Below are 142710 nucleotides of genomic sequence, written 5' to 3'. Positions count from 1 at the left end.
GTGCTATATGTGTGCAATCAACACTCAAAGTAATAACTATATCTAATCAAGCACAAGAGTGTATCAGCAAGCTAATCTTTGAAACTATGTATAAATGTAAATCTCAATCACAGCTTAGGGTTTCAAAGATTTCTACCAAGAGTATTCAGAATATCTCAAAAATGTTTTCTCAATATTCAAGCACAAAGAAATATTCAAAAACAAAGCTTGTGAAAATATTTTTGCACACTCAAAAATACAAGTTCAATGAGTCTTGCAATGATAATGCAAAGACTCACTAGCCACTAGATTTTCCCATACAATGATTTATCAAATAAAATCGAAGGAAAAATCTTATGCTCAACTCTCAATCCGAAAATCAAAAACACAATACAATGAAAGTTTCCTAGCAAAAGAGGATAATGTATAATCACTTAAAAAGCTCTCACAAAGATTGATTTAGCAAAGGAATGATTGTATGAAAGGGTATAAGGTTTGTATTTGGAAAAATCTCTCCTAGAAAAACAGAGAATATTTTTTCTAATTAAAGTGCTAATCCCTTACCAATCTGAGCAAATGAACCCCTATATATAGAGGAGGCCAAAATTATAACCGTTGGGGATACATAGAGAATTATTAAAATTGTTTAAATGGGTTTAAGAAAATTAACCATGTTTAACCTCAATTAACTGCAGTAAAATTTAAGCCAACCGGAGAGTTTCTGTAACGTCCCTCAATAAAATATAACATAACAAATAAAAATGGTCAACCCGAACCCGTGGGTAATAGGGACACCTGTCAATCACAACGGAAGCCTAAACAGCTGTAAAATAAAATCTCAATCATTCAACCATGAAACATAATACCAAAGTTATTTACATTCCCCAAATACTGTATTTATTTACAATCTTTCAAAAAGACAAAAATGACACTAGGACCATACAACAAAAATCTCATAATCCTAGTTCGACGCTTACCCTTCTAGTAGGGAAGCACCAATCACTCAACAGCGGCCCTGACCCGCCGGTCTCTCTAGGTTTCCTAAAAAGTTAATTAATGTTGGGGGTGTGACACTTCTCAGTAAGGGAAAATAAACTAAATACATTTGTGTGACAACATGAACATTTAAAGTGCTTATACATATACAGTACATTTCATAACTCTAGAAATAATCATAATATTATATTGGGTGATAATGTACTTTCATATTCGATAATAAATCATAATATACATAAGCATCTGTTATCACTGTAATTACATACATAAAACATCTATTGTAACTGTAGTACTGAAAATATACCCAGGATGTATTACCCCCCATGACAGGTTGTGCAGCCCGAAGGCGGGACCCAACAATGGCTGGCCAACTACTGTCGGATCAAATATGTCTGTAAGTACGATGGGCCCGCCACACCCTGGTCCAGACTGCCAGGTGGACGCCCACACTTTACTGAAAGCCACATCGACTATCCATCTCCCATCCCCTCGTAGGACGGTTAGTTCTAATCTGAAGTAGATATCTGATCTACACACATAGCTACGGTACCGAGCCCTGAACTGAACTAAACTAACATCCTGACTGTAATAACATATAATACATGAACATACATAATATCATCACGGCCTCGTGCCGAAAACATAGATACGGCCTCGTGCCGAAATCATACATATGGCCTCGTGCCAAAATCATAATAAATACGGCCTCGTGCCGATAACATGATAAATACGGCCTCGCGCCGAAACATAAATACGGCCTCGTGCCGATAACATACATGTGGCCTCGCGCCAAAATCGTTTCAGGTATTTATATTCTAAAAAAAACTCATTTTTCATATATTCATCAAACTCAGTATAGCATAATTCGTCCTTTCAAAATACCAGAAAATATGTTTTGCTCGTAAAATCATTCATATCATGATTCGCTTCACATAAAAAAAATAATGTTCATGCCACACATGTGCTGTTAAGTCTTACTTCATATTTTAAAATCATCATTTCTAGTATCTTATACATACATATACATTTTCATCACAATAGCAGTATTTTCCAATCATAACTTTCATATGTAATATACAAAGATGGCATAGGCTTTTCTGAAAATAAATGTGCTCATAATTAATAATAATATGCATGAAAAATTACTGTTTTAGTTTATTCCCTTACCTAGCTACTGAGAAAGCCCCCAAAATATCCTAGGCTAACCCCTGTATGACTTCCTGATCAACACCCTGAAACTCAAAACCTCCAGTACTAAACATCAGTATTTTCATGCGTACATCAATTTCTATAACTACCATAAAGTCTAATTTGGCTTAAAAAGTCTTACCTCAACTCTGGGATGATTTCCAACTTGTTTCCCCAACGATTCGCTCCGGAAAACTCATAGGGAACTTCGCCAGGAGCGTCGTGGTAGCCTCAGATCTTTGATCCGGCGTAAAACTAGCCCAAAATCGAAGAGAGAGAGTGAGAGGGCCGAAGAGGAGAGAGAGAGAGAGAGAGAGTGGAGAGGAAGCTTCAAATGAATAAAAATCGGATTTTATATATATACACACACACACACAGCAGAATTCGTTGACGAGCCCGATCTTCGTCGATGAGTTCTTCATAAATTTCGTTGACTAGACCCTGTATTCGTCGACGAAATTCAGGCTACCTTAGAACCCCCTCTCGGTATTTTCTCGTCGACGAAGCCATGTGTTCGTCGACGAAATTCTTAAAGCCTTCGTCGACGAAACCTTGTGTTTGTCGACGAAGCTTGGCAACTTCCCTTCTTTTCCTTTTTCCAATTTTCCAATTTTCCTTTCTTCATTATTTAAATTTCATTTAAAAATTCGGGTCGTTACAGTTTCGGTCAACTGAGTCAAGGTTCGGTCGCCAGAATAGACACAACAAAAAAAATCCAAATTTGAACTTCGAGTGCCTAAATAAGGGTTTGGTTTACTAACCAAGGCGATTTTCCATTCTATCTGAGGTTCGGTCGCTTGGTCTCAAGTTTGGTCTGTCGAACTTGAACATTCAGTCGCCCGGGTTTATTTTGAACATAAAGTTCGGGTGCCCGAGTTGGTGGAAAAGGTAAGGGTATACATTCAGTTGTCCGACGACGGTGAAGTCCTTTTTGGTTCGATTGCCCGAAGTTCAGTCAACCATTTGACCGTTCAACGGTTCGATCGACCGAGGTGTTTTGAACACCAAGGTTTAGTTGCCCGAAACCCTATTCTTTTAGCCCTTTAAGTCCTGTTTTAATTCAATTGATTCCCCTGATATTATATGTGATTTTGGGGACAATCTTACATGTAAGTGCAATGACCTAGGGTCATTCTAATTATAAGGTCTTTGAATGTAAAGACCTGCCTATTTTACCATAAATTTTTTTTTCTAATATAATAATCTTGATAAAACATAATCAACCTAGACCCAAGGGTATCAAGGATATACCTGAAATACAACACTAATACCTATGCAGCGGGAAACGTAAAATCATATACATATCAAATCATTCATCCAACACAATACCAGAGTTTTACTACAACTGTCATATACATACACACACCCCAAAATATCCAAAAAGTGCCCTAGGGTCACCACCCAAAAATCCGTCAAACCCTAGCAAAATGACTTACCCTTCAAACATGGTAGAACAGTTGAACTCTAACGCAGCAGAGCTCTATACGCTCTTCTATCTAGGGCTCCTGAAATGTTTATATAGCTGGGGTGAGACACCTCTCAATAAGGGAAATAAAGTAATATCAGTGTGTGGTAACATGTGTAACGACTCGAATAAAATGGTATTCAAATAATAAAGAGAGGGAAATGGAGACCGGAAACAAAAGGAGTTCGTCGACGACATTGAACTTTGGAAGGACTAAAGGAAAAAAAGGGGGGGTCAGTAGGGCTTCTTCGACGAACACAGGGTTTCGTCGACGAAGGCTTTAAAGATTTCGTCGACAAACACAGGGCTTCATCGACGAGAAAATACCAAGAGGGGTTCTGAGGTAGCCTGAATTTCGTCGACGAATACAGGGTCTCGTCAACGAAATTTGTGAAGGACTCGTCGATGAAGGTCGGCCTCGTCGATGAAATCCTATGTTTTATAAGTATGAAAAATCCGGGGAAAATATCATTTTTAAGAAGCCTCTCTCTCTCTCTCTCTCCATCTACGACTCTCTCTCCCTTCTCTCTTCGTTTTCGGCCCCACCAGTCGTCGGATTGACGATCCGAAGCCACCACGATGCTCTTGGCGGAGTTCTCTCCAAATCTGCTGGAGCGGATCGTGGGAGAAAGTTAGTTAGAAATCATCCCAGAGTTGAGGTAAGGCTTTTTAAGCCATATTTGGTCTTGCGCTAGTTATAAGAAATGTTGTGCGCATGAAAATACTGAAGTTTAATACTAGAGGTTTTCAGTTTCGAAGTATTGGTCAGGAAACCCCTCAAGTGTTAAACTTGAATGCTTTTGGGTAAAAACTTTCTACTCAATATGTGAGTTTTTGATAGTTGAGGAAAATATTGTATGCTTAGAAATACTGAACTTTAATTCTGGGATTTTTTATTTTCAGGGTGTTGAGTTAGGAACCCTACGGGTGCGGGGCAGTTTTATTAGGAGCTTTCCAGGAATCATGTAAGGGGATAAACTAAGTTAGTTTCCGTTTTTAGAAAATGCTTATATATATATATATATATTTATCATTTGATTTACAGAAAATGTATTTGTTTATATATATATATATATAGATATGTTTTATATTTGCAAAATACTGTGAAAATGATCGTATGTTGAATATGTGGAAAAATTTATTGTGTGGCATGAGTAAAAATGTTGTGAAATACTGTTTTTCTGGGGATACGGATGATATGGAATTTTTATGATAGAAAACCGGCATACGGGCCGAGATTTTATGTGATTTGCTGGCGTACGGGTCGTGCTATGTGACTGTGATTTTTCGGCATACGGGCCGTGTTATGTGACTATGATTGCCGGCTTATAGGCCGTGCTATGTGATTACTGTTTGCCAGCGTATGGGCTGTGCTATGTGTAGCTGGCGTACAGGTCGAGCTAGATAAAATGTGAAATACCGGCGTATGGACTGATGATTTTTATGATACATGTATATATGTAAAATGATATGATTGATGTGAAAATAAATGAAATGAGATATTTATGTATCACAGTTTCAATATATGTATATGATATCAGAACCTGGTTGGCTTGGTTTAGGCTAGCACTTGCACGGTACCGTTGCTATGTGCCCATGATCCTCGTGATCATGATATTTGTATTAACGCCGCTGTACGGAGTGGTGTGAGATTGGATGGTTGATGTGATTATTTTCGAGAAGTGTGCTGATATCGCCCCTAGTGTACGGACCAGTTTGGGTAGACCCATCGGACCTACATACTAGACTATTGACTTGACAGTGGTCGGCCAACCATTGTCAGGTCCCGCCTTCGGGCCACACAACCCAGTCATGTGGGGGTAATACATGACAATAGCCAGCTAACCTATACTAGGATTATTTTATGTTATTATTATTATTATGACATGAGTTGAGATATGTTATGAAAATGCAGTATGTTCTGCCATGTTGATTTATATATATATATATATATATATATATATATATATATATATATATATGTTTTCCTATATTTGATGAAACAGTACTAAATGTGTTATACATGATATATGTTGAACATGAATTACTCATGTTGCCACACACTAGTATTAGTTTATTTCCCTTACTGAGAGGTGTCTCACCCCTAAATTTCATTAACTTTTTAGGAGCCCCGGATAGGAGAGCAGAAAAAGCCCCGCAGAATTAGTGTTGTTTATTTGCCCTCTGCGAGGGGTAAGTCTTGGTAGGGACAGTTAGATTTTTTAGGGAATTGTCCCTAGATTTATTTTTGGGATGTATATACTGAGAGTTAGTGGTTGTAGTACTCTGGTATGTATTAGGCACATTATGATGAGATGTATATAATTTTATACGTTCTGCTGCGTAGGCTTCTACTGTATGTTTTGTTATATCCCTGGTACCCACGGGTCCAGGTGGATGGTGACCTGCTAAGCTGGATTGTGGGATATGTAGTATAGATCTTATAATGTTGATAATATAAAAAAAAAAAAAGTGAAAAATGAGCAGGTCGTGACAACATGAGTATTTTCGCGTTATACATATAACATTATATAAATCATATTTGATAAAACTATTTGTATCATATATGGGAAAACATAATTTATCATAATATGGTATAACATACTGAATTTCTATACATAAAAATCATCTCATATAACTGTACATGAAATAACACTCTAGATGGATAGCTGGCTAGTGTCATGTCTTACCCCCACATGACTAGGTTGTGCGGCCCGAAGGCGGGACCTAGCAGTGGCTGGCCGACCACGTTAGATCAACATAAGTCTGTAAGTACGATGGGTCTGCCCCTCTTGGTCCGGACACCAGAGGGATGCCTGCACTACCATAAAACCACATCAACTATCGATCTCCCACTGCCCCTTACAACAAGTGGTAGCACTAACATATACATGATCATGATCATATAGCTTAGGTATCGTGTTTCATGAAAGCCTAAACCAAGTCATCCGAGTTCTGATAACATATAGTAAATCTCAAATAATGATAAATAATTGTTTCATAATAATATAAGCCATGGTAATATTTTCATGAATTCTTATATAACATATCATGTAAAATTCATGATCCTTATGCCGACATAGCATATCATATAAAATCACAGCCGTTACAATGGCATATCATATAAAATCGACAACCCTTACGCCGGCATATCATATAAAATCCATAGTTTGAAAATCTCTGTATCGTTTTAATATTTTCCTAAAAGCAATAACAACATGCTTATTTTGAAATCATAATATTCTGATATTACATAAAATCATAGAATTTCATACTCATGCCACACAAAAATGAATATTGTTCCGTTCATAAAAATTATATGAAATCATAATCCCTTCTAAACTGTATTAAAATTGTTTTCTTGATATCAGCAATATTTCCAAACTTAGTTCTATAACATACATAATTTCTTTGAAAATAAAAACTGAATATTAATAAATAATTTCATGGAAGTACCGACTTAGTTTATCCCCTTACCTGACTTATGGAAAAGCCTACAAATTACTTCAAAATTACACCTATGTGGTCCCCAACTCAACACCCTGAAATTGATATTTTCCCAACAAAACTTCAGTCTTATCTTACCTAACATATTTCTCTCCGTTCAGAAACACCAAAAACCTAATAAAACTGAAATTAACTAACTTACCCAAATTTTGAGATGGTTCCCAAATTAGCCTAACCAACGATCTTGTAACGTCCCTCAATTTCTTAACATAAAGTATCACATAATAAATAAAATGGTCAACCCGAACCTGTGGGTAGCGGGGACACCTGTCAAACACAGTGGAAAACCTAGCAGCAGTAAACATAAAATCTCAAACATCCAATCATAAAACATAATACCAGAGCATTTTATACATCCTCACATACATCAAAATATCTATAGGGTCAAACACAAAATAACTCTGACCCTATTACAAAATCTTACAATTCTCACAGGGTAATCTCACTAGCTCAACGACGGCCCTGACCCGCCGGTCTCTCAGGGGCTCCTGAAAAATTAATTAAGTTTGGGGGTGAGACACTTCGTAGTAAGGGAAAATAAACTAAATACAGCTGTGTGGCAACATGAATATTTAATGCATTTATACGTATATAGTACATTTCATAATTCCATAAACATCATCATATCGTACTAGGTAAACATATATTTTCACATGTGTTAATAATTCATATCATACATAAAATCATTTGTTATAGTTGTAGTACTGAAAACAAACACAGGATGAATAGCTAGATGGTGTCATGTATTACCCCCCATGACGGGTTGTGCAGCCCGAAGGGCAGGACCCGACAATGGCTGGCCGACCACTGCCGAATCAAATGTGTCTTTAAGTACGATGAGCCCGCCACACCCTGGTCCGGACTGCCAGGTGGACGTCCACACTCTACTGAAAGTCACATCGACTATCCATCTCCCATCCCCTAGTGGGACGGTAGCACTAATAAGGCCTCGTGCCAAAATTAACCCATAGCTACGGTACCGAGCTCCTGGTCTGAACTAAACTAACATTCTAGTTGTGAAAACATATAATACATGATTATACGTAACATCATTACGGCCTTGTGCCGAAAACATAGATACGGCCTCACGCCGAAATCATACATATGGCCTCGCGCCAAAATCATAGTAAATATGGCCTCGCGCCAATAATATAAATACGGCCTCGTGCCGATAGCATAAATACGGCCTCGTGCCGATAACATAAATACATGGCCTTGCGCTAATAACATAAATACGGCCTCGTGCCGATAACATAAATATATGGCCTCGCGCCAAAAACATAAATACAGCCTCATGCCGATAACATAAATATATGGCCTCGCGCCAAAATTGTTTCAGGTATATATATACTGAAAATACATCATTTATCACATAATCGTCAAAACCATCACAACATAACTCATATTTTCATAATACCTGAAATCATGCTTGGTTCGTAAAATCTTTCACATCATAATACATTTCACATAAAATAATATTCATGCCACACATATGCTGTTAAAAGTCATACTTCATATTCTAAAATCGTGAATTCCTTACATCTCATACATACATATACATTTTAATCATCATAGCAGTATTTTCCCAATCGTACATTTCATTCGTAATACACAATATAACATATGCTTTTCTGAAAATAAATTTACTCATAATCAATAATAATTTGTATGAAAAATTACTGCTTTAGTTTATTCCCTTACCTGGCTATTGAGAAATTCCTTAGGACCCAAATCCTACGCCCTTAGCGCCCGAAATTCAAGTCCTGAAATTTACATTTTTCCCCAGATTAATTAATCTATTTCTCCAAAATAATACTCATCTAGGCTTCCTTAGGCTCCATATACCTCAAATTAATATTTAAACTATTATTTAATATCCCTACTTAATTTTTCAAATTTTGCTTGCGGGTCCCAAAATTATACCCGCGGCGCTCACCCGAGCCCTAAATTTTAGAAATCCTACTTTAGTCTCAAATGCTTAATATTTTAGCATTTCTAAATTAATGCTAATTAATTAAAAATAAGCCCCTTAATAATCGCCGCACCCCAAATTTGGGGTTTTGTCCCGACACCCCCACGAGAATTCCGTCCCACTAGACTTGTAGAGAATCATCTCTAGATTCTCGTGGTGGTGTCCATTCGTCAATTAGACTTATATTTTGCAAGAAATTAAAGAAAAAGGGGGAAATGGCTTACCCTAGGGAATATGCTTACGCCGCTCCTACCACCGATCCGCTCCGGTAGAAATGATGGCAGCGACGAATGGAGTCCAGTGGTATCTTCGAATTTTCGATCGGGCGAAAATCCGTCACGAAATCGAGGAGAGATGGAGAGAGAATGTGAGGAGAGAGAGAGCTGCACAAATAAAGAAAAGAAATGAGAAGTACTGAGGAAGAAGAAGAAGAAGAAGAATGAATGAACCTTTTTTTTATAAAAAGGTCTCCTGAAGCTTCTTTAAGCTTCAGGAGATAGTTATAATAATAATAATAATAATAATAATAATAATATATTTAATTAATATTAATAATAATATATTTTATTAATAAAATAAAATAAATTTTAATTAATTATTTTTTTTCTTTTAAAATTTGATTAATTAATTAATTAATTAATTATTAATAATATTTTTTTATTATTTTTTTTATTTTTTTGGAAATCAATCCGCTAATCTTTTATATATCTTTTTTGGGTTTTTACAGATCTACTCCAGCAGATATGAAGAGAATCTTCACAAGAGTAGCATGACGGCTTCAAATCATTCAACCGGCAAAGACCCGAGCCAAAAATTTAGAGAGAAGGTAAAGGGGATAGATTCTAGAGAGAGGAAGAGGCTACATGCAAATTTTCTGTGCTGAAATCCGAATTTGGCATACTTATACACCTGCCTCCGTCAATGAGGCTAAGAAGGGTGTTCGTCGATGAACTCACAACCTTTGTCGACGAATTTCAGACCCTAAAGTTAACCCTCTCGATAATCTTTCATTGATGAAACATGTGGCGTGCGACAAATGCAATAGGGTGTTCGTCGACGAATCCTGCTTTTTCCTCTTCTTTTTTTTTTTTAAATTTTCCTTTTTCTCCCTCTATTATTATTTAATTCTATAATTCTTCAGGTCTCTACATTGAAAATATGCCTAAAAACCTAGCGTCAGTCGAAATTCGGTCGACCGAAGTAAGCCCTAAAGTCATTTGATTAACCTATGGTCTGTCTACGACATTATTGAGCTTACAGATCCTACATGCATGATATGCACTAATTATTACAGATCATTCCTACTTTACTATTACAGACCGGAATTAAACTTAATATAAAATTACAACAAATAAATATTATGGGTCTTCTTTTGCTTCAAGCCACTGTGTGCTGCCATATGATTTTGTCAATTTGATTCTGCATACAAACTTGACAAACATTAAATACCTTGTATTTTTCATTATCAAAAACGAGATAGGACTCAAAAAGTCAACAAGCGGAGGAATACCATGGTTGCAAGACAAGCCTTGGGAGATTATAGATTAAAAAAAAAAAAAGGGGATTAAAGGCCTCCCAAAAACAACACCAACAACCACCCAAAATAGGACTACAAATCCAAACAAAATTAAATAAGAAATAAATTTAAACAGGCCTATCAAAAATAAAAATAATAAAATAAACTAAAATCTAAAAATCAAAAAATTTAAACCAACCAAACAAAAATCGAGAGAATGAACTAATGACGAAAGGAAGTGAGATCCAACCTATCCATCCAAAGGATACCTTTCAGAAAATGTGGTAAAAAATGTTGTTTTTCATAGATGACATTGTTTCCCAATTCTCTTTCTCTAGTGAGAAAATTAGCCGCACTGTTGCCTACCTTATATTGATGGATCACCATGAAGCTCACTCCTTCTAGCTTCGCCACGAAGTCCTCCCAAAAATCCCAAAGATACCACAAGGTACATCTACCTTTCCGAATCTAATCAACAACAATTCGCAAGTCACTTTCAATAATCACATTAAAATAATGAAGTCGTTTGCATAAACGAATTTCTTCTAGAATTGCTTTTAATTCCGCACTATTGTTCATACCATTGCCAAAATAGCTTGAAAAAACCGCTTTCACCATGTCATGGCAGTCCCAAATAATTCATTCACCTCCTGAAGTACTTGAATTTCCCCTACAGCTCCCATCACAATTAAATTTTATCCATCCTACTAGGAATTACATCATATGTATTTACACTAACCTTAGTTGTACAAAAGTGTTAGAAAAATTCCTCAAATACCCATGTACTATATTGCGGAGGCGTTGCCCCTACACCCCCAACCCATTAATTGTTCTAGCCAATAAAACAATAAATTACAAGCCCAAAAGGCTAATTTCGTCGTTCCACTCTGTACGCTACGCTCCCCTCACTCCACTTTGCTTCAGTTCCAGCATTAGCCTAATTTCTTTGTACATGTGTTCCACTCAATATAAGTCACATTCTACAAATACAAATCATTTGATATTATATAAAAAGACAAAATGAAAAGGAATTGGATAGTTAGAATCTAAGGAACTCCAGGTAGAGCAAGTCTAAAGGATCTATTTTCAAGAATCACATTGGAAACAAGTCAAACCATAATAACAGTTTCCTATAATAGATTTAAGGGGAATATCCTTCATGTTTTTGTAAGGACTATCAATTTCCTATATACTTAAATGAAAAATAACTTTTACTATGTAAGGGCTCTTAATTCGTCAAACATCATGACCATGTTTATTTTATAAGTAGCTTCGGCAAATGAGGTGCATTTATATATATAAGTGTAAGCAAGCTCACTAGTTGCTAGAGTTAGACTCACTTCAAAACTCAAACTTGGGTCAACTAGCTTTAAGTTAAAGTTAAGCTCAATCTAGTAGAGTAGATTGAACTTAAGCTTTATAGTTAGTTTCAAAAAAGACAAAAATTTATATTCTTTCTTGTCCTCCTTGCTTTTTTAATTTTTCTTTTTTAATCATTCTAATAAAATTGTAAAGAAACAAACAATGCACGCACTCACAGCTAGTAAGTTGCAATAAAGAAAACCCAAAATAATCAGCCCACAAGACTTACACCAAACACAAGATCAGTCCAAGCTACAACCATAGCACAAACATTAACCCACCCCAGCAGCCCATCCCACTAAACTCAAAACATCCCACAACCAAAAATGAAGACCACAAACAAAACTAGCCCCTAAAACCTAAACACAAAACCATCGACAAGCCCCAAAGTGTTGTATTTGTTTGTGGTTATTATACTTAGTGGGGCTCATAGACAAAAGATAAAAAAAACATGTGTTCAAGTCTTGTGCAGTGCAACAGTGACTCGTCGACGAGTGTGCCTCACTCGTCAACGAGTAGATACCGAGAGCCCGAAAAATGCAGAAGTTCTGAGATACCAAGTGTAATGCCCCGACCCTCTACGTGGGCTCAGAGTGCTACTAATCCATTCATTTACCTGATAATCTATATTCTAATATCATGTACGCAGCTGAAAATATAAATATAATCTCCAAAAATATAATACTAGAGTTTACTATTTCTATCTATAATCCAAAATAACTATTCATCACCTGTATTATAATATATACACATCCAGTATTCACAATTATCCACATCTCAGAAAACATAAAACATAAAACACAAAACATAACTTAATATATATCCCAAAAATATCATCAAAATTATACCATTTTCCCTTCTATAACCCAAAAAAAATGTTGTAATAACATCGACCTCTCTAAGCTCGATCTCGTGGAGGTCCTGAAAAAATTGAATTCATATTCGGGTGAGACAACACATCTCAGTAAGGAAAGAAATAATATATTAAAACAGTGTGTAGTCAACATGAGGTTTGTATATAACATATTATTCAACATTAGCAAATCATTAACATAATTTCTGAAATCATTTTCTGATCCTATTCAAACACATGCAAGGTATTTTACCCACGAGATTACCTAAGGATAGGGGTGATTACCCGTCCATACAAGTAGCACCCCTATGCTCTGATACATTAGGCAACCCAAAGGTCACAGCTGAAGCATATCAGGGCACTCACCTTACTCAGTAAGCCCTCAAGTGATAGATTAATCTCGTACTCACACAGTTCATACAAAAATTTACCAGTGAAGGCTTCCAAAAATAGGAAAATCTACCCGCCCATACAAATAGTTTTCCTTTGACCTAGCACGTTATGCAGCCTAGTGCCACATCTGATACAACCAGTGCACTCACCTTTCTCAACAAGCCCTCAGGCGAAGAGTTTGCCCCGCCAAAATGTAACATGTTCTACTAGCATAAATACTGATAATATCATAGAACATTATTCTGTCTGTTATTTCAGTAATTCACATCTCTTCATGTTCTCAGCTTTAACATTGCATAGCATTTCACTTTATGTAACCTTTCACATTTTACATCGTTCACATTTCACATTTCACATTTCATATTCATTTCATTTACATTTCTATTTCATTACATTTTCATTTCATTCATTCGTACTACAACTCCTTTTAGTTGTACATTAGTTAGTCCATATAGAAATACGCTAAGATATACTAATACAGCTCTTTTTAGCTGTCATCAATTAGTTTACAGCTCCTTTTAGTTGTCATTATATACATGGTTTCATTAATAAACACAAGCAGTATAATTCATATCACATTTTTATCCTCAGTACATTCCTTACATAACCTGCATCTCATACGTATAACATATATTTGCAAAGAATTTATATTTACTCATGCCACACAATTTAGCAATAAAATTCTTATATATATATATATATATATATATATATATATATTTTCTTGTAAAATAAGTCAACCTACATTTAACATTTATATGCTGAAAATATACCTTTCATTTCTTACATAATTATCTTGAAAATATATCTTTCACTTTCATCAGTTCAATTTCACATATACGTATCTAATAAATAGCTCTAAGCTTGGAAAAACCTAATTTACATGATTGACATTTTGTATCCACATGAAAACTCATATACATATATAGCATAGTCTATTTTTATTTAATTCATAAAAACCTGATTTAATATATAAAATTTCCCCTTACCTGAATCCTTGAACTACACCGACAGGAATCCCACACAGATGCCCGTGGCGCTCACCCGGACCCTAGTTCAAAAACTCTAGTTCAATTAAATCAACCCTACATAAAATACTATTTTAATATTTCCTAAACTCATAAATTCCAAATAAATAATTATACCCTCAAATATAACCAATTTACCTAATTCCCCAAATCTCACTCTCGCTTTGGAGTGGTGCCTAGGATACCCAAATTGAAAATTTACTTCATCCAAAATGACGACGATCATGACTAGGACCCTATGGTGGTGTCTGATCATCGATTTGGCCGAAGATCTAAGAAGAAATTGAGAAAATAGGAAAAAATTACCTTACCCCAAGAATGGTGCCTACGCCGCTCCTATGACAAATCCGCTCCAGTAGAAATATCGGTGGCGGAGGTAGGAATCCAATGGTACCTTCTGTTTTCCGATCGTCTGAGTGTTGGAGAAGAAATTAAGAAGAGAGAGAAAGAGGGTGGAGGAGTGAGAGACAAACTGAGAGAGTAATTGGTTCTGGGGCATCTCTGTTTCTTCAAGTAAGTATTCTTCAGGAAAGCTTAATGCTAAAGCTTTCATTCATATTAATATATTAATATTTATGTTATTTATTTCATAAATCCAGTTTAATAATATTTAATTAACTAATTAATAAATAATAATAATAATAATTTTAATTAAATTTTTTTTACTATTCCTTTTATTTTTTTATTTAATTAAATAATTTAATAATGTTTAAGTAATTAATTGATTAATTAATTCTTTTAAAAAAAATTCTGGGTTATTACACCGAGAGCAGGAAAATCAGAAATTCAAAGACTCGTTGATGAGTGGGTCTCACTAGTCGATGAGTGGACCTCTCTTTCTCGTTGACGAGTTCATTGCTCGTCGATGAGTGCGCTCTGGGCTGCGAGAAAGAATTCAAATTTTGAATAGGAACGTTGGGATGGTTGGGTATTTAGAGGGAAGCCTTCGAGTGGTTGTTATATATGTTCTTCTGGGCATATTTTGAAAGAAGGGGGATCATTGTATCAAGTGTATTGTGTACTTTCATTTTCATAGTGAAATTCTTGTGCCGATTGCTCCCGTGGATGTAGGCTTTGCCAAACCACGTATATTCTCATGTTGTTTTCTATATTTTCTTTCATATATATACATTGGTTGTGCATAAATTGTGTCTTGGTGCTTTATTGTTTGCTGCAATTTATATATTCCTTTGTGCATCCTATACTCGATTTCCACAACAAATTGGTATCAGAGCGTTGTTGTCATGGCGTCAGGATCTTCTTCTACAAGATTTGATGTTGTCAAATTCGATGGAATTGGAAATTTTGGTTTGTGGCAGAGGAAAATTAAGGATATACTTGTGCAACAAGGGATGGTGAAGGCTCTACATGGTGTTCAACTAGATGGAATAGATGAGTCGAATTGGAGAGAATTGGAGGCAAAGGCTGTTTTTCTATATGTTTGTGTTTGGCCGATAAAGTTCTCTATCATGTGATGGAGGAGGATTCTCCAGTGGCTATGTGGCAAAAGTTAGAAAGTCGGTACGTGTCCAAATCACTTTCTAATAAACTATTTCTTAAGCAGTGTTTTTATTAGCTTAAGATGGTTGATGGTTCGAACTTAAATCAACATATTAATGGCTTTAATCAAATCATAAGTGATTTGATGCGGGTTGATGTTAAATTTGATGAAGATGATAAGGCTTTGATGTTACTAAATTCTTTGCCAGCAACTCATACTTATGAAAATTTAGTTACCACCCTTACATGGGGAAAAAAGACTCCAGATTTAGAAGAGGTGACAAGTGTTGTGCTGAATTTTCATCAAAAGTTTAAAATATGTGATGAATGAGAAGGACTTGTGGTAAAAGGTAATAATGAGTGTGGCAAAGGAAAGTTCAAAAGTGGATCAAGTCAAAAATCTCATTCTCAATCCAAGAAGAAGAAGAAATATTCGGTGTTATAAATGTAGTAAAAAGGGGCATGTTAAACCGGAGTGTTCGGATTGGAAGAAAAGAAATGCTAAAAAATATGAGGGAACTTCAAAATCAGAGAATGTGGTTCAAGAAGGAGATTCATTTTGCAGTAATGGTGATGTTCTTTCGGTTTCGTCGAGGTCGGATCACCTTACAAACTAATGGATACTTAATTCGGCATGTTCTTACCATATGACTCTAAACAAGGAGTGGTTTAGCACCTACAGGTTGGTAAATTCAAGTTCAGTTCTTATGGGTAATGATGTTTCTTGTAAGATTATTGGCATAAGAAATGTTAAAATAAAAATGTTTGATAGTGCTATGAGAACCTTGAGTAATGTAAGACACATACTAGAGTTAAGAAAAAGTCTAATTTCACTTGGCACCTTGGATTGTAATGGTTTCAATCACAAGTACGAAGGTGGGGTTATGAAAATATAGAAAGCTAATCTAACGGTGATGAAAGGGCAAAAGCTAGATGAGAATATTTATACACTACAAGGAACTACTGTTGTAGGTGGAGCTGCAGTCATAGGTACTAAATCTGATGAAGTTGTTTTGTGGCATATGCGTCTTGGGAATATGGGATAACATGGTATGAAGGAACTACACAAGAGGAAACTCTTGAAAGGTCATAAATCATGTCAATTAGATTTTTACAAGATTTGTGTTCTTGGAAAACAAAACAGGGCAAAATTCAAATCAATTGTTAACAAGACAAAATGTATCCTTGATTATGTGCATTCCTATGTTTGGGGCCCGGTTAGAGTAGCATCAAGAGGTGGACATGTTTACTATGTGAGTTTTGTTGACGACTACTCACAGAAAGTCTAGGTATACTTTATGTGGCACAAGTCTGATACATTTGCCAGGTTCAAGTTGTGGAAAGCTGAAGTGGAAAACTAGACGAGGAGGAGAATCAAATGTCTAAGGTTAGACAATGGGACCGAGTATGCTGATTCTAGGTTAATGAAGTTTTGTGAGAAGCAGGGCATTGAGAGACACTTTACCATTCTCCGAACACCTCAGCAAAATGGTGTGGTTGAAAGGATAAACTGAACTCTAGCTGAAAGAGCTCGGTTTCTCAGGCTTAATATAGGGCTACCAAAGAACTTTTGGGTCGAGGCAGTTAGTATGACTTGTTTTATGATAAACGGATCACCAAGGGCATCACTAGAGAGTAAAGTGGCAGAAAAGGTGTGGATAGGAAATGCAGTAGACTACTCCGAATTGAAGGTATTCGGGTGTCCAGCCTATGTTCATGTGTCTAGTGAGGAGGGATCAAAGCTTGACCAAAAAATTAAACGTTGCATCTTTTTGGATATCAAAAGGGTGTGAAGGGGCATAAGTTGTGGGGTCCAAAGGCAAATAAGGTGGTTGTCAATAGATATAGTCTTTGATGAGAAGGCTATGGTTAAGCGTACTCAAGATTGTGATGAACAGAAATAGGAGCCAAAAAACTGGGGTAGAGATGAACATGTTGTGCAGGTGGAGTTAGAAGCTCAAGGCAATGGCAATGATCATGGTCCTTTGGTTGTAAGAACTTCTAGCTCAGGAAACCAGTAAGTCGACAATGTTCCTATACGGAGATCCAGACGCACTATCAGACCACCACCAAGGTATGGATTTGAAGAGTTGGTGTTTTATGCTTTTCTTACTAGTTGCAACGATCCAACTACACTTCAAGAGGCAGTGCACGACCATGAGAAGGTAGATGAATAAGTGCAATAATTGAGGATATGGAATCACCACATAAAAATCAAACTTGGGATTTGGTGGAGACCAATAGATTGCAAATGAGTATATAAGAAGAAAGAAGCAATTTCAAAAAAGGAAGGAGAAAAATTCAAGGCACTATTAGTGGAAAAAGGTTACTCACAGAAGAAGGGAATAAACTATAATGAGATTTTTTCACCTGTGGCCCGACACACTTCTATCAGGATAGTGTTGAGGTTGGTATTTTATTATGATCTTCATTTGGAACAAATGGATGTGAAGATGGCGTTTCTTTACAGTGACTTGGAGGAACAAATATATGAGGTATAGCTAGAGGGATTCAGTGAAACAGGGAAAGAAAACTTAGTTTACAAGTTGAAGAAATCTCTTTGTGGGTTGAAACGGCCTCCAAGGCAATGATATAAAATATTTGATTCCTATATTATCAAGATTGGCTACAAAAGATGTGAGTATGATTGTTGCATGTATGTGAACAAACTTGATGATGGTTCTCTTATTTTCTTGTTGTTTTATATCGATGACATGTTGACAGTTGCAATATATTTAACTAAGATAAATCAATTAAAGGAACTGTTACATAAAGAGTTTGACATGAAAGATCTTGGTTTAGCTAAGAAGATACTTGGGATAGAGATTCGCCAGGACAGAATTGGAGGGAGGTTATGGTTATCTCAGGGCCGTTATGTGGAGAAGGTGTTGAAGAGGTTTAGCATGACTGATGCAAAACCAGTGTGTACACCTCTAGCGAGTCATTTTAAGTTGTCTACTTCATATTTCCCAAGTACGGATGATGATATCCGGGACATGTCAAAGGTCCCCTATGCCAGTGTTGTGCAGAGTTTAATGTATGTCATCATGTGTACAAGGTCAGACTTGGCACATGCTATGAGTGTGGTGAGTAAATTTCTTTCTAATCTGGGTAGACATCATTAGGAAGTCGTCAACGGGATCTTTAGATACTTACAGGGTACATCAGAATATGGCATCATGTTTGGAAAGCAACAGGGTAGTCCTTCAGTTGTGGGGTTTGTAGATTCTGATTATGCAAGGGATATGGATAATAGAAGGTTTACAACGAGTTATGTTTTTACCCTTGTAGAAGGATCTATATGTTAGAGATCCATGGTTCAATCTCTGGTGGCATTGTCCACAACTAAAGCTGAATATATGGCAGTTGTCGAAGCTACAAAGGAAGTCTTATGGTTTACCGGTTTAGTCAAAGAGCTGGGCTTATAGTAAGATGAGGTTTTACTACGTTGTGACAGTCAGAGTGCTATTTACTTAGCAAAAAATTAAGTGTACCATGCTAGAACTAAGCATATTGATGTGAGGTTCCATAGGGTTGAGGAATTGATTACTTCGGATGAACTTATATTGGATAAGGTTCATACATCTGAAAACGCAGCAGATATTTTGACAAAATCGGTCACTAGTGAAAAGTTCAAGCATTGCTTGAACTTACTCCATGTCTCCAAGTGTTAGAAGGGAGACAAACCTAACCATCGTTCTAAGTTCAAGGTGGAGCAATCAGATTTGTTTTTCAGGTTCTCCTAAGGGGGCATATAATCGCCAAGGTAGAGATTGTTATATTTGTGTGTGACCCTTATACTTAGTGCGGCTCATAGACAAAAGATGAAAAGCATATGTATTGAAGTCTTGTGCGGTGTAGCAGTTACTCGTCGACGAGTGCGCCTCACTCGTTGACGAGTAGCTACTGAGAGCCCAAAAAATGCAGAAATTCTGAGATACCGAGAGCAGGAAAATCAAAAATTCAAAACTCGTTGACGAGTGGGTCTCACTAGTTGACGAGTGGACCTCTCTTTCTCGCTGATGAGTTCCTTACTTGTCGACAAGTGTGCTCTGGGTTATGAGAAAGAATTCAAAATTTTGAATAGGAACATTGGGACGGTTGGTTATTTATAGGGAAGCCTTCGACAGGTTGTTATATATATGTTCTTTTGGGAATATTTTGAAAGAAGGGAGATTATTGTATCAAGTGTATTGTGTACTTTCATTTTCATAGTGAAATTCTTGTGCTGATTGCTCCCGTGGATGTAGGCTTTTCCGAACCACTCGTGTTGTTTTCTTTACTTACTTTCATATATATATATATATATTAGTTGTGCATAAATTGTGTCTTGGTGCTTCACCATTTGCTGCAATTTACATATTCCATTGTGCATCCTATACTCGATTTCCACAACACAAAGCATGCCCAAAACATAGCCATTAGCTAGAACCCATCCCAAATCCCAGAGAAATTGTACAGGGACCTATGCCTCTATGTGTCTATGTGTTTTTTCCTAAATTATACGCAAAAATGAGTCCCTCTCTAATATTAATAAATATATGAGCAATTTTTCACATGTTTAATATTTAAAATATAGGCACACAGACATGTGTAGAAGAAGTTCCATATAATTTCCCCAAATCCCAACCCAGTAAATGTAGAAGAAAAATAACAAATAGAGAAAATGCTGCAGAACAAAAAATGCTTCAAGGCATGTTACAATGTCGTTTTCATTAAAACATTATTTGCCCCCATCAAATCGGTGTGTATTAAGTCAGCAAATATGTTTCCAAGGTACAATGAAGTCCATAATATAATCTGATATTAATTTGCTAAACAAATGAAAACTGATCACAAACACACTTAGAAAAATCTGAACAAATTTTTGGAATTCTATTTCTGTAGAAAATAGAACCTAGGATTGAAGAAGATATAATTTGTGAAAGCTCTTTGAGAGAAAGAAAAAGAGAGAAATAAATGATTTTTTTTTTCTATATGGTTACATATGTTCAATTCGCGAAGCGAATTTCTCAAATCGACTAGTCGTCAACCTGGTCGCACCAAGCATCGACGTGGTCACGTTCTGGTCGAGCCTTGGTCGACACAGTTTGGAATATATTCAATTCTTTCTTTATGTTCAATAAACCTGGTTGCACTTCCAAGATCTCCTGGTCACGCCCTAGTCGACACATTCTGAAAAATCAATTATTCTGACCATTAGACTATTTATACAATTCAGATCGCACCACGTGATCTTATAAAAAAATATAAGATTAATTTTATGCCTTCCGATCATGATCAATGGGCACGATCGCACAACGATGCAAACATGCAAAGTGCTAAGACACCAAGCGTGTCCCCAACGGTCATATTTTTCGGAAAAACTTTAAATACCCCTTTCATAACTTAGATTAGCAACTTTGATTAGTTTTAAAACTTCTATCAAATATTTTCAATCAAAGTTCCCCCATTTCAATATCTATTTCAAAAATCTTTTATGGGGTAAATTTTATAATCTCCTATCTCTCTTTATTATTCTTTAGAAAATTTTTTCAAAGAGAGCATATATTTTGTTTGGGCATTTTGTTTTTCAAAATCACTTACTCTCTCAAGCCTACACTTTTGAAAAACAATCCTTGAGAGTAATATTAAAAGTTTTTCACATTTTTTTTTCTTTGATAAATATTTTTGTGGAGAAATTTTTATTTGGGTTTAAATCTTTGTTGTGCACATCATATACATTATTTTTCAAAGATTGAAAATATTATTTTGATAAAAACACTCATACTCTATTGAGCATATTTCATATCATTAGAGAGTGCATTTTGATATTTAATGTTGTACATCTCTGTTTGTATTTAGAAGCGTTATTTTGTACAAAAATGATTTTTATTGTACCAGTTGGGTTCATCCCATTAATTGAACTGGAGAGTCTCAACCCTGTATCAGCCCGAAAATTTGAACTGGGGAGTCTCAGCCCTGTAACAGAGACAAGTTGGGCTCAGCCTTGTAGTTGAGTTAGGGTTTTCCTCGCTCCGTAAGGAGAGGATGTAAACAACTTCTACTCCGCCCATTTATGTGAGTAGGTTTAATGTAATACTTGGGGGGTATGCCCAAGGCGGGGACATAGGCTGGTTTGGCCAAATCTCGATAACAAATATCGTGTGTCTCTCTCTCCCTATCTCATTTAAATTACCGCACTTTAAATTCAGTATGTGTATGCCTATTTATTTACTGTCATATTTATTTGCATGCACACATTTAAATTAAATGAGATATACTACACACATGTATGCTTGCACTCACAGTTTAATTATTTTACATACACGTTTGTATTATGAAAGGGATATGATATGTGGTGAATCGGTGTAAATATTTAATTTAGCCAAAATATTTTAAAACCCAATTCACCCCCCTCTTGGGATCATACCAATTCTAACAATTGATATCAGAGCCTCGTTGCAAAAGGCTTAACCGCTTATTCTAAAGATCGCAACGACTCAACCTTTCGTTGTATCCCTGTTTTGAGGATCAACTCTTTACAAATCCTCCACTATTTTCATTGTATAGATTTTACCGCTTGGATATTGAAAATGTTTTTTGTAAAATGAGTTGATTGGAGGTTTTGGAAAGTGTTTGGCAAAGTATTTCATATCCTATTGAAAATATTTTTTAATGCATAGTTTCTCAAACATGAAAATGATTTGAAAGTGCATGACTTGAACTTAATGCATATCATTTGAGTGTCATGCATATTGTGTTGTGTCTTGCCTACTAACATTCTTGAAAAGCTTATGTTTTATAGTAGTCCTAATGAATTTTGAGAACAATAAAAATGTTGAAAAATCTGAGAGAGGGGAGAACGCCACAATGAGCTTAAATGACTAAGATGGAGTAAAACATAAAGGTATATCTATCCTCCTTCTAATTTATTGAATGATTCATGTTATGATTCACATGATATATCTTATGTTAAATTTGTCTATTGTTGTGAATCATGTGATACTTTTAATTAAAATTGTGTGTCATTTATGAGATTCATTTCACAAAAATTATTTCATATACTAATAAGATTTTAGGAAATGATATAAAAAGGGGTTATAATATTTTAAAAGATTAAATAGTGTCTTATGCTTAAAATTGTAAATTTTAATATACACTATTATCATATTGAGAACCATAAGAGAAGCATGCCAATATGTGATTTTAAATTAATAATGTCTAATCCAATTGCTTAAATCATGTATATTATGATTGGTTAAATTTTGAAAATATTGGCCAAAGTATGCTTGAAGTAAATCCGCGCACATGGACAAAGATATATTCATTTGATAAAATGATTCTCAATCTTGTATATATGCTTAAACTTTAAAAATTCTAAATGCAGCATATCTTGTCCATCACATAAATTTGAGGTTTCGGGAATTAATATTGTATATATCATATCATCCTAAACTCATCATTGAGCTTAAACGATAAAAAAAAAATTGATAAATTAAATTTAAAGATTTTATAAACTCTTCCCCATTTTATAAAATACTAGTCATGCCAAATATATAATTCTTTGGCTGCATAATTGAGGGGGAGCAGCAATTTTAAAATTCATCCAATAAATTATATTATACTTATCTTATCATGTTTATTGGATGACTTGAGTGATAAATGTATATATATCCATCCTCCACTTAAAGTTCAACTACATTTGATGGATGGATTATATTCTTGATATAATCTGCTATGAGTTGAATGCAATTATCCATTTCTGCTTAATGATTATATTCTTTGATGAATGGATATTTTCTTTTAACTGCTTTGAACTAAATGCCTATTTTCTATTCTTCGCTTAAATGACAATTTCATTTAATGGACAAATATTTTTTACCTGCTCCACTGAACTGCATGTTTGTATTGAATGCCTCCTACATAGCGGATGCAGTGATGTGAATTGCATACTGGTAGTAGAAATAGGTTCTTGTATGCTTAAATTGGATTATTATGAATTGTATGCATGAATCTATCAGGTTTTTGTGCATAAAATTTATGGGAAATGTTCTATTTACAAACGAAATACTGCCAAAATTTCGATAGAAACTTTTCCCAAAAATAAAACCATGTATTTGGATAATAAGTTAATGCATGCTAAAATGTTTTTGAAATGATAAGTGAATAATAAATGAATATTAATTTTCATCCTCAGTTGAAAAGTACATGCAGTAGAACACATAGGGAAGACTGCTTTGGTTAAATGATAAAAGGCCTTAATAGATAACCAGTGTGGTTGCGTTAAAATGAATGCTTATACTATTTGGTATACTTAGTGAAATTATTCTTAATTTTTATAAGTAGCTTATTCATACGATGCAAAGTAGTTAAATAGATTAGTACATGTAAAATCCTAAATGTTATATATAAATTGAAGAACATGTACACATTTTTTTGTGTCTTAGGATGAACTAGTTCATGGACGCCATTTGGTCCTAATCCCTAGGTTATGTTCTTCATGTTAGACCTAAATGGTTAGCAATCACGCCATAAGTTTTAAGTCTATGTGACTAGGAATTTTGCATGACTCGGGGAGGGCATTCATTCTACACACACTCATTAAGCATTTCGAGTTGTGTTATTCTTTCTAATCTCCTATTGCATTACCTTAAGTATAGCCTTGATTGGCTGTTGTGCATTAATTTGAAATGCAATACGTTATGCATAGATACTGAATGACTAATAATTGTTGCATACAGAAATCCTTAGAAAGGATGAAATATGAGGAATATTCTTAAATGACTATCATCCTTGAGTTATAATGCAAGTATGTGTGCACACAAATATACAGGGGGAGTTTAAGCCCCACTTTTAGGAAAAATAAATATAAGCTTAATGTTTATAATCTCTTGCATGCTAAATTTACGTAAATACACTTTTGTGTGCTTGAGACTATACCGGAGAGTTTAAGCCTCATCCTTGAGATAAGGATTATAACTCACCTGCCCCATGGACTCATATTTTCATTATTTCTTCCTTTTGAGTCCGAAATTTTTTTTGGTACCCTAAACATCATATCCTGTCTCTACTGAATCTTTCCTTGATATGGATTGTTCACGATATGGATGAACACCATGCATGACTTATTGATTGACCTTTAGCGCGTGTAGAACATTTTGCTGGTGAGATTTATTGGTTTAACATATATCCAGTAAAATCTAAAAATTGTACTTATACTGTTTGAACTCTCAAAGAACTTTCATAATCAACATCAGTATAAGTAGTTAAATAATCTAAGCACATAATCAAATTGATAGGGGGTCATCTTAAACTAAAATTCTATCTTGTTATGCTCCCCAAATTTTTGGCTTAGATCTGTGTTAGTTCATTGTGGCATGTGCTTTACTATAATGTTTTTATTGAATATCATAAATGAAAAAAATTTTGATTTGCCACAGTGTCTTTGGTCTTGCCATATGATCTAGGTTTTATTTGTCTAAATCACTGCGGGATCTATATGGTCAGTTTTTCTGGTTATATAATGGATTGCACTTAAATGACAAATCAGAAAATCATTGCTTGCTTGATCTTTAAATTAAAGTTTCTTTTTCAGCAAACATCACCCCCAGTGTTTATTGAAAACCATAAGAGGATATATATTTTTATACATATTTATTTATTTATATATATTTTTAAAAGTAAAAATTGAACTTATATAGAATATACCTTATTTCTTGCTTATGTGCTTAAATGCTTTCATGACTTGTGCTTTGTTGTAACAAATCTTTATGTCATTAAATTTATTTTTTAAGGGTGTTGTATAACTGGTTCATGGATCATATATGAAATGCATATAAACTAGTTAGACCGCTTTTATGCTCAAGCCTACATTTGTTATCATATGTCGTATGTGTTGAACTCAAATCTTTCACGGATCTTATGATATGTTTAAATTACCATGATTTGTGGATAATTCTGATCTGATCTTGTTTGTCATGTGCCTTTTAATCTCTTATTGACCAATTATACTGTTGTCTACTTTATTGCAATATTTTTTCAAGAAAATATATGAATGATTTTCTATGCCCGAATCTTATGCCAAAAAGAGGGAGAATTTTTATAAGAAAAATAATTATTTTTAAAAAAAGGGAGTTCTCTTTGCTAAGTCTGTTTCTAAATGATCAAAATATTTTCTACTTAACTTAACCCTTTTGCTGATGACAAAAGGGGGAGAATGTTTTTTAGCAAAATAATAATGACCAAAAGGAAAATATTTTAGGGGACAAATATCTAAGCATGCCCCTTAAAGTAAAATTAAATGCATAATTTTATTTGTTATGTCTTCTTTCATGAATATGTTTGAGCTATTATTATTATTTTTACATTATGCATATTCTTAGAAGAAGCCTTTTCAGGTTGTATCCATTTTACTCTTGGCTGTTTGTCATCATCAAATTATTGGCTTTTTGAATCCGATTTCTATTTTGATGCTAACAAACCACCAGTATCTTATGTGTGCATTTAGTGTGTGAATAGGTTATCATTTCAATACGAACATAAGATACCGAAAAATGTAAGCCAGGAAGGACATAAAGCTCGCACACTCCTGGCGAATTCCATGGAAAATGAAGAACAAAAGAAGAAGACATTTTGATTTTAATTTGTATTGCATTTAATGTTTTATTTGGTCTGTAATAATGCTTGCATATGCATGATATGATTTGAATGCTCAGATGACCGTAGTTTGACCATAGGGAACCAAAGGTCATAGACAGACCTTAGGGCTAACTTCGGTCGACCATTTTTAGGCTTAATTGAAAGCCTCGAGCGACCGAACTATTTATGTGTTATAGTCCTCAGTCGCCCGAAAACTCTGTTAGCCACAAAGTCAACAAGTTGACTTAGGCCCGGGTGACCGAACTTAAATTGAACTAACTTTCCCCGGTCGACCGAATGCTTAAAAGCCACTTTTTCACTATCTCTGAGCGACCAAATTTTTAGTTCAAAATAGGCTCAGGCGACCGAATTGTGAGGTTCGGCAAACCGAACAACTCAATGGGCGACTGAACCTCGAACGTTTGGAAGATCGCCTTGGCCCAGCCATCCTAACTCACCCTCAAGCACCCAAACTCAAAAATTAACTTTTTCCCTGTGTGTTTGTTCAGGTGACCAAACTTGAGCTTCGAACAACCGAATCTCTCAAGTTGTCATTTCTTTACTGGGGTAAAAAAGGTTAAAACTTAATTAAAACTTTTCCAAAATACTAAGCGTGTCCCCAACGGTCATATTTTTCAGAAAAACTATAAATACCCCTTTTATAACTTAGATTAGCAACTTTGCTTAGCTTTAAAAATTTTCTCACATATTTTTCGAAAGTTCCCCCATTTCAATTTCTATTTCAAAAATATTTTATAGGGTAAATTTTATAATCTCCTATCTCTCTTTATTATTCTTTAGAAAATCTTTTCAAAGTGAGTATATATTTTGTTTGGGCATTTTGTTTTTCAAAATCACTTACTCTCTCAAGCCTACAATTTTGAAAAACAATCTTTAAGAGTAATATTAAAAGTTCTTCATATTGTTTTTGCTTTGATAAATATTTTTGTGGAGAAATTTTTGTTTGGGTTTAAATCTTTGTTGTGCACATCATATACATTATTTTTCAAAGATTGAAAATGTTATTTTGAGAAAAACACTCATACTCTACTGAGCATATTTCATATCATTAGAGAGTACATTATGATCTTCAATGTTATACATCTCTGCTTGTATTTAGAAGCGTTATTTTGTACAAAAATGATTTTTATTGTACCAGTTGGGTTCATCCCATTAATTGAACTGGAGAGTCTCAACCCTATAAGTGAGATCGATTGGGTTCAACCTGAAAATTTGAACTAAGGAGTCTCAACCCCGTAAGTGACACAAGTTAGGCTCAACCTTGTAATTGAGTTGAGGTTTTTCTCACCCCGTAAGGAGAGGATGTAAATAACTTCTGTTTCATCCGTTTAAGTGAGTAGGTTTAGTATAATCCTTGAGGGGTATGCTCAAGGCGGAGACATAGGCTAGTTTGGCTGAACCTCGATAACAAATATTGTGTGCCTCTCTCTCCCTATCTCATTTAAATTACCGCACTTTAAATTCAGTATGCGTATGCCTATTTATTTACTGTCATATTTATTTGCATGCATACATTTAAATTAAATGAGATATACTACACACATGTATGCCTGCACTCATAGTTTAATTATTTTACATACACGTTTGTATTATGAAGGGGATATGGTATGTGGTGAATCGGTGTAAATGTTTAATTTAGTCAAAATGCTTTAAAATTCAATTCACCCCCCCCCCCCCTCTTGGAATCACACTAATTCCAACACTATTCTTCATATATTTAGGACCAAACTAAATTACTTAATAGGTTCATTTTAATTTGTTCAGCCCTTTGAATTTTGACCCACCCATTTTTAAAAAATTTTCTTTTAATTTTCTAATATACAAAATATTTTTAAAAATTCCTTTTAAATTCCTTCAGTGATATACAAAAAACAAGAAAAACAAATTTCCCTTTTAATTTCAAAAAATAAAATTATTTTTTTTATTTTTTTTGTTTGTAATCCCATTATACACAAGAAATTCAAAAAAAATAATTAAAAAATTGCATGTGATGCCCTTCTTTATTTTCTTTTCTTTTGTTTCATTCAATGCATCTTAAATGTTTATTTTCATATATATATATATATATGTTGACTTTTTGAGTCTGATCCCATTTTTATTATGACAAACCACTCGTATCTCATGTGTGTATTTAGTGTTTAAACAGGTTTATGATTTAGCACACACATGAGGTAAAAGAGAAATGGAAGCCCGAAGGAGTTAATGAACACATTGTCCGGCGTATTCCATGAAATATCAGAAGAGTAAAGAAGAAGAAGATATATATATATATATATATATATATATATATATATTGATTTGTAATTGCATTTAGTTTATATTTGGTCTGTAATAATGCATGTTCCACGTGATATGATGCTAAGCTCAATTAACCATAGACTAACCTTAGGGAACCAAAATTTTCATAGAAAACCCTTCACTTAAAATGTCATACTCATACCAATAGGGTTGGAAAATTTTATGGTCAAAACACGGCTAATAATTAGGTTTTAACTGAGCTCGATCGACAAGCCCTTTTCAATTAAAATTGTCTCAGCTGACCAACCAAGCCTTTTGAGCAAAACTGTATTTTTTCTTAAGCCCGATAGACCGGCCATTATGCCTTAAGAAATGCCCAACCAATCGGCACTATTCAACCAACTGACAAACACTACTCACTTAGCCGATTGTTTCTCGATCTTTTAGAATCTCCTTGGTCTAGCCAACCAGACCTCCCCTAAAATTTGAATTTTTGGCTGAGGACAGCCAACTGGCGCATCTACCAGTCGACTGAACCTCTTGGGTCAGACAAGGTTTCCAGCGCTAAACATCATTAATTTTCTAATTAAACAATTTCAAAATGACGAGTGTGTCCCCAAACAATCATATTTTTTAGAAGTCTATAAATAGCCTTTCCATAAGCTTAATTAGCAGCTTTTGATTAGCCCAAAACTCTCTCAAATTTTTGAGCATTTTAAATCAAAATCAAAAGCTCCACTCCATCCCTTCATTGCAAATATTCTTTTTGAAGTGCATAAATTATAGCTCTTCTCCTACACTTTGTTTTGAAAATATTCTTTGGAGAAAACATTTTTCTTTTGAGCTTAGATTCTTAAAGGAGCCTTGATTGCAGATCTTTTATTTTACTCATCCTTTCAAAAATAAGAGTATTTTTTTTTATTCTTCCACTCTTTATCTCTTGTTTTACAAAATATTCTTGGGTTAATTTTAAAAGGCTTAAGCACATATTTACACTCATGTATATAGTGCTAGAAAAGCCTTAATGCATTTGAGCTTTCTTTGATAAATCTTATTTTTGGAAAAATTATTTGAAAGCAAACCCTAGGTTCTCCTACATTTTTATTAAAAAAGATTTTTGGAGAAATATGTAGTAGGGTTGAATCTTTGAAACTTTTATCATTTACATTTCATTCAAAGATTTCAAAAATTATTTTGAGGAAACAGCCCTTTACTCTACTGAGCTTATTTTATATTTGTAGCGACTTGGAAAATTTCGTTCAATTTCTATGATACCACTTGTTATAACCTGAATATTTCATATTATAATAATCACTGATATAGACAGCGGAATACCTTAAATGCAAATTACCAGAGTACTAAACTATCCTAATATAATAATATCAATCACATTATCACAATAAAGATCTAAACTCATTAAAAAATAAATAAAATAATATAATTCTAAACACGACCTTCTGTCTCACCCACGCTTCACTGCACTACTCTAATCACTATTATACCCCACATGACATCTGAAAAATATTGGATAATCATGCGGTGAGATACCTCTCAGTAAGATGGAATAAATTATCATCAGTGTGTGGCAAACGAGATTTTAAGAGTAAACATAATATTCTCATTTATTTAACTGTACATCAAATGATACTTGAAAACCGTACTCACTTGTATAACTAAAAATACTTGAGTTTCTAGATAACATACTTTCGGTTCAATATAGCCCATTTACATAAGAAGAACATAATTATTAATTTAGCTTTAACTAAAAAGGCATTTGTATAAATCGTGACCTACACCTATACAATTAAAAATACACATTTTCTACTCAAACATACTTTTAGCTAAATAAATAATTATGTTTTCGTAAATCTACGTATATACTGTTGACCTTATAGGTCAATTCCCGTTTTGATTATGACAAATACTTTGGTATTTAATATTTATCGAGCTTTGTGTGCAGGATAAATTGGCAAAGCTATATGGTGACTTGAAGAAAATGAAGACCCAAAGTGTTTGTTGTTGTAATTTATATTTCATTTTATTTTGGGTGTGTAATATTAATCATGGTATGTAATAATTAATGCATTGTGTGCATGATAGGACAGATAAGCTCAATGACCATAGATTGACCTTAGGTCCCTACACATCACATGAAAAGTCCCCCATAACTCAAAAGGTTATAACTATGTGAACAGGGTGACCTTTAATACAAAATCAGGACCTAAAATGAACATTGAAAGGGCCTCGGTCGATCGAACCAACCTAGTTATAATGTGCTGGTCAATCGAAGCACTGTTAACTGACAAACTTAAGCCTCGGTCGATCGAACATATACAGTATAAAAGATTCAGTCGACCGAACTGTACGGAAGTCAACAATTTGACTTCGTACGGTCGACTAACCATTTTTTAACAGACCATCCACGATCAATCGAATTGGCACATGGCTGATTCCCAATGCCCTGGTCGACCGAACTTCTAGTTGAAAAATGACCTGGTTGACCAAACCTCTAAATTTGGTCAACGGAACATATCTTAGTCAATCGAACCTCAGAGGGTCCAAAATCGTCGGAATGTGGTCAACCATATTTTGCAGTTCAAAAGCCTTTTGGTCGACTGAACTTACAACTACGACCGACCGAAGTTAAAATGTGGTCGACCGAAACTCTCAAGTTGGCCTAATTTTTACTGAGGTTAATTAGGTTAAACAGGGTTAATTTTTTAAAACTCAATTAAAACAATTCTAATAATTCCCTTGGTGTCCCCAACAGTTATAATTTTGGTCTTGTCTATAAATATAGGTTCATTTGCTTAACTAAGGGGCAATTAGCTTTTTGATTAGCAAACAAATTCTCTATATTTTTTAAAGAGCTTTTTCCAAACACAAAGCACATACACCCTCGTACTACTATTCATTTGCTAAATCAAGCAGAGTACTTTGAGTGATTATACTTTATTCCAATTTTCTAGAAACTCTCATTGTGCTCATTGTATGTTTGATTTTTGGATTGAGAGTTGAGCATAGGTTTTCCCCCGATTTAATCTAATAAATCTATTGTGTGGGAAACCTTAAAGCTTGTGGGTCTTAGCATTCGAATTGCAAGACACCTTAGCTTGTGTTTTTGTTTGAGCAAAAATCGTTTTCACAAGCTTGCGTTTCAAATATCTCTTGTGCTTGAATCTTGAGAAAATTATTTTTGAGATGTTTAGATTATTCTTGTCGGAAATCTTTAAAACCCTAAATTGTGATTGAGATATAAATCTATACGTAGTTTCAAAGATTAGCTTGTTAATAAACTCATTGCACTTGATTGATCATAGGCAGTATTTTGAGTGTTGTTGCACACATATAGCACTGAGCTTATAGTTCTTATCTTGTTGATGTGCATTAATTGATATTGGTACAAATCTTCTTGTTGGAGAAGCACTTATTTTGTACACACCTTATATCTTGAATTGGTCGTATTCCAGGCGTGGCCTGAGGGGGCGTTGATCTAGCTCGGAAGGATTGATTGTAAAGGTTGAGGTCAACCCTGCTTTAATTTGACCTGATTGTATTAGGTGCCGCTCCACCTGTTAAGTGAGTCATGGTGGAATCCTTATGCTTGTGAGCTAAAGTAGAGACGTAAGCAGTATTGGCCGAACCCCGATAACATATTTTGTGTCGGTTCTCTATCTAATTTCCGCACTTTCAATTCCACACATGTATGCTAGTACTTGAACTGTTGTGAATGTTTTAATTGTTTTAAATAATTGCATACATACTTGCTTAGGGAATTGAGTCTATTTTTAGAAAGACCCTAGGTTGTGTAATACTTTTGCTAGATTAGTTGAACCTAGGGGAGAAATTTTTTAAATCTCCAACCCCCCCTCTTGGGATGCACCAAAGTCAACATATGCACAGAAGAATTTCCCCTAATTGGACTATCATATAATATCATGTATAATCCCCCATGATTGGGTTGTGCGTCCTGAAGGCTGGACTTATTAGCCATGGCTGGCCTACTAGGCTAAGTCAACAATGTTATGTCTGTAGTACGCTTGCCCACCCAACTTGATTTGGACGCAGAGGGTAAACGTGCTCCTACAATACATGACTCCATGGGCCAATCGACTGCCATCCGCCTACACTTTATTTGAAAGTTTGGCTACACTGCATGTCATGCTAGCTATGGTACCGTGCTCTGAATCATAACTAGTCCATCAGGGTTCTGATACCATATAATACAATTCATATAATAAAACTGTAACATCATCTCATTTTCATAAATCTGTATAAAATTTGACATGTTCACACTTCTGTATAAAATCTTTCATATCATATTTTTGTATAAAACTGTCATTTCATAACTCAACATAAAGTCGTTTGAACTCGGCATAAAGTCGGTTGAACTATCATTTCATACTAAACTCGACATAAAGCCGACTGAATTGTCATGTCATAATTCTGTATAAAACTATACTTTGCTGTATATTTTCTTAAAATATTCTAACAGGTTTATTTATGCAATAACATATTCATTAGTCATGCCACACAATTTGAGTGATAATTCATAATATAATAATCTGTCTAGGATAACTATATTCTTCTACTCAAAAATAATGGTATAATCATCTAATAATCTGCTTGGGATAACTATATTTTTCTGCTAAAAAAATAATGGTATAATCATCTCTAGGGTTTTACTTAAACTCAAATACCCAGTTTTTCTCAAAACATACATATAATAATTCAAAATTTTCATTTCCATATGCATGAATACTCAGAAAAAAAAAAAACATATATATATACATATATATATATATATATATTATTTCTGTAATCATATACTAAAATTTAATCGGTTAAATTTTTAAAAATAACATACATAATATATTCCCCTTACCTTAGCCCTAGAGTGGTGCGTACAACGTTCTAACAACGAATCCACTCTGATTAAAACATTCAGGAGCAGAGCCGGGACTCAAAAATGGTGTTCATTTTTCAATTTGGTGGAGAAATGGAGGAGAAAGCTAGAGAGAGAGAGAGAGAGAGAGAGAGAGAGAGAGCAAAATCGGTTTTTGGGGGGGGTCTCTATATCTCAGGAAATCCAATGTTTCCTGAAGCTTCACTTTTATATATATATATATATATATATATATATATATATATATATATATATCTTATTCCAATAAGTTTTTATTATCATTATAATACTATTCATTTTATTTGTTTATTTAATTAATTAATTAAATATAATTTATTTATTTTTAGGATTACACTTAGACACATTATTTTTTTGGGGTCGTTACAATATCATTTTGGAGAGTGTATTTTAAAACTTTAATGTTGTACATCCTTGCTTATTTTGAGAAGCATTATATTGTACAAAATATTATTATATTTGTAACGGTTCGACTCAGCCAGGGATTGAGCTAAGGAGACTCCGCCTCATAAGGAGAACTGGTGTTGGCTCTACCCGGTAACTAAGCTGGGGTGACTCTGCCCTGTAAGGAGAACAGGTGTTGGCTCTACCTGATAACTGAGTTGGGGTGACTCCACCCCATAAGGAGAACTAGTTGTGGCTCAACCCCATAATTGAGTTGGGGAGACTCTGCCCTACAAGGAGATTTGTAAGTGACATCGCTCCGCCCGGTTAAAGTGAACATATAGTAGAATCCTTGAGCTGCTGGCCTAAGGTGGGGACATAGGCTGGTTTGGCCGAACCTCGATAACAAATTGTGTGTGTGTGTGTGTGTGTGTGTGTGTGTGTGTCTCTCTCTCTCTCTCTCTCTCTCTCTCTCTCTCTCTCTCTCTCTCTCTCTCTCTCTCTCTCACACACACACACACATTTAATTCTGCACGTGTATGCTCATTCTTTTATTGTTATAATCATTTGCATATACATATTTAATTTAAATGAGATATGTTCCACGTGTATGTTTGCACTCATTGGTTAATTATTTTACATACACGTTTATATTTTGAATGGGATATGATTTGTGGTGAATCGCTGTAAAGTTTAAATTAGCCAAATATTTTTAAAACCAAATTCACCCCCACTCTTGGGATCGCACCATTCCTATCAATATATATTCCGATGTATATATTTACATATTTTTATATATTTTATATATAGACATGGCATTAAAAAATTTTCTTTTGATTTCCTAATATACAAAAAATTTTAAAAAAATCTTTTTAATTTCCTTCTATGATAAACAAAAAACAAGAAAAATGTTTATATATACATATATATATATATATATATATTCCGATGTATATATTTACATATTTTTATATATTTTATATATAGACATGACATTAAAAAATTTTCTTTTGATTTCCTAATATACAAAAAATTAAAAAAATTCCTTTTAATTTCCTTCTATGTTACAAAAAACAAGAAAAATGTTTTCCTTTTTAATTTCAAAAAATAAAATTATTTTTTTAATTTTTTTTGGTCGTAATCCCATTATACACAAGAAATTCAAAAAAATAAAAAATTAAAACAAAAATGCATGTAATGCCCTTCTTTCTTTTCTTTTCTTTTCTTTTGTTTCATTCAATGCATCTTAAATGTTTCTTATCTATTCCGATGTATATATTTACATATTTTTAAATATTATATATGTGTATATATGGGTGAGTGCATACATCTATATATAATTCCATGCATGTATAATTGTATACATATAATTGTACAGCGTACAAATATGTGATTTAATATTATTGTGTGTGTATAGATATGAGTGCATTTATATGTAAATGGCTTAGGATTTCATTCAAAGGTGTGAAATTGGATAAGAGTGACATAAAATTCCCAAAAAAGACAAAAGCTTTATTGTGTGAACTAGCTACTTGGGATGGGATAAGTGACAATTAATTTTACTTGATACGATTTTAAGCTAGCCTCAAATCAATTAAACTATCATAAGTTGGAAAAAGAATTTCTACAAACAACTACCTGGCTAGTACTTGTAAATTATTTGTCAATGCATGACAATCATGATAAATATTAATGTCTGCTCAGTCTCACATCGTCTCTGTGAGCAGTTACAAAGCCAGTATAAGATCCTCTTAGCTTTCTCTCTTTAACACCTAGGTTTTGAGGATGAGTTCTCTAACATGGTATCAGAGCAAAAAAAACAAAAACAAAAAAAAAATTCTTAACCTAGGTTTTGAGGATGAATTCTCTAACATGGTATCAGAGCTAGGTCTTGGGCTGTTTGACTCCTCTGGGGGTTGGACTTCTCCTCGTTGCTTAGCTCCTTCGTGGGCTGGACTTCTCCTCACCTCATTCCCCCCCCATCGGCTCGAGGGGGAGTATTAATGTCCATCCAGTCCCACATCGTCTCTGTGAGCAGTTCCAAGGACAGTATAAGATCATCTTAGCTCTCTCTCCTTAACACCTAAGTTTTGAGGATGAGTTCTCTAACAATAAATTTTTATGAGAGAATTTTTTACGAGGACACCTAATCCAATAGCAGGGAAGCAACTATGCATCAACTCAAAATTTAAGTCCTCTCCAACATCACCATCAAAGAAGCACACAATGTCGAGGAATACATCCTTTTCTTTATCATCCAATCCAACAAAACTTACTCTTAAGTACTTCTTGAATGTAGGTATCGGGACACACTTTTAGATTATCCAGTGCACTTCGCCATTGAACAATACCTCTTTGGCATAGATGAGAACCCAAAACTTCCAAAGCTAATGGAAAGCCATTAGCATAACATATTACTGCTTCTAAGAGTTTCACATAGTAGTCTTCTGAAGGAAGATGTCCTTCTCTAAATGCTTTATAAAAAAAGAGTTGAGTGGTATATCTTCTCAACTTTATTTGCAATTAGCAATTATTCTGTTGTATATGGTGGCTCATTTCTTGGAATGACTAAGTTACACAAAGGAAGAAGAGCATACTAGGGGTTTCTGGGAGAAAAATCGTTTGCGATCTTCTGAGGCCTTGCTGAAACTGTCAACAGTTTTGTTGAAAATCTTAGACATCTCAGAAATTACTCTCGGTATCTCAAACTGTTAGCGGTTTCAAACAATCTCAGAAAACCGTCGACGATTTCGTTCCTAGACTACGAAACAGAAATTCAAATTTTGAATTTAAACGTTAAGTTCGTTGTTTTTAAGGGGGAACCTCCGAAGGAAAGTCTATATATGTCTTGTCTGAGTCTATTGTGAGACAAGAGAGATCATTTTGAGAAGTGTATTGTGTACTCTATAATTTCTTAGTGAAATTGTTGTACCAATTGCTTCCGTGGATGTAGGCATTGTCAAACCACGTAAATTCTTGTGTTGTTGTTGTTCTTGTCATTTCTCATATACAGATTGTTGCATTTTTAATTATTCTACTGTGCTTGTGCTTTTTATATTTGATATCCAATCATTATTACAACAAATGGGTATCAGAGTAATTGTTCTCATGGCATCAGGATCATCTTCTGCAAGATTTGACATCGTCAAATTTGATGGAATCAAAAATTTTGATTTATGCCAGAGGAGAGTGAAGGATATTCTTGTGCAACAAGAAATGGGAAAGGCTTTACTTGGTGTCCAACCAGATGGATTGGATGAGGCAACATGGAGAAAATTGCAAGCAAGGGCTACTTCTACAATACGCTTGTGTTTGGCCGACGAAGTACTCTATCAGGTGATGGAGGAGGATTCTCTAACAGCTATATGGCGAAAGTTAAAAAGTCGGTACATGTTCAAATCTCTTAATAATAAACTTTTTTTTAAGCAGCGTCTTTATTGGGTTAAGATGGTTAAAGGATCAAACTTAGATCAACATATTAATGCCTTCAATTAAATCATTAATGATTTGATGAGAGTTGATGTTAAGTTTGATGAGGATGATAAAGATTTGATGTTGCTGAACTCTTTGCCATCGACTCATACCTATGAAAATCTTGTGACCACACTTACGTCGAGAAAAGAAACTCTTGATCTAGAAAAGGTAACAAGTGTTTTGCTGAATTTTCATCAAAGGCTGAAAATATGTGATGAAAGAGAAGGACTTGTGGAAAAGAGTAATGATAAGCGAGGCAAAGGAAAATCCAAACATGGATCAAGTCAGAAATCCCACAATCAATCTAAGAAGAAGAAAGAAATCTGGTGTTATAAATGCGGTAAAAAAGGGCATGTGAAACCCGAGTGTCCAGATCAGAAGAAGAGAAATTCTGAAAAACATAAGGTTATTTCAAAATTTGCGAATGTGGTTCAAGAAGGAGATTCAATGTGTAGTGATGGTGATGTTCTATCAGTTTCATTGGGGTCGGATAATCTAACGGACTCTTGCATACTTGACTCGGCATGTTCTTATCACATGACTCCAAACAAGGAGTGGTTCAGCACTTACAAGTTAGTGAATTCTAGTTCAGTTTTTATGGGAAATGATGCTTCTTGTAAGATTGTTGGCATAAGAAATGTAAAGATAAAAATGTTTGATGATGCTGTAAGAACTTTGCGTAATGTAAGACATATACTAGAGTTGAGGAAAAGTTTGATATCACTTGGTACTTTGGATTGTAATGACTTTAATAACAAACCCGAAGGTGGAGTTATGAAAGTTTGGAAAGGAAATGTAGCAATGATGAAAGGGCAAAAGCTAGATGAGAATATTTACACATTGTAGGAAACTACCGTTGTAGGTGGAGCTACAGCCGTAGATGCTAAATCTGATGAGACCATCTTGTGGCATATGCGTCTTGGTCTTATAGGGGAACATGGTATGAAGGAATTAAACAATAGGAAACTCTTGAAGGGTTTGAAATCATCTCAGCTAAAGTTGTGCAGGATTTGTGTTCTTGGAAAACAAAATACGTCAAAGTTCAAATCAGCTACACACAACACAAGGTATTCTTGATTATGTGCATTCTGATGTTTGGGGTCCAGTTAGAGTTGCATCAAAGGGTGGACATGTGTATTCTATGAATTTTATTGATGATCACTAACGGAAAGTCTAGGTATACTTCATATGGCATAAGTCTGATACGTTTGTCAGGTTCAAGATTTGGAAGGCTGAAGTGGAAAACCAGACGGGAGGAGAATCAAATACTTGAGGTTGGATAATGGGACCGAGTACACTGATTCTATGTTTATGGAGTTTTGTGAGTAGCAAGGCATTAAGAGGCACTTTACTGTTCTCCGAACACCTCAGCAAAACGATGTGGTGGAGAGGATGAACCGAACTCTAGCTGAAAGAGCTCGGTGTCTCAAGCTTAATGCAGGGCTACCAAAGAACTTCTTAACCGAGACAGTTAGTATGGCTTGTTTTCTGGTAAACCGATCACCAAGGGCGTCACTAAAGGGTAAAGTGGCAGAAGAAGTATGAACGGAAAATGCAGTAAAGTGCTCCAGATTAAAGGTATTCAGGTGTCCAACCTATGTTCACGTGTTTAGTGAGGAGAGGTCTAAACTTGACCTGAAGTCTCGTCATTTCTTCTTTTTGGGGTATCCAATGGGTGTGAAGGGGTACAAGCTATGGGACCTAGTGGCAAACAAGGTGGTGATCAATAGGGATATAGTCTTTGATAAGAAAGCTATGATAAAGCGTACTTAAGACTTTGATGAACAGAAAGAGGAGCCAGAAAGCTGGGGCAGTGATGGACATGTTGTGCAGGTGGAGTTGGAAGCTCAAGGCAACAGAAATAATCTTAGTCCTATGGTTGCAGGGAGCTCTAGCTTGGAAAACCAGCAAGTCGACGATATTCCTTTATGAAGATCCAGATGCACTATCAAGCCTCCGCCAAGGTATGGGTTTGAAGAGTTAGTGTCTTATGCTTTTCTAACCAGTTCCATTGATCCAATTGCGTTTCAAAAGGCAATGCATGGTCAAGAGAAAAGTATATGGATGGGAAAAATGATTGAGGAGATGGAGTCACTACATAAAAATCAAACTTGGGATTTGGTGGAGCTTCTAAATGGGAAGAGACCGATAGGCTACAAATGGGTACACAGGAAGAAGGAGGCAATTTCAAAAAAGGATTGTGAGAAATTCAAGGCACGGTTGGTGGCAAAAGGATACTCACAGAAAAAAGGGAATAGATTATGATGAGATTTTTTCACCTGTGGTCTGACATACTTCTATCAGGATTGTATTGGGGTTGGTAGCTCATTATGATCTTCATTTGGAACAAATGGATGTGAAGACGGCGTTTCCTCATGGTGACTTGGAGGAGCAAATTTATATGGTACAGCCGGAGGGATTTTGTGAACCAGGGAAAGAAAATTTAGTTTGCAAGATGAAAAAATCTCTATATGAGTTGAAACAGTCTCCAAGGAAATGGTATAAAAGATTTGATTCCTACATGATCAAGATTGACTACAAAAGGTGTGAGTATGACTGTTGCGTATATGTAAATAAATTTGATAATGGTTCACGTGTTTTCTTATTATTGTACGTCGATGACATGTTGATAGCTGCAAAAGATGTAACTGAGATGAATCAGTTAAAGGAACTGTTGCATAAAGAATTTTACATGAAGGATCTTGATTCAGCTAAGAAAATACTTGGGATGGAGATTCACCGAGACAGGACTGTAGGGAGATTATGGCTATCTCAGGGCAGTTATATGCATAAGGTGTTGGAGAGGTTTAGCATGACTAATGCAAGACCAGTAAGTAAACCTCTAGTGAATCATTTCAAATTGTCAACTGCAGATTGCCCAAGTTCAGATGAGGATATCCGAGACATGTCAAAGGTCCCCTATGCTAATGATGTGGGGAGTTTGATGTATGTCATGGTATATACAAGGCCAGATTTGGCACACGTTGTAAGTGTGGTAAGTAAGTTTCTCTCTAATCTAGGAGGACCGGTATGTTGAAGCCGTCAAATGGATATTCAGATACTTGCGGGGTACTTTGGATTATGGCATCATGTTCGGCAAGCAATACGGTTGTCCTTCAGTTATGACGTTTGTAGATGCTAATTGTGCTAGATATATTGATGACAGAAGGTCTACAACGGGTTATGTCTTTACCTTTGCAAGCCTTATGGCTTACCGGTTTGGTTAAAGAGTTGGGATTACGGAAAAATGGAGTGGTGCTGCATTGTGATAGTCAGAGTGTCATTTACTTGGTGAAGAATCAGGTATACCATTCTAGAACAAAACACATTGATGTGAGGTTCCACAGGGTTTGGGAATTGATTACTTTGGGTGAACTTGTGTTAGAGAAGGTTCACACGTTTGAAAATGCAGCAGATATTTTGACAAAATCGGTGACTAGTGAAAAGTTCAAGTATTGTCTGGACTTATTTCATGTCTCCAAGTGATAAAAGGGAGACAAACCCAACTTAACGATCTAAGGTCAAGGTGGAGTATCGAGGTATGTTTTTCATATTTCTCCTAAGGGGCAAAAATTTGCCTAGGTGGAGATTGTTGTGTATGGTGGCTCTTTTTTTGGAATGACTAAGTTACACAAAGGAAGAAGAACATACTACAGGTTTCTAGAAGAAAAATCGTCAACAATTTTCTGAGGCCTTGCTGAAACCATCGACGATTTCGTTGAAAATCTCAGACATCTCAAAAATTGCTCTCGGTATCTCAAACCGTCGACAGTTTCGTTCCTAGGCTGCAAGACAAAAATTCAAATTTTGAATTTAAACGTTAAGTTGGTTATTTTTGGGGGGAAAACCTCCGAACGAGAGTCTATATATGTCTTGTCTAAGTCTATTGTGAGACAAGAAAGATCATTTTGAGAAGTGTATTGTGTACTCTATTGTTTCTTAGTGAAATTATTGTGCCGATTGCTTCCGTGAATGTAGGTATTTCCGAACCATATAAATTCTTGTGTTGTTGCTATTCTTGTTATTTCTCATATACAGATTGTTGCATTTTTAATTTTTCTGCTGCACTTGTGCTTCTTATATCCGATATCTGATCATTATTATAACATATTCATCTCTAATTTTTATAATGACTCTACTCCTAGGACCAAACCAATTATGCTCACCAGATAATGCTTGCAACGATCCACAATGATCCACATTATCAAGAACAATGAGAACCTTTCTTGAGCAAAGCCTATCTTTTATAGTTTTCTTTCCTAATATGAAATTGTCAATATCTCCATAACTATCCTTTAAGATTTTGGAGAGCAGCTCCTTATGTAAACGAACTAGACCATTTGTTCTTGAAGCTAACTCTTTCAGATTTCGAAGAAAGCAGCAACCCATACCACAAAGTCCTACAAAGCAAACAATTCCTTCCTATTCAACACTCAACAATGAATTTATTCTCTGAATGTGTGAATCAATTCCAACAAGGCCCTCAACATAACTTGAGGATACATGAACTAATGCACCACATAAGTGCCAAGAAAGTCCAAATTAACTATATGCCATAAAATAAAATAAAATAAAAAATAAAAATTAAGAGTGAAGCAAGTACGAAATTTAATTTTGTTTAATGCAAATCAAGCATGCACATATATATGACCTAACAATTCCAAGAACCATATGCATTTAAATAAAGATTGTGGTCACATGCTCCACAACTTATGTTCCAACATTGTGAAACAATATTTGCTACAAAAAATTAAATTAAATGGATACAAAAAAGGGGGAAAATTTCTACAAAATATATAACATAAAAAAAAAATGAAGAAGAAAATTTCAATTAGGAGACTTTTACCTTCGTTTTGGTCAAAAATTTTGTTTAAAGAGAGAAAAGAAAGAGAAAATAATAAGAATATGATTAAGAGTTAAGAAAAATTAAATGTATTTTTTTCATTGATTTATTATATATATTTTATTTTCTTTCTTATTTTTTTTTTTTTTTTTGATAGTCAAATATAAAAAAGATAATTATGTTGTATTTTTTTTATCCTTTCTTTCATATTTTGTCACTTTTTTCAGCCCCATTTGTTATTTAGAAAATATTAGGAAAAGAAAATAAAAATATCAAAGAATCCACATTTTCATGTTTGATTATCAAAAAATATAATAAGAAAAATTAAAAAATATTCCAAATTTATGACCAAAATTTTAATTTTACACATCATTAGAATTAATTTTTTTAATTTATCTTCATATTAAACAACCTTTCAATTTTTATAATATTTAATAAAAAAGGAAAGTATAAGGAAAAATATATTTTTTCCTTGTTTTACTTTCATTTCCTTTCTACAAGCATAAATCCTTGATCCAAAGAGATGCTTACGCTGCGTTTGAGGATACGAATTTCAAATCTTGAATTTTGACCACTTAATACACAAGTCGATTGAAGGCCTTTTAATCCTTTCAAATTACTTGCATTTTCAAAAGGAGCGTGAATGACTAATTAATTCATTTCCTCTATTACTTTTATGCAGTTAAGTCCATGATCGCATAAATTGACGGAAAAGGATTCATATAACCAACCTCATTTAGTGGGACTAAGGGTTGGTTTTATTTGTTTGTTTGTTTGTTTGTTATTAAAAAAAAAACGATAAGAAAAGAAAAACAAATATTAGAGAGGGAAGTGAAATCATAAATAAAACAAAAGAAAAAAACAGTAATGAAAATTAGAGATAATTTGAAAAGAAAATAAAAAATTCCAAAACTAATGAATCTTATGCATGTTATTTTATTTTTTTCGTATTTTTTGATTATTTCTAAAAAAATGCCGACGAAAATATTGGGACTCTTGAGTTGCTCACATATATTTCATATTTTTAAATAAAATATTTTAAAATGACTAAATACATATTCTTTTCTTTTCTTTTCTTTTCTTTTCTTTTCTTTTCTTTCCTTTTGCATTAGTTAATGAAGTAGGGAAAAATATAATTTTCTAGATTTTTCTTCAGTTCAACTAAACAGGAAAAAAAAAAAATGATAGTTTCTTTAGGTCTAGGTTTCTCTCCCCTCCTATTACTCAATTTGTTTTCTATTCTCTCCACTCCTGTTATTTGTTTCACATGACATGACAAAAGAGGCAAAAGGATGAGGAGAGACAGGAAAGAAATTATGTAAAGAGACTAAAATACCCTTATTCTATTTTAAGAATCTTAAATTTGAATTTGTGTAGATTTAAATAAAATATAATATAAAATTATAATGAATATTTTTAAAATCACATGAATAAATTTAAACTCACTACCAAACTTAGAAAAATATTTCTATCTGAGTATTCTTGTAAATGACAATTAATTTAGGATTTGAAAAGTTTGAATTTAGATGTTACCTTAAAAATATTTTCACAACTATCGAGATCATTTTTTTCCCTTTATTCTTGATTCATTCTGGAAAATATTTTCATTTTCAATAATTTAAAGAAATACAAAATAAAAAAACCAATTTTTTAATACCATTTTTTAATACTACAATGCAAAAATTAAAAACAACTTTAAAAAATTTAACACTATTTACTGGCGAATATTATTTTTTTATTTTTTTATTTTTTAATTACAAAAATAACACCTTGTTTTTCAATTTTCTAAATTTACATTTGAAAGTTAGAAAACATGTTTTCATTCTTTAAATTTTTAATTTCATACACTATATTTGATTACATGAACTTGCATAAAATGTAAAACACATACTATTGAATTTCTTCCAAATTTAGACAAATTAAAAATCATATCCCAAAGCCTATGCTCCAAAACAATACTATATACAATTATGAAAAATTAAAAAATAAATTATCATAATTATTTAGAGATAAAAAATTTTAAAACTATTTTTGCACAACTAAACAAATCTTTTCAATTCACCTTTTAACATAAATCTTGAAAAATTAAAACATAAGCTCAATTTTTATAATTTTTTAAATAAAAAAAAATAGTTTTCATAACAAGCTCTTGAGATCATGTCATAAAAAAAAAATTGTGATCTAATACTTAGGGCTGCAAAAGAATCTAGCCACTTGTAAAACAACTTGGGGACTCAGATCAATGAAAGCTCGCTTAGACTCATTTATCATATAAATCAGCAATTCCCAAACCTAATTCAAGCTCGCACATGCATAAACTCGATTAGTTTCATTTCGTTTTGTGAACAACTCAATTAAAGGATCTGCTAGACTCCATAATAAGTTCAAATTAAGCTTCTTCATAAGCTCATTTAATAGACTTCAATTAAACTCGTGAACTTTAAAACCTCGAAACACTCATTTCTTCCTACAACAAAAAAATCTCTAATACAAAATTTGCACAATCTTCAACTCCTTTTGAAAAACAAAACAAGACCCACAACAAATGTGTTTCTTCAAACCAAATAAAACCAGCTTAAAACAAAGATAAACCACGACAGTAAAACATTAGTTCTTCACTCCGTCTCCTTAATTATGTTTCTCTTCCGACCCTTTTACTCTGTTCCCCGTCTCCATAATTCAGTCTGCACCTCTCTTCCGTTTCTTTTCAATCACCACCTCTGAATTGGATTCCTCTCCTCTCCCCCCCCCCCCCCCCCCCCCCCCACCCCCACCAAAAAAAAAAAAGATTAGTACTATTTCTGATCTTTAAACTTTGTGAAGCAAGAGTTTGAGTTTGAGTTTGAGTTTGAAGTTTCCCTCTCTCTCTCTCTCTCTCGGAGAATCTAGGTTTCTGGGTTGCAGAGCCCAAAAGTTCTTTCGGCAACTGGATCTACAAACTTGGTTCCGGGTCTCAGAAATTCACATTCACTGGGTGCCTTCCACCCACAGAAGCTACCAGAGATTCAACTACAATGGCTCTAAGCTATTGCTTGAGCTTCTCGTTCAATAATATCATCTCTGTTCGCAGCTAACAATGACGCCCAGAGAGAAACGTTTTTGTCCCACTTGGTTATATAACAAAATAGAGAGCTCACTCCTTATAAAATGCCACCTTGCTCTAGTGAAAGGTTATGTACATGAGTAGCGAGACTGGGCTTTAACTATTGAAAAGTTTTTACAATCGATGAAAATACGAACCAGATAGATAGCTGAAATGAATTGGGCCCGAGCTTGAGCCCAAGCTTGTAATTTTATTTTCAAGCCGAGCTCAAGCCCCAAAAATTTTGAACACACTTTAATCCGAGCCTGGGCCTGAGCCTGAGCCTAGGCAGAGTTTTCTGTCTATCAAGCGGGCCTAAATGCATTAAAGCTCGGCTCAGCTCAGCTTGCCTGGTTTGCTGTCCTACTAGTGTTGGTGAGAGGAGCATTGGTGATCTGTAAGTCCAGGGCTAAAGGGAGAGGGTCTATGGTAACTCGCTGTCTAAGAACATGGCTTTTGTGGAAATTGGCCATGGCACTGGAAGCTGATTCTCCCTGGCATAAAGTGATAAAAGTTGATTTTGTTAGGAGAAAGTATGGGATGCTAATATTGGCAGTGAATTTGACTCCTGTAAAAGCCCTTGAAAATTCATTTCATAGATCTCATCCTTTATTTTCTTTATCAGAGGAGGGCATTAGGTATCAAATGAAAAGAACCTACCACAACTGCACATCGAACGTTTACTTAGAAGATCTTAGGCATATAAGGATTGTTTCAGCTTCAACTTGAATCACTTTTTATGAGACAAAACTATGAGGCCATCGAACTATAACGGGCAATAGCTTACCAAAATTGAGCCAACACTGTTACAGTAATTCATGTTTCCACATGCAGCATCCATTTTGTTCTACATTCAGCCAAGATGATGTGCAACTTGAGAACAATATTTTTTTACACTGAAGAAATTTCAGGCAGAAATGCCTGCATGGATTCACGTAAAAGGAAGAGAATTTACCAAACTGATCAACGAGAACATACACAAGACAAGAAAATGGGAATACTAGGTTTATGAGTAGGCTATAAGCCATGCAAGTAACCTAATGCAACTTCATATGAAGAACATTTATCATACACATTATATAATATATTTCATTAAAGAAAGAGAAAGATTTTCATGACCAACTAAAAAGGAAATATTTTCATTAGGGGGAAAGGCTTGACATGTAATGCGCAATAAATATATCCTACCATGGCATTGTAAAGAGCTCAAGTCTTTCATTTAGCAACCATATTGAGGATTCCATCTGCCATCTTTATCCTTTAAAAGGAGTAGATGATGATTTTCAGTTGGTAACTACTTGTCTTGATATGGACTCACATGAAGCATGACTGCAGGGCACTTCAGGAGGACCCAAAATACCTGTTCCATCTACAACCCTTTCAGTACATCAGCAGAAGGGTACAACTGAATTATTTCCACAGCTTGTCAAAAAAAGCAGCTTACCTGTCAGATAGAATTACATCTTTTGGTTCTAATAGGGTTTATACCGCAGTGTAGTTCTAACTGGCCGACTTATAGAGACACCATGAGACTGCATGCACTGCAAAAGTAAATCGTATATAAAAATAATCAAAGATAACAAATGAAAAAAAAAAAAATGGAAAAAGGGATTTGGTCATGTACACATGTACTCGTTTATTATGTTATCAAGTCAAAATAAACCTAACAAGAAAAATTAGGAATTCGGTCACAAGTCAAGAATGTAAAAATTGAGCAAGCATCAATGCATAGAGTGGCTGCAAAACAGAAATTTGAGTAAATGAGTGCACCAAAATTGAGTGCATCTGCAACATTGTTTCTTGCAAGAAAAACAAACAATACTGGAACCATCCACAGATAATTGTTAATAGTCAAGCAATGGATGCTATCTGCTGTGGAATGAACACAAGGGAAAAATCAATATGCAAAACCTAGCATCAACAGGAAAGGTTGTAAAAATAGAAGCTGATATATATGTGTGTATATATCCTACTTGCTAGGTAACAGAAGCTGAATATTAATACAAGATATGGGCACGGACCTCCCTTGACATTTACTTTTTGTATCCCTTATTACCTTCCCATTCAGATGCCATAGAATTTAGCAGTGTAATATTATGACTTCATCTTCCATTTTCTTCAAAATACATTTTACCTATAAAAGTATTTTCCGCGACTATCGAGTCAGATCTCTTATTCACTATCAAGTCATGCCCTCCGTCCTTACTCACAGCCATGAGGACCCACTCACAATAATCCACAATCACAGCCCTCATTTGCATCAAATAAAGGGAGTATCCTTTAATGATTTAATGGTTCTTGCAGTACCTCATTGGCATTTTATAAAAAAAAAAATATGCAATGTATTGTAATTAGCAAACAAATCAATAGCCATATCCTTTGAATAGTTTTCATCTTGGGTGGGTGACGGAATTGGTGCCAGCTTATAAACGTTTAAGCATGTAAGAGGAGATGGACTTGGACAGTACCTGAATGGGGGCATGGGGCCTCTGCACATAACTGGAACAATGATACCACCCAGCCTCCCTCTTCTTCTATTTCTCTTTCTTTTCTCAAACTCTTTCTTTTCTTTTGCTTCTTCAATTTCCATCCCGAAGAATCTACAGATAAATTTAAAAAAAGAGCACTTTTCTAAGAATAAGATATGACCCGAAGGAGGCAAAGAGTGAATAGTAGAGTTTGTCACCAAAACATCACCACTCACAACTGCGGTGACAATCCTCTATTCTATTCCCTTATTTTTCTATTTCTCTGGCACCGAGGCATCCCTTCAAGCTATGCATAAACCATTTCCTCACATATCACACCTTTGCAAACTGCAAACCCCTTTTCAATATAAAGAAGCCACCTCAATGAAGCTCGTTTTCATCATGGTCCGAAACCTCAGCATCTTCTCCAAAATTCACTATCAACGCTTCAGACATCATTTCTGCTACCACACGGCAGTCAAGACAGGTGCCAAGATGTAAATCTTTTCTCAGCCGAACTAGGTGATTCTGGCTAATTGCACTTTTGACAGCTGCACCACTTCAACATTTTGCCATCACTGCCAGGAAATCAAGAACTACTGATGACTCGCAAGATGCCATCACTATCCCACTCAAAAACTAAGCAAGGCTGAGCATAGTAAGTACTATTACTTGAGACTACCCCCCTCTCAACTGATCTTGTTCACGTAATTGGAAAATGGAAATAAAATTGAATAAAAAATTGATTGGGTAAACTCTTAATTCAAAGATTAAAGCAACACAGTTTGCTCACTATCACCAACAAGCGAGGCTGTTTCAATTTTTTTATGAATCAAGTGAAGGCTGCATCTTTTTGATAAACCTCTAGGCCAATATATTTTGGCCCTAAAAGTTTCTGTTCAACAAGATGTTTGTTAGAAGGTATGTTAATCGACTCTGACAAAAAGATTAGGACAGCTCAACCATAGTGTATATTTTGAAGATCTGTTCATAACACATCAATATGTCCGTGTGCACCCATCTAGGCATCAACATCCTAAATTAAGTGGATACTGCTAAAATATATGAGCATTCATGTTGTGATATGTGGCTCACATACTGAGTCGAAGACATGCACAAAGAGAAAGCATGATAGAAGTCGGGGTGCATTAGGGGAAACCATCGACGGTAGCTCTCTAACCGTCAACATTTTGGAGCAGTGTCTGAGAGATTATACTCTCTGCCTGAACCATCAACGGTTTGGCTCGGGAAACCCAACGCAGATTTCAAATTTTGAATAAGGGACGTTGATTTGGTTGGGGTTTGGAGAGACAACATCTAGGAACTTTATATATACGTTGTCTCAGATGTATATGTAAGATGGTCGTACATGGTTAATGTATTGTTCATGCCCTTTGGATAAGAAGATAGTGAATTGTTGCCGTTTGCTCCCGCGGATGTAGGTTTTGCCGAACCACGTAATTTCTTGCGTATTTTGTTGTTATTGCTTTCATATATTTGCTGTAGATTGTTTCTATATTTTCACCATTGAGTGTTGCGCGTGTTTGATCCTATATATTCCATTGTGCAATTCATTTTTCACAACAAATTGGTATCAAAGCATTGTTGTAATGGCCTCTGGAACTTCATCTGCAAAATTTGGCGTTGTCAAGTTTGATGGAACCGGAAACTTCGGTTTATTGCAGAGAAGGATGAAGGATCTCTTAGTGCAACAAGGGATGGTGAAGGCCTTATACGGAATTCAACCGGAAAGCATTGATGAAGCAAGTTGGAATGAATTGGAGGCAAAGGCAGTGTCAACCATCTGACTTTTTTTGGCTGATGATGTGTTGTATCACGTTATGGATGAGGATTCTCCGACAACAGTTTGGCGAAAACTAGAAAGCTAGTATATGTCTAATTCTTTATCGAACAAATTATTTCTTAAGAAAAGGTTATATTGGCTTAATATGGTGGAGGGTTCGGATTTGAACCAACATATCAACGCATTCAATCAGATTGTAAGTGATTTGATGCGTGTTCATGTGAAGTTCAAGGAGGCAGACAAGGCACTGATGCTATTGAATTCTCTACCTGCGTCTCACACGTATGAAAATTTCGTTACCACTCTAACATGGGGCAAAGAAAGCCTGAATTTGGAAGAGGTGACAAGCACATTGCTCGGTTTTTAGCAAAGAAATATGGCTAGTGATGAAATTTCACATGGTGTAGGGCTTGTGGTGAAGAGTAACGAAAAATGTGGGAGAAGTAAGTCCCAAAGTGGATCTCGGTTGCAGTTCGGGAAGGACATAAGGTGTTTTAGATGCGGTAAAATTGGGCACATAAAAAAAAATGTCCGGAGTGGAAGAAAGGGAATGCTGAAAATCAGGAAGGTTTGTCAAAATTTGCAAATGTAGTGGAAGGAGACTCAGGAAGTAGTGATGGTGATATGCTATATGTTTCATCGAGTTTAAAGTGTCTCACGGATTCTTGGATCCTAGATTCCAGATCCTTTTATCATATGACATCAAATAGAAAATGGTTCAACACCTACAGGTCAGTTAATACTGGTTTTGTTTTGATGGAAAATGATATTTCATACAAAATAATTGGTATTGGAAATTTCAAAATCAAAATGTATGATGGTGTTGTGAGAACCTTATGTGATGCAAGACATGTACCAAATCTACAAAAGAATGTAATTTCATTGGACACTTTAAATTGTAACGAATATAGTTACAAGACTGAAAGTGGGGTAATATAAGTGTGTGAAGGCGACTTGATGGTGATGAAAGGACAAAAGTTAGATAGAAATATCTATGAATTGCAGGGTATCACAGTTGTAGGTGGAGTTGCAGCTGTGGAATCTAAGTCAAATACCACTGGTTTGTGACATATGTGGTTAGGGCACATGGACGACTACATTTATTCAGATGTTTGGAGACCCGTGAGGATAGCATCACGGGGTGGACATGTGTATTTCGTGGGTTTATCATGAAAGGTTTTGGTGTATCTCATGTAACACAAGTCAAAAATGTTTTTCAGATTTAACTTGTGGTTGAGGTGGAAAACCAAACCGGGAGAGAGATCCTCAGATCAGACATTGGGACTAAGTACGCTGGTTCAGTTCAAGGAGTTTTGTGAGCATAGCAGGTTATATGCAAGGCTTGCAGGGAACTTCTTGGTGAAGTCAGTGAGTATGGCGCGTTTCTCGTTAGACCAATCACCAAAGGTATGACTAGATGGGAGAGTTGTAGGAAAATTGGGGGTAGGTTTTGCGGTAGACTACTCAAGTTTGAGTGTATGTCCACAGGTGCACGTTTCTAGTGAGGTTAGATCTAGGCTTGGTGTAATGTCCAAACAGTACATCTTTTGGGGGTATAAGAAAGGTAGGTTCAAATTGGGTGATCCAATGGCAAACAAGGTGGTGATCATTGGAGACATGGTTTTTTGTGAGAAAGTCATGGGGTAGCGTACTCAGGTAAAGGAAGAGAAATAGATGCCAGAAAACTGCAGCAACAATGAACATATGGTTCAAGTGGAGCTAGACACTCAAGGCAGAAATGCAGGGCTTTCTATCTTGGGTCAACAGTATAAATTGCAGCAGAAATGGGCATGTGATGCAAGTGGAGCTGCAGACTCAAGGCAGAGATAACATTGTTCATATTGCAGGGACTTTCAGCTCGGGAGACCAACGGAATCACAATGAACCTAGGTGTACTATCAGACCACCACTCAGGTATAAATTTGACATTCTAGTGTTTTATGCATTCATAACTACTAGCAAGGTTCCTACTATTTTTTAAGATGCGGTGCACAGCGAAGGAAAAAGTAGACGGATGAGTGCTACGGCGGAGAAAATGAAGTTACTACATAAGAACTAGATATGGGAGTTGGTGAAACTTCCAGGATGGAAGAGGGTGATAGAATGCAAGGGAGTGATGTATCTGTTATTTGTGAATGACATGTTATTAGCTAGGAAGGCTTTGACTGAGGCTAATTAGTTGGGAACTCTATTGACAAGTGTATTTGACATGAAGGTTTTGGGTACGGCTAAGAAGGATCTTGGTTTGAAGATTTGCAACGACAGAACTGCAGTGAGATTGGTGTTATCTCAAGGTGGCTTTGTGGACAAAGGTGCAAGAAGATTGGTGTTATCTCAGGGTGACTTTGTGGACAAAATTGCAAGGAGACTTTGTTTGCCATCTCAGGGTGATTTTGTGAAGAATCAATGTAAAATGTCTACCGCTCGATACCCAAGGATGGTCGGTGATGTCCGGGGTATGTCAAAGGTCCCTTATACTGGTGCAATGGGGTGTTTTGGCAGGCAACAGAGTGGTCTGTCAGCTGTGAGATTTGTTGTTAAAGACTATGCAGGGAGCTTTGATGACAGAAGGTTTACAACAAGGTTTATGTTTTCTATTGTGGGAAGGCCTACTTGTTGTAAGTCCAAGGTACAATCTCCGAGTGTAACATCTACAACTGAATCGGGGTTCATGGAAAAATCCAAAGCTGCCACAGACAAGTTCAAGCGTTGCTTGGACTTAGCTTTTGTCTCCAATTGCTAGATAGGAGGTGGTCCCAACCTAATGTCCTAAGATCAAGGTGGAGCAGCGGGGTTCATGTTTTTAGTTTCTCCTAAAGGGCGTATGTTCGCCAAGATGGAGATTGTTGTGATATGTGGCTCACATATAGAGTGGAAGACATGCACATAGAGAAAACATGATGAAAGTTAGGGTGTAGTAGGAGAAACCCTCAACGATAGCTCTCTAACCATCGAGGGTTTGGAGCAGTATTTGAGAGATTATACTCTTTGCCTGAAACCGTCGACGGTTTGGATCGGGAAACCCAACGTAGATTTCAAATTTTGAATAAGGGACATTAATTTGATTGGGGTTTGGAGGGAAAACCTTTAGGGACTTTATATATACGTTGTCTCAGATGTATATGTAAGCCGGTTGTACATGGTTGATGTAGTTCATGTCCTTTGGACAATAAGATAGTGAATTGTTGTTGTTTGCTCTCGTGGATGTAACCTTTGCCAAACCACGTAATTGCTTGCGTATTGTGTTGTTATTGCTTTCATAAATTTGCTGCAGGTTGTTTCTGTAGTTTCACCGTTGAGTGTTGCGTGTGCTTGATCCTATATATTCCACAGTGCAATTTGGCTTTCACAACAATTCCCAAGTCCAAAATAAATAAATAAATGTTAGGTTCAAGAAGTAGGAAGTAATAATGTTAAATTTACATAAAACATACCTTGGCATTATAAGTATGTTCACTCAAAAAGTTATGTTGAACTGGAACAGAACCATCCACAGCTCTGGCAAGAACAGTAGTAGAAGCATCTGTATTCACCCCATCATTTTCTATGGGAGCTGCCCGATCTAACACAATCTGCAAGAAATGCAATGCAAGAGTAAATAGTGCTTCGTCATAAAAAAGAAAATAAAATGTTAATAAAGTTCAAGATTCCTTTAGATGTCCAAAACTCCTCTCTTTTTAAAGCCTAAAATGCTGGGTTTAATAACAAGAACTTCCATCAGTTTAAATGCCACGACTAAAAGCCAGCAGCAGGATTCACAAGAGTTTGAATGCCATACCAATTCTGTACTGTGTCCTAGATAAGCACAAGTTGCATTACAGCCTCGCACATGCAGAGAGAGCTTTCGTGTGACATTATGTTTTACTGATAATACTGTTTTCTTTATAGGATTCGAATTGATTAGTTCAACTCTAATTCAATCTACATTTATGGCAACAGATTTTGGGCTTAACTGTTAAATTAGTGTAACACCAAAAAATAAAGAAAAATACCCGACTTTAATGGGGTTAAATTTTGGAACATTGAGCTTATTCATTATTATTAATGCCTTGTCAAACACAACATACAATGTCCTAGAGAAATGGCATGTGCGGAATTATAATGCCCGAAAACCATAAAGCGCAAGCATGATCAAGCAAGTATTGAGGGTTCAAAATTCACGAAAAAACAAGAAACACACTAATTTGTTACTTCCATTCAATAATTAGCATTGCAACCATCAAGGAATCTTAGAAATAAAAGAATCCAGCAAAAAACAAAATACATAACCCAATAATTGTCATTGAGGAAGGATAAAATCTTGTCAAAAGAAATTGAAACCAGCTATTTTAAAATTACCATAGAGAACTTTTTCATGGCATATAGTCTAAAATTCCAACTAGTGATAGTCTCTAATACACCAAAATAAAAACCAAAAAAAAAAAATTCATGTATAAATGTATCGTAGTTCCAAAAAAAAAATCTTTAAATAAATTATAAAAATGATTGTCATTTCATTGAAGGTTCCAAAACACCACCAAGTATAAACCTCACACACTACTAAAAGACTTAGTCATAATTGATTGAAGGGCCTTGTTGAGATTTTGATTAAATGAATGACCTAACTTGAAAATAGGTCTCTTCCTCTATTTATAATACAAATCAAATACATTCTAATAACCATAATACCCTTACTAACTCGCACTAATTAACATACTAACACTCTTAATAATAATACTAAAAGACTAAAATCCTTTAACACTCCCCCCTCAAGCTGAAGCATAAATATCATATGCCCCTAGCTTGTCACAAATAAATTTAACACGAACACCCCACAAAAGCTTTGGTAAACAAATCTGCAAGCTACGTATTGGACTTCACATAAGTGGTAGTAATGAGCTTCTGTACAAGTTTCTCCCGGACAAAATGGCAATTAACTCGAATGTGTTTCGTTCACTCATGAAAAAACAGGTTGGAGGCAATATGAAGAGTAGCTTGATTATCACACATCAACTCCATAGATTGAGAATGTGGAAAACCCAATTCTTCCAGCATATTCTTCAACCAAACAAGTTCACAAGTAGTGTGATCCATAACTCTATAGTCTGATTCAACACTTGACGTAGCCACCACAATTTGTTCCCTACTCTTCCAAAAAACCAAATTACCACCAACCAAGATACAATACTCCGTTGTGGATCTTTGGTCGGAAGGTAACCTAACCAATCTACATCTATATATCCCTAGATATAAGTGTGACCCTAATCTCGATATAAAAGACCTCTCCCAAGTGCACCTTTGAGATATCTCAAGATGCGAATTACTATGTCCCAATAACTTGTTGCAAAAGATATGTCTAGCCGAGTGATAGCGAGATAATTCAATTTTCCAACAAGTCTCCAGTATATTCCAAGATTATGCAATAAATCAACCTATATCTGGCACTAACTTGTTGCTAGGATCCATGGGCGTAGTAACCGGTTTGGATCCCAACAATCCAGTTTCATCCAACAGATCAAGAACATACTTCCTCTGTGACAAAACAGTTCCCATACAAGATCTAGATACTTCTAAATCCAAGAAGTATTTCAACAATCCCAAATCTTTGATTTAAAACTTAGTCTATGGAAAATGTTTGAGACTCTTAATACTCTTATCATAATCACCTATAATAATAATATCATCCATATACACAAGAAGAAGGATCCTACCCAATGAAGTATGATGATAAAACACAGAGTGATCCACTACACATTGTCGAAGATCAAAGTACTACAACACTAAATCAACCAAACCAAGCTTTGGAGACTTAAACCATATAGCGCCTTCTTGAGCCAACACAGTAAGCCCGACTCCCCCAAGCAACAAACCCAGGTGGTTGCTCTATATAGACCTCCACCTCAAGATCACCATGCAAGAAGGCATTATTCACATCTAACTAATGCAGAAGCTAGTGACAATTGGTAGCCAAGGAGATGAACAAACGTACAAATGTAAGTTTGGCAACTAGAGAAAAAATGTTGAAATAATTCAAACCATACACCTAAATATACCCCTTACAACAAGACATGACTTCAAATGAGCCACAAAACCATTAGGGTTGACTTTCACAGTGTATACCTAGCAACAACCAACCATAAACTTGTCAGGAGGAAGAGTACCAAGTCCCAAGTACCATTGTCTCGTAAAGCATTCCTCTCTTCAACCATGTCGTTCTTTCGCCCATATTGAGCTAAGGCTTCCTAAACAGATTTAGGAAGGGCATCAGATTATAGAGCAGTAACAAAACAATAACAGGAGGGAGATAAGGAGTCATAGCAAACATGGTTGGAATTGGGATGTTGTATACATGTGCGTTTACCTTTCCAGACACCAATGGGAGGATCATGATCATTAGATGATGAAACCAAAGGTGTGGTAGTTGAAGCTAGAGGGGACTCTTTTCCTTGGAGTCGTCGTCATGAATGCACCTGCAACTTAGGACGATTGAGACAATGAAAAGGATTCAAACTACATGGCGACATAGGTGGTTGATTGGGCAAGGACAATAAACTAGAATCGAGAAGATTATGTAGAGGAAGAGATTCATTGAGATCAGAAACACTCAAGGACTGAGAGTAGTAAGGTGTAGACGTAAAAAAAGTAACATCAACAGAAACAAAAAGGGTGATGCAACGAAGAACTATAACAATGATATCCTTTTTGAGTATATGAGTAACCCAAAAAAACACATTTTATATTATATAACAAGGATTCACTTATCCACCTTGGGAGTTAGTTGATGAATAAAAGACACACACTCGAATATATGAGGAGGTAGAGAGAATAGAGGTGAATTAGGAAAGATAATGGAGTAAGGAATATTACCATAAAAGAATAAACGATGGCATCCTGTTGATAAGATAGCAAGCAGTAAGTACAACATCACTCCCAAACACTTTAGGTACATGCATTTGATAAAGTAAGGTGCAAGTGATTTCAAGGATATGTCTATTTCTCCTCTCTACAACTCCATTTTGTTGAGTGTGGACACAAGATGATTGATAAAAAATACAAAACTCATATAAGTAGTGAGTTGAGCACTAATATACTCTTTAGCATTATCACTCCAAAGTATTCGAACTGGAAAACCAAATTGAGTCGTTATTTTAGAAACAAAACATACAAAATATATGAAATAACTCAAAAATGATCTTTTATTAAATATAGCCGAGTCATCCTTGAATAATCATCCACAAAGGTTATAAAGCTAGAAACCCAACTTGAATAAAATTCTACTAGGACCCCAGACATCAAAATGGATTACCATGAAGGGCTTGCAGCCCATTCATTGACTCGGGAAGCAAAAGGGACACAATGATGTTTTCCAAACTGACAAGACTCACAATCAAGACTAGACACAGAACTCAAATCAGCAATTAGAACATTTCAACTTTTCCAATGAAGAATAAACAAAGCAACAATGAATTTGGAGAGGTGTGGCAGTAGCAATGCAGGTGGTAGAAGGAGATAGCGGCTCAAAGTGATAAAGTCCACCAGCTTCACGCACTTCACCAATCATCTTCCTCATCTTCAAATCCTAAATAATCACAGAGTCAGAGAAGAATATTACTGAACAATTCATGTATTTAGTAATCTTGCTAACAGACAAAAGATTGAAAGGAAACTTGGGAATATACAAAACTAAAGGAAGAGAAATAGAAGAAGTGGGATTTATAGTCCCAATTTCCTTGACAGCAGTGGAGGATCCATCAGCAAGAGTAACACAAGGTAAATTTGCATGGTACTAAAGATTAGAGAAAAAATTAGATATACCCGTGACATGATTAGTGGTAGGGGATTCTATAACCAAGGGCTAGGACAAGTAGTACTAAATGACAGACTTGCTGTGGGATTACCTATTGGGCGAGAGATGCAATGGGAAGAGAAGCTTGTTGTGACCCTTGATACTATTGGAACTTGGAATAGTCTTCCACATGTTGCCCCCCACTTGGCCCCAAAGGCATGGAGCCGGTTGTGGCTACATTGGCAACACATGAAGGTCCACCGTGGAGATCCCAACACTGCTCCATAGTGTGATTATTTCGTCCACAATGAGCACATTTGAAAGGAGTGACTCTACCTCATCCATCTCTACCACCAAGAATGCTCAAACCACCTAGATAAATTTTGCAATTGTTTGGTAGACATCATGTGCAGCAAAGGCTATCCTCTCAAATCCAAATGCAAGAGCAAGAGAATGTGTGCTAAAGGAAGCACGAAGGACACAAGAATAAACATTGGCAAATGATGGAAACTTTGCACTACAAAGTATCTGGGACCAAATTGTCTCAAACTCAGGTCTCAAGCCTGCTAGAACCTAAAAAACTGTCATCTGCTCCCTTTACTTCTTCATCTCACAAATGTCAGCGATTATAGTATGCACAACATTTAGATCTTCATGAATACATTTCATCTCTCCAAAATAATCTGCAATGCTCTTGTCTCCCTGTTGTAACTGAAAGTACTCCTAGGATAAATCATACATACGTGTAATGTTACTAGAATATAGAAGCTTGGTATAATCCCAAATCTCCTTGCATGTACCTATATGCATGCACATCCATGCAATCTAGTGCTCCATTGAATTCCACAAAAGAGAAACAATCAAGGCATCTTACTCAATCCACACATCTTTTCTCTTCTCATCAAGAAGGATCAGATTAGAGCAAGTGGTCTAATTTTCCTAATCCTACTAAATAAACTTGAACAACCTTAGACCATTGAACATAATTCTCTTCATCCAAGTTTTTAGTTGTTATCTATGGCATCGATGAAGGAAACATGTTTTTGGGATTAAACAAGAATAATAACCAAAAATAATCGGGGCAACCACAAATGTTGTGAAGCACCGAAACAACCATGGATGAGGTGAACCACTTACAAACTGATATAGCACTGCCACAGCCTCACAAATCAACTTATAAACACTGCCACTGCTCCAAGAAACTCATTAAAAATTAAAATTAAAAAATAATAAATAAATAAATAAATAAACCTTTATGAACACCGAACAACAACTAATGAATTACCACGAGTGTATGGTCGAAAAAGGTTAGATCTTCAAGCAAAAAGCATGCCCAACAGCTTGATAATATGGTACAAGGAAGGAATCAAAACATGGTGGAGGAAAAACTCAGAAAAAGGCGGCCGAAATCTCTCTCACATGTCGGCACATGGCGGTGCATGGGGAGGTTTCCGGCTATGGGATTTGGCAGGCTTTTTAGGTTCCGAAGGGTTTTTTTTTTTTTTTTTGGCTATATGGTTGGTTTCGTGAAATAATGAAGGGTTGAGGTGGTTCCAAGAAGGGGCAGCAATGGGAGGGTGTTTCCCTGCGATGGTTGTGTGATGGGACTTAGCTTGGATCACGCTCTGATACCATCTTAAGATTTTGATTAAATGAATGACCTAACTTGAAGATAGATCTCTTCCTCTAAATACAAATCAAATACATTCTAATGACTGCAATACCTTTACTAACTCTCACTATTTAACATACTAACACACTTAATAATAATATTAAAAGACTAAAAGAATATTTAACAAGGCTAAACTTGAACAACATCATTTTCAAATTTCACTGCTAGATTAGCACCAATTATATGTAACAGATTAAGTTATTAAAGAAAAAATCCAACTATATATTAGTGTGACATTTACAAGCTCACCGTTTGCCCAAGTATCCTGTGAACTTTCTGAGAAGCATACTCTGCTGAGATTTCATCAGCAAATGTGACAAAGCCAAAACCTCTATGAGAGGTTCGTCTATCATCCTGAAGCACAAGAAATCCATGCATTAAAGATTCAAGCAGTGAAAGGCTCAAAACAAAAAAGCAAGTTAAAATATCAAACATCAAAGAGACAATAGGGTTTAACTTTGATGTGGGAGCTTACCTGAGTTTTTGTTGAAGTATAGTTATGATTGAGTTCAAATATGTGCCCTTTTCATTGGCTGCTTTTAATTTTTGTTTAATTTTATTTAATTCTATGGAGCAAGGGAGCTGTCAGGATTGACTGTCTCATTTTAGGTATATTTTGGATATTTTATGTTCCTAGTAGCATTTGGGTGTAGTAAATTCATTGAGATTTTATATGTGGCATTAGTAGGATTACTTCTTAAACAAGTTAATTTTGTTAGTTTTCAATTTCAAACATCAAGCACTTATGGGGTAAAGATTATTAGAACCTCTATTTGTCCCCCTCTCCCATCCCCCCCCCCCCCCCCCAAACACAACACACACACACACACACACTCGTATCTTCTTACAATTAATAAAAAACCAAGTTTTTTCAGAATGCCAGCAGCATTTATGTGTTGTTTCGGATTATGTGAAGGAACCCTACCCAAAGTGTGAAGAATTAGAACATTAGGTGTGACTCCAAAGGATATCTAGGTGTGACTCCTTAAACCCAGCCTTGAACTGTTCCCATGAACTCTAAAAAATCCTTTTCAATAATAATCTAACAAATACCAATTCACCATTGCAATTCAACCTTATTGTCAGATTCTGTATCACTAGTAGTGTTCAAAGTATACTATGACCCCAAATATGTGCCTAGCCTTTGCCCTTAAATAACCCTAGGTATTAGCCTCCAAAACCCTTCTTCCATAGCTTCCAAACATCAATTAATCATCTTTCCTCCGTGGAAGTATCAGCGTGCATAACTGCATATCAACATCAACATAACACCTCATATGAACATTGCATCAACACAACTATTTGGAGTGGCGTGCATAAACCTTCCAAAAGTCTGCTAAATTCCTAGGTGCATACCATGTCATGTTAATAGCCAGTGTGTTTTTCCACAGAGTCTCAGATTGCATCTTTCCCCTCCCCCTCCCCCTCCCCCGATGCTATAGTACCTTCATGTTGAACTATGAGTTTTGTGCAACATTTGTTTTCATTGTAGACAAGACAACATTTACATACAAGTTTTTGTAATTGGTACTTAAAATTTTCATCAATGAATCTATATCTTGCCCAGCCGCTTTTGTGTCTTGACAACTTGCTTCAGCTATTCTGGTTACCTATTTAACATTTTTGTACATAGCTAAGGCCACAAGAAGACCTACAAGGGATCCCTCCACAGTATATAAATTGCAGATCAGTCAAAGAAATTATAATATTCATGAATCACAATGCAAGAACATGTTCCTCTAGCAAGCATTCAACTCATCCCACTTAAAAACCAATATGATCATATCCTACAATATCCCACAGACAGAAATCTCTTTACCTTGGGAAGATACACATCCAAAACCTGGCCAAACTGGCTGAAATGCAGCCGGATGTCAACAGCAGTAGCCTCAATTGGAATTCTTCCTATGAAAAGCCTCTTTCCCCACTTAGCCGTAGAACCAGACAAAGTCTTAACAGGACCGTCACCTTCAGCCATGGCCCCCCCGACAAACATTTCCTGAGGCAGGTCCTCTTTACCTCCACATGATAACAGCTGATTAACAGGAATATGCCCACTTACATGACCATTATCTGCTGGAGATGCAGAGTCAATAGCAATCTGTAACATGCCAAATATTTGACAACATGACATCAATACATGATCAAAATATTGATGAAAGAAAATATCTAACTAGTTCTGCTCAATAGATCCAATGACCTAAGAACCTGGTGAAATAAGCATGAAGCATCAGATTAGCAATCATAAATATGCTAATGAAAATTCCCAGCAAAACAAAAAAAAAAATGCTAAAGAAAATTTGCAATAAATTTACTATGCACATCATCCAAACAAGCAATAAAGTTCATATATTGAAGATTAGTTTCTCAAGAAATTAAAAAAAAAAAAATTCTATGATGCTAACATTTGGCTCAACTTCATGAGCACAATTCAGATACAACCAGTTTAGCATTTTTTTTACCAGCAGCAAGGCCACCCTTATTTACAGTTTTTACAATTTTATATTTAATTGTGATGCATATGAGTTTCACAAGCAGCAGTTAGTTTTTCTTAACCCTTGATTTCTCTTGATTAGCATCTAGGTCACCCTCCTTTACACTTGATTATAACGAAGTTTATATTTCAGGAAAATCTATTACACTGCATACAAGTTTGATAAGCCATGTCATTCTCCTTACGCTCGAGGAAGTACCACCCCTGAACTTCTAAATTCAAATTGCTGCGGACCAATGGATTTTTTATCTGGTTGTCAATATATAGTCAATGCGGTTAATTGTACCACAATACCATGTGGATTGACGTGTGAAAACACAAAAGTAAATTAAAATCTTCAACCTGCGAGGAGATAGACATAGTAATAGTTTTGTGTTTTGTGTTGCTAACCTCAAGAGGTATAGAGTACACAATCAAAAACAATTTTTCTCATGTTGATGTTAAGAGGAACAAAAACATTTGTAATTAGTTAAATAGCCAAATCGAGTTTCGGCTGGATGTCAAGAATGCTTTTGACAATGGGAAATTAGTTAACTGTGATAACCCCTTTATGCCATTGAAGTATTGCAAGTGAAGTTAAAAGTGTATTTTAAAGCACCACTAGATATGTCGAAACAAGCCCAGAGCACAATTCAAAAAGTTTTGTAGGATTGTGCACAAGCAAAGTCAACACACGCTTATAAATAGAAATTAAGATGGATAAACCTTATTACCCTGTTTATGGCATAGTACTAAGGGTTTGTACCCAGAGAGAAAAATCATGTTAAGGATTTTTAAATTGTTAGATTGCCAGTTGGCCCAGAAGCTTGAGCAGTTAGGTTAATGGCCAATAACATACATCAAGCCTTAACTTCCCCATATGCAGTCCAATGGCCCATGAAAGGCAAACAAACAATGAATAACATCCATCATATGGAAAACATAAAAAAAATGAAGACGGCGAAAAATTGGACTCGATAACTCCTGGCAACCATGCTCTGGTAAAAATTATTATGAACCCCAATATGCATCCAACCTAAGAAACATTTTTTAACAAGATGAATGGACTTGTTAGAGGTTATGTATGTCTTTTAGTATTATAATTATTAAGTGTGTTAGTATGTTAATTAGTGAGAATTAGTAAGGGTATTATTGTTATTAGAATGTATTTAATTTGTATTATAAATAAAGGGAGAGACCTATCTTCAAGTTAGGTCATTCATTTTAATCAAAATCTCAACATGGTATCAAAATATGATCCAATCTAAACCCTATTCTTCTCAGCCGTCTCCGGAAAAGTCATTCCCACAGCTGTCCTTCTCAAAACCACCTCCACCCCTCATTATTTCACAAAACCAACCATATACCCATGCGCTGCCATGTGCTGGCCAAATGCCTGCAGTGTTAACCCCACGCACCAACGCGTTAGTGAGTTTCCAGCCACCTTTTTCTTTTTCATTTTTTTTTTCCTCTCCCATGCTATGATTCCTTCTCTAGAAAATATTATCAAGTTGTTGGGCCTCTTTTTTGCTCAAAAATCGAACTTTTTTCCACCATGCACTTGCAGTGCCCATTAGTCTCTGTTCGGAGTTTGTGAAGGCTTCTTTGTGAGTTTTTTGGAGCAGTGGCAGTGTTCGTATGTCCAGCTGTGAGGCTGTGGCAGTGCTATATCTGTCAGTGAGTTGTTCACCTTGTCCGTGGTTGTGTCAGTGCTTCAAATAGTTTGTGATTGTCCCATTAGTTCTCATTGTTCTTCTTGTTTGACATTAGTGCAGCTGCTGATTTGCGAGTATTGGGATGGAATCTATGAATCCCAAAAATTTGTTTCCTACATCACTGCCGCAGATAATGACTCAAAATTTGGATGGAAAGAACTATGTTCAATGGTCTAAAACTGTTCAAGTTTATTTAGCAAGATTACGACAATTTGACCACTTGCTCCAATATAATCCTTCTAATAAGAAGAGAAAAGAAGTGTGGGTTCAATAAGATGCCTTGACTGTTTCCCTTTTATGGAATTCGATGGAGCCACAGATTGCACGGATGTGTACGCATCCAGATACGTGTAAGGAGATTTGGGATTATGCCAAGCTTCTATACTGTAGTAACACTACATGTATATATGATTTATCCCAGTAGCACTTTCAATTACAACAAGGATATAGGAGCATTGCAGATTATTTTGGAGAGATGAAGTGTATTCATGAGGAGCTTAACATCGTGCAACCTATAACTGTCGGCATTCGTGAGATGCAGATGCAGAGGGAGCAGATGACAATCCTTCGTGTTCTAGCGGACTTGAGACACGAGTTTGAGGCAGTCTGGTCCCAAATACTTAGTAGTGCCAAGCTGCCATCATTTTCCGATGTTTATTATCATGTCCGTGCTTCCTTTAGCACGCATTCCCTTTCTCTTGCATCTGGCTCTGAGAGAACATTCTTTACTACACAGGGTGATTCTAGTTCTCTGCCAAACAACCGCAAGATTCATCGAGGTGGTTTGAGTGGTCATTGTGGTAGAGACGTACGAGGTAGAGGTACTCCTCGCAAGTGCACTCATTGTGGATGGAGTAATCATACTATTATGCAGTGTTGGGATCTCCATGGTAGACCTTCACGTGCTGCCAATGCAGCCACCACTGACTTCACGCCTTTGGGGGCAGCCAATGCAGCCACCATCAACTCCTCGTCTTTGGGGCCGAGTGGGGGGCAACACACTATATCCATGTCAGAGGAAGAGTATCCCAAGTTCCAACAGTATCAAGCATCACAACAAGCTTCTCTTCCCATTGCATCTCTTGCCCAAACAAGTAATCCCACAGTATACATGTCATCTAGTACTTCTTGTCCTAGTCCTTGGGTCATAGACTCCGCTGCCACTAATTATATCACAAGTATACCTAGCTTCTTCTCCACTCTTCAATATCCTACAAATTTATCTTGGGTTACTCTTGCTGATGGATCCAGCACTGCAATGAAGGGAATTGGGACTATAAATCCCACTTATTTTATTTCTCTTCCTTCGGTTTTGTATATTCTCAAATTTCCAATTTAATCTTATGCTCGTTCGCAAGATTACTTAATCCATGAATTGTTCAGTGACATTCTACCCTAATTTTGTGGTTATTTAGGATTTTTAGACAAGGAAGACGACTGTTGAAGGACATGAAGCTGGTGGACTCTATCACTCTGAGCAGCTATCTCTTTCTACCACCTACACTGCTACTGCCACACCTTTCCAAATTCATTTCCGTCTTGGTCATCCTTCACTGGAAAAGCTAAAATGTCTTGTTCCTAGTTTGAATTTTGTGCCTAGTCTTGATTATGATTCTTGTCAGTTGGGAAAGCACCATTGTGTCCCTTTCGCTTCCCGAGTCAATAAAACGGGCTGCAAGCCCTTTTATGTTAGTTCCTTCTAATGTTTAAGGTACTCATAAAGTTGTGCCCAAGTTGGGTTTCTGGTTCTTTGTAAACTTCGTGGATGATTATTCAAGAATGACTTGGTTATATTTAATAAAAAATCGTCCCAAGTTATTCCATGTATTTTGTGCCTTTTGTTCAGAAATAAAGACTCAATTTGGTTTGCCACTTCAAATACTTCGAAGTGAAAATGCTAAAGAGTATTTCAGTGCACAATTCACTACTATATGACTCAATTTGGTATTGTCCGTCAATCATCCTATGCCCACACTCAACAAAATGGGTTTGTAGAGAGGAAAAATACACATATTCTTGAAATCACTTGCATCTTACTTTCTCAAATGCATGTACCTAAAGTGTTTTGGAGAGATGTTGTACTTACTGCTTGTCATTTAATCAATAGGATGTCATCCTCTATTATTAGCGCTAAAATTCCCTACTCCATTCTCTTTCCTAGTTCACCTTTACTCTCTCTCCATCCTCGTATATTTGGGTGCGTGTCCCTTTTTCACAACTAACTCCTAGGGTGGATAAGTTGGATCCTCGTGCTATAAAACGTGTCTTTCTGAGCAACTACTCAAAAGGTATATCGTTGTTATAGCCATGTGCTGCATTGCTTCTTTGTTTCTGCCGAGGTTACCTTCTTTGAGTCTACACCTTACTACACCCAACCCCTAAGAGCTTCTAAGCTAAATGAGTCTCTTCCTTTGCCTAATCTTCCATATTCTACTTTGTTGTCCTTGCCCAACTAACCATCCAAGTCTCTATTTAGTTCAAGTCCTTCTCATTGTCTTAATCATCCTAATTTGCAAGTGTATTCACGATGCTGACACCAAGGAAGAGAGTCCCCTCTAGCTTCTACTGCCATGCCTTTGGTTTCCTCGTCTGATGATCATACTCCCCATGATGTTAATCCTCCTATTGTTGTATGGAATGGTAAACGCACATATAGTCATGTTGTATTTCTATGTGTGGCTCTTATACTTAGGGCTCATAAACAAAGGAAGAAGAAAAGCATATGAATTCAATAGTGCTGCTCACTAGGGACTCGTCGACAAGTGCCCTGTGCTTGTCAACGAGTAGATACCGAGAGGCCCAAAAGTTCAGAGGTTCTGTGAAACCGAGAGCAGGAAAATCAAAGATGTAAAGACTCGTCGACGAGTGGCCGTACTAGTCGACGAGTGTCCTGTTCTCGTCGACAAGTGCATCTGGGCTACGAGAAATAATTTGAATTTTGAATTGGAACGTTGGGGTGGTTGGGAATTTGGAGGGAAGCCACTGAGGGACTGTTATTTATGTTCTTCTGGGCATACTTTGACAAAGAGAGATTATTGCATGAAGTGTATTGTGTACTTTCATATTTCTTAGTGAAATTCTTGTGCCAATTGCTTCTATAAATGTAGGTTTTTCCAAACCATGTATACTCTCGGGTTGATTCTTATTGTTTTCATTTATACTGCGTGTGTGTTTCATTTTCTTGCTGCATTTTGATTTTCTGCTATGCAATCCCATATTCTATTCACAACAATTGGTATCATAGCGTTGTTGTCATGGCATCGGGTTCTTCTTCTGCAAGGTTTGACGTTGTCAAATTCAATGGAACCGAAAACTTCGGTTTGTGGCAGAGGAGAGTGAAGGATTTTCTTGTGCAGCAAGGGATGGTGAAGGCTTTGTATGGCATTCAACCTGTTGGTATGGATGAAGCAACTTGGAGAGAGTTGGAGGCAAAGGCAGTATCCACAATACATTTATGTTTCGCCAATGAAGTGCTCTATCGTGTGATGGAGGAGGATTCTCCAGCGGCTGTTTGGCATAAATTAGAAAGTCGGTTTATGTCAAAGTCCTTGTTGAATAAACTCTTTCTTAAACAAAGGTTGTATTGGCTTAAGATGGTGGAGGGTTCAGAATTGAATCAGCATATTAACACTTTCAATCATATTGTGAGTGATTTGGCGCATGTTGATGTAAATTTCGAGGAGGAAGACGAGGCATTAATGTTATTAAATTCCCTACCTACGTCTCAAACTAATGAGAATTTGGTTACTGCTCTTACATGGGGCAAGGATAATCTGAATTTGGAAGAGGTAACAAGTGCATTGCTTGGCTTTCATCAAAGAAAATTGATTAGCAATGAAGCCTCATATGGTGAAGGACTTGTTGTGAAAAGTAACCAAGAACATGGGAGATGTAAGTTCCAAAGAAAATCTCGGTTGAAATCTGAGAAGAAGAAGGACGTGAAATGTTTTAAGTGCAGTGAAATTGGGCACATAAGATCGAAATGTCCGGAGTGGAAGAAAGGGAATTTTGAAAATCAGCAACGTCCGTCAAAATCTGCAAATGTGGTAGAGGGAGATTCAGATTGTAGTAATGGAGATATGCTATGCGTTTCATCGGGTTTGGAGTCTCTCACGGATGATTCTTGGATCCTAGATACCGAATGCTCTTATCATATGACAACAAATAGAAAATGGTTTCACACCTACAAGTTAGTTAATACTCGTTGTGTTTTGATGGGAAACAATATTTCATGCAAAATACTTGGTATTGGAAATGTCAAAATCAAAATGTATGATGGTGTTGTAAGAACCATATATGATGTAAGGTATGTACCGAGTCTAAGGAAGAATATTATTTCATTGGGTACTTTAGACTGTAATGGATATTATTGCAAGACAGAAAGTGGAGAAATGAAAGTGTGTGAAGGTGACTTGATAGTGATGAAAGGAGAAAAAAGAGCAAGAAATATCTATGTACTGCAGGGTGTTACGGTTGTAGGTGGAACTGCAATTGTTGAATCTGAATCAGATTCCTTGTGGCATATGTGGTTAAAGCATATGGATGACTAAACGTATTATGTTTTTTAGGAATCGATGATGATAGCATCAAAGGATAGACATATGTATTTCGTGGGTGTAATACGAAAGGTCTTGGTTTATCTCATGTGGCACAAGCCTGATGTTGATGTGTTTACCAAGTTAAACTTGTGGTTGAGGTGGAGTACCAGATCAGGAGAGAAATCCTCAGGTCAAACATTGGGACTAAGTATGCTGGTTTTGTTCAAGAAGCTTTGTGAGCAAGATAGGTTATATACAGGGCTTATAGGGTACTTCTTGGTGAAATCAGTGAGTATGGCGCGTTACTCGTGTAATCGATCGCCAAATGTATCGCTAGATGGGAAAGTTGCAAGTGTATTATGGGCAAGTTTTTCCGTAGCCTACTCGGTTGTGAGTGGATGTCCACTGGTGCACTATTCTAGTGATGGAGGATCTAGGCTTGGTGTTATATCCGAACAATACATTTTTCTGGGATACAAGAAAGGTGAGTGCAAACTGTGTGATTCTGTGGCAAACAAAGGGGTGATCAAGAACATGACTTTTGTTGTTGAAGTCATGGGGTAGCATACTCATAAAAAGGAAAAGAAACAAATGCCAGAAAACTACGGCAGCAGTAATTATGTTATTCAAGTGGAGTTACGGACTCAGGGCAGATATGCGGGGAGTTCTATCTCAAGTCAATAGTATCACGGCATGAATGGGCATGTGATGCAAGTGGAGCAACAGACTTAGGGCAGAGATGACATTTGTCATATTGCAAGGAGATTCAGCTCAGGAGACCAGCAAAATCACGGTGGGCCCATGTGCACTATCAGACCACTCAAGTATAAATTTGGCATTTTGGTGTTTCAAGTATCTACTACTACCAGTAGCAAAGTTTCTACTATCTTTCAAGTTGCAATGCATGGCAAAGGAAAAAATAAAATGATAAGGGTTGTGGTGGAGGAAATAGAAGCATTGCATATACACCAAGTGTGTGAGTTGGTGAGGCTTCCAGTGTGAAGAGGGTGATAGGATTCAGTGGAGTGATGTATCTATTGTGTGTGAATGACATGCTATTGGCTGGAAATGCTTTAACTGAGGCTAATCAGTTGGGAACTCTGTTGAAAGGTTTTGACATGAATGTGTTGGGTAAGGCCAAGATGGGTCTTGGTTTGCTGATTCGCATGGACAAAACTGCAGGAAGATTAGTGTTATCTCAGGATAGTTTTGTGGATAAGGCTACAAGGAAATTGGTGTTATCTCAGAGTGGCTTTATGGATGGAACTACAGGGAGACTCTGTTTACTGTATCAAGGAGGTTATGTGGAGAATCATTATGGAATGTCTACCGCTCGGTACCCAAGGACGGGTTGTGATGTCCAGGATATGTCAAAGGTCCTCCATGATTGTGCAATGGAGTGTTTCAACAGGCAACAAAGTGAACCGTCAGTTGTTAGTTTTGTTGAAGACTATGCGAGGAGATTTGGTGATATAAGGCTTGCAGCAGCTTTTGTATTTACAGTTGTGGAATGGTCTTATTGGAAGCCTAAGGTGAAGTCTTCGGGTGTTGCATCTACAACTGCATCGGGGTTGATGGTAGAAGCTGAAGCTGCCATCAGCAAGTTCAAGTGGGGTTGCTTGGACTTGGTGCTTTTCTTCAAGTGCTAGAAGGGAGACAGTAACAACCGAACGTTCTAAGTTCAAGGTAGAGAAATCATATATGTTTTTCAGGTTCTCCTAAGGGGCGTATAATCGCTAAGGTGAAGACTGTTGTATTTGTATGTGTGGCTCTTATACTTAGGGCTCATAAACAAAGGAAGAAGAAAAGCATATGAATTTAATAGTGCCGCTCAGCAGGGACTCGTCGACGAGAGCCCTGTGCTCGTCAACGAGTAGATACCAAGAGGCCCAAAAGTTCAGAGATTCTGAGATACCGAGAGCAAGAAAATCACATATGTAAAGACTCGTCGACGAGTGGTCTTCTATCTCTCATCGACGAGTGTCCTGTTCTCGTCAACGAGTGCATCTAGGCTACGAGAAATAATTTGAATTTTGAATTGGAACGTTGGGGTGGTTGGGAATTTGGAGGGAAACCTCCGAGGGATTGCTATTTATGTTCTTCTGAGCAAACTTTGACAGAGAGAGATTATTGTGTGATGTGTATTGTGTACTTTCATATTTCTTAGTGAAATTCTTGTGTCAATTGCTTCCGTGGATCTAGGCTTTGCCGAACCACGTATACTCTCATATTGATTCTTTTTGTTTTCATTTATACTGCATGTGTGTTTCATTTGCATGCTGCGTTTTGATTTTCCGCTGTGCAACCCCATATTCTATTCACAACAACTCAACATCCCATTTCCAACTATGTTTGCTATGAATCCTTATCAACCTCCTATTATTGTTTTGTTACTGCCCTATCATCTACTACCCTTCCTAAATTTGTTTCAGAAGCCTTAGCCCATTCTTGGTGGAGGAATGCTATGGTTGAAGAGATAAATGTTTTACATGGAAATGGCACTTGGGACTTGATTCCTCTTTCACCTAACAAATTTGTTATTGGTTGTCACTGGGTTTACATTGTGAAAGTCAACCCTGATGGTTATGTGGCTCATCTAAAGGCCCGTCTTGTTGCTAAAGGATATACTCAAGTGTATGGTTTGGATTATTCTAATACTTTTACTCTGGTTGCCAAACTTACATCAGTACATCTGTTAATCTCCTTGGCTACTTCTTGTCACTGACCTCTTCATCGGTTAGATGTGAAGAATGTCTTCTAGCATGGTGACCTTGAGGAGGAAGTTTATATACAGCAACCACCTGGGTTTGTTGCTCAGGAGAAGTCAAGCTAAATGTGTTGGCTCAAGAAGGTTTTATGTGGTTTAAAATAGTCTCCAAGAGCATGATTTGGTTGTTTAAGTGTTGTAGTACTTTAGTTTGGTCTTCGACGGTGTGCACTGGATCATTCCATGTTTTATCGTCATACTTCATTAGGTATGATCCTTCTTGTTGTTTATGTGGATGATATTGTTATTACAAGTGATGATGATAAAGGCATTCAAAGTCTCAAACTTTTTTCTACAGACTAAGTTTCAAACCAAAGGTTTGGCACCATTGAAATACTTCTTGTGTATAGATGTATCTAGATCACGTATGGGAACTGTTTGTCACGAAGTATGTTCTTGATCTGTTGGATGAAACAGGATTATTGGGATCTAAACCAGTTGATACATCCACGGATCCTAACAACGAGTTACTGTCGGATATGGATTATTTGCTACCTAATCCTAGATATTACCGGAGACTTGTTAAAAAGTTGAATTATCTCACAGTCACTCAAACCAAATATATCTTTTGCAACAAGTGTTGCGAGTCAATTTCTAGATTCTCCGAGAACACGTCATTAGGACACAGTAATTCGCATCTTGAGATATCTCAAAGGTGCATCCGGGAGAGATTTTTATATCGTGATCAGGATCACACTTATATCCATGGATATACAGATGCAGATTCGACTGGGTTGCCTTCCAACTGGAAATCCACAATCAAATACTGTATCTTGGTTGGTAGTAATTTGATTTCTTAGAAGAGTAAGAAACAAACTGTGTAGGTCAAGTCAAGTGCTGAATCAGAATATAAAGCTATGGCTCACATTACTTGTGAACTTGTCTGGTTGAAGAACATGTTGAGAGAATTGAGTATTTCTCATTCTGAACCTATGAAGTTGATGTGTGACAATCAAGTTGCTCTTCATTTTGCCTCTAACCCGATCTTTCATGAGCGAACAAAGCACATTGAAGTTGATTACCACTTTGTTCAAGAGAAACTTATGCAGAAGCTCATTACTACGACTTATGTGAAGTCTGAAATGTAGCTTGCTAATTTGTTGACCAAAGCGTTGGGGGGTGCTTGTCTTACAAATAACCTAGGAGCATATGACATTTATGCTCCATCTTGAGTGGGAGTGTTAAGAGGTTATTTATTTCTTTTAGTGTTATTATTAAGTGTGTTAGTATGTTGATTAGTAAGAGTTAGTAAAAGTACTATTGTCATTAGAATGTATTTAATTTGTATTATAAATAGAGGGAGAGACCTATATTCAAGTTAGGTCATTCATTTTAATCAAAATCTCAACAAGCCCATTAGGTTCTTATACTTGTATTGTCCGTCAATTTTCTAATTGGGGGGCATTGGTACGTAACAAACCACCATGCTCCACAACCGCTGTCCGTAGTAGCTTCTCTCCAATTGACTGCATTCTATCAACATTGGCCCAACAATGTCAAATCCTAGTAATTTTAATCAGGCCTATAAGCAGGCATTTCCTATGGAAACTCTCACTCTGGCAATAGGTAGCCCTCACGGTTTTAAATAACGGTCGTGGCGTTACGTAACAGTTTTTTGGGTTACCGATACCGTTACGCATCGCGAAATCGGTGGGAAGAAAAATCACGACTATAGTAGTCGTTATGGACCGCGACTATTACGTAAAGGCCGCTATGGCCGTTACGTAACCGCTACAGGACTTTTATGCCAAAAAATTTATTTTATTTTTAGCTTTGTATTCTCACTTTTTCCCTCTCTTTCATAAATCATTCTCAATATACCATGTGGCGAGAGGGGGAAAAGATTATAATGAGGATTATCATGATACAAAATTTACTATTTCTTAAAAATACTCACAAGAAATGCATTAATTAACAATTTGAAAATACTAACTTGTTAGCATAATATTTTATTTTGATGATATTAGTAATTTGATATTTATGTTCTATATTTTTCAACTTCAACCTTCTTCTTTTCTAGTTATTTTATATTTGTATTATTCGCATGTCTTATGTGTTTAATAGATTAATGGACTATATAATGTATTTTATTTTATTAATTAATTTAGCACACATAAGAATTTATCACAGATAAGAACAATGAGAAGTATAAAGACGCACACACACGTAATTTTTCTATCAATGGTAGTTTAAAACAAATGTAAACTTATTGCCCTTACCAAATAACTTAGTCGAACTAAAGGATCCAAAATATATTAAAACTCTTTCTAAAGGTTAAGAGCTTAAAACATGCAGCAAGTATGCTAATATGCACAAGGTTGTGTGTGCTTGAAAAAAATTCAGTCATTACACCCGCTTCCCATTATGTAACATTCACTACTCCTGCTTCCCGTTACACCCATTACCGTTACGTTACGCTTCCCGCTACCGCGATTTAAAACCATGGTAGCCCTCTTCTCCTCTTGAGACAACTCTCACTTTGCTACAAGTAGCCCTTTTCTCCTCTCAAGATGGCTCTCACTCAACTTCAGGTAGCCCTTTCTGTGACTTAGGCCCATTGCACGAAACGCACACTCATAACATGTCCAATTACCAAATGACCAAAAAACTTAGTGGCCCGAGAATGCACATAAACTTTAACAAAAACAAAGGAAGTAATTGCTTAAAGGTTGCTGATGTCAAAAGGGGAATCTTTAATCTCCTAGAATTGCATTCCCTCGTCTTTTGTTTTATTTTTTATATTTCTTTATTGGCAAAACAAAAGGAATCAATCCCTGTCATACCTGCTACATAATCCCAGAGATTTTTGGTCTAACTAAAATAGAGAGGATATGAAAAGTTGTCTCGGCCTGCTCTTTAAGCAAAAAACATGGATTTACCACTGTAATACCCCTTTTTTGAATATCATCCAAAGCCAAAAATCCTCTCCTGCACTGCTACCCATGTGGAAAAAATAATTTTGGGGAGAGCATTAGTAAATTTAGTATTCCGAATAGCTTTCCAAGAGAAACCACTTTCAACACTCATGCTTCCCACTGCTTATGATCCACTAGAATGATATGACCTAAAAGTTTTCACTCTTTCTGCTCTTCCACCCCAGACCATCTGCCGAAGCTTGGATGATTTGGGTGGCACACAAGCTATCAAAAAAAATCAGCAAACTCTACTATTCCAAATCTTCAGCTCTCCTAAGAAAATTTACATTCCACACAATCCTTCCAGCTAAATTAAGACAACAGGAACTGACCAAAGTTTCTGTCGCTGACCAGATTAAAAAGATGTAGAAACTTCCTTTTAAGAGGAGCCTCACCACACCAACCCTGCCAGGGAGTTTCAATTCCCAGTCTCATAACAGACCTGGTCAAACAAACACTACATCCTTTTCTTATGGGTTTAACCTTCCTGCCCATCTGCTCTTCTAGGCTCCTTAGTGATCAACCCATTATGCTCCATTTCAAACTTGTCACCAGCAACTTCCCCCCACAGTTGATCCTTCACCCCAAATCTCCTAAGTCATTCACCCAATAACTTTCTGAAATCAATTGAACTCCTAATCTCTAGTGCCATTTGACAAGACGCTTGTTTCACCACTCCCCATCCCACCAAATGTTATTTGGGATCCTTTACTCTACCTCGCCCATATGAATTTCTTCTTGTTGTTCTCCAATTTTCTAGATGCTGAACAATGTATGGGGAGGTATGTAGAATCTTCAAACCTAAAAAAAGATCCGCATCTTCACACGGCACGCCAAATCTCAATGACGTGAGTGTCTCTTGTTCCCCCCCCCCCCCCCCCCCCCCCCAAAAAAAAAAAAAAATCGAGGAAAAAAAGAGATAGAACACAATTGAAGCCAGCCCCTAATCCATCCTCTCGATCGAGAGACAAGAGCACTCATCTTACATCACCCAAAAAATTCCAACTTGCCATATCATAAGCCAAACTCTGCCTGTGATGCATTTAATGTCCTAATTTTTTTTACATACAGCTGGTCCCAAGCCTGGGTAAACGAGGAGGGTTGTGTTAGGTAGCTGACAGCCAGCATAAAATGTGTCAGATCACTATGATATGAATCCTTACCGAATATTTGTTCGGGTTTCCCCTACGAGCAACATATTGCACTAGCATCATCTGGGTGTAGCGAAAAGTGGGGGAAGGCGAGCTAGGTCATCGCCTCGAAGCGACGCACTGTGTTGGCGCTCAAGTACGGTGTCAAATATGCGAGGATTCCTGCATCATTTTGGATGTGGACAAGTAAAGAAGTTAGTTCAGGAAACTAGGATTAGATTAGTAACTTGGAATATAGGGACACCCACGGGGTAAAAGCACAAAAATTTCGGACACAATGATTAGAAGAAAAATTAATATAATTTGACTTCAAAAAACTAAGTGGGTGGGGGAGAAAGCTAGAGAAATTAATAAATTAGGATTTAAACTTTGGTACACTGGAAAAGAAAAACATAAGAATGGAGTAAGAATTATTGTAGGCAAAAACTTAAAGATAGCATTGTTGAAGTAAACAAAGTAGGGGATAGAATTATAAAAATCAAGATGGTATTAGGCCAAGAGATAATAAATATCATTAGTGCTTATGCTCCTCAAGTAGGTTTAGCAGAAAATTTTAAGAGACAATTTTGGGAAGATATTAATAGCATTATACAAGGCATACCAGGGACTGAGAAAATATTCATAGGAGGAGATCTGAATGGACATGTTGGAAAGGATGATAAAAATTATGAGAGGATAGATAAAGGATATGGATATGGAGACAAAAATGAGCCTGGGGAGATGATCTTAAACTTCGCTATGTCATATGATTTATTATAATGAATACTTGCTTTAAGAAGAGGTAAGAACACTTAAAAACCTTTATAAGTGGACAAAAAAGAAGTCAAATAGATTTTTTTTTAATTAGGAGGGTAGATCGTTTATCATGCAAGGATTGTAAAGTTATTCCAAGTGAAAGTCTAGCCACACAACATAGAGTCTTAGTGTTAGATATATGTATTAAAAAATGAAAGAAAAATGATAAAATACATCAGTGTAAGAAAACTAGGTGGTGGAACCTAAAGGGAGAAAATATAATAAAATTTAAAGATAAAATGATCAAATATGGGGGTTGGACTATAGAGGATGGGATAGATACAAATTCTCTTTGGAGTAGATTAGCTAGCTATATTAAAGAGATAGCAAAAGTGATTTTAGGTGAATCAAGGGGAAGATTCACAAATAACAAAGAAAGTTGGTGGTGGGTAAAGATGTCAAAAAGGCCGTAAAAACAAAAAGAATTTGGTATCAAACGTGGCAAAAATGTAGAAACATGGATAACTTTGAAAAGTATTAGGAAGTGAGAAAAGATGCGAAAAAGGCCGTTATTGAAGCTAAACATAGATCATTTAATAGTTTGTATAATAGATTAGATACAAAAGAAGGAGAAAGAGATATATTTAAACTTGCTAAAGCTAGAGAAAGGAAGAATAAGGGCATAGGAAATGTTAAATGTATAAAAAATGAGGATGATATTGTCTTGGTTAAGGACGAAGACAAAAAAGATAGATGGTGAAGTCACTATAGTAAGTTATTTAATAAAAACCAAATAGAAAGCTTAAACTTAAAATTGACAAATGAGGAAAAGACTCAAAATATGAGATTTATTCGCAAAATTAGAGTTGATGAAGTTAAGTTTGCACTAAAAAGATGAAAAATGAAAAAGGTATAGGACCGGATAACATCCCAATTGAAGTTTAGAAATATTTAGGTGATAACAAAATTATTTGGTTAACTAATTTATTTAACACACTTATAAAAACTAAGAAAATGCTAGATGAATGGAGGAAAAGTACTTTAATACCTATATACAAAAATAAAGAAGATATTCAAAATTGTAATAACTATCGTGAAATTAAACTCATGAATCATACGATGAAATTGTGTGAAAGGATAGTTGAAGAAAGATTAAAGCTAGAAAAGGTCTCGGAAAATCAATTTGGTTTTATGCCTGGGAGATCTACCACAAAAGTTATATATCTTTTAAGAAGATTAATGGAAAAGTTAAGGGAAAAGAAGAGGGTCTTGCTTATAGTATTTATTGACTTAGAGAAATCATATGATAGGGTACCTAAAGAAGTTCTATGAAGGGTTTTAGAAAAAACAAAAAAACATAAAAAAAAAAAAAAAAAAAAGGGGTATGTGGTAGGTATATTGATATCATGAAGGATATGTACGACAGAGTAATGACTAGTGTAAGGACTATAGATGGAGAAACTAGAGAATTTCCAATCACCATAGGTGTACATCAAGGATCAGCTTTGAGCCCTTATTTTTTTGATTTAGTGATGGACCAATTGACTAAGAACATTCAAAATGAGATGTCATGGTGTATGTTGTGTTTGCAGATGATATTGTGTATTGATTTATGAAACTAGGGGTGGAGTAGAGGCTAAGTTAGAATTATGGAGAGAAACTTTGGAATCTAGAGGCTTTAGGATAAATAGAAATAAGACAGAATATATGAAATGTAATTTCAGTAATGGTCGGAGAAATATTGGAGACAAAGTTAAACTTGATGAAGAAGAAATAAATAGCACTTGTCGATTTCGATGCCTTGGATCTATTATGCAAGCTGAAGGAGAAATTGAAAATGATGTGATGCATAGAGTTAAAGCAGGTTGGGTAAAAAGGAGAAGTACCTCAAGTGTGTTTTGTGATCGTAGAATACCCTTAAAATTAAAAGGGAAGATTTATAGAACGGCTATAAGATCAACAATGCTATATGGATTAGAATGTTGGGCAACGAAAAACAAAATATCCAAAATGTAAAAGTTGCCAAGATGAGAATGCTTAGATGGATGAGTGGTATAACACTAAATGATAAATTAAAGAATGAATAGATTTGCGATAAGTTAGGTGTAGTTCCTATAGAAGATAAGATAAGGGAGGAACGACTCAGATGGTTTGGGCACTTGCAATGTAGGTCACATAGTGCACCAGTAAGGAAGAGCGAGTTAGTTATTGTGGGGGATGGTAAAAGAGGTAGAGGTAGGCCTAAAATAACTTGGAATGAGATAGTGAATAAGGATTTAATAGCCCTAAATTTGTCAAAAGAAATGGTCCATGATCGCATAAATTAGTGGAAAATGATTCATATAGCCGACTTTAGTAGGACTTAAGGCTTGGTTTTGTTGTTGCTTAAAGCTTGGTTTTGTTATTGTTGTTGTTGTTGCCCTATCATAAGCTTACTCAGAATCAAGCTGAAAAACTAAACCTTTCTTCTTGCTCCTAACCAATCTCATTAAGCACAAGGACAGCATCCAAAATAAGCTTTCCACCAACAAAAGATGATTCACAGCAAGAAATAGTTATCCCCATCACCTCCCTAAGCCAATCCATGAGGACCTTGGCAATAATCTCATAACAATAGTGATCAAGCTGAGCGGTAGAAAATCATTAACTCTAATTTAATTTCTTACAGATTGTTCACGGAAGATAGAATATTTGAAGGAGAAGAAGTGCCTATCCGGATAATAAAAGATATATGGCTATAACTTTCACACTTTCTGTATGCTTGAGCTTATGTTTAGCATGTGTGCCCCTTTGGTGCCCCTAAATGATACTTGAACCACTTCACTGATCTAAAAAACAGTCAAACAAAACCAAAAAAAAAAAAAACATAAAAACAAAAAACAAAGATAAGCTGTTTAATGTCCAATGATGAAAATTTTAACCACTTATATATGAAGTTTTAATAATCTAAGTTTCCATCATTTTGATTTTTCTTTTTGAAATTTCCCCACATTCAGCAGAATGCAATTAGTACTCGTAAATGAACTTAATGAAATGTGTGCACATGTATGGCATGCACAAGCACATACGCATCCAAACCACATATCAGCCATTTGAAGCACAAAACACGGCAAGGCACCTCTCGACCATGTAAGAAATGCCTAAGTCGGCCAACACGAGCAGCTGATGCTTCATCAGCAAAAGTGACAAATCCAAAGCCTCTATGACATATTTTCCTCACATCCTGCACACAGGAAGATGAAGGAAAAAAGATGAAAATGGTTAGCTGTAAGACAAATGCAGTAGTTCAAATAGAAATTAAATGTGCACGCACGCCCCCAGGGGGGGTTGTATAAGAAGAAAAAATATACAAAATAAAAGTCTTACAATCTAATACAAATTTCCTTCTAAAAATCTCTACCTTTGGCAGATAAACATCAAGAACCCAACCAAACTGGCTAAAATATGCTTGGAGATCTTCAGCAGTTGCTTCAGGAGGTACACGACCAATAAATAACCTTTTCTCCAACTTTGCTGGAGTGACATCTACAGTTTGTCCACTATGAGCCATGACAGAACTGGCATCTCCTGCAGAAACAAATCGTGCACAAGCACTCTCTGGGGCAGAATTGACATGGGGCAACAAGTTGGCTTGATTATCACTTCTTTCAATTTTTGTACAGCAATCTGTGTTATTATAAGCAACTGTGTTTGAAGCTTGAGGAGCATGTGGCATCTTAAAAGACTGTCTTGAAAATCTAAATCCTTTAAAAACCCCCTGCATGAAATTACAGAAATATAGCGTAAAAATTTGGAAAGTTTTAACACCACATAATTCAGGAAATATAATAATGGAAAGCAAATCATTTTGTTTTTAATAGTTTCTTTTTCTGTTCGCTGTAAAGCAAGAGTTGAAAGGCAATTTTCATGTATTTGTCCAATTTAAAAACATATAATATAAACAAAAACAATGTACTGGCAACAAATAGCAGCAGTTATTACAGAAACAATCTGTGGTGATGCTGATCAATCTGATTGTGAAAAAAGCAGTGGTAATGGCAAAGCAAGGCCTGAGATGTAAAGGCAATAAATGTGTCTGCAGTCAAACAACAGTCACAAGACACGGTGATTGTGGAGGCCAAATTAATTTGTATCACAGTGCAATATCAACCAGGAAGGTATTATCATCAACGCCAGTAGCATCTACACTGATGATGCATAGTTGTAAGTGGGCTATATGGTAGTGGTAACAGTAATAAGGCAAATGCAATGGTCATAATATGAGGCAAAGACAATTGTAGGAAAAATGAATCATTTCTGCTTCCATTGGATGATTTTTTCCCCCTTTTTCCATCTCATTAAGGATTTATAAACTCCATTACCAAACATCTTTTAGCTTTTAGTTCTTTGTTGTTTTCAGAAAGGACCAAAAACAACTGCAACCTATCTTTGTCATCCATATTGAACAATTGCAACGAATCTTTGAGAAGGGATGTTCGTTCTTGGTGTCTCGATCAATCGTGGGGTGTTCACTTGCAAATCATTCTATGAATTCTTCACCTATTCAAACTCTCATTTTCCTCTTTATCCTATTATTTGGAAGGTTAAAGTTCCCCCAAAGATAAAAGCATTTGCTTGATTGGCTGTACTTAACAAAATTAATACCAATAACTTGTTGCAGATTAAGAGACTTTTGAAGGCTCTATCTCCAGATGTTTGCAAGCTCTGTTATAGGAATTCTGAAACAGCTTCCATCTCTTTTTACATCGTGATTTTGAATGGAGGATATGGAACAAACTGATTGGTATTATAGAAGAGAGTTGGGTTTGCCCCTATTCAGTGGAAGATCTGTTAGTCAGATCATCCGCTGGTTTTGGAAGAAGGATAGGGCAGCTCTGTGGAAGTGTAGCTAGTTTGCAGCATTATGGGGTTTATGGTTGGAACGTAACGCACGGGTTTTTTCTGGGAAGAAAATAAATTCATCATTGGAATGGGAAAAGATTCAGTTTTTGGCTTCTTTATGGTCTGTCAGGTTCGGAATTTTTAGGGAAGCTAGTTTTCAGGATTTAAATAGAGACTGGAGGAACTGGTTGGCTTGATTCTTGCTGTTTTAGATTTTTTTAATTCTGGTTTGAATAAGATTTTTTCAGGGAGATTTCTTATTCTAGCTCCTCATAAATTCTTTCCCTTTTAATAAAAATTTCTTTGTTATCAAAAAACAAAAAAAATTGCCACAGGGTATATATGTATAATATCAATATCAAAGAACTACAGAACACAAAGCTACTCTCTCCCTCTCCAATACAGATATATGATAGCAGCCACAATTAGACAAAGAGTGCACCTTCGGCGTTGCTCGGTCCACAGCAATTGTAGAACCTTTAAGTTCATGGGTTTCTGACATAAGCTGGTCAACGGAGTCTGCAAACACATCAGGAGACATTGTGAGAAGCCAAAAAAATTACGATAAAGAGTAAAATCCTGAGATTTCTGTATTTAAGCACTTAGCTCACTGTGGTTTTGACAAATTACATCCTCCTTTCAGATTTAATCCCTTTTGTGAGGACCCTTTTACCATTACATTAGTTGACTGTTAATAAAGCAATTTTTTCTTGGCTAAATCCTTAAAAAAACAACTATATCCTTAAAAAATTTCTTAATTCAATCTTCAAAATTTGTCAAAAAAAAAAAATTAGAATGGCAATATGCTCTTCCTATAATGAATTCGTCATGATATCCAGTTTTTGAATTCCAATTTTTTATATTTCAATCCAAAAGAATTTATAGAGCAAAATATACTATATAAGGTAAAAATTGTATTTTAAAGTTGTTGAATTTTTTAAAATGAAAAAGCTTGAAGTTTAAATCAGGAAAAATTATTACATAAGGGTACAATTGTCTTAATAGGAATTTTAACTCTTAAAAATGAGACTTTATTAACAGCCAACTAACAGTAAGGTGATTAACCATAAAAAAATCAAATTTGAAGGTACTAGGGAGGATATCGCTTCATTAAAATTTTTTGAGGAAGTTTCAGGCTTAAAAATTTGACGAATAAGAGTGGCTTAGCAAGACTAAATATGAGATAGGAGTTAATTCTTAGCAGGCTGTTCAGTTTTGTCCACACCCTTCAACATATTTTGGTCTTTCTTTTGGGGGTAATCCTAGATTAGTTCTATAATGACCCGGAAATTAAAATAATTAGAAAATATAATAAATGGAATGGATTAATGGATAATAAGGGAAAAGGAAGGATTTTTAGAAGGAACAGCAGGTCTCGTCGAAGAATGTCATGTCCTCGTCGACGAGTGTCCTTCTAAAGCTCGTCGACGAATCTAGTTCCTCGTCGACGAAGGAATTCCGAGAGAGTATATTTTGAAACTCTGAATCTTGGCGACGAAGGTAACTTCTCATCGACGAAGTCTCTACAGTGCCTCGTTGACGAACCCACGTGTCTCATCGACGAAGCCCTGCTTATAAAAAGAGTTTTCTTCATTTTCAGCGTGAAATTTACGAACCTTCTTCGATTTCGTGCCGGATTTGACCCGGTTTGACGATCTGGAACCACCACAAGGTTCGTAGGATCGTTCTCTATAAGGTTGTAGGAGCTGATCGTTGATTTGAGAGGCTTGGGAAACATCCCAAAATCAGGGTAAGTGAGTTGTTATGGGATTTCCTTAACGAATGTTGTTATTTGGAGCCTAGGAAGTAGTAAATATTTTTCTTAAGATCTAAGTTAATTGGAATTTATTTAATTAAATTAGGATTTTTGGATTCAGGGTCCAAGTGAACGCTATGGGTATCAGTTTGGGGATCCTATCAGCGTAGTTCGAAAGTCAGGTAAGGGGGAAATTTATGTATTAAATCAGGTGTTCATGAATTAAAAATAAATTACGTATTATTTATGTATATATGTTTTATGTGGGTTTCAAATGCCAAACATGTGAAACCATGTTTTCTGAGCCTAGGAATGCCTATATAGTTATGTATATATGAAAGTAAACGGATGAAAGTGAAAAGTAACTTCTAAGGAATTATGTAAGAAATGAAATGTATTTTCAGCATATAAATGTTAAATGTGGATTGGCTTATTTTACAGGAATATGTATGAAATTACTGTCAAATTGTGTGGCATGAGATTCTGTACAAATATATATATTAAATGTATGAGATGCAAGCTAAGCAAGTAAAGTATTGAGAATAAAATATGATATGAACAATGTTGCCTGTGTATGTTAAATGCAACCATGTAAATGTAAGACAGCTGAAAGACAGCCATGTTAGCAGATTCTCGCGCATTTCTATGTGGACTAACAAATGATGGCTAAAGAGCAGCTGTAGTACGAAAGAATGGAATGAAAATGTTATGCAATAAAATGACCATGGAATGAAATGACAAATGTGAACGATACAGATGGAAAAGAGTCACTTAAAGTGAAATGAAATGCAATGTTTAAAGCTATAAACATGAACAGATGTGTATGAATGAATAATGACAGAAAGGAATAAAGTATTATGATATTAGAAGTATCTCTGTATGTAGAACATGTTACGATTGGACGAGGCAAGCTTTTTGCCTAAGAGCTTGCAGAGAAAGGTGAGTGCACTAGTAACTTCAAATGTGGCAGTAGCTGCATAACGTACTAGGGCAAAGGGAACCTATTTGTATGGGCGAGTAGATTTCCCTATCCTTAGGGCCTTTGCCGGTAAACTATTGTTGAATGCATGAGTACGAGATCAAGTTAACACTTGAAGGCTTACTGAGTAAGGTGAGTGCCCTAGTATGCTTTAGTTGTGACCTCAGAATTGCCTAAGTATCAAAGCGGAGGGTGCTACTTGTATGAGCGGGTAATCACCCCTATCCTTGGGTAATCTCGTGGGTTAAATATTTGCATGTGATTGTTTAGGTTCAGAAAACAATTTCAATGTTAAGAGATGGTTTGCAAATGTAATTAAAATGATATTTATTTACCTCATGTTGGTCACACGCTGTTTTAATATGTATATTTCTTCCCTTACTGAGATGTGTCCCACCCGAATATGAATGTTTCTTTTTCAGGACATCCTCGAGGTCGGGCTTAGGAGCTCGAGGGTATTTTAGCATTTTTGAGGACTATAAGATAAAGGGTATATGTTGAGTATATTTTGGGGATGTATATGTTTACGTTTTATGTCTTTATGTTTTATGGCTGTTGAGTAAGAATGGTTGTGAAAATACTGAAATGTTCTCGAGATGTATATATTTATGGAAATGCAGGTGATGGTTGGTTTTTATGGATTTATAGATAGAAAATAGAAAACTCTAGTATTACGGTATTATGGTATATGTTATATGGAAATTATGTTTATGTTTTCCGCTGCGTATGTATATTGTGAATTATGGATTATCAGGATTATATCAGGTATAACGCACCGGACCGAGTTTAAGGGTTCGGGGTGTTACAAGTTCCTTTTGAGATCCTATGGTGGAGTGCAGCCAAGACCCAAGATATTGATGGGGTGGAAGAAGGCTTACATTTCCTTGGGGATGCATTATGCTTATTAGTGCCTTTCTTTCAAGCATTTCCATTTATTTTTTGCCCCTTTTTAGGATCCTCTCAGTGTCACAAAGAGGTTTCTAATGGATTGGTACAGGTCATAATAAGAGGGATCTCATAGCTGGGCTGTAGTCACACAACATAAGTCAAAAGGGAGTATGGGTATTGAGAATTTGGTGTCTAAAATATTTCCCTAGTGAGGAAATGGGTGCGGGAGGTTTTCAAGATTAAGTATGGTCTTTGAAGCAATGGGAGGACTGTCTGCAGGGGCAGTCAGGAAAGTGTTTATGCCACTGAACCAGGCTGTCTCACATAGACGGTGGTCCCCTCATTATAAAAAGTCCTTTTCATCAATTGAAATTTATTAAATTTCACCTTTTTGGTCAATTGAAATTTCATTTAATATCACCCTATTTTGCAGCCCTGTTTAGTTAGTAATAAGTATTGTCCCTTGAGAAATTCTATGTTGAATAACCTACCCACATTTAAGCCTGTGAAAGACTGGGTTCTATATTAAATCTAAATCTATTTGAAGAGATCAATGCTTGTTTTTATAGGCAATCATGCCAACTTGGTCCAAATTTACATACAATAAAATTTTGGAATCCTAGTTTAAATTAGTATTTCGATGTATATAATTTATATTATAGTATATTGCTGATATTGTAGCATAAAGAAATTTTGAAGAATAAATTCGGATGCACATGTTTTGGTCCTCAAGAAGAATTACTGCATCCACCACTGACTACTGAAATTTATTTATTCATTTATTTTGCTGCTCAAATTTTAATTGATGTTAAGATCAGTTAAACAAAGCATTTTTTCAGTTAAAATTTTGAGCTTGATAAGGAACATAATTAAAAGGCCAATCAAATGGAGAAAATTGTTTGAGAAAAACCATATCTATACAATAAATGCTTCAAAATTGGAACAGAACGACCTGAATTTTCATACGTAACAAATCCAATTCCACGTTGTTGCTTCGTCACTGGATCCTGAAATTCATTCAAGTATCAAGACTTCAATAAGAGAGGGTAACATAAGAAGCTGCAAGCATAGCACTAGGAGACCAATCAATGTTAATATTTATAAATCAGGTGTCGCATGATAATAGATGCAGCCATAATCAATCTTCACAACTTTTTTTTCGTAGAAAGAGTGGAAAGCCATTTCACAGAACAGCTGGGCTATGCAACACGAACAGAAGTTACATGGTTGAGCCACTGTGTCAACTCTCTTACATCCACTTTTCCATTACTACCACGCGCACTATAAAAATAATCGCAGGAGAGGGTGAGAAAGGAGTTCAGAGGACTGGGGCTAGGAACCAATATCTTTGTTTTTTATTTTTATTTTTTATAGAAAAAGCTTCATTAACAGAAAAGAAAGAAAATTACAAAGCATGAAGAATAAGAAAACATCCTCCTAAAGACAAAAAACAAAAACAAACAGTTAAGATAAACCCTCCCCCACCCCCCCCCCCCCCCCCCAAAAACCAAAATCCCTTTGATGAACAGACAACAAAACTCCTCAGAAGAACCCCAAAGAATGAGCCCAAAAGGAAGCAAGGAAAACAATTCTATCACATAATTAATGTGAGGCAGATCAAAAATCCTAGCATTCCTTTAAATACACAAAGTCCAAAAAAAGAACACAAGAATATCTCCATAAAACCATCCCTTCCCTACTTCTCCCATAACCTCTCTACCATAACAACAAAAGATTCACCAGTAAGTGACCATAACAATGCCTCATCAAAAAGAGAGAACATGTAGGCCGAAAGCTATTTAGCCATCCGACAATGGAAAGACAATGAATAATAGTTTCACTCCACTCAATAGAGACCAGTTGCTTCTCCAAAATCAAAAGCAATGAAAGAGAGAAGTCTTTCCACAGTTTCTAATAAGTTTCGAAAACCCCCCACCTCAAAATCTGCTCCCCACAAAAAGCCACCCATTATGCTCCTCATCATATTTAACTCCCACCAAAAATGGTGACTCTCACGCTTGCACTCGCTTTTGCTAAACCAGCTTCACTCTCTTTCTCCTTTCTCATTTGTCTAGATGGTGTGATCATAAATAGGTATGGAAGTGAACTTCCACAAATCAATTCAGATCAAAAGAAATTCTTTTGATCTGCAACTGGAAAAGGTTGGGGTAGGCAGTAAAGTTCGCTTCAAGGAAAAAAGCCTAGAAATGCAGCCAATGGATTAGAATTCCTGTGTTGGTTGCTAGATGGGTATTGGAGTGCATGTCCTTGCTTGTCGAAGTCGGAACAGAGCACTTGTTACAGGAAGTTCAGCAAGGTAAAGATTTGAGCAGAAATTAAAGCAAATCAGAGGGGCAATTTTATGGAGTTGGATTTTGTGATCAAATGGTAAGGGTTATGCAATTTTCATTCCTTGAGGTCAAGAAGGGGAGGGTTCGCAGAGGTTTTTGCAAGGGTTGTGGGAAAATTTGGTTTTGGAGAAGATGAGCAAAGTTGTGGCTCACTGTTCAGGGAACCATGACCGTCGGACCTGGAAGGAGGTCCTATCCGGTTGTTCAGAGACAGAAAAGGGCAAGTGGTAATGCAGGAACTGTGGAGGTTTCCAAATGGTGAGCGCTGTAGTGGCGGCTGCTAGTGGTCCAGAAGTTCTCAAAGAAATTAGAGTTTGTAAGGGGAAGGGGATGACCCCAAAAGAGAGAGTGGATAGGGCTTCAAATGGGTTGTACCAGGTATCCTTAACAACACAATCCATATGGTCCAATTACTGTAAAAAAAGCCAAGGGCTTTTGAGGAGATCTAGCCCAATTATAACTTTTGGCCTCTTCAGGGAACTTGTAAGGGTTTTGTGAGATCTCTAATGCACAAGAGATTTCATTGGCCCAGAATGGACCTGTTTCATTTTCATACATGCTCCAGGGACCAACATACAAGTAAAGAGGTTGTGCAGTTGAGTACACCCCAATTCAAAGCTGTGAGAGCTGTACAGGCTGTAGCTGAGGCTTGTGATACAGTGGGTTTCAAAAAAGGTGGGGAACAATAGGTATGGCTTTGGGCAAAGCGAGCAGATAGAGGAGACTCAGTTTCATAAGACATCCTCTCCAGTGAAAGGGGTTTGTGTGAGTGGGCAGCGTATATCCTCTTCTGGTGGGCATAGAAACGAACGAAGGAATATCTGGAAATCTTACAAAAGGGGTTTCTTTGGAGGATGAACGCCTCCATGTGCAAAAGGAGGATAACATGATTGCGGATCAAGGTGGGAAATGGGAATTGAGATAGTGTGAGTTCCAGTAGAAACATGGTGGGAATGGAAGGAGTGATAAAATCCCAGGTCACCAGAAAGTCAGCATTTTACGACAGGCTTATTCTTGACAAGGGCGGAAGTGTATGGAAGAAAGAAGAGTATAGAAGAAAGGGGGCTATTCAACTGAGAGGTATTGTAATGCAGATGCGAAGAAAATTAGGCTTTTTTTTTTTTTTTCAAAAGACATGGTGATTGCAGTTTCTACATCAAGGAGCTTTCAACTGAGTCAAAAATTGATCAACCAAAAAAGGTCAGTGAAGGAAATTTTATTGAGAATATTAAATGGGGTGATGTTTCAGATGAGAAGTGTGACTTGGATAGTGACTTTGATTATGATGAAGAGCTGCTTATTGATGAGCTTCATGAACAACTCGGATCTGCATTAGATTCTTCTGAAGATTTGGGTGATTCTTCCTTTAAGCCTCTATTTTTTTGGAGGTTTTAAAGGGAATTTTGGATAGAAGGATGGAATGGGCAAGAATAGAGATACTTGAGTCTGTTTCTGGCTCTCATTTTTAACACTTGCTAGATAAAATAGGTTTGTGGTTAGCTAATTCAGAGGGAAATACTTGAGTCTGTTTCTGGCTCTCATTTTTAACACTTGCTACATAAAATAGTTTTGTCGTTAGCTAATTCAGAGGGAAAGAAAGTCCGCTTGGGTGGTGGTAGAAGGCTAAGAAGGGTCAAAGGGAAATGGCAAATTTGCAATGCTATTTTACCAATGATAGAAAGGGTCTGAATTTCTTCAGTAGTGCTTGTTAGGTCTTTGAGTTGGTGGCCAGTGATGCTTTGGCTTTTTTTCTGTCCTTAGCATTCTTTTTTGTGGACACCTTATCCTCTTTTGCTTGTATTCACTCCTATCTTAATATATCTTATTTTATATCTAAAAAATATATATATATATATTTAAATCCCATCACCATCCTCCAAAACTCCCTTCCATCATAAACCTCAATGGTTACTTTATCATGCAGTGCCTTATTAAAGACACCAAGATTTTTAACAACCACACCACCTTTCTGAACAGGACCTGTGATAACCACCCACCACACCAAGTGAGACTTGAATTCCCGCACTGGTCTTCTAGGAAAACCTCTTTTGGGTACCTTAAACATCTTCTCCAGTTGAAAATGAAAGAAGAAAGTGGATGTGAAATATATGATTAAAGTCAAGAGATCAGTTTAATTCAATGCCAATGTCTTTTCCAACAGACTAGCCTCTTTTGAACATTCTCAGTACTTTTGAAGACACTAATTCTCAGTACTTATTAAAGACACTAAGATTTTTAACAACCAAACCACCTTTCTGAACAGGATCTGTGAAAACCACCCAGTACACCAAGTGACACTCGAATTCCTCCACACTGGTCTTCCAGGAAATCCCCATTTGGGTACCTTAAACATCTTCTCCGGTTGAAAAAGAAAGAGGAAAGTGGATGTGAAAAATATGGTTTAAGTCAAGATCACTTTAATTCAATGTCAACGCCTTTTCCAACTGACTAGCCTCTTTCGAACATTTCTCCTGCTGAGAACCACACTCCTTCATCTTCGATCCTTCGCACCCCAAAAGGTGGCCCTTTCATCATATATTTCAAAGTTAGGCTCTAGGAGTGGAGCATTGAGATTGAACCTCAAGTTCCAGAATGCTTAAACCATGACCAAATTATTTATTTTAAATTTTTAGTATTTATTCATTCCACAGAGAAGACTAAATTAACATAAGGAATCCACAGCCAGAGTAGTTGGCACATAACCTAGCCATCATAATGGATCAATGGCTACTCCAAATCCAGCAACTATAACTAAGAAAACAAAACAGTATTTGTAGGAACCTCTCACACTTCTATTTTAGAAACTTGTTTCTCACTACCATACAGAAAAGAGGTTCCATGGTGTATGTTGTTTGCAGATGATATTGTATTAATTGACGAAACTAGGGACGGAGTAGAGGCTGAATAGAATTATGGAGAGAAGCTTTGGAATCTAGAGGCTTTAGGATAAGTAGAAATAAAACAGAATATATGAAATGTAATTTTAGTAATGATAGGAGGAATATTGGAGACAAAGTTAAACTTGATGATGAAGAAATAAATAGCACTTGTAGATTTTGATACCTTGGATCTAATTATGCAAGCTGAAGGAGAAATTGAAGATGATGTAATGCATAGAGTTAAAGCAGGTTGGGTAAAATGGAGAAGAGCTTCAAGTGTGCTATGTGATCGTAGAATACCCTTAAAATTGAAAGGGGAGTTTTATAGGACAACTATAAGACCAGCTATGCTATATGGATCGGAATGTTGGGCGACGAAGAAACATAATATCCAAAAAGTAAAAGTTGCCGAGATGAGAATGCTTAGATGGATGAGTGGTATAACATTGAAAGATAAATTAAGGAATGAACATATTCGTGGTAAGTTAGGTGTAGCTCCTATAGAAGATAAGATAAGGGAGGGACGACTCAAATGGTATGGACACTTGCAACGTAGGCCTTATAGTGCACCTGTGAGGAAAAGTGATTAATTACTGTGGAGGGCAGTAGAAGGGGTAGGAGTAGACCTAAAATAACTTGGGAAGAGATAGTGAGTAAGGATTTAATATCCTTGAATCTATCAAAAGAAATGGTCCATGATCGCATAAATTGGTGGAAAATGATTCATATAGCCGACCCCACTTAGTGGGACTAAGGCTTGGTTTTGTTGTTGTTGTTGTTGTTGTTTCTCACTACTATACAGAATCATGATAGAAACTCACTCTGATCATAATAGATTACAGAACCATACACCCATCAATCTAAACCCCAAAATACTTTTAATGGACCACATGCATAGGAGTATTATCTTCAATTAAATAAGGATGAAGTGCAATGTAATTTTGCAAATTATTAGACATTCTCTGTGAAAATATTGTCTTTACGCAATTATCTTAGCTTACATAATTATATTCCTTTGAAAACAAATGTTTTTTCATAGAAAAAGAAATTTTCTTAGAACAAAAAAAAGAAAGTACAATAAACAGGACAATGAATCCTCGAACAAATAGGGAAAACAAAAGAATAAAATACAATATGTTCAATAAAGCCTTCCAATCCCACTTGACTCCTCAAAGCAACAGCCCTTGAAAAGCCACACGAAAGCCACAAGAGGTGCTAAATACCACACCATGTCCCAAAGTAAAGATAGAGACAACCTCTTTGCAGAGAAGATATAAGCATGTTGCTGCAGCAAAATCCCCTACAAAACAGCAAAAGAGCACACTTCTACAACCTACCATCCTTACTCTTCCCAAAACCTACAAAAGAGAAACTCAAAAGCTCCTCCAGCGACTTCAGACACCCAAACCGCACCAAATAATCCCAATATTCTGTTCCACATATCCCAAGCAAATGAAGAATGCAAAAACAAATGGCTGCTACCACACAAAAAGCACACGATAGAAGACAAAGACAACTAAAAGGCGAGATCTTTGGACAAAAATCCATCACCAAAAAATTCATTAATACAGTTTATAGAGGGGTTTGAACAATATAGGATCAGTTCAGGACAAAACCATGGCTGTATGAATACAGCCATGGGTTGGCACTATTATCCTTCGAATGGCGTGTGAGGGCAGCTCCAGCAATAGTTCAGGAGTTGGCAGATTGGCAGTGTCAATGGGTGGCTATGGTGTTGGTTTTGCAAGACCTAAGGGGTCATGGTGATCCTAAACCAGCAAGGCTCTATTTATAGTATAGCCAAGTACATTACAATGACAATAATGCCCTTATTAATTCACGCATTAACTCACAATTACTAACACAGCAATAACACATTAATGATGCTAAATAACTAACCAATAATAATTAACCAGAATTTTCATTCACTTTAGATAAACAATGAATTATATTAAGAGAGAAAAGAATGAACCAAAAAAAGGGAGAATAAGGTGTTCTCCACTAACAAAGAAATAAAACATAAAAATGAACTGGAGAACAAACAAAGTGCAGCTCGCCAGTCCCTTAGCAAGTTGGTCAAAGTTATTCCTCTAAACTATCAAACCACCAAAACCCAAAGTCACTCCAAGAACACTGCCCTGCACCCCACAAGTGATCAACCCCCACGCCCTTCTTTCTTCCTATCAAATGTAGTTGGAGATACCCAACCTTATCGTACCCTATAGGAGCTACTAGTCTTACATGAACCCACCAAGAGAGTTTCAGGGACATGGTTCTCTCCTCCAACAACTCCCCCCTCCCCCCCCCCCCCCCCACCAAAAAAATTAAACAATAAAAAAATTTAAAAAAATAAAATAAAACAACAAAAAAGGTTTGGTTGTCATTACAATCTCCTTTCAACTTACATTGAACTTTGGTGATAGAATTCAAGCTTTAATCTGCTTATGAGAGTGTAAAGTGCCATGATTCAACTGAATACAATCCAGTTCTCTACAGAAAGAGGACAAGCAAGCCATGGGGCAATGAATCAAAGGAGTTGAAGTTAAATGGTAAAAGCAATAAAATTAATCAGAAGACTAGAAATGGCTAAAGTACCATAACCGGAAAGAGCATCAGCTCAATCTTTAGATTCCTTCAATTAGCCAACAAAAATCTAGGTTGACGCCTCCAGATATACATGATCTCAGAAACCTGTTGATTGTCAAATAACACTGTTGGCCTAACAAGGCTTAATCTCATTTTGATGATAACAAATCAAGGTTACTTAACATGTCCATGTAAGTTTGAATTTCAGGACTTAAGTGATCTTATGGTTTCAAGTGAACGTGCTTGAAGAGTTTGAATGAAAAATCACACTTGAGGCTATGAGACATAATAAACATGAAGGTTAGAGGTATGTGAGATATGAAGCTCGTTGAAATAGTGCATAAAGCTCAGAAGACATATTGGAAGCTTCACAACATGAAGACTTAGGCACTTAGATAGGATAGTCAGATAAAAGTCTCATGTAAGTACTTCAAAACTCAATATTGATAGATTAAAGCTCCTAGGATATGTCATTAGACTTAGATACCTGATTTTATTCATGGAAAATGTTTTCTCAAAGTCCAAATTAAGTTTTCCATTACACGAATTAAGTTTGGAACCAAAAATATTGAAAAACAAGTGTTGCTGCAAGGACAGGCAACTGATGACTCTTCATCAGGCAACTGTGGTGCTACTGAGTTCGAAAATATACAAACAGAATAGGCACAGGGGACTGACCTATCGGGCACAATCGACTGACCCCATTTTGACTTTCAGAATGCACTAATTTTAAAATAGCACAGGCGAATGACCATACGAGGACGGGCGACTAATGCGTATGTTTAAACGAGTTACAGTGCTGATCTTGTTTCCATATCTTGCGTGATTGGTTTCCAAATTAAGAGAAAACTTCAAGGAAACTTTTTAAAACCCTAGTGCACTATTTAAACGTCTTATTCTCGCACATTAGGGTAACGAAAATTTCAAAAAAGAAAGAGAACCGCCGTTCATACTTTGAAAAACTCTCTGGTTATACTACTGCTGTGTTCTCTGCGAAAACTCTCAGAAAACTGATCTAATCATTCGAATCTCACACTTTTGAATCAGTTGTAGTGATATACTTTCGAGCTTCAACTTTCATATTGTTTATTTGAAGTATTATTTTGAATCTAACGTATACTAATCTGCTCATTTGAGGAGCTTTCTCTTGTACAAGCAATTGTTGTTGTTCGTTGTATTGTTTGACGGTTCAGGTTTTGAATCGTTGCCTAGCAAGAGGGTGTTCTCGTTAGAGAGGCGAACTCCACCTTGAAGGGAGAGAGGTTGTAACTTCACTTGGTAACGAAGTTGGAAAGGAAATCCTCACAGCGGGTTGCTTGAGGCAAGGACGTAGGCTGCATCCGAACCTTGTAAAAACAACGGTGTTCAGCTTCTTCTTCCCTACACTTTTACTTTCTGCAAGATATAACCTGCATGCTTGACCATACTTTTATTATCAAGTCGCTGAATATTGAAACTTGCTGAGCATTTAATCTTGTTGAATATCATATTGTGCTAACAATCTAAAATCTGCTGAATATTGAATAGTGCTGAATATCGAATCTTGGTAAATATTGAATCTTGTTGAATATTTAATAGTGGTGAATATTGAATCTTGCTAAGTATAGAAACTTGCTGAATATCAGAGATTAATTGAATATCAATTTCAGTTGTGATAAAATCTATATTATTTTTGATTTAGTTGTTGGATAGAAAATCCGGACAAGTCCAAAAGTCTTATGTGACTAATCTAAGGATAAAAAGGTTTTCTTAATCAAAGCATACATACAAAGATAAACCTACTTCACTACTAAAATTGTTTTTGAAAACATCATTAAGTACTGATAAAATAGAAATCTGGTAAATTGTTCAGCTGAGTAAATTAAAATTTAATCTTGTAGTATAATTGTAGATTTCATATATATATTAGGGATCATATCTAAGAACTTCCGTTTGATATAGTTCAGTTACTACATATATATATATATATATATATATATAAATTGGTTGTGAATATTAGTTAAGTGTGAAATAATTAAGAATTAAAGTAATAATAATGATGCAAATAATTTTTTAAATAACCCAATTCACCCCCCTCTTGGGAATACATCCTGATTTCAGACACCCCTAGTTAAATTTGTAAATCAACCAGCTGAGCATCAGCATTCCTAAGTTGCCAATATAATAGCTTCTCCTTGCATAACTCCTTAAAAGTAGACCATCTGTCTTAAATAACCTAACCACATTATCTTCCTCATCTGTCTCCAAGTACATCCCATATCTAACTAATAAGAACTGCATAAAAACATTAAATTCATGAGCACAACTAGTGAAAGGAATTTCTGTATAAGATCATACAGATCATTCAATTTCCCACAAAGATGGCAACATGATAATTTGATCAAGACTTCCAGTGAACCAAATCAATAGGTGCCATTAACAGAATCAAGAACCAATTATGTTTCCTGGGAAAAGCAAGCACCATGGAAGCTAGAGCTTAGAAAAACTGAATTGGGTAAGCTGGTCTTATGCAACTCACTCAACCACTAGAAAGACAACTTGAATAAATATTACCTATGGTCAATTGTGGATAATAGAAACTAGATGTCTCTTGGAATTCAAAATAATAATTTATTAAAAAACAAGACTATTAGTGCAAGCACCTTTTCCAATGAAACATACATAATTACAGCATAAATTATACCTTTGGCATGTAGGCATCTATTAGTGGACCATACTTCATAAAATAGCTGCAATGATCACAAATAACCCATCAAAGTTCTGCATAAGGATTAACTGCCAAGATGCAGGTCATTAGGACCATTGAGGTTCATCAAAAATTGAATGGAACCTAAAGTGGTAAGAAAAGTTGAACAACCAAGATAAAATAGTGTACCTGTGGAACTCCTCATCTGTCACACTAGGAGGAATTCTAGCAACAAATACTCGAGTGCTAGTCTTAGAAGTTGAAATCATTTCCTCCTGTCACAGACAATAAGCTTAATATTCTATTAATACAGTTATCATACTCTTCTATCAACAGAGTAAAATCAATTGAAAAGAGAGATTATGAAAAAAAATTGTTCCATGAAATGACTTAGGCATAAATACTTGCAAGCTTAAGTACAAGTATCAGGTAGAAACTACGGAATAGCAATATAAAAGTCTGAATATCATGTATCATGAAGCAGAAAAGCATGAATTTGCATCAACGCTGAAACACTACCCAATAGAAATGGTTGTAGTGGTATCATGCAAGCATACAAGCAAAATAAAAAGAAGGAAAAAAATTTAAGATAAAGTAGGTAAGCATTGCCTTGTCGATGTGACAAAAGTGATAACTGATCAGAAATCCACGGAATATAACCACGAAGAACAACACACCCATGAAAAACATTAAAGATACACGGGTCCATTCAATCCTAAAAAATGGGGGATAAATCAATTTATATATTTTTCGCACATATAAAGACGCCATGCATGATCAAGTCCACCTTTAGATTGCAACTATTTCATCGCTTTCTTAATAAATTTCGTTTCTATTTAAAAAAATATACTGTGTACAATAAACATTAAGTAATTAATTTATAAGAAATTCTTTCCTTTTCTGATAGAAATATTTTAACAAAAAATTTATATCTTCAACTTAATATAATTACCAACCACAAGCTTTCTCAATTTATTCATCAAAAAAGAAGGTAAGGTATGATAAGAACTCATTCAGAAATTTTGGATGTATTCCAAACACATCAGACATTGCCCTAGGCATGCCTGAATTAACTCTTTAAATTTTTTTTTATTTTAAGATTTGTAAAATGCAATGCAATGGCAATCATGTCTGAAAAGTATGAATTTTGTATATGTATAATAGGGAGTTAGTGAACTACCCAAATATTAAAGGTGAAAGCTAATTGCAAACTGTTAGGCCAAAGAGAAAGCTCTTGATAAAATATACAAAAGAATCAAAGCTGTTGCTAAGAGAACCATTAAAACAAAAATGCAAGACAGGAAACCCCTTATACTTGAAACTTCTCAAGAGGACATTCAGCTCCTTCAAAGGTTTTTGCATTCCTCTCTCCAAATAATCCAAAATACAGCTTGAGGAATGGCATCTCAATGATCTTTTTTTCTGTGCATATATACATGTATAGATAGCTGTATGAAATCCTCCTGCATCAGATTATCTACAAAGAGAGATTGAGAATTTTCTCCCAGGGAGCTTCCCAAGTGAAAAGCCACTTGGTTGGAACCTTGATTTTTCAAAGTTTGCTATACCTGCCTCCCGTCTATTTCCTTTATCCAAAAATATAAACAGAAAATGCCCTCGAGTGAACCCTCTCAACCCTATTTTCATCCCACCCCACTCTCAGAAGAGCCTTCACAATACAAATGCAATCCCCCATTCCAGCTAAAGCTCAAATCCTGCGACACCCAATTCTCCTGTTACTAAACAGCTGATCACTAAATCATCTTCAAAAAACACCAACCTAAAAGATCTTGGAAGTTGGCTCTCTTAGGGGGTAACACAACATCATATATCACCCCATGGATTACAGCTCTAACTTTAAAAAGCAAACCAGAGTATTTCTCCTTCTACCCTTTAATACTTCTAGAAACCCTCCTACACACCCCCAAACTGCCCCAATATTACAAACCTCCCAGAATTTAGCATCAATCACCATCCTTTAGAAAATGTTCATCTTTTATATGAATCGAAGCCACTAACCAAAAAGCTCTATTCATCAATCATCACCGGCAGGTCTTACACTCCCAAACCTTCCAACTAACGAGTCAAAGTCACAACACCCTCCCCCCCATATGCTTAACATGTGATACTTCAATACATCTTCCCACTAACACCTTGGGATGCTATGAATTGGCTAACTAAGGATGGGAATGAAGGGCATCCCCGGGTGTCACAAGCCAAGCTTGTTCAGGGCATTATGCTTGCCTATGACCACTTTTCTTGTATGCATGGAATGGGTTATCGTCATGTAAATAGCAGTACAAGTTTTGTTAATTAAGTGAATCAATGCCTTAGGTGTAAAATGGGAGTATGACTCCTCGATCATTTTGATGTTTCCTAGTGCCAAAGCTAAAATAGCATATAAAGCTCTTTAGGGGAGGGTGAGTGTCCATAGGTCGTTGTAAAACTTACTAACACTTGTAAATGTGTTTAGCAAACTTGCCTCCTCAAAAAACACATGTTGGCTACGAAAGTGTTGTTGATGAATTACATTGCTTCAATGTTTACTGCGTGCTTGTTATTTGCTTGCATGGATTGCTTACTACTTCCCTTTACTTTTCATTCAACTACTTTGAATGTCTTCTTGTGGTAAACATGGTATACTTTGGCTGACTAGTTAAGCAAGAGTGCTTTAGCTAGTGTCGCACAGCCATTCACAAGGTGTGAAGTGATCGGCCTGTGACGGTATCAAAGCTTTGTTAATTGCTTCATGAATTCAATTGCCTTCGTAGTGGGATAGTGTGAAGCATTGGTAAGAGACCATTTCAATTAATACCAAAAGAATTGAAGCCTAGAAGGTGCTGACTAAGACAGGCAACAATGCAGCCATGAAGATGGCCAAACTTGTTGACCGCGTTGATGCATTGGAGGGATCACAAAAGCATCAACAAGGTTCCATGGTAGAGATGTCAAAGGACTTCCATGCTATTGTAAAAGCTTTACAAATCCAGATAAGTGATCTACATGCCAAGATGAACCTGATAGTTTATGCTACGGAAAATTCCATTTCTATAGGGATAGAGTATTGGGGAAAAAAAAAGGTGTCAAAACCTCAAGTGTATGGAAGTGCACATAATGCTAAGGAGTTGGAGAACTTATTGGACATGGAACAATACTTTCGCGTGAAAGGGACCGACTCAAAAGAGGCAAAAATATCCATGGCCACAATGTATTTGAGTTATAACACTAAGCTATGGAGGCATACTAATAAAATGAAATACACAATGAATAGTGTGTAATTGATTGTTGGGAAAACTTCAAGAGAACTCAAGGCCCAATTCTTTCCTAAGAATGTTGAGTATGATACTTGGCATAAACTTCGAGACCTTAAGCACATGGGTACAATCACGGAGTATGAGAAACAATTCTCTACTTTGACATTGGATATACAGGACATGTCAAAGAAAGACAAGTTGTTCTATTTTCTTGAGGGGTTGAAACCACCTATAAGGGCAAAACTTCATTAACAAAGAATTCAAGACTTACCAACTACACAGGCTGTAACAAAACATTTGACTAACTACGCTGCAGAGAGTTTGACAATGTCCAAAGAAAGTGGCATGGGTAGAAACACAGGAAAATATTTCAAGAAGGGTAAACCCAAAAATGGGGGAATCAACACCAAGGCATCAATTTTGGAAGAAATTTCATTGTCTCAGTCTTTCAACACATCTAGTGGTAAGGGTAAGATGACATGCTTCTTATGTTGAGGCCTTCTCGCTGATTGCCCTCACAAGTCATTGCTCAATGCCTTGCAAGCTTCCACTATTGAGGGGACACAAGGAGATTATAAGGATGAAGAGGAAACCCCAAGGATGGGTGCAATGTTGTTGCCTGTTTCCCAACGCATCAGAGAGGTAGACAAAAAACCAAAAGTTGTCCAAGCTAAAGGGTTAATGTTTGTGGGACCTACAGATCAATAGGAAGAACACCTGTGTTACAGTGGATACCAAGCAACACATAACTTTGTCTTAAAGACAAAAGCGCAGAGACTCAACTTGAGCTTAGAGGAGGACTCAGGACGCATGAAAATGGTTAACTTCGTAGTTCAACCTACTTTGGGAGTAGCCAAGTAAGTGACTGCAAAGCTTGGACTGTGGTAGGACATACGAATTTCACAGTTGTGCCAATGGATGATTTTCAAATGGTACACAGGATGGAATTCTTGAGAGAGACTCCGAGTTTTTTGCTAGTTCCCTTTGTTTGATAGGAGACCACCCTTGCATGGTGTAAGTCGTCGTGAAGAAAGGGGACAATGAGAAGTTCCTCTTAGCCATACAGCTCAAGAAGGGTTTGAGAAGGGGTGAAGAGACATATCTTATCACATTGGTGGTAGATGAAGATGTAGACCAAGAGCAGGTGCCTACTACCATCCAAGTTGTATTGAATGAGTATACAATTGTAATGCTAGACACGCTACCTCAAACCTTGCCTCCACAACAGGGTATGTAGCATGAGATCCAGTTGTTACCAAGCATGGAATCACCTACTAAAGGGCCATACGGCCCATACTGGATGACACCTCTAGAGTTAGCAAAGTTTAGGAAGCAATTTGATCAGTTATTGGAAGTAGGTTATATACGTCCTTCCAAAGCAACGTTAGGAGCATTGGTGTTGCTTCAAAGGAAACATGATGATAGCATGCGGATGTAGGGGTAGGCAATAAAAACAAAAAATCAAACCAAACCGCAAAACTGAAACAAGTCAAACTAAAAAATTGGTTAACCATTTTCTCAGTTCAAATTTTAAATTTTTCGATTATTGGTTTAGTTTTATTTAGCCCATTCAATAACCAAAATCAACTGAATTGAACAAATATATTATAAATATGTATAAAATACATATTATATATACTATTATAGAACATTTTAATAATTTACATTTTAAAAAAAAAAGTTGTGTTGCACTAAGATTGATACCTAAATAATAATGATGAATATTTTAAGTTTACATGTTGATTATTATGAAAGAAAGAAAAAAATATTATTTGTAGTGACTTTAAAATTTTAAATTTCATAAAATGGTTTGATTCGTTTAACCATTGGATATTGGTCTAAAAATAGGTTAACTATTTCAGACGGTTCAGTTTCAGTTCGCATTTTCTAGTGAACCGAAATTTTGATTTGATTAATGGTTCAGAGGGTATGGTTCAGTTAACCGAGCCATGCCCACCCCTATGCAGATGTGTGTGCACTATCGCACAACCAACAAGAAGACTATGCATAACAAGTATCTCATTCCACTAATTGTTGATTTGTTTGATCAGCTAAGTCATGCCAAGTACTTCATTCTTAACCAAAACTTAACTTGCAGAGTTGCAGTCAAGCTACTATCTAATGAGGATAGCAAATGGTGATGAGCCGAAAACTACTTGCATAACATTATACAAAGCACAATGAATTCTTGGTGATGCCTTTTGGGTTATTGAAGGTGCTAGCAACATTATGCACACTAATGAACCAAATATTTCATAAGTACCTCGACAAGTTCATCGTGGTATACCTAGATGACATTGTTGTCTACAGTTCCACTCAAGAGGAACATGAAGAGCATCTATGGAAGGTGTTCGATACGCTGAAGGAAATCAACCTTTATGTGAAGAAAGAGAAGTGCTCTTTCGCTTAGAAAAGCATCAAATTCCTTGGTCATGTGATCGAGCAAAGTCGTATCTAGATGGATATGGAGAAGTTGAGAGCAATACAAGATTGGAAGATCCCATCAATAGTGAAGGAATTGGTGAGTTACAATCCTTTCTTAGACCCGCCAACTATTATTGTAAGTTTGTGGAAGTGTATTCAAGGAGAACTGCCCCATTGACATAACTATTGAAGAAAGGTCATAGGCTGAATTGGATAGAAAAGTGTCAAGGAGCCTTTGACAACTTGAAGGAAGCCATTATGTGAGATTTGATGCTTGCTCTTCCAGACATCATGAAGCCCTTCAAAGTCCAAACAGATGCATCAAACTTGCCTTTGGTAGAGTGTTGTCACAAGATAGGCATCCTATTGAGTACAAGAGTCATAAACTTAGTGAAGTAGAGTGGAAGTACACAGCTCAAGAGGAGGAGATGCTAGCGGTAATACATTGCCTTTGCATGTGCATTACCTACTTGGGTCAAAGTTCATTGTGAAAACAGATAATTCGGTTGTCTATCACTTCTTTACAAAGCTAAAGTTATCACCGAAGTCTGCTCATTGGCAAGAATTCCTAGGGAAATTTGATTTATTATTTGAGCACAAAACGAGGCAAATGAACCAAGTCGCAGATGCACTGAGCAGGAAGGCCAAGCTTGTGGCCTTTCAAATGGTAGCACACTTGACAATAAGGTTACCATGACAATGCGAGAGCGTATTATGGAAAACCTTGTCAAAGATTCATTTGTCCAAAACCTCATAAAGTTGGTGGAAAAAGGGCAAAGCGCATCATTTCCAGTTAGAATATGGATTGTCGATAACACATGGTAATTGACATTTTGTGCCTAGAGCTAAAGATATGAAGTAGACACTACTAAGAGAGTGTCATGGCACCATGTTGGCAGGGCACCCAGAATGGCATCACACTTTGGCATTGTTGAAGCAGAGGTAAAACTGAACGCACATGCACGATGACGTGGTTGAGTATACCTAAACTCGTCTCACCTGCCAACAAGACAAGGTGGAATGGAAGAAGATGGCAAGGCTAATGGAGCCCCTTCTAGTACCAATGTGACTGTGAGAGAGTGCCTCACTTGACTTCATCACCAACATGCCGATAGTTAGAGAAGTTAGATCTATAATCATAATTATAAATAGGTTTTCGAAGTACATTACATTCATACTTGCATCGAAGTATTGTTCAACAAAGGAGACAGCCTACTTGTTTTTCAAACATGTGATTAAATATTGGGGTGTTCCCCAACACATTGTAAAATGACCAAGAATCAGCATTGACAAGCAACTTCTGAACGTAACTTTTCAAAATCCTTGGTTCACAACTTGACATCTCTTCGAGCTACCACCCGCAGACATATGATTATACAGAGAGTTTCAACAAACTATTAGAGAAGTACTTGCGCCATTTTGTCGCCACCAATTAGAAGAATTAAGCGCAACTACTCAACATGGCTCAATTCTGTTTCAATTCCCAAAAGAATTGAACAACCAACAAGAGCCATTTTGAGCTTGTTATAGACTAGCAGTTGTTGTTACCTCACCGAGTGGATGAGTCGTACAAAGGAAAGAGTCTGAGAATGTACATCTTCACCAAAGAATGGAGACAGAATGAAAAGATTGCCCAAGCTTACTTACGGAAAGCTTTTGAGCAGGTGAAGAAGTGGATAGGTCAGGGGAGAAGACCGTTGCACTTCAACATGGGTAACTTGGTGCCTTTTAAGCTCCATCCAGAGCAGATCAAGTCATTTACGAGGTCGAGAATCGAGATAAGAGAATACATCACAAATATGAGGACCAGTCCCCATCTTGACTAAAATCGAGAAGGGCATTTACAAGTTTGATCCTTTCACATCAACTACCTCAAACACAGATGATCCAAGCTGAAGTCAATTAACTAGAGCACCACTAAAGACAACGCAACCGGACAAAAGAGAAATTAAAATCATCCTTGCAAACAGAGAGTTCACATCATCAAGAAAGGAGCGGCACGAGTTCTTAGCAAAGTGGAAAGGCCTAGGAGACGAAGAAATTAGTTGGATGTCAAGGGAAGACTTGCAACAGCTCATGAGCAAAGTTGAAGAGAACTTAGTGTTAAAGTCTAGGAGGACGACGACAGCATAAATGGGGGAAAATGACACAAGCCAAGTTTGTTCAATATATTATGCTTGCCTGTAACAGCTTTTCATGTAAATAGTAGTATAAGTTTTGTGAATTGAGGAAGTCAATGTTTTAACGTAAAATGGGAGTATGATTCCTTGGTCATTTTGATGTTTCCTTGTGTTAAGAGTTAAAATAGCATATAAAGCTCTTTAGGGGAGGGTGAGTGTTCACCATTCATTGTAAACTCACTAGCATCTGCAAACGTGCTTACTAAACGTGTTAAGAGTTAATGAATTACATTGCTTTAATGTTTATTGTGTTCTTGTCACTGCTTACATAAATTGCTTATTGCTTCCACTTACTTTTCATTTAACTGTCGTGAATGTGTTATTGTGGTAAATTGCAGTATGCTTTGCCTGACTAGTTAAGTAAGAGTGTTTTAACTAGTGTTGCACGGCCCTTCACAAGATGTAAAGTGCTCAGCCCATGACAATGGGGGCTGAACAACGGGCCACAAGGCTCTCAGCTTTGCAAGGATAGGGGGAAGGTCATCACATTGCACACAGCATTACCCCAGCTTTTTATGCAATAAGATTGTTCCCTTGGACTCGAACACACTACTAACCAATCACAAAGGAGCAAACCTACCATTCACCCAAGGCCTCCCCTTCTAAATTGAACAAGGCACCTTTAGCCAAAGCCCATGTTCTACCCTTCTAAAGCAGCTTCCCTTTCCACATCCCAATCTCATCTCAAACTAATCAATTACAGGCTTCCACACTCCATTTACCCAAAATTCAGCCCCAAAGGAAGCCCCAAGTAAGACAAAAGGAGCCCATCATGGACCCCAAGAACTCAGATAATGCCATCCTGTTCAGCCCCCTGTCAATTGAATAATAACTCTTCCCAAAATTCATCTTCAAACCAGAGACATTTTGAAAGCGAAGTAAAATGCAACTGACACTCAGAATTCGTCCCTTTGCTGCATCAATAAAATGCTGGTACCATTCAGAAATAATAGATGAGAAATTCTTACAACCTCCCCTCTTAAATTCCCAACTTTTAACCCTAAAGAAACCCTTCCTGTTAGTTTTTCCCCACATTACGCTAAGCATTTCCTAAAAAAAAAAAAAATGGGACACAAGGTGAAGGAGGACAGAAGGAGAAAGAGAAGAGGTGGACAAATAGACATATTAGAGAGTTAAATACGGAGAGAAGAGAGAATAAACAAAGAAGAGGATAGAAAAAGAAAGCAAGAGGAAAAAGAAAGAAGAAGAATTGTCAAAAGGAGAGATTCAATTATAGGAGAGAGGGGTGAGAGAGAGACAACAGCACATAGATTGAGAGAGACTTAAACACACACACATACACACACACACACACACATAGGGAAAGAGAGCAAAAGTTTAATTACTCATCCAAATCCAATAGCCCCTTACATCATAAGCCTATATTCACAAGTAATCAAGAAATCCTAAAGATTGAAAAATCAAAAATTACAAAATAAACTCAAATTAATCAAAACTATAAAATATTCCCAAAGTAATTCAAAGTCAAAATAAAACCCCAAAACAACTAAAATATCCACACAACAAAACCTTAAACAAGATAAAATTATCAAGATACACAAATTTTTCAAACAAAAACATAACAATAATTTCTAAATATTCAAGTAGAATATGATATAGACCTAGCAAAGAGGATGGGGTTGGATAATCCGTGGCAAATTAGGCAGATTATTGAATGAGGAAATTACAACCCATATCCAACTCAATTTGGGGGATTTATGGCGACTTGGATTGGATAATCCGTGGCGAATAGCATATATTCCGTTATTCCCATCCCAAGTAAATCTTTTTTACCATCCAATTAACAATTTGTTACGTAACATAATAACTGAAGTTATTTTTTAAATTATAGTCTGACAAATTGTTAAACATTTAATAATCGGCTGTCTTCTTCTTTACCACTAAAGATATTTGGATGTACCGCTTTTGTTCATATTCATAGTCATAATCGAGGAAAACTTGAACCCTGAGCCACAAAATGTGTGTTTGTTGGTTATACTCCCACTCAAAATGGGTATAAATGTTTCAAACCCATTTCCAAAAAAATGTTTGTTACCATGGATGTTACATTCTTTGAATTACATCCTATTTTATGCCTCGTCTTCAAAGGGGGGGGGGGGGGGAAGAACCAAAACAAAGATTCGGCTGTGTTTCATGATTTTTCCAAACAGAAGACTCGCAAAATGATCCTTATCCAACTTTGATTATTCAACCTGAAAACCCAAGCTTTATTATACCAAGAGAAAGTGAGTTGAGTTTTTTAGATACTAAAAAGGCAGGTCTTCCTACAGCGTCATCTCATGGTGTTCATGATCCTATAATGACAAACAAAGGAGAAACAGATAAAAACACCACAGCATTGGTACCATTTGACATTGTCTACTCGCGACAGAGGACAACTCGAAAGAAAGGGTCTTCCAATCCTTTGCACTGTCCAGAATCCGTAAACCCTCCACGTAATGTCCTCACCAAGCCTTTACCTCATGTTCAATCCATTTCATCTTCGAGTTCTGAGTCCTCTAGTTCTGAACCCGAGTCTAGTTTCAATCCTAAGTTCGATGATTCTGAACTTCCCATTCCTGTCCGGAAGGGTGTGAGGTCTTGCACCCAACATCCATTGTCCAATTATGTGTTATACGAAAATCTCTCACCTATTTTCCGTGCTTTTACCTCACAATTGTCTTGTATAGAGATTCTTAATACTGTGCAGGATGCTCTGAAAGTTCCTGAGTGAAAGGAGGTTGTCTTTGACGAGATGAAAGCTCTTGAAAAAAATGGCATGTGGGAGTTAGTTGATCTACCAAGAGGAAAGACAACTGTAGGGTGCAAATGGGTGTTACAGTCAAGTATAAATTTTATGGTTCTTTAGAATGGTATAAAGCTCGATTGGTCGCCAAGGGATTCACTCATACCTATGGCATTGATTACTTGGAGACATTCGCCCTAGTCGCAAAGCAAAACTTTGTAAGAGTTCTTTTATCACTTGTAGCTAATCGTGACTGGCCTCTACAACAATTGGACGTAAAAAATGCATTTCTTAATGGAGAACTAGAGGACGAAGTGTACATGGATGCACCTCCAGGATTTGGTGAAAAGTTTGGCACAAAGGTGTGTAAACTGAAGAAGTCCTTATATGGGTTAAAACAGTCACCAAGAGCCTGGTTTGAGAAATTCACTCAGTTTGTTAAAATTTAGGGGTATACTCAAGAGCAAGGTGATCATACGATGTTTATAATACATTCACAGGATGGGAAGATAACAATACTGATTGTGTACGTAGACGATATAATTCTCACTAGAGATGACATACTTGAGATGAACCGATTGAAGACTTCCCTCTCATCAACATTAGATATCAAAGACTTAGGATCTCTGAGGTATTTCCTTGGAATGGAGGTTGCTCAGTCGAAGAAAGGGATTGTTGTCTCCCGATGGAAGTATGTCCTTGACCTCCTTAAGGAGACTGGGATGAGCGGTTGTAGGCCAACAGACACTCCAATAGATCCCAATCAAAAACTTGGAGATGACAAGGAAGGTGATCCAGTGAATACAACTCGGTATCAAAATTTGGTGGGAAAGTTAATTTACTTATCACATACACGAACCGATATTACTTTCGCTATGAGTTTGGTAAGCCAGTTTATGCATTCACCCTACAAGAAACATCTTGAAGCAGTTTATCGGATCCTCAAAAAGTACACCAAGCAAGGGTTTACTCTTCCACAAGACCACACAGCAGAACATAGAGGCATACACTAATGCAGATTAGGCAAGCTCAGTTATTGACAGAAGATCCATGTCAGGATACTGTACTTATGCATGGGGAAATATGAACATGGCTAAGCAAGAAACAGAATGAGGTTGCAAAGAGCAGTGCCGAGGCAGAATATAGGGCTATGGCTAACAGAGTTTGTGAGATGCTATGGCTGAAGAGAATTCTTGAAGGCTGAAGAGAATTCTTGAAGCCAGTGAACATGCCAATAAAGTTGTATTGTGACAACAAAGCTTCCATAAGTATTGCTCAAAATCCAATACAACATGACCGCACGAAGCATGTAAAGATTGACAGACAATTCATAAAAGAGAAGATTTGATAGTGGAGATGTTTGCATGCCTTTTGTTCCTACTACTCAACAAATAGCCAATATCTTCATCAAAGGACTTTTCAAACCTAGTTTTGAGCTCTTTGTAAGCAAGTTGGGCATGATAGATATCTATGCTCCAACTTGAGGGGGTGTCGGATTTCTAGGGAATAAATTAGGAAATTCTACTTTTTTAAATCTGAAATTACTATTTCAGTTTCTAGTAGTTTCAGTTTCCTGTTTTCTAGCCTAGAGATCTGCTGATTTGATTTGCTTATTTTGTGGTGATTTGATTTGCTGATTTTGTGGCCTTCCTAATTTGGTGGCCCTCCTCTACTATTTATCTTGTAATCGTGTCTCTTGAAATTCAATAAGATTGGTTATTCATCTTCTAAAAAATCCTTCAATTTTAGTGTTAGATATATGTATTAAAAATGGAAGAGAAAGGATAAAATAAACCAATATAAGAGAACTAGGTGGTGGAACGTAAAGGGAGAAAATATAATAAACTTTAAAGATAAAACTATTAAAGATGGTGATTGAACTATAGAGGATGGTGTAGACACAAACACTCTTAGGTGTAGGATGGCTAACTCTATTAAAAAGATAGCAAAAGAGATTTTAAGTGAACCAAGAAGAAGATTCTTAAATCGCAAAGAAAGTTGGTGGTGGGATCAAAATGTCCAAAAAATTTTGTAAAGACAAAAAAAATTTGGTAAAAAGCAGGGCAAAAATGTAGAAATAGATGACTTTGAAAAGTATAAAAAGACAAAAAAAAGATGCAAAAAGGTTGTTAGTAAAGCTAAACATAGATCATTTAATAATTTGTATGCTAGATTAGATACAAGCATACAAAAAAAGGGGAAAAAGATATATTTAAACTTGCAAGAGCTAGAGAAAGAAGTCCTTATACAGTTTAAAACAGTCACCAAGAGCCTGGTTTGAGAAATTCACTCAGTTTGTTAAAAATCAGGGGTATACTCAAGGGCAAGGTGATCATACAATGTCTATAAGACATTCACAGGATGGGACAATAGCAATACTGATTGTATATGTAGACGATATAATTCTCACTGGAGATGACGTACTTGAGATGAACCGATTGAAGACTTCCCTCTCATCAACATTTGAGATCCAAGACTTGGGATCTCTGAGGTATTTCCTTGGAATGGAGGTTGCTCGGTCGAAGAAAGGGATTGTTGTCTCCCAACGAAAGTATGTCCTTGACCTCCTTAAGGAGAATAGGATGAGCGATTGTAGGCCAGCAGACACTCCAATAGATCCCAATTAGAAACTTGGGGATGACAAGGAAGGTGATCCAGTGAATACAACTCGAAATCAAAACTTGGTGGGAAAGTTAATTTACTTATCACATAGACGGCCAGATATTGCTTTTCCTGTGAGTTTGGTAAGCTAGTTTATGCATTCACCCTACGAGAAACATCTTGAAGTAGTTTATCGGATTCTCAGATACTTGAAAAGTACACCAAGCAAGGGGTTATTTTTCCAGAAGACCACACAGCAGAACATAGAGGCATACACTAATGCAGATTGGGCAGGCTCAGTTATTGACAGGAGATCCACGTTAGGATACTGTACATATGTATGGGGAAATATGGTCACATGGCAAAGCAAGAAACAGAATGTGGTTGCAAGGAGCAGTGCCAAGGCAGAATATAGGGTTGAACATGACAATGAAGTTGTATTGTGACAACAAAGTTGCCATGAGTATTGCTCAAAATCCAGTACAGCATGACCGCACGAAGCATGTAGAGATTGACAGACACTTTATAAAAGAGAAGATTAATAGTGGAGCTTTTTGCTTGCCTTTTGTTCCTACTACTCAACAAATAGCCGATATCTTCACCAAAAGACTTTTCAGACCTAGTTTTGAGCTCTTTGTAAGCAAGTTGGGCATGATAGATATCTACGCTCCAACTTGAAAGGGGGTGTCGAATTTCTAGGGAATAAATTAGGAAATTCTATTTTTTAAAATCTTAAATTACTATTTCAGTTTCTAGTAGTTTCAGTTTCCTGTTTTCTAGCCTAAAAATCTGTTGATTTGATTTTCTGATTTTGTGGTGATTTGATTTGCTAATTTTGAAGTGATTTGATTTGCTGATTTTGTGGCCTTCCTCTACTATTTATCTTGTAATCGTGTCTCCTAAAATTCCATAAGAATGGTTATGCTTATTCTATAAAATCCTTCAGTTTTAGTGTTAGATATATGTATTAAAAAATGAAAAAGAAAGGATAAAAAAAAAAACCAATGTAAGAGAACTAGGCGGTAGAACCTAAAGGGAGAAAATATAATAAAATTTAAAGATAAAATTATTAAAGATGGTGATTGAACTATAAAGGATCGTGAAGACACAAATACTCTCAGGAGTAGGAGGACTAACTTTATTTAAAAAATAGCAAACGAGATTTTAAGTGAACCAAGAAGAAGATTCTTAAATAGCAAAGAAAGTTGGTGGTAGGATCAAAATGTCCAAAAAATTTTATAAAGACAAAAAGAATTTGGTATAAAACAGGGCAAAAATGTAGAAACAGATAACTTTGAAAAGTATAAAGAGGCAAAAAAAGATGCAAAAAGGTCGTTAGCGAAGCTAAACATAGATCATTTAATAATTTGTATGCTAGATTAGATACAAGTATACAAAAGAAGGGGAAAGGGATAAATTTAAACTTGCAAGAGCTAGAGAAAGAAAGAGGAAGGACTTAGGTAATGTAAAATGTATGAAAAGTGAGGATGATTTTGTCTTGGTTAAGGAAAAAGACAGAAAAGAAAGACGGCAAAGTTACTTTAGCTAAGTAGAAGGCTGAGACTTAGAATTGAAAATTAAGGAAAAGACTAAAAATATGAGATTTATTTGCAAGATTAGAGTTAGAGAAGTTAAGTTTGCATTAAAAAATATGAAAAATAGAAAAGCTATAGGATCTGATAGCATCCCAATTGAAGTTTGAAAATGCTTATGTGATAATGGAATTATATGGTTGACTAATTTATTTAATACAATTCATGGTAAGTTAGTTGTAGTTAATGTAAAAGATAAGATAAGGGAGGGACGATTTAGATGGTTTGGACACTTGCAACATAGGCCACATAATGTGCCAATGAGGAAGAGTGAGTTAGATACTATGAGGGGCAATAGAATGGGTAGGGCTAGACCTAAAATAACATGGAATGAGATAGTAAGGATTTAATAGCCCTGCATTTGTCAAAGGAAATTGTCCATGATCGCATAAATTTGCGGAAAAGGATTTATATAGTCGACCCCACCTAGTGGGACTTAAGGCTTGGTTGGTTGGTTGGTTGTTGTTAGCCAATTCTCCATCAAAGTCCCCCCATCAGAGAAAGCTCGACCTTGAGTTTTGAAATGGCTTGGTAGCAAAAATTTATAAGTTTGGGACAACTTCAACTAAGCAATTAAATGAAGAACTAGGATGAATTGTATCAAATCTTGTATGCATCACTATGGGAAAGGAAACTAGCAAATATGTCCTCAAACTATTACAGTGTTAAAAATATTTGAGGTGTTGTATTGCAACTTATCCAAAAGCTATTACAATTTATGTGGAGACCTTGAACACAACTCCCGCAGTACCATGCACATGGATAATAGGCAAAGAGGCCACAAGATAGGAAGTCATAGCCAAGGACAAGGCCCTACACAAGCTTAGACCATGACACCAAGCTATCTCATTTCTAGAAAGTTCCAATCAACAAGGAAATATTTAAAATGCTCTACCCATCCTCCCCACAAAAAATCCCTTTAAAACTTTTCCCAACTGTCAGTAGCATAAGAAAGTTAGTGAGGACAAAAATTACAATAGAAGGCTAAAGAAGTTAACCAACCTCCCAATAATAAATAATTATCCTTCCATCCCAATAGTCTCCTTTAAAGGAACTATTGAGGACATATCACATATTACCCAAGCCATGAAAGAGGACCCCAAAGCAAGACCAAGAATAGTAGATGGAAGAGACCCTACCAGCAAAGGCAAGCTATCCGCCAACCCTAAAATTTTCTCAACCTTATCTACTAAGACCTACTCACTTTTAGCAATATAAATTTTCATCATTTTTAGCAAGATAAGTTCTTAATCCTAAAATCACGTTAAGATAAAATGGCAAACAATTCAAGTATCATAATTATTGAGTCTCAAAACTCTGTTCAACAACTTTCCTAAAACTAAGAAATGAAACTTGCCTTTGGTGTTGCAATCTTAACCTCAAGCATCCTTCCATTAAGGGTATGTTGAGCTATTAGTGCTTTCTGAGAGCATGTAAAGTTAAAAGTTTGATTAGAGGATTGTCAATTTTCTCATAGATCTACTTTGATTGAAAGTAGCTGCACAGCAGCACCATACCTCCGCATCTTCTGAAGAACTGAAAATTATATAACCAAAACCACGTGAGCGCCCCGAAGCACGATCCTAGAAAACATAGCCCAAAGAACATGATCAAATATCAACAATTAACATGAATATTTCACCTTTATCACTTAAATAATAACAACAAGTATGATCATGAATGATGATAACCCATAATTAATTCACTAGAGAAATAAGCAATTAAACACCAACTCTAACCTTGAACATTGAAAGGAGAAAAATTGAGCAACAAGTTAATTCAACCGTAAAAGCACACTCATTAGTCATTAATCAATGCCTAATAAAATTATTTAAAAAATAATGCCTAATAAAGACTAGGTGACCAAAATTTTGTAAGGATTATAATTTGACGCAAGAGTTCGACATCATAGTATGATCTAGGGGCCCCAAAAAAAGAAAAAAAGAAAAAAAAGCTAAAGCCACTAGTTGTCCTTCCAAATTACGAATCCCAAAAATATTCCACTAGATTCATGACTCAAAATCTGGCTCTTTGTGCTGGGTTGATAAGTCCTTAAGAAAACTTATTAACCCTTCATTTACCACTACAACAATCTCTTTTGATTCCACTAGGATGTTAATTCAGTTGTACCTCATTTTCTTCTCAAATGCCAAACTTGAAATACCAATATGGAAAACAAAAACTCATATTAGCAACAATAAGACCCCATAAGCTCAATCTCTACCAAGTACATGACATATGAAATAGCCAATAATATCCATGTACTATTCAGAAAAAATCATTCTAGATTCTCTTGAATCTCTTGTAATATTTTTTTTAATGTTGAATGGCAAGAGAGGCACCCCATGCTAACAAAAAAGTTTGTGTTGACCATTCAGTCTCCAAAACTAGACAATCACAAAAGCTTTGTATAACCAAAATCCACAATCACGATAATTCATTTCCAACCAAAATCCTTCTCTCTCCTCCTTTCCATGAGCAGATGGACCTACACTCAGCCATAAAGTCCATTTTCCCATGTCACCACTTTGCATATACCCTAAAAGCATGCCCAATTATGATATGGTACCCAAAAATTGTATTTTTTTTAAATCTCATCTAAATATCTAAAGTTGAATCCAAGCACGGGTGGGGGAACCATAATTATGATTTTGTACAGTGGTAGTGAAGCAGTCCAATCAAAGTAAGTGCAATATATTTCTGCAACCACACTAATAAATAGGTTTCTGTAAGATTTCCAACTTTCAAGATAAATGTTCAACTTAACCACAACAATAAATGTTACTTATATGTTCATTTCCTTGTTTTTCTGTTTTTCATGTTTGAGTGCTTTTGTAACTAAGCTTTCCCAAAATGCATGAACAATAACTATTCTTCTTTAAATTTTCTTGTTATTGAGCACCACCAAAATTATTTTCTTGCTACTTTCCATAGTTTGAAAAATTCTAGCAAACTCAAATACCTAGAGAAACAGATAATGAAGAAGCTCGAGGCACAAAAGCTACAAACCCCACCAAGAAAAAAAGAAAAGAAAGGAAAGCAAGTTTCCTCTCCCCCCAGACCAATGCTTGCCAAGAGGATGCCATCCACGGCTAACAAATCTCAACTGATTGCCAATGTTTTCTGTTCTCCTATTTGGGGGAATATGAATGGAATGCCATCTTAACATAGTCAGTTTCATGAATGATCACATGCCTGCACTGCACAGTTAGATGCTTCTTTAATCCAAAATTCATTTCAGAGAACATTCCACTAATAAGAAACCCGCTAGCTGACCCTTAAGAAGCCTTTGAAATATATAAAATCGGCAAAATTATTTTTCAGGACGCATGTAGACCTTTAGAATATAGTATGTGAACACACAATAGAAACACGAACTGATACACTTCCCGGTACCTTCATAACCATAGCTTCTGCCAGTTCACCAAATTGACTCATGTACTGCCTCAGCCCATCACTATCAACTTCCCACGGAATACCCAGAACCTGAAAAGCGAAGCAGCAAAAAGAAAAAAGTTAACATACAGGTACCCCCTGATCTATATTTTATCCCAGTACCTTTCCTCTTTTTTTCAATGCAACTCTTGCTTCCAGAATATGTTTTTAATCAGTAAAAAACATTTACGTACCACCAGTTTTTTGACTTCGTTGGCCATTACTCCAAAATTGATTGTAGAATTCTATCTATCTGTTCATATCATCATATGTCAAAAACCTGAAAACAGAAGAAATCACCATAACCACAACAACTAAAAATTACACAAGAAATGCCTTGAATGGAATTAGGGCTTGTATGGCAGAATTCTTTGAATGAAACCCCAAATCGACCTCGTTAAGGGTTTTTGAATTTTAAGATCACTAGTCAGCGTGCAGAGAGAGAGCGAGAGAGCTTCTGCTGGCGCTTTTTCTCGGGAAAATGTCACGGGGAATGCTAGGCCGCGGTTTGTTTTAAAATTGTCGGTTTTGTTGGCCTATGGCCTCCTATTCTTGCCTTTGGGTTCTCATGGGCTGATCTGGGCCGGGCCGGGCCTGGTCCAGCCTTTTCTCTAGATAGAGCCTTTTAAAGCTCCTGATCCTGATAGATTGCAAATGATTTTCTTTCTAACGCTTTGGCTTGTTATTGGGGATTCATTTTATGCATCATTTACAGACCTCATAAAAATGCAGGGTTTAATTATGAAACCTTGTTAGTTCTTAATTGTTAGGACCCTGTGAGCATCCAGAAGAAAATGATACCAAGAATTTCACGTGGTTCGGTCAAGAACGACCTACGTTCACGGAGTACACACCAACTATTCAATAAATCGCTGGAAAATGTTACAATTCTCTCTCTCTCTCTCTCTCTTCCTCCCTTCTTCCTCACAGCTCTCTCTGCACTCTCTGTGCTCTCTCCGCACTGTTGTGTTGTGCTGTGCTATATGTCTCACTTTCCACAGCCTCTTTATATAGGCTTGGATTTTACATTATAATTAAATACGAATAAATACAAATTAATCAGATTTAATCACAAATTGGAAGTTAAAAGAAGAGATTAAATGGAGAATAAATTCCACACGTTTTCTGACTCATCTCAACGCGTCTCCAGCTGTGTTTCTGGCTCCATCTCTAACATTAATCTAAATATAAATAATTAGCCTTCATAATGTTCAAAGGTGATTGATAATAAACTAATGTCTCTTCTTTCGAAGCTTGTAAACCTTGGTCAAAAATGTTTGTTGCGAGTAAATATATTACGCACAATATTATTGTTGAAGACAAAAATCGAACTTGTTCGCTATGTTCATAATACATGACAATCACCTACAATCAAGGAGAAAAGTAAAGCTTGAGATACTTCAAGAAGTCTCCAATGGTCTTCTTCAATAGGGATGAGCATAATTCGATCAAAACTAAATTAATCATATTAACAAAGTAAATTTGGTAGGTTTGGTTCGGTTAAAAATTTATTCGCTTCAGTTCGATTTTAAGATTTAATGTGTTTGGTTAACCAAATTAACCAATTAGTATATAATTAAGTTCAACATTTGTTTCTTGAATTTTTCTCCAATATTCATTTCTTTAATTTCTTGTTTGACTCTACAATCTTTTGCATAATGACCCTTTTTTCCACATTTAAAACAAGTTTTTTGTCCTTTATCAAACCTTTCGGGTTATCCTTTGTTTGTGGTTTTACAGGTTTTCTCTTTTCTTTTTATAAAAATTTTTGTCATAATTTTTGTAATATTCTTTTGATGGCTTATATTTCCTATGTGATTGTTTCTTTTGATGTTTTTTAGATGGCGCTAGAATTCTTTCGTATCCATATTGAGTACAAAAATCACCAAGTTCTCCTTTATTCTTTTTAAATTCACTTTTCATTTGAGATTGAATTTTTAATTCATTACAAAGTCTTAAACCTTCATGATTGATATAACAAACAATTTGCTCATAAGTAATTGATTCGTAGTTTGATCCTAAAGTCTCTTTAACTCAGTCTCTAACTGTTTGAGCAAATAACTTGGGTAATCCATTAATGAACTTTTCTTTCCAAACCCAGATCTCCTGTCTGGTCTACTCATAATTTTTGTAATAAAAACATCTTTGTACCATTGAAAATCTGATAACTTTGGACAAGTGAGATTAAGGAGTATGACACTGTTTTTCTCATTTTGACTGCTTTGATCTCCAATGAATTGTCTAAAGATTGCCTAAATAAGTGCTGCAACTACATCACTTTCTTGAATTTGAATTTTACTTTCTTCTTTAATTTTTTTAACATCCATGATTTGTCTTTTTTCTTGAGTGGTAAGATAGTGATCCCACTATTCTTTGAGAGTTCCAACAAATCTATGAGTAAGCAACAATTTGTTCTTCACTAACTCTAAGTGAGTGAAGCCTAAATGTTGTTGTCGCAACAGCCGTTTGATGTAGTAGAGCATGAATTTGATGTTAAGATAATCCATCAATTCTCCATTCATGCATTTCATCTCCTTGGAAAACCCTTGGGGGTAGCATGTTGTTTAACTCTTCGAATAAAAGACTAGGAGGGGATGGTTTCTTATAATAAGTTCTTTGACTTTGATTTTTCCAGTTTCTTATTTTATTTATTTTAAGGTCTTCGTCACTTTTAAAATTTGATTCTAAAGCATAAATAGCTTCTTCTTTTGATAACATATTAGTTTTTAAGTTTGTAGTTTTGTTAACAAGTTCATCAATTTTTTGAATAAGAAGTTCATTTTGCTTTTCAAACTTAAAATTCTTTAAGCTTTTGTCTAAGGTATTAATTGGCATTGGTTCTTCTAATTTAATTTTTGTTTTACTGGATTCTCCTTTTTCATAAGTACTACTGATTTTAATTTATGAAAGATTTTCAAAACATTCTTTGATTCTTGTTGATTGGTCAGTCATTGTTGTAAGCATTTGATTTGTAGCACTTGCACAATCGATTCTGAGTAAAAATTCTTTATTGAATAAGTTATCTTGAAATTTTTGAATGCACAAAACAATGGATAAAATCTCTTTATTGATTGTTGAATAATTGACTTGTGGGCCTGACCAGACTCCTGAATGAAACCTAACAAGGGTTTCTATTGAATCATTTCTCTGTTTGAGAATTCCTCCAAATCCAACTTCGAAGCCGTCTGTTTCCACTATCATGAAGGCCTTAGGGTCAGGAAGACTAAGATAAGGAAGAGTTTTGACTAAGGCTTTCAGCTTAATAACAATTTGAGAACACTCATTAATCCAGGCTGGAGGATTTTTGTTTTGTCTTTTAAATAAGGGGTTGACTAAAATCCTAATATTTGGAATAAAGTCTGCCACATAATTGAGACATCCCAAAAATCTTTGTAATTGATTTTAAGATTTAATGTGTTTGGTTAACCAAATTAACCAATTAGTATATGTGATAATTATATATTATATTTATATATTACATATATTAAAATTATATATATTGTATATTATATAAATTATATGTGTTAAAATATTAATTCAGTTAAAATAGTTAACCAATTTAACCAACATTTGGTTCCATTAGTTGTAAGTTTTGTTAATATAGAATTTCGATTCGATTCAGTTAGCAAGATTCTTTAATTGAATTTTTTCGATTAATTCGATTAATTAATTGTACGGATCGAATATGTATCCATATTCTCAATGCTCACATTAGGACTAAGAAAATATGAAAAAATGTGCAGCTATGTAAAAACTATGTAATTAATTATAAGATCACCTACCTCCTCTTCAAATTATCTTCTTATAGTTGCAGGATCCTCCAATTTTATCTTAACTTATTTATATATATAAAGGTATATTGATGAAAGTCAAGTACCTTATTTATTGGTGTGTAAGATACAATAACTGAATTCATGTATCTAATGGTTAATGAAGAATCTCGCAATGAAAATATATTAAAATAACTTAAATGCATTGACCAAAGTCATGAATCTCTTTAATTTATGTATCACATTTAATCACGATAAATTACCTTGAAGGAAGGAAAAATCATATATATATATATATAAAAACCTTTAAGAGATTTATCTCTAATTTAATGATCTACAAGCATCCCTTCCTACAACATCTTCACAGCTTGTATCTTTTATGTAAATTTATGATTATTATTACTATTATTATTATTATTATTATCTTTGAACAATCAATGAGATGGAAACTGCTCTTGCAAATTGTAAGAATTTTTTTTTCGTTTCTTGAATAATTTTTTAATTTTCGATCTCAAGATACATATTATCGTTTATAGATGATTTATATATATATATATATATATATATATATATATATATATATGTTTAATAGTTTGTCAAACAATTCGAATTATTACTATTTTAAGGTTCAGTCAAGCTCCGATTTGATTTTAAAAATTCAAAAGCTACATTTAACGTGTTATACTTAATACTTAATTTCATCAAGCACAACCTAACATTTGTTTATAGATACTCATTATTTACTAAACGGAGTCAAAAAAAAGTTAACAAGCAATAGGAAGGTGACATGATATGGATGATAAAACAATTTGAAATTATAATTATTAGTTGTAAGAAAGTTGATGTAATTTTTAAAATTTAAGGAATGCCATTATAATGTCAATAAATTAATCTTATATTTGATTCGCAAAATGTCTATTTCTATAATTATATTAATTATAATTAGTTATACTAAATATTACACTGATATCACAAGAAAATAATAATGTGAAACTTTTTATCAATCTATAATAAGGAATAGATAAAAATAACTATTTCCAAATTTTATCACGAGAACATCTATTCCTTTTTTATTATATATTTAATCAAATAGTAAGAAACATTCTCAATAGTCGTGAGATGATCATCTCAGAAGGATGAGAACAAGCTATGTAGCATCTACATCGAGAATTAAAGTACTGTATGTGTCATTAGTCTGATCCTTTGTAGAAATTATCCGTAATAATGAACTTGCAAAATGGACCTATTTATCATAAAAAGATTTGTTGTTCCTGACCCTACTTCACATTAATTGTTATTTGAACAAGTAAAAATAATGTCTTTCTCCAAGTGGGGATAGCATTTTTCTTCTACATGTCGATCTATGAAGTTTTCAAAAATCCGAACATCTCATAGATAGATAGAGAGGTAGGAATTTATCGATAAGGAATGCCTATTACCTGCACTTCCAAAAGTTTTACTGTATTTTATTTTATTTTTAAAATAATTATTATGCCAACCAAATAAGCTTTAAGAAAATTAAATATAATCTATATTTTTCTTGGACCTACACCTGTGACACCTATAAGAAATAATCAAAAGGGTGTGTTAGTGGAGGCTTAGTCATGTTATTATTTGAGTTTTATGCTCATCTTTGTTTAATTTTTAATGCATTTTTTACTAAATATTTTTATACAAATTAATGAAGATGTTTTGTAAGCTAGAGAATGCGGTGGTGGAAGTTCAACGACTCTATTATTTAATATATCTTTTATTTTTTTTAGTGAAGGCAAAGAGTAGTGCTTTTGTCAAACCTATTTTTCTTATACACTAAGTTTAACTCCGTGCAAAATTCAATTATCTGGTGTTCGGTAGAAGAACTGGATTTGAATTTGTATGAATTTGGATAAAATGTAGTATGAAATTGTATTGAATTTTGTCCAAATTCAATTAGAGAAATCAATGCTCCCAAACGCAGCACTAATTTTTCTCCTAATAAGTTCGAGAAAAATACAAAAAACAACTAAATATACATAGTTATTAAATTAGCTCCTAATTATGCTTGTTTCTTCTAGTTAACTATCAAAAAAATTGAGAAGTTAATGAATATTTATGATGCTGAACTTTTTTCTTGTGTTGGGGTTTAATTACAGTTCATGGAAGTGAATTATAAACTAATATCATATTTTAAATCTTTAAATTTTGAAATTTTCAATGATAATATTTCTTTTTTTTTTTAAAGAAAAATTAAATTGCATGGTGTCCTGAGTCCTAAATTAAATGTGTAAACTATTCACATATTTTATTTTTGTCAAAATTTTAGAGTTTTCTTGATGAAAATATGATGCAAAATGTTTCGATAATTCAATAAATACAATTTAACGATTCTAAATTCTTCTTCTTACTTTATAACAATTATTCAATTCGATACTATTAGGATTAAGAATAAACTTAAATTCAATCTTGTATATATTACTTTTAGTATATTAATATTGATGAGTAATAGAAACTCGAAGAAGTTGAAGCATAAGGACAAAGAAGAAATTAGGTGCACCATGAGTAAATAATAAAAGCCTTATGGCCCTCTAGCATACGTGGAGGACTTTCAAGTTCTAAATTTTCTTTAAAAATAAATAAAAATTATCTTCAAGAGAGAGGTTTAAATTTAACTTATGTGAATTTGGACAAAATTTAGTAATACTTTCTATTATTTTTTTTCTATAGTCGTATAAATTTAAATTTCGAATCTCAAATATCTCTCTCTCTCTCTCTCTCTCAAATATAGGGAGATTATTCATAAGATAACGTTTTTAAATGACGATATAGCTTGAAATTGCAACTGCAATTTTACGAGATGTAATTACGTTGTCAATAAATCTCAAAAGTAATTAAAAGGGTGTCTTTATTTTTTATTTTTTGTCAATTAGAAGGATGTGCTCGACTTGGTCTATACAACAAGAGGTAATCCATCTTCCATCTCTTATCCCTTCCTATCTTTAATGAGATTCGAACTCGAAACCTTCAAACTCAAATTTTGACATTGTGATATTGTTGGACTTTTGTGGAGTCTAATTGCGTTCAATCTGGATGAAGACCTGACTTTTCTTTAATGAGATATTTCTATTTTAAGGTTTAGTCCATAAATTTTTTTGGACCCGTTTTGTAACCCCTTCGGAACCTTGTGCACAACATATAAAATGATTGTTTTTGGATGATTAAGGTTTGTGGTCACATTTCGCGAGAGAATGAGAGAGAGAGCATTGTACCGCCGCACTCTCTATATTTTTCTTCCTAATAATAGAGAAATCCCTGCAACTCCGTCGACGTAGGCAAATTGTCGAAACACGTAAATACTGTCTTATGCATGTGATTGATTTTTTATTTTTTTTTTTTCTCTATTTTGTTTCTCACGGGTTTTGAGAATTTGTTGTTAATTCCCAACATGATGTTTGTTAGAAAACTCAAATTAGTCATTATTATTAGGGTTTTATTCTCTTATTTCTAGATTCTTACAACACATTTCCTACTTGATTCATTATTTTTCTAGACAAATTAATGAATAGGTTTTGTAAGTTAAACAATGGTTGGTGGAATTTCAATTACTCTATTATTTAATATATTTCTTACTTTGTTGTGCAACTTGTATTATTATTAAAGTTTTAGGTCTAAGGCAATTAAAAAGCTTTGAAAGAGTGATCGTAGAAGGTAGTCGTGTTAGTTTTTTTTTTTTTTTCTTTTGCAATTCAATAAATTTATTTGACTCGTGCAATTTTCTTTAATTGTTCTTATATTTTACCAATCTCAGTAAGTTTGATAAAAATAAAGAAACAAGTGAACGTTCAAATTTACTAAGTTTACTCAAAGTTATATTTATTTATTACCAGTTAATTATTATAAAAAATTAATGGGTGAAGTAAAAAAAACTAAAAGGATGTGCGGGACCAGAGGTAGGGATGGGTAAAAAAAATTGAAAAACCAAACCAAACCGCAAAATCGAATAAACTAAACAAGAAAATTGGATTAACCATTTTTGGTTTGGTCTTGGTTTAAATTTTTAATTTTTTTCGTTATCTATTCGGTTTTGATTCAACCTGTTCAATAACCATAATTAACCAAATTGAACTAATATACTGTAAATAAATAAATATATATATACATATACATACATATATATATAACTTATATTATATACAAAATTATAAAATATTTTAATAATTTAAATTTGAAAACTCTTATGACACTAAAATTGATAATTAAATTTTAATGATGAATATTTTAAATTTATATGTTTATTATTATAAAAAATTATTTGTAGTGACATTAAAATTTTAAATTATACTTGACGTTCGGATTGGATACTGGTTTAAAAATTGGTTAACCAAATTTCAGTTAATCGTTTTAAATGGTTCGATTTTGATTCGTATTTTTTAACAAATTGAAACCTCAATTTGGTTAACGATTGAGGGGGCATTACTCACTTAACCAAACCATGCCCACCCCTAGATGGGGTTGGGGTCCAAGTACAAACCATGGAGGTGAGATTATTAATATCACACCACTACAAAATATTAGGGCATTAGTGAAGGATCCAATCTGTTACTAATACTTATAAATTCGTCACTAATATTATTAGTGACGAATTTATAAGTATTAGTAACGATTTTAAATTAGTTGTTATATATGCGGTTACTACTAACTATTAGTGACGAATTTAATATTCGTCACTAATAATACAGGATTAGTGACGGAATATAACCGTCACTAAAATCCTAATATCATCACTATAAATTCTACATCGCCTCTACTCAAATTTGTCACTAATAGTAAGGTATTAGTAAATGATTCAAATTCGTCACTAATAGTGCAGTATTAGTGAAGGATTTAAATGTGTCACTAATAGCCTACTATTAGTGACAAATTTGAATCATTAACTAATACTACACTATTAGTGACGAATTTATAATTTGTCACTAATACCCTATTATTAGTGACAAATTTGAATAATTTACTAATAATTAAAAAATTAAAAAAAATAATAATATATTTTTTAATCATCAATTCTTGTAAAAATATGTAATTACATTTTCGCATACATAACCTGAAACCATAATTATTACAAAATTCATAAATTATTCAAAATTTCGAATTCAAATACAAATTCAATTAAAATAAAGAAATAACATTTGATAGCAAAAAATTTTCAAAAAATTCAAAATTCAAATACAAATACATTATACAAATTCAAATTAAAATACAAAAATTTCATTTGTTCAAATAACAATAAAAATTACCAAGAAATAATTAAAAGTTGCATCCAACGACTGTAGTGCATGCATGACATTGTGCTAATGTTATAACAACCGCAAACCCTACAAATAAAGAGCAGAATGGAGAGCTGGCGCTCAGTATAATCAGGAAGAAAAATATAGAGAGTGTGTCATATAATAATTTTCAACCCTAAATGAATAACTGAAATGAATGTGAATGTCGTACGTATGAATATATACAGTTGCATGCATCAAACCATGAACGTAAACATTTTAACTCGTTCTCAAAACAGAATATCTCTGGTGGTGAATAAATAATAATGCTTATCCATAGTTAAAAGCAAATGATATGTCATGTATATTAATAGATGCAAATTTAGGGCTTAATGAAATGACTTTTCGTTTAATTTTTACTCATCTTTTTAAAAATATTTTAACATTTCATTTTATCATAATTATCTTTGTACTTGGTTTTTTTTTTTTTTGGAAAAATTTTAACGAAATTTTGGCAGCATGCTGTTTGTAAATTAGATATTTTCCCATAAAATCTGTACCTGAAACATGATTGTGTTTCACAAAATAAAACATTTTAAGCATACAACAACTTAAATCCACTACCAGCATGCAATTCACAATATACTACATCAGTCATGCAGTTGGCGTTCAACACCAACATGTATTCCAGTAGTTCAATATACAATTCATATAACATAATACCATCCATCAAGAGGAAAAAGTTAAAACACAATTCAACTAAAGTTTTTTTGGTTTTGTCCAGAAGGTTGCTTCTCAAGCATTCTTGATGCAGCTTGGGTTGTGCATGAAGTAGTTACTTATATTATGAGAAGGCTTGTGATAGATTAAGTTGGGGTTTCTTGGATTCAATTATGGACATAAAAAACTTTGGTTATAGATTGAGAAAATGGATCTTTTTACATAAAAAGCTAACATAAATTTTCTAAGGAAAAGAATGCATCAATTGACAACAATATCCGAAAATAGTATAAAATATGAAGAAAAGGTATCCTATTGTGATAACTTTGGTGTATTCCCAAGAAGGGGGTGAATTGGAATTTTAAAATTTATCTTCTAGATTAAACGAGATAACCGTATAACACAACCTAAGGTCTTTCTGATCATACACCAAATGCGCAGATAACGATATGCGAAAATTAAATCATGCGCAGTATTCACAATCTAACATACACGTGCGGTAAATATAAAGTGCAAAAATATAAATAGACAAAAGATATGTTATCGGAGTTCGGCAAATATTTCCTACATCCCCCCCCCCTCTAGCTCGTAAGCCCAAGGATTCCACTAAAACTCACTTAACGGGTGGAGCGGCACCTAATACAACCAAGTCAATAAGCACAGGGCTAACCTCAACCTTTACAAATTCTCCTTGCGGGGTGAAGAAGATCCTCGGTCAATTTCACAAGGCTTACCTCAACCTGATCCTTCCGGGTTAAATCAAACCCCCTTAGGCCACGCCTAAAAATATAACAGTATTTTGCACAACATAACTGGTACAGTGATTGTACTTCTCAAGTAAAGTAGATATGCACCCCAATACGCACAGTATAATCAATCAACCACACATAAACAATATAGGAAATGTAAGCTCAGTGATGTGATTTTAAGCAAGCAACACTCAACAAGGTATTATCACTAATATGCTCAAGAGTGTTCAAAATAAGTTAAATCTTTGAAACACGTTAATATCAAATCTCAATGTTCAATCAGAGTTTCAAAGATGCTTAATCAAATATTACAACTAATTCAAAAGATTTTCTTCAATAAAATAAGCACACGAATAGTTTGAAAAATATTTTAGCTTGTAGAAAATATTTTACACAATAAAATCAAACCTATCGGACACTTGCAATAACAATGCAAATATCTTAAACTTGCTAGTTTATCCCAACACAAGATTTATTATATTCAAATTGTGGGACAAACTTTACTAACTCCCCAAAAATAAATCAATCAATCAAACAAGAACAATGGGAGTATTAGCAGCCTCTACTAATTAATAACCCAAGTAAGAACTCTCACAAAGCTAAGATTAATCAATGAAATGAAGGTATGAGAGTGTTTGGAAGTATTATAGGCAAAATGAGATTTTGGGTTTGAGAGAATTTTGGCTAATGATTTTTCTTAATCTCCCACTAATCAACACAAATGAACCTATATTTATAGGTTAGGGCAAAATTATAACCATTTGGAACTTGTTGGGAATTTTTAGAAAAGTTTCAAATTGTTTAAACCCAATTAACCCAACTTAACCCAATTTTACCACAATTAAATAATTTTTAACCTGGCACGGTTCGGGTGGCTGAACCGTGGTTCGGTCGCCCGAATAGACAAAATAATAAAAGCACTTAAAATCAGTTTGGCAGCTCGAGTTTCAGTTCAGTGGCCCGAAACAAAGTCAGAAACATTTCTTCGTACATTCGGGTGCCCGGTCGTAGGTTCGGTGGCCCGAACTCATGTGTTCAGTCGCCCGGAGCTCAATTTGAACTAAATAGCTCGATCACCTCGAGTTGGTGAAAAGTCCCTTTCAAAGGGTTCGGGCGCCCGTTCAAGATGTGTACAAAAATAGTTGGGTCACCCAAGAGCTAAGTCAACTATTGACTTCTCAACAATTTGGGCGCCCAAGGAGTTTTGAACTCCTGGGGTTCGGTCACCTGAACTCTCTCAAACTCCCTAATATTATTCAACTAAATGCATTTTTAACACTCCTCAAGTTTGTATAATATATGTGCATAAGTGTTGGGACCTAGAGTCATACTAGGGTCTTACTGAGGCCGTTTTGAGATAGTCCCAAAAAAATTGGCGTCAGTCGACTGCCCTAAGGTCATTCAATCCCTATAGTCAAACTACGATCTTGTTAAGCTTACACTTACCTACATGCATGACATACAAAGATTATTACAGACCGATATAAATCATTACAGACCCAAATAATATCAATTATAACAATATATAATCTTCAGGGTCTTCAGGCTTCACTTCAGGTTGCCGCATGCCATTATATGAGTATTTTCCAATAAGAACCTGCACACAAACTTGGCAATCATTAAATACCTGAGTATTTGTCATAATTAAAACAGGGTGTGACCCATGGGGTCAACATGTTGTGATATCATGATGAGGAATTTTCTTCCCACTACACAAGCTTCACCTCTAGATGTTCCATTCTGCTACTTAACTCCACCATCAAAACTTAAAAAATATGAAATGAAGGATATGACCATAATGCTTACAACTATACTAAGAGACAGGTTATGATGGAACACTTGAAAAAATTAATTGATAATAGACACTTAACCAGGTGCTTGGTTATGGGAATCCAAGCCTAAGAATCCTAAACTTGGGAATAGGACACCTATCCAATGAGAGTCAAAGATTAACAATATCCAATAGGTGGCTTACAGAAGTAGTGGGAATCCCAAACACCTCACATGTAGGCACATGGGATTGTCAAAGCTCAGATTCCAGGTATCCTCACATATCCCTAAAATCAAATAGCTTAGTGAAAGGTGCTTTGATAGTGATTAATAACCTAAAACTGATCATGTTCAAAATCAATGCAGTTTCCTTTTCTTTTCAATTATGCAAGATTGTAGTATCTGAAAGTTTTGAAATGCACATCAATATGAAGATATCTGTTGCTCAAGATTCGTTGCTTTGTTAGACAAAGTGACACACTTTAGTTTGCAATAATCCCAATATCATCATAAGTATTCCTATCATATAATGGGAAGTGGGAAAATTTAATCCAATGATACATATGATCAATCATTAAAAGTAACATAGCTATTTCATGTAGAAAGAAATGGCAGACCTAGCTTGTAGTATAGTTCCCATGCTTCCAATTTGAGTTGCAATAACCTAAGAATTGTTTAAAACCTCAGAACAGTTTCTAAACAAAGAAATCACATGAGCATGCATGCTGACAAACCCTACAACAAAGAAAAAGGAGGCCATAACTTACAAGAAAATGATCATCATAGTTGCATATGACTACATCTGTTTCTAAACCCCTATAAGAAAAAAAAAATAGCAACTGAGTAGAGTTTTAGAACAAAAAAATCTATATGTATAAGTGATCATCGAGATTCTAAATTGCTCATACATGCACGCGCACTTGGAGGCCCATTTGGATGCACTTCTAGATGCTTTTTATTTTAAGAAAAGAAAATGTGATTGGTACATGTGAATATTGATAATAAAATGAAAAAAAAAATAAAAAGAAAGAAAAAAAAACAAAAACACAAAAGAAATAAAAAATGGAAAAAAAATTAAGACAAGAGGCAAACAGTAGATTCCCAAGTTGAGTCTTTTATGTGTTCACCTTTTTGGGTCCAAAGGTAGGCTTAAGCCCAAAACAAGTATGCAAAATTCCACCAGAGTGACGAAGCCCCAATAACATCAAAATAGAAAACAAGATTCAGCAGTGGGAGGAGGGAAGCTTAACACATGAAAACCAAGGTCTGAATTGAGACCAGCATCAGCCAACTAATCAAAACTATGATTAGCCTTGCAATACATAAGCTTGATGAAGCACTGCTAGCTTTGTGGAAAACTTTTCTGTAGTTTTCTAAAAAAGCCCCATGTTTAGGTTTGTGTTCATGGTAAAGTTCATAATGATAGACATGGAGCTTAAGCAACTAGATTCAACATAGAATGGGCAATGAACCAACAATGTATACTAATGCAAATTATCATTTGCAATACACATGCATATGAAACAAATTTTGTAATAACCTGCTTAATTTACTACATAATCAATCATATTAAAATACCATCTACTTTAAACATAACAAAGTAGACTTGAACTCGTTGGTAACGGGGACACATTTGCATGCACAGCGGAAACCTAAGTAGCAGTAATTATAAATTTCATTCACCCAACCATAGAATACAATATATGTATATATATATAATCCTTAAAATAACCAAAATATAAAGCTAGGATCTTACACCAAAAACCTACTAACCCTAGTTCAAAAGACTCAGCCTCCTAGTGGGGTAGTACAATTGCCTCAACAGCGTGGGGCTCGGTCCACCTGTCTTTCTGGGTTCCCTGAAATGGTTTAAGCTGGGGTGAGACACCTCTCAGTAAAGAAAATAAACTAAATTCAATTGTGTGGCAACATGAATATTTGCGTGCTATAATAAATATACAGTACATGTACATGTTTGAAAACACTGAAAATATCATAATTGAATAATCATACATTTCATAGTTATACTGAATCATACTATAGCTCACTGTTTATAAAATCATCTAATAAAACAAGTAATTCTAAAATTTACCCAGGATGAATAGTTAGTTGATGTCATGTATTGCCCCCCATGACGGGTTGTGCAGCCTGAAGGTGGGACCCAATAATGGCTGGTCGACCACTGCCGAGTCAAAAATGTCTGTAAGTATGATGGGCCTACCACACCTTAGTCTTGACTGTTTGGTGGACGTCTACAACTCTACACTAAAAGCCACATCGACTATCCATCTCCCACCCCCTCTACTAGGAGAGGCAGCTAGCATAAGTCTAAACTGAACTAAACCGTATAACTACGGTACTGTGTTCCTAATAACTGATATGAACTATCATTCAGGTTCTGATAACAAATAGTACATGATAATATATTGTTTTAACATAAATAGATTGATAGCATTTTTCTGAATTCTGTAATAACATAAATAATTATGGCCTTACACCGAATACATGCATAATTGCGGTCTTACGCCGAATAACATACATAACTACGGCCTTGCGCCGACTATCAATCACGGTCTTGCGTCGAACATTTCATAAATACTGAACTGGGTATATATACCATTTATCATAGATTCTGAAATCATAATTTCCTGTATTATCATGTTATTCCTGAAAATAACTATAAACATGTTTTTTCTGTAAATTTAACTTAACATAATATAACATACATAAAATAATATTCATGCCACACAAACTGAATAAAATCATGAATTCTGTTCTGAAATCATATTCCCTGACATTTCATACTAAAAATATATATTCTTGTGCAATAACAGTATTTCCCAAATATACATTTTCACAAATATACTCATATATAACACATGCTTCTTGAAAATTGATCTGCTATTAAATAATAATAATTTTAATGAAAAAATGACTGCTTTAGTTTACTCCCTTATCTGACTAATGGAAAGTCCCTAAAACCACTGGTTCTACACCCGTAGGGTTCCCCGTTCAACACCTTGAAAATAATATTACACCGAACAAAATTTCAGTATTTCTTCGAGTACTACTTATTCTACAATGATAAGAAAGTCAAATACTAAATAAAAAGCCTTACCCTGAACTTGGGATGGAGTCCAAGTTAGCTTCACCAACGATCCACTTCAGTAGACTTGAAGAGAACTTCCTCAGGAGCATTGTGACGACTTCGGATCATCGATCTGAAGAATCAGCGTTGACGGCTATGGAAATCCAGCATCCAGTTATGATGGACATAGAGAGTCTCAGCATTGAATTGATCGGGAGTAATCCTCCGGTATGTATTGCCAGCCTAGTGGTACAGCCAACTTTGCAGGAAAGAATTAAAGCTGCCCAGAAAGAAGACCCAGAATTAGTAGAGGTGATGGACAGAGTGCAGAGTGGTCAAGGGGAGGAATTCAGTATTGCAGATGACGAAGCCTTACGATTTCGTTCTAGATTATGTGTTCCTGCCGATACTGACATTAGGAAGACTATTTTAGAGGAGGCTCACATATCTTTGTATACGGTTCATCCTGAAAGTACGAAAATGTACAGGGATCTATGAGAGTTTTATTAGTGGAGTGGTATAAAGAGAGAAATTGCTGAGTATGTAGCCCAGTGCTTGACGTGCCAGTAGGTAAAACCGAGCACCAAAGGCCATCGGGTCAGTTGTAGCCACTATTTATCCTAGAGTAGAAGTGGAATCATATATCTATGGATTTTGCCTCAAGGCTGCCGTCGACATCACATGACCAAAATGCGATTTGGGTGATAGTAGATCAGTTGACTAAGACCGCCCATTTCCTTCCTATCAAGATCAGCTATTCCCTCAGCCATTTGGCAGAGATTTACGTCTAGGAGATAGTTCGTTCTCATGGGGTGCCAATATCTATAGTATTATATCAAGACCCACGTTTCACATCACGGTTCTGCAGAAGCTTGCAGGAAACTTTAGGGTCTCAGCTATCTTTCAGCACAGCATTCCATCCTCAGTCATATGAGTAGACTGAGAGGACAATATAGATACTAGAAGATATGCTCCAAGCATTTGTATTAGATTTTGAGGGTAGTTGGACTCAGTTCACGCCGCTGGTGGAATTCGCGTATAATAACAGTTTTCAAGCCAGCATTAGTATGACACCGTTTGAGGCACTGTATGGTAGGAGATGTCGATCTCCTTTGTATTGGGAAGAGATGGGTGAGCGGTGAGTTGTGGGGCCAGAGCTGGTACAGCAGGCGTACGATAAAGTTCGGCTCATTAAGGATAAAATAGTGCAGCTCAGAGCCGACAGAAGAGTTATGCCGACCATCACTATAGGAATTTGGAGTTCGATGCGGGTGATTATGTATTTTTGAAGATAGCTGCATTAAAAGGGGTTATGAGGTTTGGTAGGACGGGTAAACTTAGCCCTAGGTTTATCGGTCCGTTTGAGATTTTGGAGAAAGTGGGGTCGGTGGCCTATAGAGTAGCTTTGCCACCTACACTATCCAAGATGCATGACGTATTCCACGTATACATGTTGAGGAAATACGTCCCAGATCCTTCTCATATTATCAGTTATGGTGAGTTAGAGCTCAGTGATTCGCTAGTCTATGAGGATGTACTAGTGCAGATTCTGGATAGAAAAGAATAGGAACTACGTAATAAGAAAATACCTCTGGTAAAGGTTCTATGGAGGAATCACGCAATAGAAGAGGCTTCTTGGGAGCTCGAGGAGCAGATCAGACAAAAATACCCGCAACTGTTCCAAAAAATTCAGATATAATTAGGAAATGTAAGTATGTAGTATTTCTTTTGCAGGTACATGTAATATTTTAGTTAGTAAGTGGTATTTTAGTTTTGAGGGAAAATTTCCTTTGATATATGTAATCTCCCAGGACTTGAAATGTATCCACGGTATTCCTCCGCCATAAGTGAGGGTAAATAATAAAATAAGTAGACCATTTTGCCTAATAAAGGATGATGAATTATATGAATAGTAAATTTCGAAGATGAAATTTTATAAGGAGGGGAGAATGTAATGATCCGAATAATAATAGTATTTAAATAATAAAGAGGGAGGGAAATGGAAACAGAAATAGAAGGAGGGAGCAGACTTCGTCGACGAACGCTTCGCATTTGCCGACAACATTACACTTTGGGAGTAATAACTGAGGAATTTAGATCAAGGATTCGTCGACGAATACAGATGATTTGTCGACGAGGATAACATAGGGTCTTGTCGACGAGGGTGAGTTTTGTTGACGAGAAGATACCGAGAGGGGTTTTTGGGCAACTCTGAATTTCATTGACGAGGAGCCTTACTGACCTCGTCGACAAGGTGACGTGCCTCATCGACAAAGGCCAGTGTATAAATAGCCCGAACTTCATTTTTAAGCATAAATTTCGGCACAGAACTCTCTCTCTCTCCTCCCTTCAGTCTCCCTCTCCTCTCTCTTCGATTTCGGCCCCGTTAGTCGCTGGATTGACGATCTGAGGCCACCACGATGCTCCTAGGAAAGTTCTCTCCAAATCTGCTGCAGCGGATCGTTGGTGGAAGCTAGTCAAAATTCGTCCCTGAGTTGAGATAAGACCTTTTATTCGAAATTTGATATTTTCACAGTTGAAGGAATTGATGTACTCGAATAAATTCTGAAGTTTAGTTCTCGGAATTATCATTTTCAGGGCACTATTTAGGGTTTCCTACGGGTGTAAGACCAGTATTATAGAGGGGCTTTTCAGTTGCCAGGTAAGGGGATAAATTAAAACAGTTATTTTTCATTAAAATTACTATTATTTAATAGTAGAATAATTTTTAGAAAGCATGTGATTATATATAAGTATAATTGAGAAAATATAAGTTTGAGAAAATACTACAATTCGTATGGCATGAATATTATATATATATATATATATATATATATATATATATATATAATACCATGTTAAGTTAAATTTACAAAATAAGCATGTTTACAAATATTTTCAGGAATAACATGGTGAACATAGTAATATATGATTTTAGAATGAATTATATGTTCGGCGCAAGGCCGTAATTGATGTTTGGCGTGAGGCTGTATTTACTCATGTTATTCAGCGCAAGGCCGTATTTTTTCATGTTTTCTGCGCGAGGCCGTAATTATTATGTTAATGTATGATTTAGAAAAATGCTATTATTTGATTTACGATAAACAGTATATATTTATGTATCATATGTTATCAGAACCCGGATGTTAGTTTAATTCAGTTTTAGGAGCACGGTACCATAGCTTGTAGGTCAGATATCTATGATCAGATTGGTGCTAACCACCCCACGAGGGGGTGGGAGACGGATAGTCGATGTGGCTTTCAGTGTAGAGTGTAGACGTCCACCTGGCAGTTCAGACCAGGGTGTGGCAGACCCATCGTACTTACAGATATTTTTGACTGGGCAGTGGTCGGGTCCCACCTTCGGGCTGCACAACCCGTCATAGGGAGTAATACATGACATCATCTAACTATTCATCTTGGGTAGTTTTCAGTATTATAGATTATATCGGATAATACATGATTAGTATGATTTCTTGGAAATATGAAATTATATGTTCATCTAACCATATTACGATTTATGTTTTATGTTATGTGAAATGTACGATATATGTATTACAGCATAAATATTCATGTTGTCACACAGCTGAATTTAATTTATCTACCCTTACTGAGAGGTGTCTCACCCCTAAGTTTAAATTATTTCATGAGACCCGGAGAGGCTGACAAGTCAGGGCCGCCACTGAGTGAGTTGAGGGGTAAGTTCTGACCTAGGATTAGGAGATTTTGTTGTAAGATCCTAAGTTTATTTTGATATTTTGGAGATTGTATGTATAACCATAGTATCTTTGGGGAATATAGTAGACTCTGGTATTATGTAATTATTGGTTGATGAATGTAATTTACATTTACTACTGCCTAGTTTCCGTTGTGTATGACAGGTGTCCCCGCTTCCCACAGGATCGGGTTGACTATTTTATTCATTCTGCTTTTATTATATGAATATCTAAGCAAGTCATTACATATGTGATCCCATTTCCACTCTAGGATAAAGAGTGGCTGCAACTGGCCTGTCGGGCTCTGGTCCTTGATTACGCGTCAAAATTGCGTAATTAGGCATCTTAACCCGGGCTTTACGGTTTATATTTTTAATTAAATGTCTAAAATTATCCAATATTTTAATAAACTGCCAAAATCATCATTCTTGAACTTTACTGCACTATTTAGGAAATTTTAGTAATTTTTTGTTGCAGGAAAAATCTCAAAAACTAAAACCAACACCTGTTTGTATTTCACCCATAACTTTTCTGTCCAAACTCCGATCGAGACGATTCAAATTTTTGGAGAAATAAGAAAGGATTATCTACAACTTTTGTGTTTTGAGTTTTGCAAGAAACGGACTCCAGAAGAGTCATATTTGCTATGAACAGAGAATGAAAAAAATGAAAAAAAAAATATAACAATTCGGGTTGGGTCAAGTTGCCGGGTCAGCTCCAATTGGGTCAGGTTGAGCCATCCGGGTCTTGGGTTAGGGCAAGCCTCCCCTCTCCTTTATTTAAATTTCCCATTCTCCTTCTTTTCCGCTGTTGGGCGCTGCCCCAGCCATACCCTCTTCCTCTTAGCATCTCATCTCTCTCTCTTTTGGCTTTTGTATTTTTTTTCTTCCTCTCTCACTCTGTTTCTCCTTCCTCTCCTCTTTGTTTTCTCCCGGCAACCCTCCTTCTCCTTCCCTTATTCCCTTCTCTTCCTTCTTGTCTCAGCCCTTTCCTTCAACAGCACCAACTCCTTGGCTTCCTTGTTCCAGCACGGCAGCAAACCAGCACAGCAGCTGTTCCAGCTGCAACTCCAGCAAACACACCAGCAGGCCTCGAGCACACCAGCAGCAACCCGAGGCTTCTCCAGCCTTCAAACAGCAACCCAGCCCTTCTCTGCTCCACCACCAGCATCAACCTGAGGCCACAACAGAAGGCCAACCTCCAGATTTTCCCTGCTGAACCTTACACGGCCGGCAATACTTATCTCTCTCTCTCTCTCTTCCTTTCTTTCTTTCTTTTATTTACTTTTCTTTGAATCTTGGAATATTGAAGAAAGTGTAGTTTTTTTTTTAATGATATTGGAGTTTTCTTTCTTTTTGTTTAAGTTGAGTAATGTTGGGTATTTCCTTCTTGTTAAATTAATCTCTTTGTTTATCTAATTGATAGTTATTCTAATTTAGCCTTCATTATTAAATTCAGATAATTTTTTGTCAAAATTCGATTTAGTTAGGGTCTATGATTAGTATAGGTTGTGTTTTTATTGTGTTCCGTTATTATTTAAGTCTTTTAAATTTCGGTTGAGTTCATGTTTGCATTTAAATTGTGAGTTTTGATTTGATCTCTTAATTGTGTTAAAGGTTTGATTTTTAGTAGGTTCATTTTTTTTAGTGTGTGTCTGGTTTAGTTTCCATTGGGTGTTTTTAATTCCATGTTTTAGGTGACCATCTTTAAACTAACACGTGTTAAGTTTCCTTGAGTAAATTAGGATTTCCATTAGTGTTCTTTAGTTCAATGCATGTTAGTTTTAGGACTTTAATTTACATGTCATTTAATTCATAAAAAGTGAAATTGAACGATCTTGAAATCTTGAATCTGAACTGAGTTCAGTACATTTGTATTTTCGATTGGGCGAACGTAAAATCTGAAATTAAAACGCATTCCCTGAGGAGACGATCTAGCCCTTGGGCTTAATATTACACGACGTAACTCTTATACTTGGGATAGCTTTCAAGCTGCTCATTTTTTGAGTGAGTCAATGCTTATACTTTACCTTCTAGCACGTTAAACACTGTGTTACATACTCGGCAATCTACTTCTTCATACCACTCCACCAATAAGATTCTCGCAGATCACTATATATTTTCGTGCTATCTGGGTGAACCATGTATAAAGATCTGTGAGCCTCTTCTAGGATACTCTTTCTAATATCAGCATTATCAGGAACATATAATTTAGAAAAAAACCGCAAAGTTCCATCATCTGCAATACAAAATTCCTCTCCCTGACCACTCTGTACTTTAGCCATTACCTCTGCTAATTCTAGATCCTCCTTTTGAGCAGTTTTAATCCTTTCCTGCAAAGTAGACTGTATCACTAAACTAGCAATACATGCGTGAGGATCACTCTCAACCAATTCTATGTCGAGTTTCTCTAGATCCATCATGATCAGATATCGAATCTCCATAGCTGCCAACGCTGGTTCCATAGACTTCCTGCTCAGCGCATCAGCTACCACGTTTGCTTTTCCTAGGGGGTAACTGATAGTGCAGTTAAAATACTTAATGAGTTCCAACCACTTTCTATGCCTCATATTCAGTTCCTTCTGAGTGAAAAAGTACTTTAAACTCTTATGGTCGGAGAAGATTTCGCATCGTTTGCCATACAGGTAATGCCTCCAAATCTTCAATGCATGTACTATTGCAGCCAATTCAAGATTGTGAGTAGGGTAATTCTTTTCATATTCTTTCAACTGCCTGGAAGCATACGCTACCACCCTTGTGACGACCTGCTTAATTTCCACATCTTTTTTTTTTTCCATAATATAAATACAATATCACAAAGTTCAGCAGATCATAGTCCACCTGGACCTATGGGTACCAGGGATGTATCAGAACATATAGCAGAAGCCTAAGCAGTAGGAAACATACAATCATATACATCTCATTATACCATACATCACAATACCAGAATTACTACAACCACTGTATTTATATATACACACAGTACACAACCCAAAAGATATCTAGGGTCATCCCACAAAATACATTTGACCCTATCAAAACACTTACCCTTCTAGAAGGGCAGATCAACAGTACTAGATCAGCGAGGCTTTACCCGCTCTCCTATCAGGGGCTCCTGAAATGTTTATAAAATTTTGGGGTGAGACACCTCTCAGTAAGGGAAATAAACTAACACTAATGTGTGGAAACATGAGCATTTTTGTGATATACATATAATCATAAACGTAACCAGTAAAACTATATATACATCATTTTTAGGAAAACATGTATAATCAACATGGCAGAACATAATGGTTTCCATGGAATAATTCATCTCATATAAATAATAATACGAAAAACAATTCTAGTAGGTTAGCTGGTTGTTGTCATGTATTACCCCCATATGACTCGGTTGTGTGGCCCGAAGGCGGGACCTAACAATGGTTGGCCGACCACTACCAAATCAAAAGTACAGTCTGTAAGTCCGATAGGTCTGCCAAACCTGGTCTGTACATTAGGGGCATTCACACACTTCTTAAAAACCACATCGATCATCCAATCTCACACCACTTTGTACAGTGACGTTAACACAAATATCATGATCATGATGACCATGGATACATAGCAACGGTACCAGGCAAGTGCTAGCCTAGACCAAGCCAACTAAATTCTGATATCATATAACATATACAACTGTGATACATGGATATTTCATTTCATTAATTATCAAGTCAATCATATCATTTTGCATATATACATATATCATGAAAATCATCAGCCCGTACGCCGATATTTCACATTTTACCATAGCTCGGCCCATACCCCAGTAAATCATATCATAGTATAGCCCGTACGCTGGCAAATCATTTCCGTAGCTCGGCCTATACATCGGCAAATCATATCCATAGCACAGCCCGTATGCTGAAAAATCATTTTCATAACTCGGCTCGTACGCCGGCAAATCATACACATAGCTCAGCCCGTACGCCGACAAACATATATAAAAATCTCGGCCCGTACAACGGTTTTTCATTATAAAAATCCGTATAATTAAAACATTCCTAGAAAACAGCATTTCATAATAATTTCTACTCATGCCACACTAAAAAGGTTTTTCGTATAATTAACATACCATCATTTTCAATAGTATTTTCCCAAATATAAATCATATATAAATATATTTATTTCCCTGAAATCAAATGCTATAATATTATACATACTTTTCATAAAATACTAGCTTAGTTTATCCCCTTAACTAAGTTCTGAAAAGCCTTTAAGAGAAATACTCCTTCACCCGTAGCGTTCCCTGTTCAACACCCTAAAAACAACATTCCCCATAACTAAAGTTCAGTATTTATACGCATACTACACTTTCTATAACTGTCAAATGGCCAAATACTGAGTAGAAATCCTTACCCTAGATTTGGGATGGTTTCCAACTCAGCCCCACAGACAATCCGTTCCGGCAGATTTGTAGAGAACTTTCGCAGGAGCATCGTGGTGGCTTCGAATCATCGAACCGGTAGAAATCCAGCCCAAAAACTTAGAGAGAAGGAGGAGAAATTGAAGGATGAGTGAGAGAGAGGTTCTACGCAGGAAAATGAATTGAAAATCACGTTTAACCCTATTTATACTGTGGGATTCATCGACGAACTACGTCACCTCGTCGACGAGATCCTGAAGAACCCTCGTCGACCAAATCCCTGTGTTCGTCGACGAGGCCTGGAGAATTTCTTGAGATTATCCCATCCAAAATGCAACGTCGTCGATGAATGTGAAGCGTTTGTCGATGAAGTCGACTGCCTCCTTCTGTTTTTGTTTCCAATTCCCTTTCTTTTTATTATTTAAATACCATTATTGTTCGGGGTGTTACAACCCTACCATGTTGCATCAATACACAGCCAAGTCCCTTTAAGGACGCATCGCTGTAGATAACATAATCCTCACCCCCTGACGGAATGATCAACACTGGTGCCGTGACAAGTCTTTGATTCAGTTATTGGAGACTCTGCTCATAGCTGTCGTCCCATTCAAAACTGACGTTCTTCCTAGTCAATCGTGTCAAAGGCCCTAAAACCGCAGAGAATCCCTCAACAAAACGACGGTAATAACCAACCAGTCCCAAGAAACTCCTGATCTCTTGGACATTCCTCGGTCTAGCCCAATTCATTACCTTATCAATTTTACTAGGATCCACAGAAATTCCATCCCCTAAGATGACATGCCCTAAAAACACAACATTCTCGAGCCAAAATTCACATTTGCTGAACTTGGCATATAACTTCTTTTCCCTGAGCGTCTGTAAGACCTGTCCCAAATGCGTCTCATGCTTCTCATAACTCCTTGAATAGACCAAAACATCATCAATAAAAACAATAACAAACTGGTCTAAATATTGGTGGAAAATTCTATTCATCAAATCCATGAATATTGTAGGAGCATTCATCAAACCAAAAGGCATAACAAGAAACTCATAATGCCCATACCTGGTTCTCAAGGCTGTCTTCGATACATCTTTTGTCCTTACCTTTACTTGATGATAACCTGATCTGAAATCAATCTTAGAATATACCCATGTACCCTGGAGCTAATCAAATAAATCGTCTATATGGGGTAGAGAATACTTATTCTTGATTGTCACCTTATTAATTTCTCTATAATCTATACACATCCTCATGGTCTCGTCTTTCTTCTTCACAAATAATACTGGAGCTCCCCACAAAGATACACTAGGTCGTATAAAACCCTTATCCAGAAAATCTTGCAACTGATTCTTCAATTCTGCCAACTTTGCAGGCGTTATTCGATAAGGTGTTTTACAGATCGGCACTCTACTTGGAAGGAGATCAATAGAAAAATCTACCTCACGATCAGGGTGGCAAGCCTGGTAGCTCATTTGGAAAAACATCTATAAACTGCTTTACTATTGGCGTACTAGTGAGCTTCAATTCATTCCGTGACATTTCCTTCACAAAGGCCATGAATCCCTGACAACCACTCAGAAGCAGTCTCCTCGCTTGAAAAGCTAAAACTAACTGTAGCAGGGATTGCACTTGCGACCCTATAAACCTGAATTCTGATTTTCCCAGAGGTCTGAATATCACTTCTCTTGAACAACAATCTATGCTACCAAAGTTAGCTGCTAACTAATCCATGCTGAATATTACATCAAACCCGTGCATGTCCAGCATTATCAAATCAGTAGACAAAATTTTTCCCTAAATATCAACTGGACAGCCTTGAAACACCCTACTACACCTCACTACTGACCTAGTCGGTGTAGTTACTAACAGTTCGGTGTCTAATAATTGCATTTGTGTCCCACACAATTTAATACATCCTATAGACACGAATGAGTGTGTGACTCCTAAATCAAATAATATGATTACTTTAAATGAAAGCATGCTAACCATACCTGTCACCACGTCTCCAGCTGTCTTAGCATCACCAAGCGTCAGTGTATAAACTCTCGCTGGAGTCATATTCCTTTGTTGACCTCCATGAGGTGCCTAAAAACCTCCCCGTGCAGGTCTAGGAATGAGAGCAGCTCCAATCTGAGCCTGACAATCTCTCATCATATGTCCTGGCTCCCCACATCAGTAGCAGATACCTCGCCCGACATGACAATCTCTTGAGTGTCTCTTCCCACAAGTTGGACAAGCTGGAAATGATAGCATAGCTTGAAACCCATGATTCCGTAACTCCTTCCTCTGGTCCTTGTAATAGCCACCTCTCTTCCACAAACCTCGACTGGACCCCTGCTAGAAACCAGAAGGCGGGGATCTTTTTCTCTGTCTCTGCTCTCAGCCTCCAAACGCTCCCTAGCTTTTGCCATAGTTGCCCTATCTACCAGCTTGACAAAATCTTGCAATTTCAGTATCGAAACTTGCTTATATAATTATCTCCTCAAACCTCTTTCAAACTGTCTTACCGTCTTTGTCTCGTCTGGAATAATGTATGGGGCGAAACTAGATAACTCAATGAATCTCGCCACATACTACTGCACTGTCTGCTGTCCCTACTTCAGGTTCAGGAACTCCTTTATCTTGGCTTCCCTAGACGAGGCTAGGAAGTATCTATCGAAAAATATCTCCTTAAATCGTTCCCATGTCATCTCTGTAGGCACTTTCCTTTGCTGCTCCAGAAGTTTCACTGTCGTCCACCATCTTTCGGCCTCCTCAATCAGTTTATACATAAAGAACAACACCCTCTGCTCCTTAGTACACTGTAGCACTGCAAACACTTTTTCAATCTCTTGCATCTAGTTTTCAGCGACTGCGGGATTAGTTCCTCCTAAGAAACCCGGAGGATTCATCTTAATAAACTTCTCAATCGAACTACTATGGCCTGCAGATGGACCACCCTGCTCCCTGGAGTTCCTAGCAATTTTAGTCATGACTTGCTAAGCCATGCTGCGTAGTATTGCATATGAATCACCACCAGTAGCACCCGAGGGCCTAGCTCCCTCATTACCACTAGCATAGGCGCTACTACCACCAGGGTCCATCCTGAAAAGACAATAAACTTAGCTTAGGACCCTATTACCATAATATATCATCTAACTAGTATATTATATTCTTAACTGGTTTATCATCCCTGATCTTAATTCAAGATTCAATCCTACAACCTAGACACCTGACCTGACAATAGTTTACCATGGCTTTCCTAAAATCGTCACCCTAGCAAAGACACACAAACCATCATGAAAGTCCTGCATCTAGACTACAAAATCGGACCTCAAATTCCCTTATCCGATACTCTAGTATTGTTACTGCTGCATTCTAGAGTCTATAGAACCTAACATCCTAGGCTCTAATACCAAACTGTAACGACCTGCTTAATTTACTACATAATCAATCATATTAAAATACCATATACTTTAAACATAACAAAGTCAACCTGAACTCGTGGGTAAAATGAAAAAAATATAAGCATAATTAAAAAGAAGTTACAGCAGAAGAACAACATGCAGTTCACAATTTATATCAATCCAAACATGCAGTCCATAAGTTAAATCATTTATTAAACTAAAGTAATGAGCAAAAATGGAACGTGGATGTTTGTGCAAAGTAGTGTAGTAGAATGTAGTCAAAATAAAACAATCATATGCCCCAAAGCTAAAATTATATGCCATTGAAGCGGATACAAAATCAAAAAAATGGAACTGTTTCATAAATCACCAAACTCACAGGGCATAAGCTGTCATTTGAGTTGTCCCAAGCTAAAATCACCAAATTTACATTTCTAACACTTACATTTCATTTATGACAATAAGCAAGAAACAAAAAGACAAGCAACAGGACAAGAAATACATTCGGAAGAACTATGAGATTCTTGTTTTATCCATGTAAATAAACTCAAAGGTGAACAATTCCCATGTTGTAGCATGTTCTTCACATCCTAGTATATGAATTTAGTAGGAGCAATGAAATGGGCTTGAACTAAACAAGAGCAGGAATTAATCAGCATGGAATTTAAACAAAGAAAAGAGCACTGGATATGAGAAACTGCACTGTTGGGAATAAACGAACAAATTCCCGAAACCTGTGAGAAACAAATAGAGAAAAAATAACGCCAAAAACAAATTCAATCACACGCACAAGACGATATTTACGTGGTTCGGCAATTTTGCCTACGTCCACGGAGTTGCAGGGATTTCAATAATATCAGAAAGAAAGCACAGAGAGTGCGGCGATACAATTCTCTCGCCCTTGCTCTCTCGCGGATACAACCACACACACGGCCCTAATCACCCGAAAGCATCCCTTTTATATGTTGCGCCTAGGGTTCCGTTCCGAATGGGCTCCAAAAAATTTTCCACGGGGGCGTTGCCCCCGGACCCCCACAAGTACAGCTACGGCCCAAGCCGCAGTGCTTATGGACTAAGCCTTAGGAGAGAAATCTCTAATTAAATAGGGGTCGGGTCATCATCCAAATTAAAACACAACTAGGCTCCACAAAAGCCCAACAAACTCCATGAGGTAACCAAAATATTCATGAAGAAGAATTAAATGCAATTAGAACCAAGCTTTAAATTTTGAACATAAATTTCTATTTTCATTTCAAGAACTGATGGAAATTAGAAGTAAAGCGTGGAATTTTTTTTATGAAATTTTAGAAGTTGCTAATAGTTACTATAATGCACAATTTACAACTAATAAGACACATCAATGACGAATATCTAATGTATGGAGCAATAAATTCAATTCAATAACCATATTAAACATATCAATTAATATAAATAAAATTCATAAATCAATTAACTATTTTTTATATTGAAAATTAAACTAATTTAGACATAAAAGGCCAAATAAAATGTTGTAGCTAATATCTAACTTCAATATTGCAAAAAATTTCAAGTTTGTGAAAGTTGTCCTTCAATTTTTTTTAAACTCAATTTTCAATTTAAGTACATTTTGTCCCATGGTAAAATTTTTATATAATTTTCGCTAAAATTTTGAGATTCAATTATTCATGGAAATATGATGTAAGTGTTGCGAGATGGAAAATTGACCACAATTTTAATAAAAAGATTTTAAATCTCCAAAGCTTTAAATGGAGGCATCTAGCTGTACCTAATAAGATATATCGACATGTATGTGCTCACAGTAACACATGTTTATGCATACGCAGTTAACCTACTCAAAACACTGAAACATAATACATGAACTAAAGGGGTAAGGATATTGCATTCGACAAATTAATCTCCACTGATGCAGTAAGATCTTTCAAGTAAAAATGCCCATCTTCCAACTGAGATATCACACCCATAACCCATTTCCTCCCTATTTGTCCAATCAGTGATTGAATCGGAGAAATCTGCCCAATAAATCATTTTTTTTTTTTATCTTATAAAAGAAATATGCATGAGAAAGAGAAGGAGAAAGCACCTCACAACTTCCAAAATGTGACATTCCAGGATCAAATGCAGGTTTAGAGAAATGGTGATGGCGAGAAAGCCTCTCAAGCAACAAAAGGTACTTGTCTCTATACAAAGCAGCTTTTGCTGAAGCATCACCATGAAGCAGACAGAAATGGAAACGAGGGGCGACAGTGACGGGCGACGGCGACGGGGGAGACCTTGAACCACACTGCGATGGAGAGAGGATGGGGAGTGGAGGAAGGAAGGAGAAAATGGACTAAGGGAGAGAGGTTGGGGCTGCGAAGGATGATGGCGAGGCAAGGGGTGACGGCGACGGGCTATTGCGACGAGAGACCGCGAACAACATTGCGAGGAAGAGAGAATGGGGAGTGGAGGAGGGAATGAGAAAATGAAAGGAGGGAAAATGAGGGGATTGGGGATACCTGCCAGGTAAAAGTGTGAAATAAAATATTTTTTTTATATATAAAATGAAGTATTTGTAACGGTTCTCAAATCCGTCACTAATAATGAACCAATAGTGACAAATTTAGAAATTCGTTACTAATATTCTGAACTAATTTTTTTTTTTTAAAAGGGAAGTATTAGTGACGGTTCTCAAATCCGTCACTAATAATGGATCAATAATGACGAATTTAGAAATTCGTCACTAATACTATAAACTAAAATTTTTGTATTTTATTTAAAAAAAAAAAGGAAGTATTAGTGACGGTTTTTAAATCTGTCACTTATACGGAACCAATAGTGACAAATTTATAAATTCGTCACTAATACTTTAAACTAATTTTTTTTTTATTTTTTTTTAAAAATGGAAGTATTAGTGATGATTCTCAAATCCATCACTAATAATTGGTCAATAGTGACGAATTTAGAAATTCGTCACTAATACTCTCAACTAAATTTTTTTTTTTTCTTTTAGAAAGGAAGTATTAGTGACGGTTTTTAAATCTGTCATTAATAAGGGGCCAATGGTGACGAATTTGTAAATTCATCACTAATACTTTGAACTATTTTTTTTTTTAAAAAGGAAGTATTAATGGCCGTTCTCAAATCCGTCACTAATAATGAGTCAATAGTGTCACTAATACTCTGAGCTAAATTTTTTTTTTATTTTTTATTTAAATGGGAAGTATTAGTGACGGTTCTTAAATTCGTTTGGTGACGAATTTGAAAATTCGTTACTAATATTTTGAACTAATTTTTTTTTATTTTT

General features: G+C 35.8%; 1 protein-coding gene across 5 annotated transcripts; it reads right to left on the bottom strand.

Moving 5' to 3' along the window:
• Positions 1-46337: 46337 nt before the first annotated feature.
• Positions 46338-113159, bottom strand: LOC131162385 (uncharacterized). 5 transcript variants are annotated; one of them, XM_058118816.1, is made up of 16 exons: positions 112980-113159; positions 112781-112866; positions 112548-112637; positions 110669-110734; positions 110509-110574; positions 94544-94629; positions 94352-94397; positions 84805-84859; positions 80672-80748; positions 78749-79105; positions 78467-78571; positions 60874-61155; positions 59304-59408; positions 53052-53189; positions 46790-46886; positions 46338-46705 (listed from the first exon to the last, which is right to left on the bottom strand). In XM_058118816.1, the coding sequence occupies exons 2-15, from the start codon at positions 112805-112807 to the stop codon at positions 46818-46820; spliced, it is 1569 nt and encodes a 522-aa protein (XP_057974799.1). In that variant the 5' UTR covers positions 112808-112866; positions 112980-113159; the 3' UTR covers positions 46338-46705; positions 46790-46817. The 5 variants fall into 5 exon arrangements, with proteins under 5 accessions (XP_057974799.1, XP_057974797.1, XP_057974798.1 ...); XM_058118814.1 differs by having other exon boundaries at positions 46338-46714; positions 112980-113133; XM_058118815.1 differs by having other exon boundaries at positions 46338-46714; positions 112781-112839; positions 112923-113093.
• Between the last annotated feature and the right edge of the window lie 29551 nt (positions 113160-142710).

The sequence above is a fragment of the Malania oleifera genome, chromosome 8 (assembly GCF_029873635.1).
Source record: "Malania oleifera isolate guangnan ecotype guangnan chromosome 8, ASM2987363v1, whole genome shotgun sequence".
NCBI lineage: Eukaryota > Viridiplantae > Streptophyta > Magnoliopsida > Santalales > Ximeniaceae > Malania > Malania oleifera.
This window is presented reverse-complemented; position numbering and strand designations above follow the sequence as displayed.

Excerpts from the sequence above, each read along its gene's own strand:
- LOC131162385 (XM_058118816.1), bottom strand. The coding sequence starts at position 112,807 with ATGGCCAACGAAGTCAAAAAACTGGTG. Across the intron at positions 94,630-110,508 it reads TTAAGATTGCAACACCAAAG|GAGGAAATGATTTCAACTTC; the intron begins GCAAGTTTCATT and ends TGTCTGTGACAG. Across the intron at positions 84,860-94,351 it reads TAGATGCCTACATGCCAAAG|GATCCAGTGACGAAGCAACA; the intron begins GTATAATTTATG and ends AATGAATTTCAG.